The 142,731-nt window shown below is 48.4% G+C and overlaps 2 protein-coding genes across 8 annotated transcripts; one reads left to right on the top strand and one right to left on the bottom strand.

The window, feature by feature from the left end:
• Positions 1 to 42,983: 42,983 nt before the first annotated feature.
• On the bottom strand, positions 42,984 to 52,941 carry LOC134512577 (uncharacterized). 6 transcript variants are annotated; one of them, XR_010070163.1, is made up of 3 exons: positions 52,285 to 52,941; positions 44,198 to 52,058; positions 42,984 to 43,246 (listed from the first exon to the last, which is right to left on the bottom strand). XR_010070163.1 is itself a non-coding variant. In XM_063328028.1 (2 exons), exons 1-2 carry the CDS (start codon positions 52,939 to 52,941, stop codon positions 51,717 to 51,719), a joined length of 999 nt encoding a protein of 332 aa, XP_063184098.1. In that variant the 3' UTR covers positions 42,984 to 51,716. The 6 variants fall into 6 exon arrangements, 1 of the variants encoding a protein (XP_063184098.1); XR_010070166.1 differs by having other exon boundaries at positions 42,984 to 43,243; XR_010070167.1 differs by having other exon boundaries at positions 46,075 to 52,058.
• On the top strand, positions 52,801 to 128,117 carry SYNDIG1 (synapse differentiation inducing 1). 2 transcript variants are annotated; one of them, XM_063328030.1, is made up of 4 exons: positions 52,801 to 52,967; positions 66,661 to 67,226; positions 79,695 to 79,832; positions 127,015 to 128,117. In XM_063328030.1, the coding sequence occupies exons 2-4, from the start codon at positions 66,747 to 66,749 to the stop codon at positions 127,171 to 127,173; spliced, it is 777 nt and encodes a 258-aa protein (XP_063184100.1). In that variant the 5' UTR covers positions 52,801 to 52,967; positions 66,661 to 66,746; the 3' UTR covers positions 127,174 to 128,117. The 2 variants fall into 2 exon arrangements, with proteins under 2 accessions (XP_063184100.1, XP_063184099.1); XM_063328029.1 differs by having other exon boundaries at positions 52,803 to 52,967; positions 66,657 to 67,226.
• Positions 128,118 to 142,731: the final 14,614 nt, after the last annotated feature.

Raw genomic sequence — 142,731 nt, 5'->3', positions numbered from 1 at the left:
GGTGAACTGGGGGAGTACTCAGCAAATCGAGCCTCAGTTTCCCTCTTCTTGAAGAGTTTCAAGCCTCGTCGGAGGCGCAATGGAAAGCGAAGTCGCTTCTGTCCTTTGTGTCAGCAATTTACAGTGCCTGAGCAAAGATGCAGAGAAGCTTGTCTATCTAGGAAAGCTGAAGTGCTGTGACAACAACTTACACTAATCAGGTTCTCTCACACAATTTTGAACATGCACTCCGGGTAGATTATTCCAGCTTCCCTTACTTAGCAGCAATGACTAATGCGAGGTTTAGGTGATCTTTAAAACAAGGCGTTGGTATTGCTGTCCGTGGCACTGAAACCACGGAGATTGATCGCAGATGCAGCAAGCGGCGTTGACAGATGAATGTTCCAAGTGTAAACATTTGGAAAGTCAATAAAGGTAATAAATCTGTGCAGTGTATGGGAAAAAAATAGCTGAATAAAGGCTTTTGGGGGTGTTTGGCCTGGACACTGCGGAGCCCTGACAGTTCTGGAAACAGCTATCATTATTATACATTGCGTTTGATTGCTTTATTTCATCACACAGACCTGTAAGCAAAGCATGATGTGCTGCAGTGTGCACCTAACTAGGAGATGGGAAGAACGTGAGGGGTTTTTTTTGTTCTTCTGCTGCTTGGTTTATCTTGGAGAGACTGCAAGATTTTTGAAATGCGGTATTAGATGTCCGAGTCGTATTTTCAGAACTGATCTATGAACAAACTTGCAAAGGTTTTGTAAATGCCTTTAGGCATTTGGGATGCCCCGAAGGACCAGATGTAGCAATTGGTATCTAATCTATGGCTGCCTTTTGGATATCCCAAGCAGCTTTCCTGCATCTTACAGCGTTCTCAGTCATCCAAAAATCAGGTGTCTAGAACCTTAGCTCATTACCTAAAAGAGGGGTTTGGCCAATCAGACTCTTTGGACCTGGTGGTAAAGTTGCTCTGCAAACCAGGATTTCTACACGAAATGCAGAGAATTCAAAAACGTGTATTTACAGCGCCAGGCCCTTGTGCCCTTTCTCAGGCGCGGAAGTGCTCAGCTTCACAAATGTTCCCAACAGAGTCAAGGAAAGGGAAGTGATGTTGCACTTGGTAGCAGACTCCACCCCAGAATTTTAATAACATTTATTCTTGTGGGGCATGTCAGAAATTATAGGCTCCAATCTGGTGCTCCTGAAGTCACTGGAGCGAGGGCAATTAGCACTAAACGGTCTCTGCGCAGTACCTCACGAGTCCAACATCATATTATTGAACTCTTCTTTGCCTCAGGATTTAGAGAGACTGCCTTACCGTGACGGGTGATACAGCCCCTCAGTGAGATACGAAAATCTTCAAAGACAAATGACAACAAAAGGTATAGAATTATCCTATCTTTTTAGCTACTTCTTCTGGTTTTTATTTTGCGTCTCCCTGTTCCTCCCTTGCCCCCTCCTCCGTGCGAAGTGCATTAGTTTCCATAGAAACGAGATGCGCAGGATGGGTTCCTCCGTATCCATATCCTCGAGTGGGATTCAGCCAGCAGAAGATATTCCCTTCTTAGACATATTGTTGTAAAAAAAAACACCAAAAAAAAAAACACCCCAAAAAACAAAAACAAGACACACCTTCAAAATCAATGGGTTTCACCCGAGGAAAATATAAGCAAGCTGCCACCCTGTTCATGGAACAGTTTGTGTTTTCTACCACAGCCCAAGAGGTGCTTACTCGTTCTTGTAAAACGGGATGGTGTGGGTACACAGGTTTACTAACCTACACCCGTCCATCCCAGGGAACAGAACGGTGTGAAACAGCCGCCCTCGCCCCGCTCTGGGGCTGAACACAGGCAGAGACACAGCCCGGAGCCAGCTGGGACAACTCGCCCCGGCAGGGGGTGGGATGCTGCGAAAACCCAGCAGAGCTTGGGATGAGAGAGTCCCGTTTCCCCAGAAATCCATGCAGGGACTCGTCTGGTGCTGCAGTGCTTGCAGGATCTCACCTCCCATCTCTTCCTACGGCTCTTAACCAACACGTTTATAGGTAGTTTGAGGCAATGCATCAATTTTTATTCAGTTGCGATAAGTGCGTTTGAGCAGGCATCTTAACCAAGAAACAAACCCGTAATGTTTTAAGTCTTTGTGGAACAACTTAAAAAAAATAATTTAATAATAGGATCTTTTTCATATACGGATGACCCTTGCCAAGAAACAAACTTTACATTTAAAGTCCACGCGTCCAAAGAACTGAGGCCAGTAGCTACGCTCCCAAATTCTTTCCTGCCTCTTTTCAAAGCCAACAAGGACCATACAGTTATTTTAAAAGCAGTCTCGATCCGGTTCAATTAATTCTGCTGTTTTATGATGAAGGGTATTCTAAATAACTCACACTTCCATTTCTCCCACCTCCTTTTCCATTTTCTTAGATAATTACCTTTTAAAATCATCAGCTAATTGCGGTGCACTGTGACATTAACCCCTGCAGACTTGAAGGCACCAGTTCACACATTGCAATACCTACAAAGCACAAAGGATTGCACTAAACAAAATTAATCATGTCATTCTGCTAGTTATAGCCCATTTCAGCTCCAGCTTTCTGAGCAATGTCAAGAATACTTACAGGGGTTAGATTCTTCACCAGTTATCAGTTATTATGATTTTCATATTTTTTGCTTGGTGCAGAAGTAAGCCTGGTCTCTTAACAGAAGATTTACATGCGTGATAAATGGAAAGGGGAGGAAAAAACCAATTAATTCTGATTTGTGACTATACCTGGAGGTCGTGAGCTTGCCAAAAGCCACCTAATAGCATAGTGAAAAAATAACCAAGTCTTGAGTTGCAGTCTCTCCAGAGTCCTGACCCCGCCTTTTGATTTTATTTTCTGAAATCCAATATATCCATTCCCAATTGACAGTCATCCTCTTGGGGAATGACCCTGTTACTTCAGGGAAGCCCCAGACATAAGAAAATCTAGGAGTCAGCCAAATTATACACTGGGACTTGATGCTTTCTTTACCAAAGGAAGAACGGCGCTCTCAGAGAGCTGCGTTTCCCGCTCTCCCTCCACTGGTACCTCCAGCTGCCTCCAGCTACCTCCAGGTTTCTGCATGGGGACCGTCCCCGACCTAATAAAGTAATCCAGCTATCAAAATCTCATGACATACTGAAGCGGTTCTGTGACCATCTTCAGCCATGGCTCCATGATGGCAGCAGCTCCCTCTCCTCTAAGAGCAGGAACCTCAACCGTTGCTATCGGTGTTACTCGGAACCCAGGCATGGCTGCCTCTCAGCAGTTTTTCTCCGTTTTCCCCCGGTGCTGTGTGTAGATGCAGACTACGGCTTCTTTCTTAGACCATCCGCTATTTGGAGACCTTAATTTTGTAGGCCACCTGTGTTTATAAACTGCAGGTAATTTCTGTTCCTCTGTACGTGAGGGTTGTAACATTCAGATGCCTGGGTAGACTGCTGCCCGTTTAGCTGAAGAACAGCTGCAGATGAGAGAGCTGTTCTGCATTTCCATCGTCTCTGGGCCTTGCCGTGTGCCTGCCAGGCCACCTCCTTCTTTGTCTGGTGAACGGTTCGTCATGGCTCCAAGGCGTGCGGGTCACCCCTCCTGCTCACAGATCACCCTCCCGCCCGCCGGTTTAGCCCGTGACCCTTCAGCCCTTGTGCCTTGCTTTCCACAACGGTTTCACTTGTAAAGTTTTTATCTCTCTTGAATATCCACTCTAATTTCAAACGTAATCTGCTGCAAATTTGCCAGGACAGCTCATCCCCTTATAACATAATGATCTGGTAAAGCTGTGATGGGCATATTTATCCAGAAGGAGCATCTGATTCCCAGGGAAGTTAATGAGCACTTCCACTTTTGCCACAGCAGCATAATGAAAAGTACACATCCCACTGTTAAATGAACTGAGGTATCGCTATCCTGATAAGTGAATGCTACAGTGGCGTTCAGCTCTCCTCTGTAATATCACAGCTAATGACCCAGTTCTTTATGTGGCTGGATTGATATGGGAACGTTCAAGACATCACCATTTTTATTTACTTGAAACTGGACTTAATGCCAAGGGATTTGCATTCCGGCGGCAGCTTCAAGATCAAGCACATCTTTTATTTCCTATAACCGCTCCTGTTGGATAGTGAATACCGTGATTAAAGACCATGACTACCTTGTTCCAGTGCTTTATGAAGGTCTTAAGCTTTTACTTTACTGAGAAAACCGTATGCCAAGTTTCTTTTTCCAACTAAGTTACCTACTCCCATTTCCCATTCAAACGACAAAAAACAGCTCAGCGTTTGCAGAGCTCCCGGCTTGGCCTTTGCTTTCTCCATCCTGGGTGGACTTCTCTTCTGCGATATTCCTTGCGCGCCGTCACCAGCAGTGCTGCTCTTCGCACTCACATCTGAGACCGTATTCACAAATGCCACCAGCACCAGATCTCACGCACAATTTACGCCCTGTTCTCCGTGGTTGCCGCATTCGCGGTGCCTCGTATCATTATCGCTGCTCTTGACGCCTGTGCGGTCAGTGCTTTTAACACAGCGAGTCGTGATTTTGCACCTCTAATTGAATCCGCGCTGGTTTGCCCTTAGTTCCCACGTCATCTCCTTCAATGGTTTTCCTTTAAGGATGATCTTTGCTTTGCGAGGAAAGTCCAGCATCATTCTGGCCTCTGTTCCGTGTTCATTTTATTTCCCAAGCAAGTGGTTCCTCCCCATACAGAGATTGTTTCTCTGCCTCATCAATAACAGATTTTAATTTCTTTTCTTTTAAATAGCAAAACCAGGTTATATTGTGGGCAGATTCAGCTTCTTTTGAAGCAAATACGACTTTCGGGCCCAAATCAAGAATTTGTGCTCTTCTGGAGAACGGATGCCAGCGTTTGGCTGTGCGTCTAGTGAAACAAAGGCCTTAAGATGTATCTCGGCGTCAACAAATTCATATCAGTTTTCCCTTTTTAAGTGATGCCCAAGGTTCAGTTGGATTACTGTTTGGATTACAGCTTGTGGAAAGCCTGCCTTTGGTTTGAACCAAGCTGTCAAACCTGCTCGGCTGGCAGGGTCTCCCTGCCCTGTCGGTTCTAAAGCGCTATCAAACCCCTTCTGCTTCCCAAGCTAGCACAACAGCTTGTTCACAGCACTTTGGTTTTTAATTTCAATCAAGATTCCTTGGAACTAATTAAAGCAAATGTAATCATCTGTGCTGCTCTTTGGATTGTCACTACCGATAGTTTATTCTCTGCTGGCGAGCAATGAAATATAGCCTGAACTTCTAAATTCAGCAGTCTAGGCAATCCCCATTCTTATCTATTTACTCTGTGCAATTAATACCATTTCTTGTAATTTGATTAAAGCACGGGAGGTTTCTGGGCAGGCTTTTTTTCTGTTATGATGGTATTAAAATTTGTCCCAGAAGGACAGCGTCAGAAAGGTACTTTCTTATAGTGTTTTTTTGTTGTTGTTGGTTTTTGTTTTTTGTTTTGTTTTGTTTTTTTTTTTTTTTTTAAATCCTTTATCTTTAATCTGCTATAAAACTTCTTCCAACTCCAGGTGAAAGTTCTTAACTCTCTACCAGCAATGCTGCTTGCGCACAATTAAATCTTCCTTAGCTAATATACTTCAGGGCTTTTAGAGGTTAGATATAAAAAGATCTTCTGTCATTCTCTTCTAAAGTGATTGCATTTCCTCTCTCAGATAACAGAGAATTTGCTTTTTTTTACAAAATCCCTACTTGCTGTCATTACTTTCTGGCAGCATTCCTGGAACAGTCAGCTGTAGTGTCTACAGTCAGTTAATTTCTTGGATAGGTTAGATCACAGCAGTTCAGTCCCCTCTCCCACTAGTCTAACTATTGCATTCCCAGTACCTTTTGCTGTTAAATTTTCGGTATGGCCTAACAGCCACAAAAGGCTTGTCTGAGGCCAGTGTTGGCATGTCTTCCAGGAACCATACATTTTACTGCGCGCTTTTCCCATCTCCTGGCAGGCGAGCCCTATATCAGTAGACAACACCCAAAGATTTTCTTCCATTGTATTCCAAACTGTTACAGTGTTATGGAGGCTCCACCTCAGGCTCCCTTAAAATGGGCTTATATATGCTTTCTGCATATTTACTTGCCCTGAAAGGGTTTCTCTTCCATCCACTTGCTTAGTCTCCCCTTGAAATCATGCAAGAATGCGGCTTTTGCAACATCCTGCAGCTCCAGCTTTACCAACCACGCGCGTATTGGATGAGGCTCACGTCTTGCCAACTTTTGAATCCGACTCCTTTTAGCTTCATTTCCGATTTGAAAATTAAGGTAAAATCAGGCAATCCCTACTCACACTTTCATGGCCTGCCAGGCGTCTGCCACTCTCTGCTCCCATCCCCATGACATTTCTTCCAGCCTGAAAAATCCTACGTTACCTACTGATAACGAATGCAAATATTGTCGTGAGGAAGGCTCCGCACTGGCTGAAGAGGTCTGATATTGAGGTGACGCTGTTGAGGTACAAGCTGGAGTGGGCTGTCTCCCCCTGCCAGGGAGCCTGAGGCCGAGTGGAAGGTGGCTGTGGATGAAATCTTTTCTATCCCATCTGTCTTTCCCTCTTTTATTGTTTGTCTTTGGCCAAATGCTTTTTTTCCCCTATTCTTTTCAGTTTCACTTTTGAGATTTGAGTTATTCTGCAAAGAACTTTATACCCAACGTACAAAGCTCCAGGACCTCCAGGACCTCCGTTGTCCCCAACTCTGTAACTCTCACCCTTTGCATCCTTTGGGAGAATAAATCTCAGAGAAATCTTCACACACTCTCAAATACTTTAAGCGGCCATGGAGTGTGCATAGCCGAATCTGGAAAGCGCAGCGGGTAGATTATGCGAATTTCAAAGCAATGCAGCTTTGTTATCAATCTTCTTTCAAGAACTGACAGGGCAGTTCAACTTTCTTAAACCAGAAATAAACTTCCATCCTTCTGTGGCTGAAGAGGTAAGCCTGAAAACAGGATTTCTGAAGGCTCAAATCCTACACGACAAGAAGACAGGCTCCACAGGTTGTCTATGAAAAACAAACAAAAACACTCCCCCCGCAACTAGTCAGTTTTAGGCCAATTCTACAAGTTTGTACAAGCTTGGGATGTGATATATGACTTTGAAGTGTCTGGGAATATTTTAAGAGGTGTCTGTACCCAGCCCTATGCAGGATAATCTGGAGGATGTAAGCAACAAAGGGGGTGTCATGTCCAGCAGATCCCTCTGGTTCTACAGAAGGACGAAGGGTCAGACCGAGATTGGGTACTTGAGTGACCACAGGAAGGTGGAGTCCCAGACTGAAGGGCAGAAGAAGTCTTCTGATCAGTCCACACCCATGAGCAGCAGTTCACACAACTGGGTCTTTTCTGAGGATCTATCAGGCAGAAGGGTATCACGAAACACCTTGGAAAACTTTGCTCAGCTGTCAGTTCTCCGGTGGGGTGCTCTCACCTGGAAATAAACGGTGGTAAATGTGTACCTGAACCAAGGTGGAGAATGGGGCTTAGACCTTCTGGGACCCGCAACAAGATTTAGGGCAGAGCTCACATAGCAGTTCAAGAAGGAAAAGGCTGGGGATCAGAGCTTCTGGCTTCTCATCTGGAGTCCATGAGAGAAGGCACGTGTTTTAAGATCGTCAATTACACCACAACTACTTAGAAGGCATGTGGTGTAAATGGTGAACCCTGTTCCACAGGGTGGTAAAAGAAGAAAACAGGAATTCTGATGGTCATCAGGACAGGCCCTGTTCTCTCACTCCGTAATTCTGGGTTGAACTCCTCAAGGGGGATACTGTCAGGAAAGAAATCTGCCCAGGGTCTCATAAACAGCCGTAAACACACAGAATAATTTGGGTTAGAAGGGTCCTCTGGAGGTCTCTAGCCCATCCACAGCTCAAAGTAGGGCCAGTTTAGAGCAGACTGTTCTGAGCCTTGGTCAGATAAGTTTTGAACATGTACAAGGATGAGGATCCTACTCATCCCTTTACTCCCCTGCCCTACCATTGACTACCATTGCGGTGAAACCTTTTTTCCCTCATATCTATCAGGATTTTCCCATGTTCCAGCTTGCGTCTGTGCATCACCAAGAAGAATCTGGCTCCATCCTCCCCGTTACCTCCCATTAGACAATGGTAGACAGCAACAAAGTTCCCCACTTTGCCCCTTCTTCTCCAGGCTGAACAAGCCCACCTCCCTCAGCCTTTCTGCTCCAGCCCCTGACCAGCCAGGCGCCTCCGACCCACTCACTCCAGTGTGTCCATGACTGTCATGTACTGGGGAGCCCAAACGGGACACAGCATCCAGATGTGATCTCACCAGTGCCAAGTTGAGGGGAGGAATCCCTTCCCTCACCTGCTGGCTGTGCCCACGATCATGCAGCCCAGGATGCGGCTGGCTTGCACTGCTGCCAGGGTATAGAGCTCTCACAGGTTCATCACGTCATCCACCAGGATCTCCAGGGATTTTTCTGCAAAGCTGCTTTCTGACCAGTCAGCCCCTGCCTGTCCTGTTGCCTGCGATTATTCTACCATGAGTGCGGGACTTTGCATTTGCCTCTGCTAAACTCCTGACGGGAGCAGAGTCTCCTGTCAGGCCACCTCTCCGTCCTGTCGAGCTCCCCGTAAGACAGTATTTATGGCAGGTTTGAGCTATAAGTCACAGCTTTGTTTCCTCTGTGAAAAACAGAATAGCAGAAAGAGAGCGCTGAGGTCCTAACTCCTTGTCACTTCTTCTTAAACCACCATATCTCACACTCTGCTCCAACAATAAAGAAAAAAAATGCTCCAGAATCTGTAGTTTTAGTCCTATTTCAGGAGAAAAAAAGCGGAGTACCAAGTCCCCGATGTACAGAGGTACAGCCCTAGGTTCCCTTTTATGGATGAGAATGAGGAAAATCAGTGGTGTAAGCCTTGCAGCATGCAGACTGTCCAAGTGCTGTGGACAGTCCCAAAAGTGAGGACAGTTGTGAACTGTAGTGGGTATGCTCACTTTTGTGGGGAAGGGATTGTGTCTTGGGGCCGGGGACAAAGATAAGGGATCGCTGCTCAGCAGAGAAAGGTCGGTGATGTGTGGCATAGAGAAAGAGAAGGAAGGCCAGATGAAATAGCAAATGTGATGGAAAGCTAGGGCACTGGAGGAAATTCCTGGGCCAGTACCTGTGAGAGGAGAAGAGGAGGGCAGGGGGACAATGGGAACAGCCTGATCCACAGGGACAAGTGACCTGAAATCTCAGAGGAGGTGATTGTAAGATACTGAAGTGGCTACCAGCTTGGACTAAAAAATACTGTTTGAGAAGCTTGTGATAAATCACCTGGCTCTTCTGTGTTAACAGTGCTGCAAAGCATCCCCTTCCCTGGCTTGCTTCTGAAAAGATTGTCGTACAGATCAAAACGTGGTCCTCTCACCTTCCTTAGCTAATACACCCACGCATCCTACTGCTGCCCCTGAATGGGGTAACACATTTCTTCATTCCTTCCAAAAACCTCTCTCTGTACGTCCCCTAGGATGAGAGAGCTCTGCATGTAGAGCTCGGGATTTAGAGAGGAGGAGTAAGGTGGACTCCCCTGCACAGAGCACCTTGGCGAGAGCCCGGCTCCTCACACGGAGCTTACGTTATGGAAATTCTGTGTAAGCCTCTGTGATTTTTCACCCCGCAAATGAAGATAAAGCAACAGCCGTCCCTGCTGCCTGGATTCCCACAGCACATCTGCTTTTCAGTGGACTGCCTTGTTCTCTCTACCAGCCCCGATATCCAGGAATGAGACAGAAGAGTGAGGACGGTGTTGACCTCTCCAGGTCCAGCTGTTGGCGAGGCTGAGCATCTCCTGCCAGCATGTACACGCACGCACATGTGTACGGCACACCTATATGTGCATACGTGGCTGACCACGCAGACAGATTCTCAGCGCCCATGCAAGCACAAACAGCACCAATGCCCTGGAATCATCCCTCTCCAGCTCATCAGGATGAAGGTCTGTTAGCAGGAAACTATATATATATATATATTTACAGATAGAGACAGACAGGTACATGAGATGTGGAGCTCCTCACAGATGGGCTTAGACTCACAGTCCCTCCAGTAGCCAGTACTGGATCCTCACTCTGCCCTCTTGCCTCACACGTATGTACACACAAGCAGGTCTCCTAATCAACCCTGGGCCCCACAGTCTCTCCAGCAGTTGGCCAAGACCCTCTGGTCCCCCCGTGGCCAGCTTCTCCTACGGTCAGTGACATAGACCCACACTGGGCTCCCAGGCCACCTCACCTACTCACTGGCTGGTCTGGCTTGAACTTCGCTAGGGATCACTCACTTGCACACCCACAGTTGATCGGGTTGCTGCACCATGGACACACAGATCATCCCATCCACGGTCTGACTGCAGTTGCTGCACTCAGATTCCTGTGCACTCCTCCTCGCCGAAAGTAACTATGAATGGAGTTGAATGCCCATAATGTGTCTCGTAACCCTGCTCAGTCCAAAGGGTGCTCTGGAGAGATGCTGCCATGGACTCCCCAGGATGGACATCACCCCTGGGCCACAGGGCTGAGGGTCTGCCAGGACAACCCTGGGAGGAGCCTTCTCCGAGTCTGTAATTTGGATTTCCCCCTACCTTTGGGACTCTGTGCTTTGCCGGGCTTGTGCAAATGGGGCTTTGACAGACTGATGGCTCCTGGGAAGGGACTGTGAGGAGCTGGGACAGGTTATACTTGGGCTCCCACTCCTGCCGTTGCTCCCTTGTGCTCCCTTCTGGGTGTGAAGACACAAAGCTCTTTATCACATAACCTAACAGCATCCACACAGGGACAAAGGTTTAGCCAACTACCCCTTGTTGCTTTTTTAACAAGAAGTACCTCTGGTTCCTAGGTCATATATCCACAGGTGAATCAAATGTGTTGGTTTTTCTTTCTTTTCTCTGTGTTGGTCTTTCGCTTCAGGATGAATCTCGGTGGTACCCGCAAAGGTGTCAGGCTCAGTGGATGCCTTTTCTGGGTTGTGTCTGGAGCAGCACTGCTGCTCAGCACTGTGCTCAGGACTGGAATAACTGTGCTGAAGTCCCTGCATGGATTTGACCAGCCTTGAGATGTTCTGAGGCCTGACCTGCGATGAAGGGAATGCCTGCTAAAGCCCCCTCACTCCTGTCATTTTGTCCTTCAACTTCTTGGTCTACCTCTCTCCTACTTTCTCTCCTGTAGCTGAGCCTCTTTCTCTCTTGTCAAAAAGACTTGAACAAAAGGGAAAGAGATGATTTGCCTTGGACTGACCTCCGGCTTATGTGGCGCTTCATGGACTGCCGATGGACTTGCTTCAATTTTACCAGAGACCTTCAAGTCATGACCCGCCAATTCTCAGAGCTATTAAGGATATTTCTGTCGTCCCCTTCAGGATGAATATAAGGACAGAGTTTTCCACTCCTCTGGGAAAAAGCTATTAGATATTTTTTCCTGAGGACAATTTGGCAGAGGGAGTATAACTATTTCAGCGCCCACCTGATTCCTCCTTGGAATTTTCCTTTTGAGTTTCCCAGCTCTCTGCCTTCTCGCATCAGTAACACGCCAGTCCCATATTACCAGATGGGGCCTGATCCTGCTGAGACCAACAAAATCCTCAAATAAGGACATGGCAATTGCCTGAGTTTCCAGTCTCTGCTCCCTTACTTGTTCCTGCAGTTTGTCTGGCAACACGGATTGGGATCATCTCTTCATACAAGCAGTGCAGACCCAAAGCCTGATGCCAAGGCCAGGGGACAAAGCTCTTGAGGAGCCATAGGTGTACTGATTCATGCCATGGGTCCTGACAAACTGCATTAGAGGAGAAGGAGAGGGAGTCATTCAGGCTGAGTGCTTCCCCAAGCTTAGTGCTTTGAAGTAATTCTTCAGAACATTTTTGCATGGAGAAGTTTCTCTGACTCCTAGCAGATGTCCCGTTTGGATCCTGTGTCCATAGAAGTGCAGCAATTGGGAAGGCCAGCCAAGGACTTCTTCCCCAGGTAGGGCCTCCTACCCCATGGTTCCCAGCAGGGTCATAGGTGGTCGCTATGTTAAAGCAGGTGTCTCTAACACTGTGCCAGGGCGAGAGTGTTCGTGTAGTGTCCTCCCATCTTCCCTGGAGCCTCAGGGGACCCAGGGGTGTGCGAGGAAGGATGACGAGACTCCAAAACATCATCAGATTACATTAGTTTACTGACACAGAACCAGAGTGATGGCATCGTTCACAATTATGGCATGCCTATTTCTCATTCTGGGAAGCACAGCAAACAAATTAATTGAATTTCCCTGCATCACTGGCATGTAATAAACTCATCTGACTGTTAGACTCTCTCGTAAGGACCCAGTCCCTAGAGTCAAGATATGACAGACCTAATTCAACTTTTGTTAACCAAATAATGTGTTTCCAGCCTTTGGCTAGGCAATCAGGCATGAAAAGGAGGTTCCTTGGATGCCACAAATCCAGAAGATGCATAGAAGACCTCACCTTTTCTGTATATTTAGTTTGTAGTTCATAACCGGTTAAGTTAATCTCACTAGTTAGGACGCTGACTTATTATTAATGGGATTATGAGTACTTAGGGAAGTTCAGGAGAGCTCTGTGCTTATTTGGAGGGACCCATAAACAAACTGAAGCCATAGACAGTATATGCTGACACTAAAACCTGTCCGAATCTCTGAAATAACCCGAAGGATCTGGCCAAAACCAGAAGCTGCAACGGCTCTTGAATCCAGACCCTCTGAGTCAGGATCTCAGGAAATATCCCGGAAAACAGTGTGTAGTTCAGCTCCCTGTTGCTTATTATTCTCCTTCCCAAAGGAGCTGCTGTTATATGTGTGTAGATTTGTAATATAGCAGTGAATTCCCCAGGAGGAAAAAAAGAAAGGGCATTAGGACAAATTACAGTTTCCATCAGTCGCAGTCCCACAGTCCTAGGCCAAAATAATGTGGATTTTTTTTTCAGCAAAAGTTTTTCATTACGTTTATTTTAAAAGGGATCAGATGCTCTTTATGAAAACATAAAAGAGAGAAGAATGGGACAGTAGAAGCAAATCACAGCTCCTGGGAGGCATTGCATTTGTCATTGGTCTTAGCCAAAAATGTCATGCAGATTTATCCCCTTAGAAAAGAAGTACATGTGCTATCTCAATAAAACATTTTAAACAGAAATTGTGCAACCAGCCTTAGAGGAATGAAAAAAAAACCACCCTAGCCTTTTGAGATTTCTGTGTCTGACAGAGAGCAGTAGCATTAAACTCCGCTCCCTCCATCCCTCAATCCTCTCTCTACCACTAAACATTTCTCCAGCTAAGCAGCAATCCAAAAGTAACAGAGCTCACCATGGGCAGCATGAGCTGGGAGCCAGGGTACAAGGATTTATCTCCTGTCTCATGGACAAGCTGGCTTGTGAAGACTGTGAGACCTCGGTTCCCTGTACTGATGCATAATAGCGAAAGAGGGGAAGGACCGGGGTTCAGGACACCTCGGTGCTCTGCCAGGTCCTGGCAAAGAAGCAGTGTGAAATGAGCAGGAAATATGTCTGTGCTTGCAAATCGCTTGCACCAGATGCTAAAATCACTGTGAAAGAAATATACTTTGAGCACTGGAGCCTGCTCCCCACAGTGCCAGCAGCCCAGACTGAGGAGACGGAGAGGGCTGAGGGAGATGCTGATCACGCAAGATGACCGCAAGGGTCTAGGATGGCTCCGACTTTGAGTCACCGATCCTCAGCACAGGATGGCCATTGTGGTACCCGAAAGCCATGAGTCTGCTGGGACGCATCAGTCCCAAACTGTAGCTGCGCTGCTGTCCTGCAGGCTCTGCTCCAAACCAGAGTAACAAAGTCCCTGGAGAAGTGGGTGTACCACACGCCCTACCAGGAGTCTGGGGGGCAAAGAGGTAGATTCAGGTGAGCTGGGACTGTGGAGGCAGGCTGGGGCAGGAGGGAGGGCCAGGGAGTCTCTCCACTGCACTGAAGCAAAGGAAGGGGGTGAAGGGCAGGATCTGCTCACATCCAGGCCATTAATTCACCTTTTCTGGTCCTCATCACAAACGCAGCACTGTCTTCTAACTGCCCCTGTGGAAGAAGAATTGTTTCCAAGGATCTTCATCCCTATTATCCAGAATTGTTTCCAAGGATCTTCATCCCTATTATCCAGACCTCCATCACCTCCTACTCCTCTACTGCCCCATGTTTGACCTTGGTGACGGCAACAAAGGGCAAGTACTGCTGTCCCAGCAGCATCAGTATGGATGTGGCCTTCAGCACCTTTGCAGGGGTGGCCGTAGTAAGCAAGAGAAGGGCAAAGCTGTAAGCCTCACCCCTGGGGTATCCAAGATGGGGAGGAGGGGCAGCTTAAAAAGGCAACTGTCTTGGTCGGTTGAACAGAGCTTAACAGTGGACCTAGACAAATGGAGACCATGCCAACCACAGCTGAGTGTCAGCTGGTATCTGCACCTTCCTGTCCAGTTGCTTGCTCCAGCAGAGATGAGTATCCCGTGGCTTGGGGAGCTCAGTAGTGGGGTTTGTAAACCACGTGCTGGCATCTGTGTCTAGTTGCCACGCTCATAGTCCCTCTTCTGATTCATTCCAAGTGTTTGTGGCACCGAGTCGCAGCCGGGTAGCACAGAGAACGTACCTCCGTCCAGCCCTGAGGTTTCACTGCTGGTTTCGGCTGCAGTGCAGCCTTTCTGAGGCTGCGTGGCAAACCAGAAGCCAGGCAAGAGGCAGGCAGGAGGGGTGAAAATGGGAAACAAGAAACCTGTTGTTAATCCAAACTTGGAAGGACATGAGAGTTCAAAGCAGGACCTGAATTGTCCCTCTGTTTGCTTATCTACTGGCCTGCTAGAGGGACTGGGCCAGAATCTGAAAATATCTGTTTACCCAGAGGGATCAGCAGAGAAATTGGAATTATTTGTCTAGCTGGATAGGTGACGAGGGTCTGCAGAGATCAGTACTGAACGTGAAATTGACTGTCAGCCCATCTGTGCATCACCAGGACAAGAGCCCGGAGGGATCAGCACAGAATTCAAAATTACGTGTCTATTCACACTTCAGCCTATTTACTTTCCTGGACCTGAGAGGTGAAGCAGGCCAGCAGAAACATGAAGTACATCTCTCAGACGGGGGTCAGCCTGCTCTTGAGCGGTACAAAACGCTACAAACTGTCAGAGCGTCACTGCAGCTGTTGAAGACTTCATGGTTTACAAGGGAATTGCTAAAACATACTGTTTCAACAATGTCCACGACCACAATGTATTAAAAAAAAGGTACTGCATGGGCCCATTCCCTCAACTGTCTAAAGTGTTTGTCCATTCATACCCAGCCGCTCCCTCCATCTGATCCTGCCGTTATTTCCTCACGTGTCTCCCTGTCTGGATTGCACAGAGGGAACGGGGAGGAAGGGGGATTGGGTCTAGTGGTGAGCTTTTTAGCGTAAATGTGAGATCCTCTTTTTCCCACGGGAATCCCCAGAGCCCTGTTTCCTGGTGTCCTCGACTACGAACACAGCACCTCCCTTCCTCGCTGGAAGAGAGGACAGGAATCCGGGACCACAGCCCTGCGAGGGATGCAATGCGCCACAGCGAGCCTGTGGCTTTCTTGGTGCCTCTTTGTGAGACAAGGGTTTGAAGGTGCTCAGCGTCACAAAATGTCTTATCGGCCAGGTGCCTTTCAACAGAAATTTGGCTGGCAGGGGAACAGGATGGACCAGGAGGATGTGCGAGTTGCTCACACGGGGTGTGCCGACGGCCACCTCCAGCATTTTGTTGTCGTAGTTCCACCGCGTTGCCAAAGCGGCGGCACATCTCTCTTCGAGGAGAGCTAAGCCTTCTTGCACTCGCGCTCTATCAATCATGTCCAGAAAATAAAGCTGTATTTTCTTTACAAAGTACTTATCGATATGTATTTTCAACAATCTTAAGGAAAACTATGCATTCCTGCTCCTGTATGCGTTTAAGCAGCAGCTTGCTTGACAGTAAGCAGGGAATTTTCTCTCCCGACAAGGTCCCAGGGGCACTGACATGTGTAAGGAGCTGGCGATGCTCTTTCATCCCAGCCAAAAACATTTTGTCTAGTCAGTGCCGAAAACAAAAGCCACGACAATGTGTTGCTCTCCATGACAACTCTCTGCTCTCTCTCGGCTACCCGTGACAACGGGCTGCTCTTCTGGAGCCAGTCCCTAAAAATGTGGAATTCCGCACACACAGGGACATCACTGAGATCAGGGCCTTGAAGACATTTTTCTTTCTTATGGGAGAAAACTCTGATTGTGAGAAATGGTCGAGCCCTGGGCAGCATAAAGCAGCTGTTTCAAGGCAAATTCAAATGCAATTTAAGGAGAATAGAAGTGACTTCGGAACGGTTCAGCTTTTGTAAGATTCACAGTGAATCACATCTTCGACAGCAGACAGCTGCAACATCTATTGATCAATGCTTTGAGCGAAAAAAATAGAAAGTCGCGGCTGTATCGATTGGCCATTTATCATATGGAATGCGTTTTAAAGAACGCAGAGGAGACAAGCGTAGCCTTAGCGCTCGCGTGGGGGAAATGGACGCCTGTTTCTCTGATGAACTCCAGTAGCTGCAGGCAGAACTGCTGGCAGCACGGCCAGCTGTGCCAACAGCTGGGCAGAGCCCTCCCACCCACATTGACGGAGTTCACCATTTTTATTCTTCTCCCCCCACCCCTGCTCACTTTCGGCAGCAGTTGCTGGTTTTCCCCCATGCCGGTTGCATTGCGTTCGTGCTTCCAAAGTGTCGTAGTTTGGTTTCCTCACGGGCTCCCCCTGGTCCAGCCTCCCCAGCCCCTGTGGGCTCTCCTCCTCCGAGAAATTCCCCGCTCCCCTTTTGCAGAGGGGAAAAGAAGGTGTAGGACCTGCAACCATGGCAGAGGGAACAGAAGCAGGGGAGCACGTTTCCAAGCAGGAACACAGAAGTTATTAACCAAAACATTGCAATTTTCAGCTGCAATGTTATCAGCATGCAAATTTGCACCCTTCTTTTATTCCCCCCATCCCTTCTTCCAGACCTCATGATCGTACGTCACCAGTAAAACATTTGGGAATGAGAGTAAGAAGCACGGAAAACAAGGTGGGGAATATGGAAAAGCAACACTGCTATTTTTTGTTTAATATTAATATGCCACTGAGACCTGGAAACAAATTACTTCAGCCCCTGCCACGGCAGGCACGGTGCAGACAAAAAGTAAACCACTCTTATGTCATGAAGCTGCTCCTAGCAGCGTGCAGAAGCCCTGCCCTAGTGGAAGGAAATACATGCATATTCAAAGCCATTTACCAAAATAATGAAGAAAAGAGAAGCAATACTTTCCTTTGACTTGGAATTCCCACTTCTGCTCAGCTGGGAATAGAGGCATAATTAATCAAAGTGCTTAAATAAGTTTCTCTTTGCCTTAATCAGAGCTGTGCAAATAAATCATTTTTCAGTTCAGTAGCTGAACCAAAATAATAATAATTGTAGAAATGTTTTTTAGGTTGTCTGGAATGAAACTTCAGGCTTCCTCAAATATTTTCAGTGAGCAGAAATATTTGATTTAACTGAAATGAGATGGTGACTCTTCACTTTAATTGCTCTTTATTTATTTTAAACACACAGAGCCAAATTTGTCCTTAAAAGGTTGTTTTGAAGGGAAAAATCAAAACAGATCTCTTAAAAGAAGTGTTTAAATTAACAGTTCTGGCTGTCCTATTTCTTTCCCCATTTTCTGGCTTAATCTTTCCACCAAATTCACGCTTACTGTCGCCACCCCTGGCTGGCATCCCCTGGCAGCCAGATGAACTTGTCCAAAACCGGCTGCGGCTGACATCTCCCTGAAACGCTTTTGCAGGGGTATTCCAGAACTGGACACAAACCGGACACAACTGAACCCAAAGCTGCGCAGAGCCAGGGGTAAGAGAGATAAGAAGAGGAATGGAGGGACTGCTTGGTCCTCCAGAGGTCTTTCCTTACAGAGCACTCAGCTCCGCTGTTTTAACGAGATGGAGAAATCGTGTCACGAAAAGGCTTTCTCAAACTTGCCCCGTTTGTCCTCAGCTCGCATTCACCACGTTTGGCAAAACAGGTATTACCAGGGCCAAGAAAAACTCAGAGGCCAGCCCCTCGTTTGGCTGAAGCCAGCTCATGGCTATAGCCCTCGTGGAAAGGACAGCCGTGGGTGTACCGGGAGATGTGCTGGGTGCTGCCCGTGGGCTCGTATCAGTATCGTGGGATGCAGCAACGGTTGTGTGGCTGCCCAGCCCCTCTTGGTCCCCAAAATGAACAGGCTGCCCAGGGAGGTTGTGGAGTCCCCTTCTCTGGAGATTTTCAAGACCCGCCTGGATGCAGCCCTGAGGGATGTGCTTTAGGCAATCCTGCTCTAGCAGGGGAGTTGGACTAGATGATCTCTAGAGGTCCCTTCCAACTCTGAAGATTCCGTGATTCCATGATTCCGTGATTCATCGTTTAACAATGATTCATTTCTATCTGCTCTTCTCACCCATCCCCTCGCGCCCCCGAGGGAGCCCATGGAGTCAAAGGCTGAGGGGCTCAGAGGTCTGGCAGGGTCCTCACCTCGGCCAGCCTCGGCACTAACTCTGACAGAGCCACCCAGGGAGCCAGGCACCCACCGCAGCGGCTGATCAGCACCCACAGCCCGTTAGGCTTCTGCCAAAGCCGCAGAGGTGTGTCGTATCTGAGGTATTTGATCAAATTTGCGGATGCTGGATCACATTTCGCTGCCATGTCTTGTGAAATCTGTATTTTCACAAGGAGCAGGAGGCAGCCTGGGATGCTTGGCTGGGCTGGGGAGCTACTGTCTGGGAAAGATCACTGTTGCTGTTGCTCTGATGGAAAAGGCTCTAACAACCCCCCGGCATTCTCTTGCCTATGTGGCCAGCCCTATTTTTAGTAATCGTGAGGCCCAGATTCACAGTATTTAAATGCTAGATGCCTAACGAAGAGAGAGAGAGATGCTTCCAGAGAGGCTGGGGGCTGGCCCAGACCTAAGTCTCCCTCTGCCATTCCCAGGCTCATCAGTGGGAAGAGCCAAGGGATGCTCCATGTTTCGTTTGCCTGTGCCCGGTGACTAAGGCCCTGAAGTGAGAATGGGGTGGATCCAGCGGCGGGTGTTAAATTTTGTGGTTCCAAGTGCCCAACTTTGGAAACGAGCCCCCGTGCACGTGCTGTTGGCAATGCAGGACTAACCCACAGCCACTCGGGGGTTAGAGAAACCGCCCTTACCAAAACTCCGCAGCCCAAACACCACGCAGCAGCTCTGTGTGCCAGAAAAGCTCCCAGTACAACAACTGCCAATTCACCATGCCTGCAGGAATCGACCCGCTTTATTTGGCGGCACCACGTCAATTTATTTAAGCAGAGTGCCTTTTATTAAAGCAACCGATGTATTCAGTGTGAAACAAGATGCTTTTCAGGCACACACACCTGCCTTCGGGTCTGGGATAGACGTGCGAGCTGCAGCCCTAAATACAAGCTGAGAACAACGGCTCAGGGTTTAATTTGATTAATTAACGTGGTGACACCTTGGGTGAGAAAAGGTAGTTGGTACCCAGTAAGTCAGGGAGGGAGGTTTTTAGCATGAGGAGAGGTAAAAAAGTCATTCAGTCTCCTGGGAAAGAGAGAGGGAGCGAGAAAAGGAGAGCGGCAGGTAATTTATTGCTGGTGGAGCAAGAAGCTGTTAGCTGAGAGGAGGGGATAAGAATTATAAAGTGCCATAAACCCAATATCTCTATAGAGCCCGTGATGTTTAGTGTCCAGAGTTATGAATTTCAGTTCCCCGGCTTGTCTCTCGCTGCTCCTATTTCAGACACGGAGAAGGACGTGGGAGCTCTAAAGCTTGCCCCTTTTATCCACCTCTGTGAATTGCTCCCATAAAAAATATTACCTCTCCTGACAAATCCTGCCTCCGGCACCTCCTCGCAGCCCGGCTGCTCCCAGCGAGCTGAGGGCTCCATCCTGCCCTGCCTCACGCGGGGACCCAGGGCACCGCGAGCGTAAAATGCCACCAGCGCAGAAGGAGACGGGGTGCCCTGCCTCGTCCCTCCCCGGGCCCTGCCGCAGATGGCTGGCCGTAAAGCAGGGCTGCGGAGACGCACAGCCTGCCGCCGCCTCCCTGCAGGACTAAATCCAGTCTCTCCTGCAAAACGCAGCAGCTCTCTTTTTTCTCCGGAGTTCAGGGAGTTTATATCTGCTGGCCTACCGTCACGTTAAAAGGACTGTAGTTTCGGTATTTGTCTGTCAGAGTCCCAGGACTTTCACTGATTTACTACCAGAGTCCCAGCAAGGGACTTTTCACTCTATCAGATTCACAATTAATCCAAATCGGTTGTTTTATTGAGAGCGACGGACGCAGATCCGAGATGGCCATTGATAAATTCACTAACTACAACAGCGCTAATTAATTAAGGTTAATATTGCTAGCAAAAATAAGGATAGCACAACAACACGGGGTGACATTCCCCAGAGGGTGAAAGGCGCAGCGCTTACCCAGAGAGGTGTCCCTGCCCGGGGGGGAGGAAGAGAACGCAGCCCATCGACTGGTCCGTCAGGTATCAAGTTTCTCCTCTCCCAGTCTAGCAGTCATTTTCTCCATCCTTTTATCCCCCAAAATTACAAGGTTTCCCTCCCCTAGGTGACGTGTAGTATGATTTGGGTGGAGAGACGAGTGCTATAGTCATTTGTGTTTTAGCGTGATCTCTAAAATCTTCATTAGCATATACAGGGGTGTCAACTTCAATATGCATTTCACAGGTGATGAGGCAAAGGTCCATCACCGGGCATGGTAGCCTCTCGAGGAAACAAAGAACTACACAAAGTCTCTGTTATCTTGATTTTACTGTCCCTGCTGACAAAAAGCAGGGCTGTCCTGTCTCCCCAAGACTACCCCGTTATTTATACATCCTGTGATAGCCAGACAAGCGTTCACCCCCCCTGGGTTGCACAAGAGATAGCAAAGCCAGTCTTAATTGCTCTTTGAGCACAGAGGCTTCACCTCGTTATCCAAAATTCCACATCTACAAGATGGATGCGGTAAAACCAGCAGAAACTGGTGGCCGTATAAGCCCAAGCCTTCAGGCATCCACCTGCCCCCTTTTGCCCCAGGGACTTCTCAAACAGAACTTCTAAGGGGAGAACTGTTTTTCTCCCACCTCGAGCATCCCTGCAGCCAAGCCCTGGCGCTCTGGCTCGCCTTGGAGGAGCGGAGAGCTGCAACGCGCACGGGAACCACCCCCTGAGCGCGCACAACAGAAGAGGACTTCTCTTTGGATGGGGAAGGCTTTTCCCACCTACTTCCCACCATATGGCCTCGCGCGAGAGCCAAGAGCAGCGCTTACCCGCCGGCGGCACAGCCGGAGGGATCTGCCGCACAGCAGGGAAAACAGCATTCGCATCCCCTTCCCCGGCCTGCCCTTGGCCTGTCTCCAGCTTGCTCGGAGTGACTCACTTTCTGCGAGTTACCGGCAAAAAATGGTACAAAGTCAAAGCAGAAAATATCCTATACGAAGCAATTACAACAGAGGCAGGGAGGTGTGGGTTGTTTTTGTTGTTTTTTTTTTTTTATTATTATTTTATTTTCCAGAGAGAAAGGCTACAAGTAAAAAAAAGTCTGATGATAATGGCAGGTAAAACCATCAGCCCATCAGCCCTTATTAAACTGCTGACGAGTACAGAGGTCGGCCGCCTTCTGTAGGTCTGCAACTTAGCACCAAGCCCATGCTGACCTTGCAGTGCCTTTTCTGGGTATCTCTGTCTCACTGCGTGCAATCCCTTTCTCCCAAGACCTTTCCTCAACAAGAAAGGTGCCTTCCAGGATGCTCTGGGGCTCAGAGTCAGGTTGTCCCTTGGCATTGCCTTTCATTGCTCTACGGTGGAGGGAGCTCCACTGAAGGACATCGGCTGACAAACAAGCCACAGAGACTTTCACAAAGTTACTACCCTCAGGAGCTGAAAACCCAGAAGCCAGCTCTCCAAAATTCAATTAGCTGAAAGACAGGAGTTTGAAAGACAGAACAAATGTTGGTACCTCCTCGTTTTCCTTAGGGCTTTTGTGTCAAACCGTTGCCTGCAGCCATGTAATGCCGAAAAGAAATAAAAACCATGGCTCTCACTCAACTATATGAATCCTTGAGCTCAGACTAACAAGTACGGATATCGCTGTGGTCACTGGAGCCTGCCACAGGTAGGATCAGGGAGGTAAAAAAGCACAAGCTGGTTTTTCACCAGTGGGGCAGGGGGGGTTCCCCAAGTCAGCGGTGACACACAAGGACAGGTGCAGAGCTTTTGTAGCACTTGGCCGTCTAGCTGAGGGGCTTGTTGCAAACAGCAGCAACTACCAGTTGTGAGCAAGTCTCCACTCCTGCCTAAATGTGGCCTGGAGGTCAACATGCGTTATATTGCTCCTACCTAGGAGGCAGGAGGTGCTTATGGCCGGTTTGACAGGCTGCAAAGACCGATCTCAGGTGGTGTCCTGGTGCATGCTGTTGTCAGCCCATAAATGTGGCCTAGGTTTTCTGTGCTGCTTTTGGTCACAACTGTGTTTTCAAGCTGCTGTCCTGTGGGGTTTTCCACATATTTAGAAAGAAGCCGGCACATCGGAATAGGTTGCCCAGGGAGGTGGTGGAGTCACCACCCTTGAATGTGTTTATGACTCGTTTAGATGTGGTGTTAAGGGATATGGTGTAAGGAAGAACTTTGTAGAGTGGAGTTGATGGTTGGACTCGATGATCCCAAGGGACTTTTCCAACCTAAATGATTCTATGATTCTATGATCACATGGCGATGTCACTGTACCTTTCGAAAAGGTTCATTTTCTCCTGGAAGCTGCAATTTCCCCACAGGCCTTGCCTCAGGGATCCACTAAAGGCAGGTGGGGTGTGGGGCAGGGATCCTGATTGAAGGTAAGGTCTGTGCAGTGCATTTGGAGCACCTCCAGATTAGGTTTTTGGGACTGGGAACAAAATTTTGTGTTCTTAAGATATTTGAGGTCTCATCATTAAATATCATCTCAGAATCCCACTCTTACATAGCAAAACTGTCACACAGGACATCTTTATGGGACTGGATGTTCTTGCCTGTTTGCTAAGCTGAGATACACTGAGTCCCAGCCTACGGCAAGACTACCTCTAGTTCAAGCATCTTCATCAGGCAGTCCTGGGCCTGTCCCCTGAGCAATGGTCCCTGTTCTCTGGAGGTGAGAGGCTTTCTCGTATGATGGAGAAGAGAGAGGAGAACAGATCCATGGCAACAGGAGCGAAGGTCTCAAAGTTCCTGCAAGATGGGTGGGGGGACAGAAGCCCAGACTGGAGACCTGGAGACCACTGGGACCTGCAGAGGGTGAAGGACGCCAGATCAGATTTGGGTGAAGGAAGGTTTGTTGAGGATAAGGAAGGATGCTACAGCAGTTACCTAAGAAACACAATCTCAGAAAAAGGGAAATGTCAGGCTCCAGAAGACTGCAAGAAATGATCTACTCCTTCCCTCCGCTCTGAGGGAGAATCCAATCTATCTGGACCATCCCATGAGAACTTTCTCCTGCCAGCTCCACTGAAGTTCCCTGAGACCTCCTCTTTTGATGAATTCTCATGCCCCCATATGCTCTATGTCTGGTTTAAATACCCCCTGACACAACAGAACCACTTTCTTCCTGTTTACCCTCAGTAGACACGGTGAAAAGTCACTGCCTCCTACACCCTGAAAGAGTCTTAGGACTCTAGAAACCTCGACTCCCCTTCTCAGTCACTCATTTGGGGACGAAGTGTTTTGGGGGTCTTCCTTCCAACTTTGGATGTGACAAGAACACCGCCACACACCCTTTAGAAAATGAAGATGTTATTGAATTAAATTCTTAGTTCTCGCAAGTGTCCTCTGATATCCATGGGGACACACTGGGCCTGATTCTTGTTCACATGGGGAGCTGTTTATGCTGCTGCAGTGAAATAATTGCTATCTAGGCTTTGTTGTAAATCCAAATTAGGCTCCTAATGTTGCTGCTGGGGAGAGGATTAAATTTATCACAAGCAGTAGGTACATAATATTTTCTATTCCCCAAGCAAATCCTTCCACAGCAGAATGAAAGTGCCTGTGATCCAAATGGAAGGACTTTTTTTCTTCATGTTAGGAAAACAAGCAAAATAAAAAATTTGGACCCCTTTCCAACTTTCCTGTGTTGACAGATGATTTACAATTTATTTTCCTGGGGAAAAGATGCCAAAACAAAACAAACAAAAACTAGTGAAAATAATTACCGAGGCACTTCCCATGAGTCCAGAGTCTTACTTATTCATTACACTGACAAACAATAATGCTGCAGGAAGTCTACACGGAATAAGAAGTTAGTAAAATGTCCAACAGATCTTAGTCTGGTGTTCCGGCAGGGAGGAGACATGCCAAAGGTGCCCGCGCTAGCGGAATGGAAGAAGGTAAGGGTAAAGATTTTCAGCTTTCTTTCTGAGGCCAAAGCTCAGTGGGAAGTTCATCACTGATATGATGACGGACTCTCCAGGTGCTAACTCACCAAGGCCTGACCAGTGGGCAAGCTAGTGCACTTTTCTGCTTAGCAGGGTTGGTGACCACCAAGAAGCACTGGAAAGACTGCTGTGGACGTTTGCAAAAGGGGCCACCAGCAAGACATGGCGATGACATGTAGGATATCATCAGGTCTGAGGGGTGCTTTGGGCACCGAACACCTGCCTTTGGACTCCACTGAAACCATGACTGCAGACTCACTGTCTACCAAGGAGGCAAACACTGTCTTGAGGATGGCTCCAGGAGCACCCTCAGTAAAAACATGGACAAATATATTTACAAGGAAATGGTGAACTCGGGAGACCTAAGATGGGATGGCCTAGGTAATTTCTAAAAAGCAAGGGTCTCCCTTCCCCTTTTTTGCCCTCTTACTTTGATGCACAACTTGTATCGATCAAGGATAACTGGGCGTGGTGTGAGGCCGCCATGGTTGGACATGCTCGCGGGCCACTCAGCTCCAGATCCCCACCAGGCCAACCCTCTGCGTATATCAGTGCCCCCTGAAGGTCTGAGACTATATGCATGACTTGCAAGGACATCTATTCGGACAGCTGCTCGGTGACCTGCTAACAGGTCTGGTGACAAGGTCCAGTGTGCTCTTCACCGAGTCCTCAGCCTCTCTGTTCGAGTGCAGAGCTCACAGTCCAGCTTGGCTCCCTCCCTCTCTCCCTCTCTCGCATCTAAGCAAGTCAAAATAACTTGTTAGCAGTCCAATTGCATTCCACTGCTTATCATTTATTCATTCTGATTTCTGAACCAGACATAACAAATACACCCACCATTAGCTCCGAATACCCTCTCCCAGGATGTAGCGCGCACTGTAATCAATAAATATGCAGAGCCTGTTGCTTCCACTGCTAGACGCTGGTAAAACCCACGTTCGCTTCCCTTCAATTGACTCAGTTCTACTTCAGTTCACCCCTCTCAAAACACCCAGGCTATTGGGAGGGGGGTGAGCTGGAAAGCTCTACTCTGCCAAAGATGGGCTAAACATTATTTTCTTTCCATTTTTTTTTTTTCTTCATCTTGTTGTGGGGTTTGATCCTGCACAAATCAAAGTCAAAGGAAACATCGCCACAGGGGTTACGACCAGCTCTGAGGGGTAAAGGGTGAAAACCACGGTCCGGAAACCAGCCCATGCTCCAGTTTTGGAAAGCCAGGCTCTATTTTGAGGGCGGTGGCTCAAAGGCCGTCTGGCTGTCACTCTGAGAAACCACCTGTAGTGCAAATAACGAGAGTGAAAGCAATGTGCTCTTCAGGACACGGGGCTATTGCTGTCATACAAAGAGACAACATGCTTAATGCGCCTATCTACCCGCTAACTCAGACAGCTCACAGGCTTTGCAGCAGGACCACCCCTACCACTCCTCTGTCAAACCCGGGAAACAGCAGCTCTACGTGAAATAACGCAAACCAACAACCCCAGAAACCCAGCTGCCAGCGTTTATAACATACAGAGCGATCATCGGCTGCAACATGCTACCCGATGGAAATCCCCAGCTACGCTAATAGAAAGCAATTAGAAAACTAATGCAAAACCCAGATGAACAACAAATAAAACGCACAAGCAGAAAAAGGAAAAGCCAACAGAATAATTGCTGCTTTTCCAAACAGACACCGCAATTGCAGAGCTGTTCTCCACTCCCGTTGCTGGATTTATGCTCTGGAAGAGCTGAGCGGTTTAGCTGGTTTCAGCCCTGAGCTGAGGAAAAATCGGAATCAAGCCAAATTCTGAGAGGCGGGAGGACTGACCTGGGCTGGAAAAACCATTCTCCTGCTCAATTTGTTTAACGTGGTACCGGGTGTTACACAGCTGAAGGCACCGAGCAAAGCACTGTTGTTTGCCGTTGCAGAGTTAGGGGCTGAGAAATACGCCGTCTGATTCATGTAGACTGCGCTCAGCTTCAGTTTGAGCTTCAGTGGTTATTAGAGTCAGATGAGTGCTAGAAACTAATTTATATCATCACTATAAGACGCACCTGGGCTTGGACAACCACTTCATCTTCTGCTGTTCTTGCAGAAGTCAATTTTGGGATAAGGCAAAAGCATTTGTATCCAATCCAAAGGGCTTTTAGGCTTAAAGCTCAGGTCACTGGAGACATCTATAGATCTGTGGGGTTTTGTTGACTTGTACCATAGTTGTGGTTGCCTGTAGCAGCCGGGAAACAGAACGAGCTGGGAAAGAGGGAGCTTTCAGAAACGTCAAAGCAGGTTTCCTTTTCAGAAAGAATTCAGTATCTTTACAAATGTCTCGCAGAGAACAAAGCGAGAAAAATGAGAACCCTCCTTCAAATCATGAGCAAACATGTGAATTACAGATTCCCTGATCGTTTTCTTCTAGCCGTTCCTCTGCCCGCTCCCCGAGGAGCTCTGTACTGCGGTACGAGCCCTCAGATGTGTCAGGAATACCAGGTGACAGCTGAGCGCCGCATTAATATTCTCCCCTATCGCCAAGCAAGTTGCAGGAGTTTGGAGGGGCGGGAGCAAAGTTTTTAGCCTTTCAATATGCAGCTGGTGTGCGCTACCGCGTGCAGAACAAAGCTCAGCCGCGGAGATTCACACCATGATTAATTCATATGCAGACGATCCTGCTTCGCACAGCTCCTTCGGCAGAGAGCATGCGAGGTGGGAGGCTCCCGTATCAGTCAGCCCACGTATAATTATTAATGGCATTGTTAAAACTTTTGTGTTGTTGTCTGTCTGATGAAGACAGTCAGGTCACTCATGCAAGTGCTAACAGCTTTCATTACCGACACTGTCATTTTGCAGCGTTGAGAAGAAAATGAAGAGAAGGAACCTCACGCCCCCGAACCTCCTTTATATCGGGTCTTACCCAAAGCTCCGTTTGGCACTTCGAAGTCAGGAGGCACTTGCTGTCATAAATATGGGATAGGATGTCTCAAATGCCGCAGTAAAGATTGCCTTCCGAGTCTTACCATCTTGGTGCTCCCGGGAGCCCCTCGAGCTACACCTGCACAGTCCATGAGCAGCGCCATGCCCAAAGGGCAAGTGGCACCGCGCAGTCCCTGTCCGTACTGCTAAATTCTCTTTCCCTCTCTCATCCTGCCGCTTGGGAATACGTCAGAGCCCCGACAGGGGAAGTGCTAGTGCTGATGACTACTGCACAGTGCTTCAGCCTCTGCTCTAGCCTTATTCATTTAGACTTAACTGACATCTCTGCCCCGTCATGCTGGACTTGCCTAGAGGAGGGGAGCCAAGCCGCGTGTTCAGCCTCCTAAATTTCAAGCCCGTTACTTTAAGTTTGAGCCTGTTAGTGGCACAGGCAGTGTTAGCAAGGTGCTAGGCATGCCCCATACCTGCAGTGCAGGGACAAGGGACATGGAAATCAAGCTGGAAGGAGGAGGAGGTGTTTCTCCTGCTCTTCCTGTTTCCGTTCCTTCTCTTCCTCGTGTTCCTTATTTTCCTGTTCCCCCTCCATCACCTCCTCTAGCCCTGTTTCCCAAATACCTCCTCTCCCACTGCAGCCTTTTATACACAGACCTTCAGAAATGTTTTATATAAAATTAATGCATTGGGCAAGTGCAGCTCTGTATTTGCCCCGTCTATACCCTCTCATGAACACCAAATGTCAGCACTGTCAGAGGCAGGGTGCAGAGCTTGATGTTTTGTATTGACCCTCTACAGCTGGTGGTTTTTGTGTTTCACGGAGGAGCACCTGGATGTCGAATTTCCTCGGTCCGCTCCTTCCCTGCCTCCATAGATCCCCTGCATTAGCCGCACCAATACGGGAGCCGCTGGAGGTAGGCATCCAGAGGTTTTGGGCACAAGAGCTCAATGCACTTTTTCAACCTCAGGATTGCTTCCATAGAAAGCCAAAACAGTTCAAGACCAGGAAAACTGTCTCAGAAAGCTTGTGCCTTTCTTTACGGTGGGGATCCTAGAGCTCTGCCTTACCACAGTCAGGAAAAGTTTGTTTCCCACACAGCCCTTGTTCTAATTATAGTACAGATAGCTTTCGGCTGGGATCTTTTAGCTGTTTCCATGGCAGGTCCCAAGTGAGATTGGGTCTGCATCTATATTTGTGTCTTTTCTCCACCAGTCAGGCATATGCCTTGTGACAGGGGACACCAAACTGGACTCCCCTTGGCTCGTGTTCGGTCTGACTATAGGCAGGTCTGCTCCTCTCTGCTGCCTCCACCCAGAGCACTGAGGGCAGGGTTTGTTCCCCCTGTACCTGTAGTGCTCCTCGCACCAAGAAGCCTTCATCTCATTTGGGGACTGAGCGATTAGTGGCTGCCTACAGAGCACCAAAACCTGGACCCGGTAATGAAATGGAAATGAAAATGTTAATTAGGATTTCCCAACAAGGAAAAAGACAGACTCAAAGGAACTGAACATAAAAAGAAAATAACAAAAGCTCTGTCAAAATGTACTGCACTATTTTTAGCCTTTCTTTATTTTCCAGGGGTGATAACATTGCATTAATATAGCGACTTCTACATATTAATCAATTAATCCTTCCACTACCAGCCGTGAGTATTATCGCTATTCTACAGATGTGAAAAGTGGTGTCTTGGCCAGAGAATACCTCCCCAGCCAGGGACAGAGCCCAGGTTTTGGAAACTCCACGTCCTAAGGTTTCCCCACCCTGATGTCCTTCTCTTTCTTTCACCCTCATTCGAAGAAATATTATAATGGAAGACAATAAGCCCAAACAGTATTACTGCAGTAACCTCCCAGAAGAGTTGCCAGGGGGCAGAACAGGCTGTGGACCTTCCTGAATGGACACTATCATAGAACCATTTAGGTTGGAAAAGACCCCCTTAAGATCACCAAGTCCAACCATAAACCTAACACTGCCAAGTCCACCACTAAACCATGTCCCTAAGCTCCATCTCTCCACGTCTTTTAAACACCTCCAAGGATGGCGACTCAATCGCTTCCTTGGGCAGCCTGTTCCAATGCTTGACAACCCTTTTGGTGAAGAAATTTTCCTAATATCCAATCTAAACTCACCAGTCTCACAAGCGTGCCTTGTTGTGTGCTGTCCATGCAGCTCTCCAGCCCCCCTGTTAGGATGGGACGGTGTCCTGCCTCCCTCCTGGGCTGCCTGTGGTGCAGTGCCTCTTCTCCTCCTGCTCCTACAGTGGAAAGACTTCCTTGGCTTGCTCTGTAGGTGGCTTGATGTATTGCAGAGGGAGGGTGAGGCCAGGATGTGAAGAGGCACGGAGCTACCAAACTCATGCTGACAGAAGGACCAGGACATCATGGTCCAGTGCCTGTTTCTCTGAGAGCCAGACACCTCTCACTGCACTTCTGCCCTCTGATCCCCAAGCTTAGAAATCATGCTCCACCCATACGTCATGGTTTATTGCTTACGCTATAGGCCTGTTGATGCTGCTTTCACATCTGCCCTGGGTGCCAGCCCAACGTTATATTACCACCGAAGGCTCAAAAGCGTGCTCCTCTATGCCACAGTGGCCCATCCACGTTTCTATAGGGTGGCTCCATATAGACAGCCTCCCGAACGAATTAAGCAGAAAGAAAACAATGTAATCAATCCGTATTAATGGGCACAGCCTGATTGTTTGCAAGCTGTTTCTGTGTTTCAGCCACTGCCTTTGATCTCCTATGCAGATGAGCGCTGGCACCACGACAAAAGGCAAACTCTATCCTGCTCGCTGGGGCTCAGTGCTGTGTCCCTCCGCTGACAGCGGATCGAGCAAAACCAGTGCGCGGCTTCAACTTGCTGATTTACCGCGCAGCACCGGCCAGTGGTGGCTGGCTGGGAGTAAACGCGTTTCCAAGGCGAAGGTACGATCTCAAGAGCAAAATGTTGATAAAACAAAAGCCAACGCAGCAGGGCTAATTTTTTTTTTTTTTTTTTTTTTTTTTTTGCGCAGGGAGTGGGGCAGGGCTAATTTTTTTTTTTTTTTTTTTTTTTTGCGCAGGGAGTGGGCAAGGGGGACAGATGACTGGACAACTATGAAATGAAGGCTGGGTTTCTCAAAAAGCTGGGAACCTGTGGGTCGTTGTCGCCGTACTTATTGTATGGCTGGATTCCCCAAACCACGGAGAAAACCTCTGGCAAGTGAAGCCTTGTGGGGATTTACCTGCTGTAGCTGCAACGTGGTTACTAAAACGAGCAGGAAAGCGAGGCGGTGAAGAACAGCTAATGCAAAATAGCCAACTCTGTAAAAAAAACGGAGGGATGAACACATCGCATTTGGTAGTAGCTTTCCAATAGGAAAAATTGAATATTTTAAAGGGAGAGCAGGGTACTCACAGGGACGATTTCAGAATTATTTTGAACAACGCTAGAGCTTTTTCTTTGTGTCAGGGATTGTCTGTGTTTGTACAGCGCCTAAAGCTGCTTCTCTCTTCTGGACCCAGCCATTATGGTAATAACGAGAATAACAACAGCAGCCGCCGTGCTGTGTATGCTAATGACCGTGTACTCAAGCGAGAGCAGGTTACATATTGCTGGGGAAAGATGAAGAGAAAAAAACAGCAAGGTTCAGATATGACAGGAACATTTAATGATAACTATATAAACAGCAGAGGACAGAACTTTGGTGAAGCAGCGTAATCCTGCTGGAGGGATGCATCAGAAAGACAAGTAAGGTACACAGTGAAGAACCGTTGGCAAAAGAGAATGTCATAAGGAAAATCTGTTGTTTCTTCTCTTTGCTTTTCTTTTTTTCTTTCATTCTTAAGAAGAAGGTGGAAAACCACAAATAACTTCTCAAAGGAAGGATGGAGGTTTTTCTTTTTCTATTGATACCACAAGAAACAGTCTGTGGACATGAGATTCTTTAGGGCAAAGATGATTGGCAGAGCGTGAGCTACGTGAGCAGGCCCTGCTGACAAAACCAATGTACTCAGGATGCTCTGCAAGGATTAAGGACCCAAAATGAAAGAGAAGCTGTAGGATCACAAGTAAATTAAATGAAAATAAAAGCCAAACGGTAAGATGGGATGCTTCATTTGTCACTGTCCATGAGGTGTATGTGAGGCTCTCACATAAAGGAAAGGTTTTGATAACAGGCAGGATGCTGCCTGATCCTGGGCTTTTCCGTGCCTTTTGAAGAACCTGCTCCATGGGGCACATGGGTTTGTAAGAAACGATGGGCAAATCTGAACCATTTTAGCAGGTGCAAAAATGTCCATTAAGGCAAGACTGCAGTGTCCTGGGATTTTTAGCTCCTGCGGAGTTAAAACATTGTGTAAATTGGAATTTGGCTTTATTGTAAGACGACAGGCCTTTCAAAATACAAGACTAAGGGACAGGGGGGACATCTGATGTTGAGGAAGGTACTAGCACTTTCAGCTCATTGTTGTCTTGGTGTAAGTTAGCTGTGTCTTAGCCATTGTGTTTCCTCTGAGGCTCTGGATGCTGACGAGAAGGGAGTTAGAAGTCAGCAGAAGACATTAGAACAGCAGGAGGAAGCAAAGCAATTTCTTCGTTAATTTTTGGTCCTTCTTTCTAATGCTCAAATTTTATCTCCTTCTTGGCTCAACTTCTCGAAACCAAGTGCCATTCAGTGTGCAGTCTTACGGACGAAATGTGTTTCTCAGGCTGGGTACCTCCCTTTTTGGAAAGGCTTCCCTTCATAAGTCGCGGTTTAACCCCAGCTGGCAACTAGGGCTGCACTCGCTCACCCGCCTTGGGCGGGAAGAAGAGTGAGAAAAGGAGGGAAAAGAGAAAAGGAAAACAACTTGTGGGTTGAAATAAAGACAGTTTAATAGAACAATAACAGAAAATGAAAATAAAAATAATAATGACAACAGTAATAATAATGACACAAGTCACTCTCACCACCTGGTGAACTGGCACCGTCCAGAGCAGTGATCATGGACTCCCCCTGAAGTCAGTCCCCATTTACATACTGAGCATGATGACTATGGTACAGAATATACCATTGGCCGTTCCCTTGTTCTGTTCTGTCTATATTCTTTCTCAGCTTCTGTGGGAAGCTGAAAAGAATCCTTGAAAAGCATAAACATCTCCTAGCAACAACTAAAACAGTACGCGTGGTTGGCATTCCTTTCACAGCAATCACTAGAAAGAAAGTGGACTCTTTCCCGGCTGAAACCAGGACAATAACATATCAAAGATCAAGACAAGAACTTGTAGAACTAAAACATATGGGGTGACAGCGCAGGCTGAAGAGACCAAGACTCAGCAGTGCAAGGATGAGACAGCTTATATTCTCCGCACATTGGTGCAGAAGACGGGTGTAGGGGACCTTCACCAGTGAAGAGCACAGGAACGGGACAGCTGATAAAATCCCTACTGAAAGTGGAGAGGCACAGAGAAGCAAGGCAGCAAAGCAGAGATGTGCAGTCTGATCCGCTGCTCTCAATATCTTCTCCCACAATAGACTGGGTTGGTTCTTCATCTTGGGTGGAAAAAAAAAAAAGCCAAACACCTGAGCAATAACTTGTACACCTCTCTCCCCAGCTGGAGCAGAGTGTGCAAGTTTAACTCACCACCCTGCTCCCAGACCCTGGTACAGAGCCCACCACCCACACTTGGGGCTGAAGCAGATTGAAGTACACTAATCCAGGTCATGGAGAAAGCAATGCACGTATCCATGTCTCTCTCCTGTATTTTCGATAACCGTACTATTCAGAGTAACTCCAAAACTGCATTGTGAGTGCTAATAGCCAGTGCAACATTAGTGCCAGTAAGCATATATTATGATTACCTTCCCATGTTATGATTTCTTTCCAGTTGACATCGAGTTTCCTTTGCCATTTTGCAAACCACTCACTCGAGAAACCCCCCTGCCGCTCTTCACTTAATGGCAATCGCCATCCTAGGTAATTCCGTATCATCTGCAGTCTTGGCAATTCCCCTACTCATGTTCTTCCTCACTTCCCTTGTGGATATGGCAGGTAGCACAGGGCAATGAGAAGAAGGGGAGACATCTTCAGTAATCTCCTTGTGCTGTGAAAACAGACCCTTACTCCCTGCCTTGAGCTGGTTGTGAGTCTGTAGCATGCTTGACCCAGTTTTTCCTTGACAGGTTTTATGAGGGATCTTTGTAGAGGGACCTTGCCTAATATATTTTTAAAGAAACATAGACTGGGTAAGACTCCCTGCTATCCAGAGTCCTCCCAAGAACATTAATAAATCTGAGAACACGATGTTGTGTCGACTTTCCTCTGACATATCCCACTTGTTCCTGTGTTTACTACTTCCACTCTGCACTATAGGAAACATATTTTGACCCTTCCATTCCTCTGGGATGAGGCTGGTTCTTGCATTCACAGTACCCTAGAGCGTTCAGCACTTCTGGTACTTTTAGAACTTTTGGGTGGATTCCAAGTGGTTCTGGTGATATCATAAATAAATAATAAAAATAGAGTAATAAAATTATGTTTTCAATGCATTCAGAAATACCCTACACTGGCCTTTGATTTTGGCCGGGTTCTTTCTTTGGATATGAAAAATGGCTCTGGGTTTTCTTATTGTCTCTCAGGTGATGTCAGTGACCAGCTCAGCAGGGCTGATAGGGTTGGTTTATTCATGCAAGCAGCCTCTCAGCCAGGTCACCCCAGTCGCATCCCTCCAGGGTGGGCCACGTCGCTCAGCCAGGAAAACCCTTGGTTGTCTCCCCGTGACTCAGGGCAGGCAGGGGAATCAATCAGATGCCGCAGCCACCGCATGAGTGAGTTGCCTCCATCAGGGACCTCAGGGTTTTGTTCCAGTTGGGCACACGTGTTTTCTCCTTCCATTAGTCATGTCGAGCACTCAGCCCAGTCACTCGTGTGCGCCGGTGGCCGGCTGATGTACAGGGTGGACTGGGTGTGTACCAGGAGCGTTGCCCACAGGCTACTTTTCCTTGCAGGTCTTTTGTCTAAAATACGAAAAAGAAAAAAAAAAAGGTAAATGACCTCTTTATACTCAATGAACATAATTAATCTATAAAAATGCGCAGGGACTATTTCAGAGGACACTGCTTACCCCAGGGCACTGGCTCGCTTCAGTCACCAGCTTTGTTCTCATGGGCTCCCTGCTCGGCCAAAGCCTTCAGTGGGCATCTGGTCAAACACTCATGTCAACCTCACCTACCACCTCCGTGTCTCACTAGCCACCATGCCGGTGGCCTGCTGCCACCTCGGCCAGTGGCTTGGCTCAGCTTGGTGTGCCGGGCAGGTGCCGTGGCAAGCCAGCACCGGCGGTCGCAGCACCCTCTCCAGCTCTCCTGGTGCCTCCTGTCAGTCAGGTAGCTCTTGCTCCAGGCGTCTACCTGGGGCGGTTGCTGCTGCAGCCCATGGCCAGCCAGGTCCTACGGCTAAGTACAAACTCCACTGCCTTTATGGAACGCGTGCGAAAGACATCCTTTGCAGATGTTTTTTGTCCCAGATGCTTTCTTTTGTCTGAAAATACTGTTAATCCTTAATACTAAAATAACTGATAGTCAATCTAAAAAAGGTGAATGTGAAGGGAACAGTTCTAAGGTGTAAGCTAATGGTTTTCCTTCCTCCTCCTCCAAGTCTCTCCAAAGGCTAGAAGGACCAGGAGTCAGAGGACAGCTGGAAGAGCCTTCCTGGGCTGGTCCTGAGGGGAGCCAAGCCAAACCTACCTTGGTGCCTGCAGGATAATCCACAGCAGGTTTTGGGCTGCACAGAAGTTGCTGACCCCATGCCTGCAGGGCCTGAAGAGACATCCTGGTTTCTCCTCAGTGGACTACGACACAGAGACGGACATGGCTCAGCCGGATCTCTAACATAGTCCCTGGGGAGCAGCAGACATCACCAGATCTTCCTGTCAGTACAACCCAGTTGTTTTAAATATTAACTCTTTTTATGCTGGGGTCCCTATTGCTTCTAAGCAACATTTTTTTGCACAGGGGCGGTCACCTCCTGAAGAAGTGCTGAAGGCTCTGCTGTCCCTTGACCCTCAGCCACAAGCTGGGGACCAAGAGAGCTGAAAGAATGAAGGCCACAAAAAGCAGATGTTACAAGGAACTGATTTGGAAAGAACTTCACTGAAAGTATGGATTGCTGAATATAGCATATGATGGGGAAAAAAAAAGTAACGCAAATATGGGGAGGGGGGGAGTTTTCATCTTGTCAAAAAATGACTTTTCTGCCTTGTAAAAAGTTTCAACAGATACATTTTGCCCAGCCCTGCTTCCCATACTGAGACAACTCAGAAAATACTGCCTGACATGGGTAAGACTCCCTCCCAGTTCTCCTTATTCGGGGTGTTGCTTCTTCATCAGATTTATAACTGCAGTCCCATGAAGCTAACCTTTAATCTAATGGTGCACTGGAGAAAGAAACCCTTCATTGCTTAAAGAACACAGAGTGGGGATGAAAGAAAGAAGAAATAAAAGTTCCAACCTTGATCTCGCTCCCTTTTAGACCCTGAAGGGACCCACGTGGGCAGGTGGAGGCAGGCAGGAGGGAGTTTCCCTTGCTCTCCTGGAGACAGTAAGGCAGAAGAGACTCATCATCTGCCTCAAATCCTAATAGACCAAGGCTGAAAGAGGACCCAGAAGCACTCTTTGGCTAGCTGCACTATTCATGAGAGGGTTGGGGCGTTCACGTCAACATACCTAGGTCACATCTAGTCATCAAGTCTTCCCATCGCACCCACAAGCCACGTCTCAGTATATGCAAGAAGCAGAAGCTCCCATTTTTGTTTCTAGGCAGATTCACTATTCCAACTTAGCCCATCTTCTCCCCTTTTGTAAGAGGTTTGATGGCATGCAGAGCTGAGATTGATCATCTGCTTAAGCATGCAGCCAGCACCAGTCTCAATTACTGAAATGAGCTAATGAGAAAAGTTTAAGAAGCCTCCTTATGCTCCACAGCACCTCCCAAACAGCCAAACGTCTCTCACCAAGAGAAAATGAGTTGGCCCTTCCTCTTCTCCCTGTGGATAGCGTCATCAGACTGCAACTTCCCGGTTAAGCTCCCCTTAGAGATAACAGCCAGTTACAAACGGAAAGTATGCCAGGGAACTTCAAACTCCAGCCCTGATACGTGACACAAATGAAAGGCAATCTCACGTCACCACCAGGAAACTTTTGTTGTTTGAATTGGCCCTCAGCATACGGGCAGACTAATAATGGCAAAAGGTAGACGGGCAGGTCAGCACCAAAACTTCCTCTGCCTTCAGTAGCTCCAGGTTTCTACCTACCACAAACGGGACTTCCCGGAGACAGAAACCTGAAAGAATCGCTCAGACAGTGCTGTAGGCTGCAGGGGCTGGGGAAGCGGCGGGTGTTTCCTCCTTGCGGCTGTGCAAAGGGCTGGAGCCTGCCAACACCTCTGTCTGGCCAGGACCCTTCTCCTGGCAGGATGCTGAGAAGAGCAAACGTCTGTTCCCCGAGGCCTGACTGGTGGACTCCGCCATCCGTCAGAGCTGAGAGGCTGGCACACGCTGTTGGGGTGTAATGGTTGGTTGGTCTTTCACATTTCGAATGGACTGTAAAGAAGTACCCTAGAAAACACATTATTTTCTAGAAGTGAGCTCTTCCCATCTCACGCAACACAGCTGCTGTTTGCAACTCAGTCACGGCTGGATGGGGCTCGGAGCAACCTGGTTTAGTGGGAGGTGTCCCTGCCCATGGCAGGGGGGTTGGAACTAGATGATCTTTAAGGTCCCTTCCAACACTAACAATTCTATGATTCTATGATTCTGTGTTTGCTATGCCATCCTTTCTCCTTTCTGAGCCTCCTTGGAAGTTGCTCCTGAAAATCTGGCAAGGCAACCACCAATCTCATCATGGTTACATAGTTTTATTTCTCTCCATCCCTGTTTAATTAAAAAAAAAGATGTGTAACCATTGTAGATAACTAAGCAAAATTTACTGCCAGTTGTGCGGTATTGACAAGGGATGTTTGTTTTTAGTTCTCCATGGGGACTTTTTTCCACAGGTTTTAAATACTCCTTAGATTTTGGAGACTCCTGCAACAGTGGGTCTCTTCCATCCCTAGAGGAGTCCTGCAATGCTTTTTCCCACCCAATAATGGACCTGGCGGACTAGAGCAAGTGAGCACCAGCTCCCTGAGGTGGGGAAACACCTGAGAAGACGTTAAGAGGCCACTAACAAAACCACACATAACGTGGATGTCCCTTCCCCGTGCTTGGACCCAGCCTTGGAGGGGAAGGATGTCAGCCGAACAGTTGAGACGTGGCCACAGCACAGGGCGGTGATTTATTGCCGCGGACGGTGCGTGCCACACCGCCGTCCCGCCACGGGCCGTGGGGGCGGAGAGGCAGAGCTGGCAGCACGTGGGGCAAGCGCTGCCGCAGCTCCGGTTTTAAATACAGGCTCTTACGCTGCTCCCGGCAGGCAGCGGGTTCACAAAGCCATGGTGCCGCCTTAGGAAAAAAAAAATAAATCTCTAATCTTACGTAACACGTCCCGGGAGGCGTGTTGCCAAGTAAGCACGGTTTAAAATCTATCAGGCAATAGCATAAAACATTTAGCACTTGGCTGCACGTTTCCGCTTGCCCCTGCTCGGCAGACCTCCCGGGATAGACACGGGATCTGTGGGAAGGGCGAGGGAGAGGGAGCCGCCACTTTGACGCAGCCTCACATCCTCAAGACGGGATTGTCCTGACTCCAGGGACCAATTGGACTCTCAGCCTCGGGATTCAGCTTGACTTCATTCAGCAGTGAGGACAAGTCCGTATCCACACTGAATTGCTATGGCTGCGGTTACAAGGCTGTAACCGCTGCTCCTCTGTGTCCCTGTGCGCTTGCCGGGCCCGAATATAGGGTCCCCTGGGAGCTACAGCTCTCAGTGTCTGAGTGGAAACCACCTCTCAGCCTGGAGCAGACTGGTGTCGGCATCCTACGGTCTTCCCAGGGGCCAGATTAACTCCTGCTGTCCGTTGTCAGGATGCAGCAGCATCCATCTCAGCTGGACCTGGGTCTCCTGCAAAGCCCACCTGCACACGTCAGGTCTGTGTTAGCGCTGAGGTGGGTTTTACACTTCCTTACTGAGGAAATATAACGCTCTGAAGAAATCTACCTTAAAAGAGGGTAGATTCAGACTAGATATAAGGAAGAAATTTTTTACGATCAGCGTGGTGAGACACTGGAACAGGTTGCCCAGAGAGGTGGTAGATGCCTCATCCCTGGAAACATTCAAGGTCAGGTTGGACGGGGCTCTGAACAACCTGATCTAGTTGAAGATGTCCCTGCTAATTGCAGGGGGGTTGGACTAGATGACCTTTAAAGGTCCCTTCCAACCTAAACTATGCTATGATTCTTGGAAATTCTGACTTCAGCCAAGACCTGGAAAGATCGAAATATACAGTTGTAAATTATCTTACCTCCCTTGGTGAAGGTTGCATTAACTTTTGCCCTTTAACCGGTGTGATTCACATTTACCTCCCGCACAGAGGTCCCATTATTGCAAATTCCACTAACACCTGTGGCAAGCTGCAGGCCAAGGAGGCGGCTCAGGTTTGCCATTGACTCCTGTTGGCTCCACGACTGAGGTATGGGGGGGGAATCAGAGGGGTCATGGAAAAGGCAAAGCGCCTGGCAAACAGGCAGGGTCGGTGGGATCAGATATTGCCTCTTACTTACACACTTATTCACTGTTGCACTCGGTGCCTAATGCACGTTCTCCTCACAGAACCAGTGGAAGCAAGTACGGCTTTTATAACCTCACAGAGGCCATGGCTCACCCCGGACACCCCTGCTCTGAGCTGCTTCCCAGGAGGTGGAATTTCTGGTCCATGTTTGCCCCGCTGTAAAAGCATTGGGCAAGAGCTTGAAGAAAGAGCATCAATTGCACAGAGCATCTGCTCTCCTTCTGCCTTTCCTCCACAGGTTTCTTACCACGTGTTCCTGCCTCAGAAAGGTAGAGTTGCCCTGGTGAAGACAGCTGCTGAATTACAGCCCAATGGAGAAGGATCATGTGGGACAGTGATCACCAGTGGGACATCAACAAAACTTGTATCTTTCAAGGTCCTGAAAGATAGACGGATCTTTTTGAAGCAAACATTGATATAAATTCCTGGTCACGTTGAGGGCTCAGAAGGTGTAAGACCTATCTCATTCAGGTTCCCTTGTACTTCGTGCTGTGACATCCAAGAATGCAATGCTGTGTCCTAATGTTAACTTCTGCAGAGGAACTCATGAGGCTCCAAAACCCGATGAAATAGCTACGGTTGACCAATGCGTTAGAAGAAAAACCCACAGTGACAAATGACGAACTCAAGTTTCCACAAAGGCAAAAGCTAAGTGAAGCACAGAAGTTTTCTTCAAAAGGCTGCTTGATAGCATTCATGTTCATCATGCCTTTCAGCTGACTTGTAGACAATAGCTACCTCTGTCATTTGTTGGCAGTGGCTCCATATTAGTCCACAGGCCAGACGGTTATCTCCACTCTCATGTTGAAGTGGCACCTGCAGATGGGCTGGGTACATCTTGCACAGAACAGATCTCCTTCACTGCAGAAGTGACGGAGATGTATCCACTGGTGGGAAAGGTTATCTTACAGAAACTTCAGTTCTGTTGAACAACGGAGTGCGACTCTGTTTCAGCAGAGCCACAAGCCTACGCTGTTGAATCAGCCACAGTCACACAAGGCATCTGCATCTGGCAAGACCCCAGCGGAGTGGAAGGGGGGTGCTGTGAGATCACTGCCAAAGGCAAAGGTCTGCTCTCCGACTGCAGCAGCTGTCCTCCAATTGCAGCCATGTCTGCTCCCAGGAAAGCAATGCCCAGTTTCTCCTGGCCAAAATTCAGCTGCTGCTGACTCGTAAACCACCCAGAACAATCCAGTTTCACTGCCGGTTGACCAGCGATGGGTGCTGTGTGTCCTACAGCTATTGGCAGTGAGACACCAGCGACTCAGCTGCCCTTTACATGCTGCCTTCACAGATAGGAAACTTGCTTTTGATTCCACAGACACAGAGGCAGTGAACGAGGCAGCAGCAGCTTCAATAACCTGCTGCGTGTGATGTATGACCTTCACATGGATACAACAGCAAGATGGGAAGATTTCCCTCTGGGTTCATCATCACAGGAACACAAGCAGGGTGCGTCCTTGACTTGGGGACACTCTTTATGGCTGTGGCCTGGGTTTTAGGACAGGTATCAAGTAGCCCAAGAACATCAGTGTCAGTATGATCTCATAAAAGATGCAAATGATGTAGATTTCTCTGGCAAGTTGGCACAGCATTCTGGAATCCACACACAAATGCTTTGTGACCACAGCTGTGTCTCGTTTGGTCTTTTTCTTGAATTCAGACCAAGGTTCAAAAGTTGGCGTACAAGAAAAATTAACGCGGAACTTGCTGAGGTTCCCTTTGGGAAAATGCTTATATTAGCCTCAAGCAATGTTTCCTGGGCAAATGTCTGCCAGGCAGGCCCTGAACAATTGCTACGGCCACACTCCCAGTGGCAGCTATATAGAGCATACATTGCGGCTGAGCATCACACATGAAGATCTATCAGACGTTATCCTCCCAGTGTGATCATGTGGATCCAAGACATTAAAATGCCAGAGGAGAAACTGGATTAGGCTGGAGACACACCACGGAAGTTACTAATAACATTTGCCAGTTATAAAGCAGCGCGACTGTACTTAAACCAGCTTGCAAACCAGACAGCGCGACTTGAGGAGTTTGAAGTGTTGATCAGAGAGCAGCTCACGTTTCCGGATGACGCACACTGAGGTGCATCCAGCCCTGCTTTCAAATCTCTGAAGCTCACCCACAGCACCAGCCCAAAGAGATGTTCTATCCTGTGGCAGAGGCCTTGTGGTTACCTTTCTCTACCTTGGTTATATCAAGCAGCCAACAATTCGTCTCGCCCGATGATTCATTTGGAACCAAACTATACTCAAGGGTCTTTGCGGAGCAATCTGCAGACCCCCCAGGTCCACGGGAATTAAAGAAATTAATGATCCTGCTCTGCCACTGCCCTCAATGGGAGAAGGACAGTGGCCTTACCAGCATGGAGTGCTAGCGAGTGATTTTTGGAGAATACTCCAGCTGGTACTTGAGACACTTGGAAAATCTGTGCTTGAAGAAGCCAAGGCGTGACGTTCTTTAGCAGCAAAGGAGCAGAGGGAGGAGAAAGGCCCTCTCTCACACACCGAAGGCACACACTCCATCAAAGTGTGAACACCTCAGCACTTTTTAAATTTGCCTTTTTAGTGAACATCTTCCTTGAAGCTTCAGATGTTCACAGAGATGAAAAATAAGGATTTCCTCAGGATTTTTGCATGCCACCTTTTTAACCAGGCCTAAACCCGAGCCATTTTGATTTTCAGTGCGTCCCAGAAAATTATGCCACTGAAATTCCGCAGGTGCCTCCAAAAAGACATAAAGTCATGATAATGACGGGAGAAGACGTGATCAGACAGAGAAGAAAGACAGACAAAAGATAAACCCCTACTGAACTCACCCGAAATCACAATCCCTGCAGTCTACATCCAAGTCTTTTGGCATATGGAACAAGGAGAATATAGTCATATACCTGATTTCTGTGTAAATATAAAGACAATTTTTCTTATGTTTTACGCTTTTCAGAAAGTAATGTTAGGTTTGGGTCATGGGCCATAGGGTATTGCATGATGAAAATCCGCCTAATCTCGTCAGCCATGCCAGCTCACCCCAGCTGAAGCTGTTTTGCATGAAGCACAAATGTCTTCTTCCTTGACTTACCTGTAGGTGTGTTGTAGCTGGGAATTACAATAGCGTGCAGTGATAGCACTAGCACACCCCAGGAAGCTTCGACTGACCGGCTCTGAGATCAGCGCTGCGGTTGTAAGTACCAATTCCCTGACTCCGCTTCGTCAACCGTCTCCAGCAGACTGTGCTGATTTCTGCATTTTGTGCGCTCAGCGTAGTCAGCTGTAAGTTTTCCTCTTGCTGATCAGTAGAAGGTTTCCCTGTGGGACCCTGCTCTGCATTTCCCCAGAGCAAAGGAGATTTTTGGACTAAAAAACCATAAAAATCCGTGTTTGTGTATTATTATGATTCATTATTTATGAAGCAATGACTGCTGTAAATCCCCAAACTCTTTCTGCCTCCCTTCTGTTAAGTGTTAGACAGAAATGTAAGAAAGAGGAGTGCTACTGTCACAGTGATTCCCGTAATTAATAGAACAGGTAGATTACAAGAGGTGGATAAAGCTGGCAGATTGACTGCTTGCAGGCAAGAGGCATTTAATGGAGTTAAGTTATTTTGTAAGGAAGAATCTGCACTAATCAAGCAAAGAAAAATTTACAAAACATCCATACAAACTGGTGTAATGTATTGGTATTTTGTCAGCAGAAGCAGCAGCGATATATAAGCAGTATACTAAGAAGCGATAAGGTTAAGAGACTTCTGGTGTTTTATTTAGGCCAAAATGCCCGGGGATGAATTTCAAAGCCGTCTATCAGATTTGGGCACCAGTGCCACTCAGATCAACAGGAAGCCTTGTGTAAACATCCAAGGCGGCTTCTTTTTTTCTTCTTCTTTTTTTTTTTTTTTTTTATTAAGAAAAAACCCTACCTGGAACGCATCTTTAAATTGAATAAAGTCTTTTTCATTTGCATCAATATCTCGTTGTACACAATATTCAGAACAGAAGAGCCCTGAAATATGGAAGGGTTCTTCATCAGAAGTTGTGATATTTCTTCTAAAAATATGCCCCGAACCTTGAACACTGCAGTTTTCCATTAATGAAGAAGTGAAAAGTTGAAACAGCTAAACATTGTGGAGAAGGGTTCGATCTTCCTTTTAAAAGCAGAAGTTCTCAAGGAAAACCAACACCTGCTGAAAAGAAAAAACCAAAACAAATCAAACACAGAACCACAAAAAAACCCCAAACTCTCAAACAATTTCTGCTGAAAAGCCATTTTAATGGAAAATTTTACCATTTTTAATTAAGGGCCAGATGGTGCCTGTAAAACTCAGCCTCGACTAAAGATGGGTATATAGCCCTCAGAAAATCCTACCTTACAAATGCAAAAAAGCTAAAAAAAGTCATCTGGAAGAGGTGGCCGTTGAACATGCACACACGTTTTTTTGCACCCATACAGTAAGATGATGCATGCTTAGTACCTCTGACGGTTTGGGATGCCACAGAATCTTAAGAAGAGCCGGCCTGGATTAGACCAAAGTCTGTCTTTCTCCAAACGTGTCCAAAAGCAGATGCTGAGGGAAAGCTACAAGAACATGGCAAACGTGGTGATACTTCTCCTAAACCCTATGCTAGCCCTCAGCCCTTTGCAGCTCCAGGCTTTTCCAAACCAGACGTTATCTATTTAACATCCTTCACTGAACCTCTTCCATAAACCTATCCCATCTCCTCCTGCACCGTATATTCGCAGTGTTTTTCAGCGCGATGCTCCACAGATCTGCAACCTGTTGTACAGAAAACCCCTTCCCTCTGTTCGTTTGGAGACTTGGCGCTTCTTATCTTCCTTTGATGTCAGCTACGGTAGTTAGAAATTAGACTAATTAAATGCCAAAACCCTTCTTCTCCCCCTTGCATTGGGGCTTAATCAGCGTACCCCCACTTTTCTTGCATGTGCCCACATAAAGGCACGTTTTATTCCCTTCATGTACAACACGGGAAGGCATAGTCTGCATACGAGAGACGTGGTCCTTCTCCCAGTAAGCTCCTTCCTTTAGGTTCTGTGTTTTTTTCAAACAGGCCTTAGGTTGCCCAGGTGAGATTTTCCCTTTTCCCAAATCTCTTGTGCTCTGCAAGGTGCCACCCACCGAATTAATGATGTGTCTGGCATCCGGGCAGTCAGAACTCGAAAGGGCCGTGCCATCAGTGCACCCATCCCGCTGACCGCTTCTCCCGTCCACAGGCCAGGCCTGTTATTTGGGGACGCGATGTGAAAGGTGCTGTGGATGCAGGTGGAGTCATCCCGCTGTCACGGAGGTACAAGCACATTGGGAGCCGGGCTGAAAGGTGGGCAAAAGGCAGCTGTGGCTAGAAGCCTTGGAAGGGGAGGACAGGGTGATCAACTCTGCATCAGCTCTTTTCCTGCACACGTAATATAGCATTTCTGTCAAAACACGTCTGTAAGCATTTCTCATGAATTTGGTTATGAAAGGAATATGATATAGCAGCGACTAAGTGCGCCCATTTGGAAGAAATCACTAGCATGTCATTAAATATTTAACCTTCCAAATTTAATTTATTGAATCTACTGGGAGGAGTTTCCAGATTGCTTGCAGTGCGCTTTGGGAGCGGTTCCAGGTCAGCAGGGACTTCAGCCCCACTTACCCTTACTCTGGGGCAGAAGGGACAGCATAGAGTGGTTTTGACTTCGTTTCCAGCTCTTCCTTTTTAGAAACAATGGCTCCGCTCCCCAACTGGTTGTAAATCCAAGTCTCCGCAGTGGAGCTATTCTGATTTACACCAGCTGAAGGCCTGGCCTCTAGCTCAGAAGAAATGGGCTGCCAGTTTAATTACTTCATCCCAGGTATAGCATTAATAATATGGGAATAAATTTGATGCTGCTAAGTAACAGCAATACAGAGGATTTTGTCACATGCATGACAATTAATGTGTGGTGCATGGTATTTCTGCTTCTCCCGAGTTCCTTTTTAAACGATGCTCCTTGTGATTTGAATTTCAAAGAGTACTTCTCCTAGCATTTCTCATTATTGATGGTGACTGTTCGCAGGAACAGCTCAGTGCTGCTTTGTTGGTTCATCACTTTTGATTCCATGCCCAGATGCTAAGGACAGAAGCATGCAATTAATTTGGAAGCACAACCCTTCATTGATTTCAGTTGGGAGATTTTCCTTGAACACCAAAGGCCTGATCTGTCCCTGACTACCTTGAATATTGTCTTTACATGGAAAATGTCTTCCTTTTCCACTATAGATCTTTTGTGAGCAAGGATCTCAAAACTCTGCTTGCCTATAAGAGTATACAAGGAGACCAGCAGAGAACCATAAGCTGTAGGTGATCCCCTCACTGTCGTGGGAAAAAAGACATCTGATTTTGGGGGACAGCGATGAGCAAAGTGAAAAGGACAAGGAGTTTGGGATCCAGACCTCTTCCCATGGACAGGAAGGACAAGAGACAAAAAGTTGCCTTTTTTCAAGATCATGCCTTTTTTCCCTGAAATGATACAGGTCTTTAAGGCTCCAGGCTTCCTGAAGAGCTTCCCTGTCCATGTCCCTACCCACCGCCATGTGCCTTAAGCCTGAAAGCTCTGTCTAGGTTAGGACAAGTGGAGTATGCCCATCTCAGAAGCATCTCCATAGTCAGAGCAGGGTGCCACGTGAGGCTGGCGGTGAGCCACGGCGCTCTGAAAACAGCGTGTGGATGAGTCCCTCCGATGCTTCCTGCATTGCACAGGGCAAGCAGGGATTCACCAGAGCACCTCCAGGGTATTGGTTAAGACATTTCCTTTGTGGAAAACCCGTCCTCTCCCTTTAACAGCTACTCCAGGGGAGAAAAACCCCTCATAATATATAAAAGGTAGGTAAGCACAATGAAATTAATAAGAATGACAAACTTATGCTCCCCTCTGCATTTTAAGGTGGCATCAGTTAATTCAATGAGCATTCCTGGTAACTAGGTATTTATCAGCCAGATGGATTAATTCTCCCCATCTACACTACTTACTAACCATAATGTCCTATCATTTTGGCCTGTCTCCTCAAGTTTGCCCTTCTACAAGTTTTCAAATCAGTGTCTTTCTCCTCCCTGCCTGTGAAACCCGATGGTTTCTCATGGAGTTATCCGTAACTTCCCTCAGCTTCTCACTCCGTTATTTCTCATGTTCAGCATCTTCTCTTGTCTGTGCAGCGGCGTCCCGTCATCCGTCCAGGTCGCCAAACCTGAGGCCAGGTCCTGTCGTCTGCCTGCACGCCTTAACAGGTCTCGTCCTCTGCGAGCTCTTGGCAGACATCCTGAGGAGCGCTGGGGCTGTGTCCTTGCCACGGGAGCTGCAGCAGGAGACTGGGGGTGGGAATCTGAACTTCTCTTTATTTTCATGGCCTGTTAGTGCAGAAAGGAAAAGGCTTTTTCGTTTGTTTCTTGCCAGCTCCAAAGCACTTTCCTAATGTTACAGGACAGGCACTGACTAGTTTAAATCTGCAGGATGATGGAGAATTTGGAAGTCATCCTGTCCTTCATGCACAGCTGCTGTTGAGGCTTCTAAGCTATGAGGATTCACCCACACTCTGTAGGCTGCAGGCAGCAAGAAAAGGGCCTGGCGTTCTCCTAAAATCTCAATTGCCGAGGTGGAAATCAGACCCGCAGGGCTCAGATCAGCTCCCTAACTATTGGGGCATCCTCCTGCCTTCAGCCACTGATCCAGGGAGGTACAGCTCTCCCAGATGTCTCGTGCCGAGTCCATTGACACTGCCTGGATGACACAGGGCTTCTCCACAAGCCTGGGCATCTCTCTTTAAGGGGCTGAACCAACCCAGTGAGTTTAATTTAACTTGCAATCTGCCCAGTTAGGCGTCAACATGCCCATATAAATCAGGGTCCAAGACCTGCAGTGGGATTAGGTGCCTTCCTCCACCCCCAGCTTTTCCTGTCCTGCCCACTTAAAGTATCACATCTTTGGGGAATGGGCTGTTTCCCACCATGTTTATATACATGTCCCTACAAACTTGGAGCCTGAGCAATACCATAAGACAAATAATAGGTCAGTTTTCATGGTACTCTGCTCCAGAGAAGTGCCTGACTTAAACAAAGCAGTTATACTGGAGTTTCACAGTGGATGAAAAGGCATTTAATGTGAGATGCTTAACAACTCAGGAGATCATATCCAGGGGGAACCTTTATCATCTCAGATATCCGTCTGACTCTGTTCATGGTCTGTAGCACCTAAATATTGTCACCAACGACTGGTTCCTTCCCTTATAAAAAATCACCATGTGGCTTTGGCACGTTTCCTGTCTGACAGATGGCCGCATCCCAATTAGCATTAACCTATGCCTTTCCTGGCTACCTCGGCCAGCCGGCAGTGCAAGGCAGCACAGAAAGGATACGGTTCCCTCTCCCTCGGAGCCATCCGTACTGGTCAAGGGGCTGCCTTATGAATAGGGAGGCGTCGGTGCCAGCGCTCGCTGTAAGGCTTCCTGGAAGAATCCCCAAAAGTTCAAACATGAGAACTGCATGCAGTGAGACGAGGCACAGATGGCAAAATAAAAGCAACGCGAATTTTTTTCTGAGCTCCTGAGTCTCTCAGCTCCTGGACATATGAGAAACTGGGCCACTTCAGCTGAATTCATGTAGCTCGTGTAGAGCAAAGGAGATACAGACAACCCCTTCCACAGACTGGGCTGAGGACTTGGGTATGTAAAAAGATGGTCCTTCCAAATTTAGTACCAGATGCAAAGTCCTACACCTGTTTACTTCATCCTCCTAGCAGATGATACCTAGGTTAGGCCAAGAATGGCAGTGGATTGCATTTAGATCCTTCCTCTGTTGCAAGTAAGCGTGCATATCCAGTTTATAAGAGTAAGGAAGAGTTCAAAGCAATGAAACATTTGATTTTGAGCTAAGCTACGTGGTTCCCTCAGCCAAAAAATCATATATTTTACTTTTCCTTTTGCCATAAATACAGAATGAGAAAAAAATGCTCAGCTTGGGTCAACCCAAGCTTTTATTTTTATTCCGGTTTCAGAACTACCAGCAAATAAATCAACACAAACTTCAGCACCCACGCAGATCAACCATCTCAGCTAACCCTTTTTTCTTTCTCAGAAAGTTAAAAGCACTCCTGGTTATGCCTTTGGGGTCTGATCCAATTAAATGGAAAGATTCTTCTTGCCTTTGGCAGGAAGAGATTACAGATTTTGGGCTACTTCCCGGTTGCTCTGTACCATCACTCTGAATTATAATCAAGTGAAATGTGGTTCAGACCACACCAGTACTTATGGTGCCAGGATTTTCGACAGACAGAACCCTTATGTGCTGACCTGCAAGCCAAAAGCCCTGCACACTTTGGAGCCCAGGGTCCCACAGCCCAGTTGTGTCCTCTAAACGATGATCAATTCTTGCAGTCTTGTAGACCTGTTTTGTTGGGTTTTTTTTTTCTGGCTCGTTATCACTGGAAATATCAGCTCTCAGCCCTTCTTTCCCCAAAGCTTCTCCTTTCCATCCTGTCCATCTCCCTCTGCTAGCTCTGCACCACAGCAAGATCACCCCACAACCACACTCCCAAGTTGTTAAGGCTGAGGACATTGACTGGGCTACCTCACTTGAGTCAACAAGCGTTGCCACCTTAACTGGGTCCTGTTCCTGTTGAGCTTGAGGTGACCTTGGGGTAGACTGCCATCTACCACCCAGCTGTTGCTTTAGAGGCATTAAGTGACGTTTTATTTCCCCTGCAGTGAAGGACGCTAGCTCATAGGCAAATAAGGAACCATCCACAGAGCCAGCAGGAGCCTTTAGCAGAAAGTTTGCTGGGAAAGATTTAAACCAGGTTCTTCCGCTGGAAGAACGAAGTTTCTCTTTGGTCATCGAGGAGGTCTGGGCTCCAATCTTGTACTGGCAACACAGAAGGAGCAGCAGTTTGTCTGTCCTCCCTCCTTCTTCCTTCTCTGGTGATAGGTGGTGCTGCTGCTCTTCCTAGATCCCAGAGATGCACTTCTTTGTCTTTACACTTTCCTACTCAGGGTGTCCTGGGCCTGACAGAGCATACACCACACCAGAGACCCTCAGACTTTGTTTGGACAGCTGAGGACCGCAGCCTAACATTTCTTCCACCATGAGCATGTTAGCACATCAACAGATGTCCAGCTAATGATGCTCCCCGAGTCCTTGTGACCACCACAAAGCTCGCCCTCACTTACTGCAGCATTTGGCATGTGGTTTCCGGACAGGGACTCTCTCCTGCTCCCACTCTGTGATGCCTCCCAGGAGGTTTTGGCCAGGAGGCTTTCAGAGCAGCTCTGCCTCCAAGGGCTCTCACAGAGTCACTGCTAATGGTGGTGCAGAGCATCCAGAAGAGCAAAGAGCAGGCAGTCGATCAGGACCGCGTGGCTCTCCAGGCAGGTGCTGTTACTCAGAGGGCTTCCACTCAAGTCAGTGGTCAAATGCTTGGCCAGTATAAGTCCTTGTAACAGCCCTGATTAAAGCAACAAGTGGTGAAATGGTTTCCCTGAAGCTATAATGATATATACCTGTGAAGTCTCATCCCTCCTCACCTTCTGCAAAACCCCACGTTGTAGGAAAAGCTGTCTGTACATCTCTGGTAATTTCTGCTTCCAGGTGGCCTTTCCTCTTTACTTCCTGCCTTGATGGCTCCCAAATCCCTAGCTCCTCACAGACAGCAGGAGACCACAGGACCCACGGAGGCTCTCAGGCCACCCTGGGCTGCCCTGCATCCCTCCCATCTCTCCCTCTGCTCTAGGTGGCTTTGCCTTCCACCCTTCCTCTTTGCAAGGATTATTCTTGTTCTTTATTATTCATCAGGTCTTTGAATGGTAGCTTCTCAGGAGTTCAGGCCACAGCTGAGTCCCGCTCAGAGGCCCTGGGGAGCAATTACTCAGATCCCTGTTCTCAAAGCAAGACGGGGTCCCTGGCTGCTGCGTGGTTTGTCCTAGCAGGTTGCTGGCGTAAACTCTGAACAGCAAGCCGCTGCAGTAAGCCTCCAACAGTCATCAGACCCAAGGGAGGTGGACTTGCCCTTCCTCCCCTGCCTTGCCCCTTTCAAACATCTCTCCATGCTGCTCTCTGTCACCACAGAGCTTTGCGCTTCTGTCTACGCGCAAGCTTTCCTACTGAGGTGCATCTGCATCAGCCCCGGAGGGACGAAAAGTGCCTTTAGAAGCGGAAAGAAAAGGTTCTTTACCGTTGCTAGACACATAGCATGAATCTCCCCAATTTCTTCCCACCCCCAGCTCTTACCAAGAAGCTGTGAGATGTGTTGGCACCATGCATTAAGGATGTATTGGGCATGTTTACCCGGTGTTGAAGGGGTCTCTCAGTGATGCCGCTATACCTGAAGAGGAACCCCCCAAATCACAAACTAGTCTGCTGCAATTCACCTCGCAAAAAAAAACAAGCAACCTTTCTATTGGTTTTTGAAAAACCTTCTCCAAAGGTGGCAAGGGCAATGCAAGACTCATTGGCAGCCTGCAGGGTACCGGCTGCACAGTGAGAGCTGCAAATACCGAAATCAGATCAGCCATTCGCTTCTCAGCATAAAGGATAGGCCAATTTATGGCAAGCTTCATGCAAATAGGGAAGTGGCATGATTAACGCTACTTAGAGCACTGGTAAACTCCTTCCTGGGTGTTTTTTGGCAAGAGAAGAGACAACAGAGGGCGAGTATGTCCTGGTCTGTAGCAAAATTACAACCAGTGGGGTTGTTGGATTGTGATTGCTCCGCTACTTAGATTTTCTTGGTTCTACTGCAAAACTCAAGTAAACCAAATTAGGCCTGACTTCCTGATGGACACAAAGGCCCATGGGCTTCCCCGACTGAATGAAGAATGTGCTTAATTTGGTGCTGGGAGAGTGGGAAAAGTGGAGGAACAGTGTTAGAGAAAATGATTACTTCCCTGATGTCACTGAACCTCACCTTGATAACAGCGTGGAAAACGCTTCATTTCGGAAGTGTCAGAAAGAAGCAAATAGGATCACAGAATGTGGCTGCCTGCAAGCCAGAAAATTTGACTTGATGACCCAGAAATCCCTTCCTCGCTCCATTCTGTATAAATGCCATTTCTTTCTTCCAAGAAAAAATGCAACAAATCCTTTTGGAAATCTTGCCCCATTTCATCCTGTTTCACAAATACTTGTGGTCACTAAGAAACTGTATTTTGCCAGGAATTCACCAGCCATCCAAGCCAGCTGATATCTCCCCTCAGTAGCAGCAATGCCTGAAGATAAGAATTTGCGCTGTAGCAGCTAGAAGGCATTTGGTTGCAAGCCAGCCTCCCTACAGTTCCGTTCCTGTACAAGAAGAACAGAAAGAGAGTCTTTTTCCTAAAAGTCTTTACTCCGTAAAGGCATAATGAATGTGTTTTACGGGCTTCCATTCCCAAAAAAGGAAAGGTGAAAAGCACTTTGGAGAATCAGGGTGATCATAATTTTGGGGCTATTTTTTTCTGTTGACTACGTATTTACTCTCTCCCAGTGCCTATTACATTAAGGAAGAGATTGTTTTCTGTAAGACACAAAACCTCCCTGAAGTCTGAAGCAAGTCAGGAATGAACAACGGAACAGATATTTAGACGGAGAGAAAAATCTTCTGTGAGTATCGCTAAGATATACTGAAAAAAAAAGTTAGAGTTTGAAAGAGAACTAAAATGTTGTGAAAGATGGGGAAAAATGGGGCTGGAGGGATTTTCTGCTGAAAATCCCCCAGACGGGCTCAAGTTGGTTAATGTGTGTTTTAAATCTTGAACATTCTCCTTCAGCAAAGGCCTGGCATGGGTTATTTTGGGAGTATGAATAACAACAAGCAGGAAGCAAGCAGGGAGAGAACATAGCCTGGACCCAAGTAGAGAGGTGGAGGCAACGAAAACGCGCTGGGGCTATGAGGCCTCGTGCCTCCCTCCCTCCCTGCAGTGGCGAAGGAAAACAGTGATCTAAACCGGGCGTGCGATCTTCCAACGGCATCTTGAGCCATCGATGTTGAAGCATCTAGAAAGAAGCGGTGACAGAGAAGCTTTTAGGCAAATGACTTGGCTAGCAGGCCTGCTGGGGGTGGGAAGAGGGATGAATGAACCCTGCTTACCCGTATTGTGCACAGTTATTAGGAAAGCAAGGAACACCCCCTCAACGCCGCAGCATGCAGCCCGGCGTGCCCGTTCACTACGCTAAAAAAATAAAGCACATACATACATAAATAAAATAAAGTTCTTCAGACCTGCTGGAGCTTCCCCATCGCCTCGGGGAGCTGGTGCATCAGGCTCCGTGCTGGCAGGTGCCGGTGTGGCCGGGGGAGCGGTACCGGGTGCCTCTGCGGCAGGGCACGGTGGGGGGGGGCAGCCGGGGAGCCGGGGTTGGCGGGGGGAGAGGGGAGTCGGTGCCCCGGGGAGGGGCGCTGAGCTCCGGTGTGTGGGGAGCAGCGGAGAGACCCTGTCTGGGAGGAAGGCCCAGGGAGGAGGAGGAGGAGGAGGAGGAGGAGATGGGGGGCAGAGAGGGGAGGGTTTTGCCGTGTCCCCCCCCGCGGGGAGAGGGGGTACACGCCGGGGGATGTGAGGCTGCTCCTGCTGCAGGAGGAAAGTTGGCCGCGCCGCCACGCAGGGCTGGTTCTCCTGCCTCCCTCCGCCTGCCTCCCTCCCTCTCTCCCTCCTCCTCTTCCTCCTCCTCCTCCTCCTCCTCCTCCTCCTCCCCGCGAGTTGAGCGCACAGTGCAGCCGGGCGGTGCAGAAGGCGCAGCCCCGCCGGCCCCTCGCCCTCCCCGGCCCCTCGCCCTCCCCGGTCCCCCGCCGCCGGGATGCTGCCGTGCGCCGCGGCCGGGCGCTGAGCCGCCGCCGGCCCGGGAGCCGCGCCGCCCCCCCTGCAGCCCCCGGCGGGAGCATCGCGCTGCGGGTCACCTTGCAAGGAGGTGAGTGACCCCCCCCCTCCCTCCCCCCTATCCCATCCCATCCCACCCCATCCCCTCATGGAGCGATGCACCAAATTCCCCCCGCAGCCTCCGGAGCGGGGCCGCCGGGCACGGAGCGGAACGGGGCGGGGGGGGGGGGGGGGGGCGGTACCGCGGCTCCCGCAGCCGCCGCGGCAAGAGGGTCTCCGGAGGGAGCCCGGGGAGCGCAGGGACTTGGGGCCGCCCCCGGGATGCTGCCCGCCCCAGGCAGCCGGGGAGAGGTGGCGGGAGGGGGGGCGTGGGGGACGCCCGCGGTGCTTCCCCGGTGCCCCGCCGAGAGCCGAAATTAGCACCCCCGGTCTTGCACGGCCCGCCTGGCGGGGGTCAGGGGAGGAATCAGGGTTTTCCAGTGCCGTGGCAAGGTTTGGATTGGGAGCGCTGGAAGAGAAACTGGACCGCGGGGTCCTGCTTTTCCTTTCCCTTCCCCAGGAGAAATCCCCTCCGGCTCACTGTGGCCGAGCATCTTTCCCTCCCCGCACCCTGCCGTCCCGCCGGGATGGGGGGGAGCGGGGCTGTGCGGGGCTCCACGGCCACGGGCCGGCTCCGGGGCAGAGCCCGAGCCGGGCGAGAGGCGGCAGGGAGCCACAGCCGCCCTCTCTCCTCAGCAGCCTGCTCAAGAGGCGCCGGATTGAATTTCTTTTCCTTCCCATCCTTTAGTTTGTGGGCAGCGACAGCCAAGTTGGAGAGAGGGATGGTTAAGGCGAGGGGACAGGAGTGATCCCTGCTATTCAGTGGCAGAGAGGGGTGACCTTGGGTAAGCCCCCCATGCGTGCCCCATCCTTCTGGGTCGGGTATCACTAAAGCATCCCGCAAGGCACCAAGGGGGAACCCTTCGGTAGGGAGAGGCTGGGGAATGCAGTGAGACCTTTCTGGAATTGGCACTGCAGGAGTTCTGGAACAGGACTGGCAGCGCTCGCTGGTCCAGAGCACGGCTGCAGAAGGAGAGGTGCAAAGGTCTATGGGGGACTGGCGTCGGTGGTGGTGGTGGTGGGTTTTGTCGCCCCGTAAGAACATGGAGCTACCTAGTGGCAGGAGTTGCTCTGGAGAGCAATCTGTTGAACTGTGTCTTCAAAATAACTGGAGGGGGAGGCTGCAGCCTCGGCGTGTAGTGAGAGAGAAAGAAGCCAAAAAAAGATCTAAACTTTCCAGGGAGATTAAATATTCAAATCACAAATAATTAGACATTAATCCCACATAAACAGGGCATTAACAACAATTAAAAGATGCTTTGATATTCTTAAACCCAAGAAGATGAGTTAACTGGTACTTTCAGGGGGATTATTGTGTATTATAAAACGCAGTCAGAGCAGAGAATGCACTTTTCTACATTCACGTATTTAAATGACTTGCTCTTAATTATAGTTAATGAGCTATCATCTTCAAAGTAGCTGCATTTAGATGCTCTCATATTAGTTTCAAATTACCTCGCTCCAAAGAACAAGCCACTTCTGATTTTACTGGCCAAGGTGACATTTTATTGGCAGTTGGGTAACTACAGGTCGTGCCAGGGTGTACGTAGGATGAATACATTTGTAGGAATTAAATGAAGTTTCCTTTTATTAAGTGGGCAAGCAGACATCTCACACCACTGGTGCCATACGCTCTGGAATAAATCTCACACGCACAGGAAGGCTCTTCGTTATACAAATGCAGATGTAATGCAGTACGGGTGTATACAGGCACCACCACAACACATTTAACTTGATGAACGCTGCTTTCTGGATTTAAAATGCTTTTGCTTCTAAGGATAGTATTAGAGAAAAGGTGTGACATAGCTGGATAAGTTTTTTTGTCTTTCTCTCTACTGTAAATTCATATCTGCAGAAAGCTATAAACGCTTCTGTCCAGGAGAGTTTTTAATACTGCCTATGTGGTCATTAAGATTGCAGATCACATAGTGGGACTTACAAATTTTGTTTTCTTCACTGTGAAGAGTCGACTTTGGACAGGTTATTGTTTGTACAGTGCCGTTGGGAAAAAACGGAATAGAACTGCGGAGATTTAAACAGGAGGAAAATACTCTGCGTGTTCGGGGACTTTGCTCTGACAAATGTGAATGACTAGTGTCTGTGTGTAAGTGTGTGAGTGTGTATCTGCTCATGGCTGAATACACATCCTCTGGCTACCAAAACAAATGTTTCTGAATACTCTTCCTCTAGTAAAAGTTGGGAAACTACTTTGAGCAATGAGATCACAGCAAAACGCTCCTCGGCAGATGTAAATGTCTGTGACCCTGAGGATTCATGTGGAGCTGGTCCAACCTGTGGCACCTAAGAATCAAAAGATTTTGTGCTTTGAATTTGGTGTCATAATATCGGAAGCGTGACAAACTCTGGTTATTTTCATTGCACCGGCAAAAACCGCATTTTAAAATAGTGGTGCAGCACAGGAGAGGTGTGAGTCCATGCATGCCTTTAGCACTCCCAGTTTTATACATGGCATCCCTGTAGGTATGTATCTGTGTGTATGTGACTAAATAAAACCTGAGTGTGTGAAGTTCCCTCATTAATCATCCATTCAAATCCGTGCTTTAAAGTATTTCTCTCCTTAAGCTCTGAAACTTTAGTTCACTGAGGCACGAGAAGAATGAACTGGCTGTTCACATCCAGTTGGCATAATTTGAGCAGAGTTTTAATGGGGTTTATGTGCTTTGATTGAGCGTTCAGACCCCTTAAAAATCCCCAGGGAGAAGGAAGATCTCTGAAATGGTGCTTGCAACTGGGTGATTTGCTCGGAAGACAATCACGGCATAATCAAAGAATTCAGCTCCTTGAGGGGGGACCTGCCCATCCTAGGTCCCATGAGACGTCCTGCCCGGTGCCAGGTCCTGCAGGACAGCTGTGCTCAGCTTGCTTCTTCAGGACGTCTCCCGCGGCAGCTGCCCTCTGCGTGCAATGGCTGACCCAGTCTTCTCCCAGCGTCCCCACGCCGCCCGCCCGCCTTCCAGCTCCTGTTCTTGTGCTCTCTGCAACAAAATCCTCTCCCTTCTCCCCACTGCATGTGGCGTGCAAGGTCACAGAGGCAATGCTGAGCTGCTGTGCTGCCAGCCAAATGCCCGTGCCTCCCCTGTAGAAACTTCTTAGCTTCTACATCCCTTCTCCTCCCAGAAGGAAGAGGATATAGGATTTTTCTTCTGGCTCTGGCAATGCTCTGAGTCTAATGGGCCCCATTATTCATTTCAACTCTGATTTCTACAGGGAGGGATGAACATCGGGTTAAGAAAGGTCTGTAAAGGTCAATCTACACCCACTGATGCTACTTTTCAGTGTTTCCCTGCCCACCCTATCTGCGTCCAGCTACCAGTCTCGCTACGTCGAAATCACTTATTCTGTGAAGCTTTTGTCCCACAGCGTATTCCTGGCTCTGCAATTCTTCTAGGGGCTGATGGAGCAAGGCTGATTTTATTGCCCCAGCAGTGGCTGCTTAATCTAATCATCCTCGCCCTGATGAACTGGCACTAGAAATTTTACAGTAGCACAGAAGCATTTTTCTAGCAAAGTGACTTACGACCCTGGGGTGCTTTGCTTGGGGCAGGAGATAGGGAAACCTTCATTTTGCACCAGGTCTGCACCACTAGGCTGTTTTCCTGTTCTGTCCTGTCTTTATTTATCATTCCTGCCCTCAGGAATATCTCAAATCCCAGCCTAGAGCTTAGCGTTGGTGTATGACATGCAGAACAAGTGTGAGACGGGTGTCTTGTCCTGCCTTGCTTCCTGCATACAAGGTGGAAACACGAGTGGAGCCAGATGAGCGGGGTGTACGCAAGGACCAGGCTCTATGGAGGCTTGGCTGCCCATCGGGAATGAGACTTGAGGGAGTTAGTAGGACCAGTCCTGGAGCCACATCTGGGTGTTTCTGTCTCTTGGCCAGACTGGTTAGAAACACAGTTAACTGGGGATTTTAGGTCAAAGGGAAGCACTGGAGTCAGCCTGCAAGCAGACCAAGAGGACCAGGTGACGCTGTGATGTTGATATTCCAGGGTGAGCCTCCTGGGGTTCATTTAGATGCTCTGCTGTGCGCAGCAGGGACTTCGCTTTGCTGCAGGTTTCTACAGGGCAAAGCATCAGGTGGCTTCTTCTAGGCTGGAGAATTTTAATTCTGTTACAACATCAGGCATCACTAAAATTAGGGAGAGGTTTTTTCTGGTTGTAACACAGTCTTTTCCAGACCTTTAAATCTTAGATCGACTCTCCAGAACTATCCCGACTCTGTGGCGTAGGGACCAAGAGAACTGAGGCATCGCATCTTGTCACCTGAGGATGCAGCTAGTCTATCAAGTAAACAGACAAGCAGTTCAGCTGTGTGTAAGTTTTCACTCTGAAAAGCATGGGTCGTGGTTAAACCCACAAAAGCAACAGTTCTGGCCCCAAACCTGGCAATGATGAGTGTGGGGCTGAGTCAAGTTTTCCCCAGAAGCTGGAGCAGTGCTCGGGCAGAGGCTAGCAGTGCTCTTCGCTCCATGCAGGAGCGTCGTGGGACTCACTTTGGATGAAGTTTTTTCTCAGTGAGGGCACTCAGAACAATTAAGGATGCAATTATACACCCCAGAGAACAGCTGTATTCGCTTCCTTCGAAGGTGAACGGCAGCACAATTTTCTGCTCTTCGAGTTGGCAAACAGATCCTTCAGCCTGACCACGCTGCTGAAGGTAGTGACCTGAGCTATTTCATTATGTGTCTCTCTATTTATTATGTCATGAGGGTTAGTCTTATTGCACTGGACATAATCAGAGTTTTACAGAACAGCTTTTTGGGATGGATGGAGGGAGAAGAAATGTCAGCTTGGCCTTCTCTTGGGAGAGACACGTCTTTTAAAGCAAGAATCACTCCTCATAGAATCATAGAGTTGGAAGGGACCTTGAAGATCATGTAGTTGCAACCCCCCTGCCCTGGGCAGGGACACCTCCCACTAGACCAGGCTGCTCAAAGCCCCATCCAGCCTGGCCTTGAACACCTCTAGGGATGGGGCTGCCACAGCTTCCCTGGGCAACATGTTCCAGCGTCTCACCACCCTCACAGTAAAGAATTTCGTCCTAATATCTAATCTAGATCTCCCTTCCTCCAGTTTAAAACCGCTACCCCTCATCATATCACTACACTCCCTTACAAAGAGTCCCTCCCCATCCTTCCTGTAGGCCCCCTTCAGGTACTGGAAGGCCGCTGTAAGGTCTCCCCGGAGCCTTCTTTTCTCCAGGCTGAACAACCCCAACTCTCTCAGCCTGTCCTCATAGCAGAGGTGCTCCAGCTCTCACATCATCTTCGTGGCCCTCCTCTGGACCCACTGCAACAGGTCCATGTCCTTCTTACGCTGGGGGCTCCAGAGCTGACTCAATCTCCCCAGTTTGAAATGGGGGCGGGGGGCTCAGAGGGCTGTGAAAAGGCTGGATACACTTGGGGTTGGACAATGGTCCTGTTCTGAGGTATTGAGGACCCTCTGAACAGCAGTGCTGCAAAGAACCCGGTGATACCAGCTGGTGCGAAGGCATCCTTTGCTGCACGTGCTGCTGGATAGCCAGGCTCAGCATGGAGGGTACGCATTTGCAGCCAGGAGAGGAGGAGAAGGCATGAGAGAAGCGTGTGTCGGGCACGTGCACCAAAGGCTTTGATCATGTGGAGATGCAGAGTTAGGACAGGATCCAGCTGTTTCATGGGTTGGCACTGAGCTCGTCAGCCACTTGGTCAAGGCTGATTCATAGCACTCATGCGTCCAGATGCAGTTAGGTAGCTGATAACAGCTTTCCAACACTGAGCTTTCCCCGGTTGCGTTGGTGAAATGAATTTCTCGCTTAAAAAGGCACGGAGCCTTATTTTTGACTGCTTTCACTTTGCAAAATAATTGCCGTAAGTTGTGCAAGGTGTTTTTATAGTGGCGCCTTCCACAACAGCCAGGGTTATTTACATTACAGCCAGGCGCTGTTATTCAGGTCAGATATTCAGTAGATGGAAAGTGAAATTTTGTTGTCAAATGAAAAAAAGTTGTGAACTCAACAAAAAGTCGAGGCTGCCAAAATTAGTCGGGAAGGAGGGTTGCTAGAAAAGCCTGAATGTGTCATTTTTTTTTTATTGGAGGCAACTTGAGGCAAACTTAAAGCCAGTTCTTTCAATTAAAAATGAATAAACGAAACATTACTTTTCATTTTGGCTCAGGCAAGATGCTTCCATCTGCTCAAAAGCAAATATTTTGTTGCAGGGATAACGTTTTATGTTTTAGGTCAACACAAGGTAATTCCTCCTTTCTCCCCCCACCCAGTTCTTGGTTCAGCTACTGAATCAAGCAATCAATTATTCAGGCAGATCTAATATGCATATGGTAATTGTTTCCACATTTAAATATACCTCTGGACAGGCAATCAAGAGACCTGGATTTTATTTCCAGCTCTGCTACTGTGTCTGATGTGACCTTGGGCATTTCACTGTACTCCGAGTCCCTCCTTTTCAAGGCAGGACGGGCCCACGTCTCACGGAGGATTTGCTGCATATTGGTAATACTAAAATAGCATGGAGGTCTTTTTCCTTCCACTGTTAGCAATGAAACATTTAACTATCACTAACGCATGCATTCCTAATTCTCCCAGCATGAGTTCGTTGCATTGCCTTACGAAACTCCCTGTAGTTTACTTAATAGGTCTAAAGGAATTTCAGCTGCTGAAATAGCAACGCTCCCGTAAAACAAAACCTATTTCAATGAGCCCAGCTAAATCAAAGAAGAAAAATACAAGCGGGAAATGTTTTTTCCTTCCTTTCCTTGAATATTTCACTTTTTAATCAGCTCTCCAGATGCGCACATTGCCTGTGCTTTCTCTCAAGCAAAGGGTCCGTATGTGTTGTTGCAATTTCTAGATGTTTGAAATACCTTAAACTATGTCGAAGCCTACCGCATTACGGATTAAAAAGTCCCTCGTACCTGGAAGCTTGCGCCAGGGAAACCTGCAGCCTCCAAACCTCTCACAATGTGGTTGCTGTCAAGCTGCAGCTCTCACCATTTGGCTTGCCTGTTCTTCAAGAAAGCTTTCTCCCCCCTGCTTTCTGTGTGCTGGCAATGGGGGAACCAGAACCAAACCCAGCGACGCTTTGTTGAATCTGGTAGTCATGAGGCTGCTTCAGCTTCTGCTAGTGGAACAACCCTTCAAATTGTGGTTATTGCCCTTTCTTGCGATGCTGGCATTAGGTTTAGGGTCACTGAGGGGTTGGCAGAAGAACGTGGGAGCAGTGGATGTCTTGTTGGGAGAATGGGAGACAGGTGGGAATCTGTTAGGAGCAGAGAGATTTGGATTATAGGGTAACTCAAGTTGAAGGAACCTCAGGAGGTCTCTAGCACAATCCCATGCTCAAAGCAGGGTCAACTATGGGGTCACACCAGGTTGCACACCAGAAGCTCCATCCAGTTGGGTCTTAAAAACCTCACAGGGTGGAGACTGCACAACCTCCCTGGGTGACCTTTTCCAATGATTGACGGTCTTCATGGGGAAAAGATTCCCCCTTATATCCAAGACTCCCATGTAGATGCACATGAGCTCTTTGAGCCCTTTCTCCTGGCTGATCCTCTGCAAGATCTGCAGGGAATGACAATGGGTGCGGCTGTAAGGCTTGACAGCAGATGAGGACTCTGCCTTCAGCCTCCCCATGGCTTGCCTTCATCTCCAAGTTTTCCTGACAACAAACCAGGCCTTTGGGGCCGGGGATGTCTGGTCTGCCTGGATGAACGTCCTTCTGATCTGTTGTGAGGAAAGGGCTGGGGCTTTTCAACTGTAGCCTGGTATTTCAGAGGTAACGGAATTGCTTGTTCACATAGGGCTTTTGGTACCTGTCAAGCGCCTCCAGAAGGCTGAAACACCCTGAGGCTGTGCTAGAGCTGCGCAACGGGGAGAGCCCCATGGAGGGGTTTGCTGGGCCACGGAAGAGCGAAGGAGTTTCGGGGCGGTGGGCAGTAGCAGAGCTGTCTTCTGCTCCTTGTCTGCCAGAGCCCGGGGCACAGCGTTTAGCTCTCCTCTCCTTGCCGTCTCTACGGCTTGCCTATCTCCGTCTCACACCCTTTGCTTAATTAGCTTGTCAGCCACTGTCATCATAGCGGGAGTCTGCAGAACACCAGCAGAGCGTAGCTCTCATTGCAGCTACCGTAGCTGGGCTCTGCTGTAACGCAAGTGATAGCTTAATAAACCACAGCATTGCAGACTAAATATCTTGGCACTGGTTGCAGCTTCTTATTAAAATAAGAAAGAGAGAGAAAAGAAAATTAAAAAAAAAAAAGAAATGCAAGAAATTGGAAAGACTGAAGGTTGTAATAATTAATGGCTTCACTTTTAATACCAGAGACCTGGGTAAAAATGCCTAATCCCCAAGGTAAAAATTAGATTGAAGTTTGATCTACTACTTGTCAATAGCTTGAACTTGTTTTTCCCTTTTAGTTCCAGCCTCAAGTCTGAAAATGCAGAATTATTTCTGGTTAGCCTGAGTACCAGTGAGTGATTTGTGGGGAGAAATTCAAACTGTGCGAAGACAAATGAAACCTGAATCAAAGCAGTTAAATTAACTCTGCGTCTTGGAGCAGACTGAACAGCTCTCTTATTTAAAGGGCTCTGATGAGTTTCATTTTCCTGTCAGCATCATTCTGAAACCTCACTGCGCTCCCCTGTAATGAGAGTGGCTCTTTTTCGCTGTGAGTGTTGGCTCCCTGCAGAGAAGGCATCCTCCAGTTGCCTCAGGTGGTCTATCAGAGGTCATCTGCTCAGTCGTGCTGCCATCCGGGATCCTCTGGGCTGCAGTTTGACCTGGAAACTGGGGCAATCTTCAGTTTAGGACCTGCCCGCGAGTCACAGACACATGAGCCTGGCCCGGGTCAAGTCAGGGAAAGCCCTTAATGAAAAGATGGTGATTGAGTCCACCTCCGAGGAGTCCCTGCAGGCAGGATACAGGCTCTGAGCCACGGCATAAGCACTTGCTGCCTTTTAAGTGCCATAAGCACATCACATCCACAAGTGATGGCCCTAAGCATCACTCCTGGACACCTGACACTGTCCGTTGCTTCTCTGTCTGAACTGGGGGACTTGTTTCACCTGCTTCACTCATCTGTAGGTTAAGCTGAGAGGGTCTCCCCTGTATTTTACAGGTGTATTGTTACTCCAAAGAGAGACTGAGCCCACCAGTCTCGCGCACTTTGCGTAACTGCGATTAATTTCCCCCAAGAAGCATCCTTGGGTGTCTGCAGTAGGTGAAATCAAGTCCAGCCTTTGCCTCTAATTCTCCTACCAACACTGGGGTAGCAGCAGGTTACAAAGGCCTTTGGAAATCTGATTTGACTTCCTTCAGCCGGTGGTTGGGAAGAGAAAAGCCCGGGGGAGGTTCTTTCTTATCCATGAGGATGTGAAATTTCATTTGTGGCTGCCGACACTCTTAATCCTGCCTTTTTATTGATGAAGAATCTCTGGGTACCTCAACTGTTTCTCAGTTTCCCTAGACAGCAATTGACCTTGTTTCAGCTACGCATCAAAATGCACCAGCAATCAAGGTGCTATTGATTTAAACCTAATGGCCAGCCACTCAGGAATTTCACCCGGAAAAGAAAAATCAATGCCACCTTATTATTATTATTATTATAATTATTATTATTGTTTTTCCTGTTAAGATATTATAATGAAAAGGCATAAGAGTCTCACCAGCTCCTTACCACTAAACAATACGCTTGCACGGCCAAGAACATTGGGTCAGGCTCTGGTAAGGCTGCCAGCCAGCTACAGATTGAAATGACGCTAGGGTTAAACAATTTTCCTTGATTGCCTGCTGCCATCCGCGTCTCTCTCTGCTGACCTTCCCCGAGGCGCGCGAGCTGCACTGCTATGTGGGACTCCGGAGAGGATGTCTTGAGCAATGCATTAGCCCTATTGCTGGAGGAGGTCTGTGTGGGAAAGATGCTCCCTCTCTTGTCCTTGCCTCATTTCGGATGTTTTCTTTCCCCCGCCTCCCCCATCCCAAGGGGAAAGTGTCACTCAGAATCTGCAAGATTGGTTTACAAGGCTGGTTTAAATGCATGGCAGGTAAGCACCGGCCAGATAGATGCTGAGATCCACGGTAGGACTGAGCAGCACCACGGGATCCCTCCTATCTAGTAAGTGAGACATGCCAGCATCCATCCTGTCGCGCGTAGGTTGAATGATCCAACATCTACTGTGTCCATGCCACTAAGCTCTCTTACCTGACCAAGTGAGGTGATTTTCCCCTTTGGGCTTTTCAGGAGCATGCATGGCACGCGCTTACTGCAGTGTAGGTGTTGTCTGGGAGAAGGCACAGGCTGAAGCCAGGCTATGGGGTGTGCTAACACTAGGCTAACCCTAAAAACTCAAATTTGGGGGTGATTAGGGAGGATGCTTGAGCCCGTAACGTAGTTGTTCCTTGCGATGATGGTGATATCAGCCATACCATACCCGAGCCATCATGAGCAGTTCCTGTTTAGGTCTTTTGCAGAACCTTACCTGTCGGCACTCCAGAGACTTTGGAACCAAATCACTTTTTCAAATGTTGTTGAGCCTTGGGCTCCCTTTTAATCAGCCTTTTGCAAAAGGGGCTTGTCTCCTGCATCACGTAGGCTGATGAACATTTAGGAGCAAGGGATGTCACTCTTGTCTGGGGCAGTCCTGACTCCTGACAACACCGACTTCCCAGTGACATTCTGAAGTGCTCCTGGGTCTCAGGTCACTTAGGCATACTAAAGCATTTTCCCCTGTGGCCTCTGCTTGCTATTCTTCTCCTGTTCCTGAGGAGCGTGAGAGGAACTGAGGGACAGTTTTCATTTCCTATGATTTTGGAGAGTCCCCATGCACCTCAACTTTAAAGAGATGGGAGTCACCCTTCCTCATAATCCATACCTTTCAAGATGGCCACCTAAAATTGCATGAGGAACATGTAGCGGTCTGCAAACCACCTACGTCTGGTGTCACTATGCCCGTAGAGCCTCATTTGCACCCATTGCAAGCAGATGATAGGCGAGTGCAGAGACAACGTGAAGGGAATCTGACAGCATGGCTCGAAGGCATGAGGTAAAGCTGCCTTAAAATGGCATTTTCCTGAGTGCTGCTCAAGCCAGACAACACCCATTTGTTGGAATGATGTGCCAGCATGGAGGTGGAAGGCCTAACCCAAGCTTTGCTGCAGCCATTGACGCAATGGCCAACTACTGACCTCTTCGTCCATTCTTCTGAGAGGGGATCAGTTTGATTTGCACATCTTCTTCCAATTTCTACTACATCTGTGGCATATTTTTGCTGACCACCTCAGTTTGCTTGGACAAATGGCAGGGCTAAGAATGCTTCTGAGCCAGGTTACAGTTTTGCGTGAAGTCTCTCAGACTTCAGTGGGGTTGATGATTGGTGTCACATGTCAGGGAGCCTTGCACTTTTTTCAAGCCAGCTCAGGGGGAACTGACAACGTGCTCTGTAATTGCTGGGTTTTTCTCAGCTTTTGCCTGCGGTGATGTACTTTCGTTTAGTTTCTTTGGTAGGTGCGGGAGGAAGAGGGGGAAGGCTTGTGGGCAAGCTGGAGACATAGCAGAATAATCTCCTAAACAAGTGGTCCCACCCAACCTGGGTAAAGCACCGGGTGTTCCCCAGCTGAGGTTGTGGCTGAGTCCCACCCAGCCTCTGAAGCTCCTAAACAGCCAAACTGGGACAGTTTAGCAGCTGTCAGGAGGTCCTGCGGGTTGCCAGTGCTCAGTGGGGAGCGGCAGATGGAAGCACTGGTCCTAAGGCAAATGTGCGACACGTTGGCCTCCCCACCCGCTCTCACCTGCTGAAGGTCGCTTGCTTCTCCAAAAGCATCTCCACCTCGCACCAATATGTCTGTGCTGAGACAGGCTGATGTTACCCCACTGGGAGCGGGAAGAGGGCATGGTCCTCTTCACTGAGCACAGGCTTAGCTGCATATGGAAATGAGTTTTCCTTGGAAAGGCAGGGCACCCGCTCTCAGTCTTATCTGCTGCAAAGGGGCTGAGGGCTTTGGGACTAATCCTGGGGTGAAACTGAGTCGGAGCTTCCAAGCTAATCTGCAGATTGGTTTAATTCTGCCGGCACGTTCCCCAGGTTTGGGGCTGAGAGCTGTCTCGTGTAAATTCCACAGGATCCCACGGCGGTGTATTTTGACTTGTGCAGCTTTCCTGACAGTTCACTTAGGACGAGCACTGAATGATTTGGTAACACAATAAACTGGGTTTTCTGCGTGTTAAACCAAGTGCTGTGAATGCAAGCATTGCAGCGTACTTAGTTAAGCTCTCTTGTACGTTAAACAAGATTCTTGCTTCGTTTGTAGCATAAGAACAGACGACCAGCTCTTAGCAATGGTTTAAATGTTTCTTGCCAGCCAAAGGGCAGACCGCAGATGTCTGAGCAGTGGAGTTATTTAGAGGAAATAAAATCAGGCTTTTGCTAGCCATCACTGCGTTAAGATGATCTCTGATATGAAAGGGAAATAGAAAGCATCAAGTAAAAACAACGCGTGTGTGTGTTTGTGTGGGTAATTCTTGTTTTCCTCCAGACCGCGCAGTGGGGACAGGTAATCTTACCTTCCGAATTTGGCCATAGAGGATCTACAGTGAAGCTGTTTGAAGCCAGGAGCATGTCTGTGGTTTCTATGGTCGGGCCCAGAAACAAACCCCTGAGCTCACTGTTGCTGAGGCGGATACACCGGTATTTCAAAAGGCATTTTCCTTTGTCTGCACCTGAGCAAAACTGGTGTCCTGGTGAGAACGTGTTTGGGCCGGAAAAAAAGTACTTTGAGCCTGCTGAACTGTCTCTTTGCTTCCCCACCCCGTAGTGCAGCCCACACAAAAGAGAACCAGGCTGGTGGGCTGGTGAGACAGGGGGCGGCTGTTGTTCCTCTGCAAAAGGAGACAACCGGCTCCTGGTCCTCAAGCGACTGTGCCTCCATGTCTTCCAGGTGAATCTGCATGGGGATGGTCACGCTGACAAGCCCCATCGCAGCCCTTCAATCTGTCGCCCCGGGGCAGCCTCGGAGGCATTGGGAGAGGTAGAGCACCCAGAGCAACGGAGGGGATTTGAGGCCCCGTCTAGACGAGTTATAATTCCTCTGGGTCAGATCTGATCTCGCCTTCAGGTGGTGGTTTTTCAGTCGATTTGAAGGGCGCTGCCTGCTTCTTTTCCTTCAGCTGGGTTTTCAAAGGGTAGTAAGGCACTCGCCAAGGTGAAGGGTGGCTGCAGAGACTGACAGCTGAATGTCCCAGCTGCCTGCCCTTCGCAATTGCAGGTTTCTGAGAACTGAAAATGGTACTTTTATCTTTTATCCTTGTTTTCCCCCCCCATCTCTCTTACCAGAGCATTTAGAGGAAAGGCACATTGTCCTCAGGATGACAGTGGCGTACCTGTGGGAGGATGGAGAAGGCATCACAGCCCTTCTTTGACAGGGCCCACCATTACCAAGACATCTCAGGAAGTCCTCTGTTCATCTGCTCCTGTTCAACCCATGGATTTGGGGTGGGGTTTTTTGCCTCTCCAAGTGGCTATGCATTTGGAGAGCTAAGGCAGGGTGTGTGCCTATGTAGGGCTGGATTTCGTCATGAGGTGATACCGAAGACAAGCGGATTTGTGTGCCCTGATATGTTATTCATTGCCTTTGTCCTCACCTTGGTATCTGTTTCCTTTCCTTATCAGGAAGATGGGAGCCACTGCCCCGGTGTGACCAGTCTCTAAGGTACAACAAAATAAAGACCGCTCGTCCCACTCCCTCAGACACCTCCCAGTATGGATGGCTTGGTTGAGCAGAACAGCGTGCTAATGCACAACAAGATCGCTGAAGCTGGGAAAAGGAATGGTTTAATTAATACAAGGAACTTAGTGGCAGAGAGCCGAGATGGTCTGGTCTCTGTGTACCCGACCCCCCAGTACCAGAGCCACCGAGCAGGCAGCCTTTCCTCTCCCAGCTGCCTGGAGAAGGGCAGGAACGACCCCGTGCAGCAGCTCCTGGACCCCAACATGCTGCAGCAGACGGTGGAGTCTCACTACCGGCCCAACATCATCCTCTACTCGGAGAACGTGCTGCGCTCGTGGGGTGAGAGCATCGGCTCGGAATGCTGTGAAACCACCTTCATCGAGGACCGTTCTCCCACCAAAGACAGCCTGGAGTACCCGGACAGCAAGTTCATCGATCTCTCAGCAGATGACATCAAGATTCACACCCTCTCCTATGATGTGGAGGAAGAGGAGGATTTCCAGGAGCTAGAGGTCAGATGTCATTTGGGATATGTGGGGAAGGCTGGGAGGAGGAGGGCATATTTGGGGTTAAGTGTACAGCCTCCAAGAGCTGGCCTGCAGGGGATCAGCTGCGTGGGAGGCTGGTCTGCGTGGGATCAGCTGTATCGCTTTCTTCTCCATCCGGGACAGTGAGCGATCGCTCATCTTTATTTGTTGGTCAAAGTCCCAACTCTGTGGATACTAATGGCAAAATTCCCACTGGCCCTAATGGAGACCAGCATTTCCCTCCTGCCTCTGAACGGGCTGGTCAGAAACCGAAGACCCATGTGCTTAAATGCTCTGTGAGGTCGGGGCCAGGACCATCTGCCCATGAACATGGAGCTTGTCTTACTCAGCAGGCCAACATCATCTCTTACTTCCTCCCGACTTGCACTGGGCATAAAGCACATTGTTTTGCATACTGGCTTAAACACAAAACATTTCTGTCTCCAAATGAACATAAAATCAGAAGTCTTTGGGTTTCAAGCTGCAATGAATCCCATGTCTCTGAAATAAAAGATTTTTTTTTTTTCCTCATGGAGCGAAACACTTCATTAGATCCCAAATGCAATGTTTTCTTTTAGATTCCCGTGCTTCATTGATTGCTCACAGTAAAGTAAGATACATTTTGTTCTCCAAATCGGGAAGACTATGGAAAGCAACCTCATTCTTTCTCAAATAATGCATTTTTTACTTTCAAAAATCTTTTTGGTTTTGGCTGAAACCAGCCGCCCAAATGCCGCACAGTTTGCCAGTGCGTGTGGAAATGGAGGGGGTGCGTAATGCTGCTGATCCCAAAACTGTCTCCAGTGTCGGACGCAGACTCCTAACCTGGCAAAGACCGTGTGGCTATCCGGAGCAAAGGCATAGCTTCAACTCCGATCTCCAAAATGAGATCAAGAGACTATTTTCTTTTGTTTCTCTGTTGCAGGAGTTTTCTCCACTGAGACCTAACAAGTCCTTAAACTTCTATTTTCGCTTCCTCTAATACCCGTGTCTCACCCTGTGATCAGCACAGGGGCAGCCCAACTTCTCTTTTCTTCTCTTTTCTCTCTGTATTGATAAGGCAGGGAGAGAGAGGTGTTTTTCCCAGTGTGTGCCAGTAATGCTGTATCGAATGCCTCTGCAGGGAGACAAAAAGTTTCTCTCCGAGGCATGTGAGTGTGTTAGCTCAAATCACACCCTTCTACAGCATTTCAAAATTGGCCGTGGGAAGGTCTCGTTTTCTTAATCAAAACAAAATCCCCGGTTGCCGCCTTTTTGCCCTAGTTTCTCTCATGCAGTAGCGACGCAAGTGACTGCAGCAGGCACGCAATTGCCTAACGGCGTTATTGACACATCTGCCCTCACATTTAGGCAGCACAAAAAAAAAAAAAAAGTCTCCCTCTTGTCAATCCAAATCCAGCAAGACCTTCTTTAGCCAACAGTTGGAGGATAGATTTAAAAAGGCCAAGAAATTATGCAGGACAAGGGAAAATGTTTTATACCAAAAACATTTTCCCTTTCCTTGGTGGGCTTTTTAAGGTGGCTTTGCAATATTGGGCCCTGGATCAGGATGTCTCTTCAAAGTGGTAGCACAGGAGCTTGATCAATTTTTCATAGGGAACCTGTGTTTCTAGAAAACCACCTGTAAAACTGAAGGTCTGGAACAATGGCTTCATCCTTCCCCTTCCCAGACCTCAAGGGGAGAAAAGAGAGAGTCTTCGCAACTTTTGGTACCATGGTGTGACAGTGCTGTGCATCGTTTTCCGTGGCTCCTCCTTCTTTCTCTCCTGTTTCTCTGGACTGTAGCCTCCTAAGGTCATACGTGTCCTTTTTTAAATGGGTGTACCGCGTCTGGCGCCACGGATTCCCAGCCTCGCCTCGACCCGCCGGGTGCTGCTGCGCCAATAAACAGAGAGGTGTATGGAGAAAGGGAGGAGACCATGAGGCAAGGTCTGGGGAAGGGCCGGCCTGCCTGGAAACACATGCATTGCCAGAATTGCTAGGAGCCTCTGCTTCTAGCCCAGTATCAGCCTCCATCGTTGCGCTACTTGGCCAGCCCTTTGCAGCGCTGTGATTTTCACGCTCCTCCACGAACCAGACCCAAAGAACCAACCCGCTGAGCAACTGCAGTTAGCACAAGGAATGTCAGCATAGGGAGTAACTGGCAGCATCCCAGAAGGTCCAGACTCTGTGGGTGCATCCGGTAGCGCGCAGAAAAACAGGGAGGAGAGGAGGGGAGAGATGCGTTTGACGGCACAAGACCAGCAAAAAAAGGTGACTGCTGCCTTGTGCTCTTCTGGTTCCCATCTGAACAGATGCTGTATCTATGTGGCCAGACGCATGAGGGCCTCCTGGGCTTGGCTAGTACAGTTCACTGGAGACATAGCTTCACGTGTTGAGACTCTGGGAATGGAAGAAAAGTAGTTGAGGACAGCAGGCACTGAGTAGGGGAATGAACCATGCCAGATTATTAACTACACAAAAACCTGCCTATCTGTCCAAATGAGAACAACAGCACCTGAATCACACAGCACGAGTCTGGCCCGCTGGAAAGCTTTTTTTTTCCCCCCCACTGGTTACTGACAAGAAGCAAATGCTTTTTTTAAATTACTAATAGACCCGAAGTGGGGTGGAAAGGGAGCAGAAGTTAAAAGGAGAACAGTGAGAGAGGATGACGCAGCAGAGGTGCAAGGTTTCGCTTCCCCACTGTGAGAACCGTGAAGGATTTGCTTCTGCCATCGAGGGTGCACGGCACGTTGCCGAGTACGTTGCCACATTGACTGTCATGCCACAGCTCATCAAGGGATGGGAGCTGCATAGTATGAGAGCAGATCAGGGCTCAGTTCTTGTAAGGGGTTTTTGTCGGAACGTTATCTGCTTTGGCACTTCTTTCTGGGAGAAAAACTCTAAAAATAGCCCCTTTTTGCAAACATCAGCAAAGAGGGGAGCTCTGCGCAGAAGAGCTGTTGTCTCTTGAAAACTGGGGGCTACCGCCTGTTCTCCACAGGGCAAAGCAAGAGGATTCCCAACTGGGGCATCTCTGTAAAATGCCCTCTGGGAGACAGAACAACCTCGGGGTTGTGAGTTGTTTCCTTTCTGGCCTCTCCCACATCGCCCTGGTACTGCCTGTGTCATTGCAAAGCACCTGCCTGGGGGGGTTTCATGACTGGATATTTAGTTTCTTAGAAATGCAGAAAAATCTAACGCACCCCTTTGTAGCAGTCCTCTCCATGCAGTCCTTGCGGAAGTCCAGGGACACACTCAGAGAGAAGCAGCTTTTATGGACCCTGCTGGTCAGTGTGTTTCTGCCAGGGTTTCGTTTTTGAAGAGAATTTGGCTCTTGACAGCCAGAAAGGTGGTTGTTTTCCTGCAGAAAACTTTGCCGTGGATAGAGTTTCTGAAGAACACCATCTATTTTGACTGACAGCAATTTGGGTTTGGTTTGAAGAGCTGACCCAGCCAAGCTGTAGGGGCTGCTGCTCTCCTCCCCTTCAGGATGGCTCTATCCAACTCACCAATGTCTGGAAGGAGGCACCTTCTTCCCTCCCCAAGCCCAGGGACTCTGAAGAACCTGGAAGATCTAGCAGAGGAGCAGGAGACATCCTAAGCGAGGGTCCCGCACATCGCTGTAACTACGTGGCCATGTTTAACTTCTTTATTTTTTATTTTTTACTAGTGGTTTGTTTTTTTTTCAGGTCCTGATGCAATGTTATTCAGACTGCCTATGAAAATCATAATTGTCTGGAGGCGAAAACATTTCCGAAACAGCTCTCATTAGCATATACAGCCCCACTTTGCTCCAGCAATTACCAGGCACGAAAGCAGAAGGCTGTACGTTCTGTCAAATCTTTAAACTTCTCATTTCGGTGCCCATCCCTGAAATGAAATGATTCCCTATTTAGGTATCTCTGGAATGCTTATAAATATCATATGAGTTCTTTACGCCAGAACTAATGGACAGACGACTTGTCAAATGCGGCGGCAGTGAAATATTACATGAGGCGCTAGCTGCAACACCCTCCTGTTAGAGTTCATGTGTAAATGCAGTGCCATCTTTTATCCAGAAACATCATTTGTCATATTACACTCCTGCTAGTTTTCCTCCTAACCCCTAGATAGATGGCTTATTTACAGAAACGCAAGCTATTGATGGCAGCAAATTAAATTATTCATATGTGTCGCATAAAAGAATACATCTGAGCTCTCTCTTAAACCCCTTTTTCTCTTTCCCAGCCATGTCTGAAACAGTCTCTGAAAATGAAATAAACAGAATGTTCTGGGGAGTGAAAGAAAAAAGGAAATGTAGTGCTTTCAAGCTAAACCTTCCTTCTTTTTTTTTTCCCTACCAATTGCTGGATGCTGCTGTGAAAGTCATCCCTTTGACGCGAGCATAAAAGTGTGGAGACAGAAGGTGGATCCTAAGCCATGTCCTGTTCCACCTAATTCCTCTTCTCAACATTCCCAAGCACCTCCAGGCCATGTCTTTTCTGCAATGTAAAGAGAAGTCTCTGGAGGGGGTTTGTGCACGTCGAGCCCCACAACATGCGTGCTTTTTCTCCATGTGCCCAGCTTGCACAGGCTCGGACTGTCCTGCCTTGTGCTGAGAATCACAGGATGGGTAAAATTGGAAGAGACCTTAAAGATCCTCTAGTTCCAACCCCCCTGCCATGGGCAGGGACACCTCCCACTAGACCAGGCTGCTCAAAGCCCCATCCAGCCTGGCCTTGAACACTTCTAGGGATGGGGCATCCACAGCTTCCCTGGGCAACCTGTTCCAGTGCCTCACCACCCTCACAGTAAAGAATTTCTTCCTGATATCTAATCTAAATCTCCTCTCTTTCAGTTTAAAACTCATCCTATCACCGCATGCCCTTGCAAACAGCCCCTCCCCATCTCTCCTGTAGCCCCCTTTTAGGTAGCGGAAGGCCACTATAAAGTCTCCCCGGAGTCTTCTCTTCTCCAGGCTGAACAACCCCAACTCTCTCAGCCTGAAGAGCTGAGCTGCTCTGTCCAGAGCTTCCCCTGGAAGTAGTATCCTGAAAGCATGTCTGGACACCTCCTGAGGAGCTGAACATGGTGGGGTTCCCCTTCCAGAGAGCTCTGTGGCATCAGCAAAGAGGCAGTCTAGCACAGACAGGGGCGGCTGTAGCATGGATGACATCTGAGGCAGGTCTTGCATGGTATTTGCTTTTATGGCCATTTCCCTTCAGGGTCTCACACCTTGTTTTCACTAATGAATTCAATGGTCGTTGCAGTGCTCTTGTGAGATGGGAAAACGGTATTTTCTCCATTCTGCACCTGAGGAACTGAAGAAAATGGTGCAATAAATGTCTTGCCCAAGCTCTCCTGGGGATGTGTTGTGGATCTGGGAATGCCATTTTGGTTTCTTGTGTCCTGTGGCACATGCTCAGAAGAATACAGGGACACGGGATAAGGTCACAGGGAGAGATGGAGGCATTTGGGCACCTGTGTCTGGAAACTTAGACTCGTCCAAATTTGTGTATTGTTAATTTCTCTTGGGTACTCAGATGGCATGCCAGTGGAAAACAACTCTGGAAAGACTGCACAAAACTGACTGGCAGAATGGTGTCAGATGCGTTTCGATGTAAATAAATGGAAACTAGTACATTTATGGAAAAATAATCTAATCCACGTAAACTCAATGCTGAGCTTGTAACTGAGCTACAACTCAGGAAGGAGACTGCAGAGAAATCATTGTCAGTGCTGTGAAGTCCCACAGACCAGCGTGCAGGGCAAGCCAATCAGTCACAAAAATGTTGTGTATCTTGAAGAACAGTTTTGAGAACAAGACAGAGCACCGGCAGCATTTTGCCGCTGTATTGAAGCTCAGTGCAACCCACTTTCTCAAACAGGTTGGACGATTGTGGTCCCCACTTCTTGAGGACCTAGTGGAGATAGAAAAGGGCAAAGAAAATGATCAAGAGGAAGTAGCAGCCTCCTTACGAGGAACGGTGAAGAAGGTTGTGACTCTCTGTTTTGTAGAGAAGGTGGCCAAGGGGTGGTGTACGAGCCAGTTGCACAAGACTGTGAAGGTAAAGGGCGAGCTGAATGCAGACCTGCTGTTTGCCAAACCTGAAATGTTAGAAGCAAGGGACACTTGAGGGAGCTAGCAAGAGATTGGCTTGACACAGATAACAGAAAATCGTTCTTCACACACGGAGTGGTGAACGCTTGGTGACTTGCTGCCACAAGAGGTTGTGGTGGATCAGCAAGCTCGAAAGGGATTAGGCAGATTCATGGATGAGGAATCTGTAAGCAGACATTAAAAGGAACTGGCAAAGCTTTTCTTTCTAATATGTCTTACAAAACCGTTGTGGGTGCTGGGGGAGCACAGGGGGTGGGCTGCAAAGCATCCAGGTTTATGTCATGTCCTGCTGCTGCTGTCAAAGGCAGAGCACAGAGCTCAATGGACTACTGGACCTATGGACCCCAGAGGACACGCTTTATGTCCCTGGATTCCTTCACAGGCACATTATTAACAGGTTTAAAGAGCGATTACACTTCATTTGCATTTGATTTATTTCCCCCCCTTAAAGGAGAAGCCACTGGAGTCTGGAGACACCGAGCCCTGCCAAGGGATATTAACCTTTATTAGCCAGCCCTAGGTGAAGGGCGCATGGCTGGGAAATCACCTTCAGCAGCCTCCAAGCGTCCTTCTATGAATCTTGTTAATAGCAGCCAGGGCCCAGAGCGATTCCCTTTCTCATCATCACCTCCCTGGGTTGTCAGACTGACACTACGCAGGGAGGTCCCGGGGCTCCAGCCCGTCAGCGGCGTGAGCTCCGGACGAGCTCCATGCTGTCGTTTGCGGAAGGTGGGGATGGGGCACACTTTGAGGACTGGACCACAAAGGAAGCTGTGTCGGCTCTAATGGCAAAAGAGGACAATCATGAAGGGTCACCCCCCCCCTAGTTCTGGCTGTGTACTGCTACTCTTCCTGCTGAAGTGACTCATTGAAGAGGGGCCTCTCCCTAGTCTTCCTCAACAGGCAGTGCTGAGACCATCTGCTCTGCAGGGACCACCTGCTCTCCTCCTGGCAGGCACCTGTGTCTGCAGACTGTGGAGATCTTCCTCTACCTGAGTGGAGGCCCTAAAGTGGTGCCCCCGTGCCACGAAGAATAACATGGATGAAGTGCACTGCATTCACCGCAGCATCGCCCATCTCACCAGCTGACAGCGTAAGCTGCCGCGAGCCGCTTCTCTGTGGTGGCCGCTGGCCCACCTGCAAAGGCACGAGCGTGCCGCGACCCACATGTGCCTTCCCCATGACTGCCCAGGGTTGTTGGGAGCCCCTGTCGCTCACACAGAGATTAGGGATATTTACTTTATGGCTGTGATTACTGCTCTCCCAGAGAAAGAGCGTGATTTAGGAGACTGTGGCAGCTGGCCCGTTTTACTATGGATGTGTTAATTGCTGTCTGCAGTAATCCCCTTCCAGTGACAAGGTGTTGAATGCGAGTTACTGATGAGTAACTGGGGCTGAAAACGTCACAAGGGAGGTGATCAAAATTCAGGGGGACAGGGGGGAAGAACGGGCTTGGACAGCTGCATCCAGGGTTTTTTTCCCCTGGTACGTTTTGATTTTGCAAGGTTATATATGAAAAGCTTCCCAAGCAAGGAGAGACCTCTGTGAGCCCATTCTAGAAGGCTGGCTGCTCGACTGACAAGGCAATTTAGCCTGGGAGTTGGGGAAACAAGAGGAGCTTGGTCCAGGTCAGGGTTAGTGGATTATAGATCATTTAAATACCTTTAAAACTGAAGGGGAGCGATTGCAAAACTCAAAATGGTAAAAAGAAATGAATAGGCAAAAAAAAAAAAAAGAATAAATAATAACGTCGCCAGGGCAAAGAATCCATGGCAGCAACAGGTTTTAGAGACATCACCTCTTAAGTAAGCATCAGCCAGATGCGGCGCAGTGAGGAGTAAGTGTGTCGAGGCAGAGCGGTGATGAACTACAGCCCTTGGCGGGAGAGCGACCATCCGGCGCGCTGCCCTCGCCATCTGCTGCGTTTTGGGGGAACTCAGGCTGCTGGCAGAAGAGGAAAGGGCTGCAGAGTGCTCGGTCAGAATAGGGCATCGTGTTTAACTGCATTACTGAAACAGGCACTGTGTGGAGGGAAGCAGAGCACGTATTATCTGACAGCTGCACCATGCGTCCGTCTTTGTCAAAAACAGACCACTGGAGCATCTGGATTTGAAGCAGGTCCCACAGGGCCACACCAGAAATTAGGTTCGTGTGCAGCGCCTGCGTGTTGCTGGATTGGTTGCTTTGAAGGAAAAAAAAAAAGGAGTAATGCCAAAAGGGCTGTTTCCTGAATATCCATCAGAGGTTGCTGGCAGCTGTGGTTCACGGCAGACGTTGTCTGACTTCTCCAGTGTGCCTACCGTTTTGATACTGGAAGGGACGATGTGACCATCAAGTCCAGCCTCCGGTATGTCACAGGCAGCCCGCGGCAGGCTGTCTGCAGAGCCTCTGTTCACTCATAATGCGGTACAGCACATAGCTTTTAGGGATAGCAAGCCTCAATTTAAGAAAGGGCTTTGTGCAATAGAAAATCCATTACAACTGCAGAAAAGTGTCATCACCATCGCTGTTAAAAATCTGCACCTTGTGTCTGCTCTTCATCTGTTCTGCTTTCAGTTGCTGGGGTCTCTTCTGCTTTTCTGCCAAATGAAAGAGCCTGTCTCTGATCGGAAATTATCTACTCATGCAGGCACTTACGGACTGTGATGAAATTGCATCTTAAATTTATCTTACAAGTGAAGTTGGATTCTCTGCTTTCTTCCCGTGTAGCTGATTTTTTGTGGCGCGACGTATGTACCTGCCTTTTGATTCCTGATTTCACCACCATACTCGGGACGTAGCAGTACCAGAACTGGACCCAGTACGTACGTGTCTGTAGTACCGTACCCTTCCTTCCCTCTCTGTGGATCGTGTTCTCTCCTCCTGTGGTCCATCACGGAAGAGGTTTATTTTCAGCTTGCTCTCGACTGGACACTCTGGCCCGGTGGTTTTCTCAGGGTCGCTGCCTCGTGAAACACCGTCCAGGGCACGCACCCTGCACGCAGCTCTGTCTACAGCCAGCCTTGCTCTGTGCCAGGTGATTCCTTCTCCCAAGCCATGGTCCTTTCAGGAATGAGGTGTCTAAGTGATGCAGTATCCCTTCTTAAATATCCTCTTGTCTCTCCCCTCCCCTCTGCACCCATTTGCTGAGGAAGCATTACTATTGACTGAAGCAGCTAGTTGAATTTCACGGACTGAAATTCATCGACGTTTCAGCTTCACCCTGTCTGTCTCCAGGGTGGCCACGTTTGTGGTTACAATCAAGGCTGACTGCTTGTGGAGGTCATTTGGTTAGTGTCAGAAGCAGCCCCCTTGAACACCGAGGTCAAGGTTTCCTGTTCAATTGTCCAGCACTCAAATTCCAGCTGCTGCGAAATCCCACGCGCTCTGTGTCTGGGAAGTAGACACCTCCTTTCTCCCAACAAGGTTAATTTCTCCTCTTCATCCCTTGTCACGTCCACAGTTTCTGCAGAAATCCAGTTTATGTCCTGCCCACATCGCTTGTGCCTAATGCATTTTAGGGCTGCGGAGACGTGCGCCGTTGAAAAAACACGCGTAAATAAGACAAAGAGGTTGTGGGGGGGTGTCCCAGATGGTTCACCCAGTGAAAGCCTTCCCTCTGATGGTGTCACCTAGTCCTCTGGGGAAACAGGCCATTGTCTTCATGTCATTTTCCCATATTAACTGGGGGGAAGGGAAGGGAAGGGAAGGGAAGGGAAGGGAAGGGAAGGGAAGGGAAGGGAAGGGGGAAGGGAAGGGAAGGGAAGGGAAGGGAAGGGAAGGGAAGGGAAGGGAAGGGAAGGGAAGGGAAGGGAAGGGAAGGGAAGGGAAGGGAAGGGAAGGGAAGGGAAGGGAAGGGGAAGGGAAGGGAAGGGAAGGGAAGGGAAGGGAAGGGAAGGGAAGGGAAGGGAAGGGAAGGGAAGGGAAGGGAAGGGAAGGGAAGGGAAGGGAAGGGAAGGGAAGGGAAGGGAAGGGAAGGGAAGGGAAGGGAAGGGAAGGGAAGGGAAGGGAAGGGAAGGGAAGGGAAGGGAAGGGAAGGGAAGGGAAGGGAAGGGAAGGGAAGGGAAGGGAAGGGAAGGGAAGGGAAGGGAAGGGAAGGGAAGGGAAGGGAAGGGAAGGGAAGGGAAGGGAAGGGAAGGGAAGGGAAGGGAAGGGAAGGGAAGGGAAGGGCTGCTTGCTCTCTTTGTCATTCACTGTAATCAACATTCATCTGGGCAGGGCACTGTGCTTTCTGTAGGAATTCACGCTCTGGTGAGATGTCCTCTGGGGCCTGATCTCCTGGTAACTCCAGTCTTGCCTGTGCTCCTGAGGTCACCTCTTCCTCATAAAAGGTTGCGGATGAACTGAGACTGAGATTGCTTTATCCTGCGCTGCCTTCTCAGCCGACCTCCAAGTGTGTCGGCAAGGGGCACACAGCAGTAGTCAGTGAGGATGTGGAGGGTTGTTGCCATTGTAATAACCACTTTTGCGACAAAGGACCCATTCGAGGCAGGAAATCCCCACTGTGTGCCCAACAGTTTCAGAGATGTGTCAGTTCTGCTGCAGGGCCATTCGCACAGGTATCTGTTCTCGCAGCAGCACCTCGCACGGGCTGCAGAGAGCGCAGCTCACTCGGCAAGGGGAAGGACTGTGGAGCTTGCTGAGATTCCATCTTTCACGTTAAAGCTCAGAGATGCGTCTCCAAGACAGAGCCTGACTTGCAGTGGAAAGGCGCTGCCTTCTGTAAATATTGGCTGTGCATTGTGGTTAGGAGTGGCTGTGCAATTGCAGTGGAAACCTCTGGAACCAGATGCCATGTCTGACGAGGAGTGAATCCCCCAGCGTCCTGAAGAGACTGTCAGCTGCTGCTGTTCCTTGGGAACCCGTGATCCTCCTGTCTCTTGTCACTTAGGTGGTTGCAGCTGCATCAGGATGTATTTTGCCTTATTTCATCCTAAGATTTTTCTAGCATCATGAAGACAGTGATGTTGTCTGACTGGCAGAAGAGCTGTTTTCAAAGAGGGTAACTCAATTGTGTCTTTACCAACTCAACAAAAAGCCTGGAGTAACTGGATTCGGGATCTTTGCTCTGCTGATGAACAGAGTATCATAGAATCATAGAATCATAGAATGGCTTGGGGTGAATGGTTTTGGTCTGGCCTTGGACACTTTGAGGGATGGGGCACCCACAACTTCCCTGGGCAACTTGTTCCAGTGTCTCACCACCCTCACAGTAAAGAATTTCTTCCTAATATCTGACCTAAATCTACCTTCTTTCAGTTTCAGGTGCTTCTGCCTACACACTATAAATCTGGCAGCATCCCATTGCTGCTGGAGCAACTCATACTTTTTTTCTCTCTCAGCTTTTGCTGCCTTAGTTCCTTGGTTTGCACATTTGTCACCTTATCCCCATTGGGTAGTGTCTGGCTGACATTCTCCTGGCCACCTGAGCAGTGACCTTCCAGAAGACTGGCATTTGAGTTGGGAGATGCAGAGCACCTAATGTTTACAGGTCCTTCTGCATAGATGTGTGACATTACGTTTCCAAGTGCCAGCTCACTCAGGTTGACCCTGGTTCATCTGGCTGGAGAGTCACTTTCTTTCATTCATGAAAGATGAACGTGTAAAATGGGCCCTTTGCAGCTCCCTGCAGTGATTTCCAAAATCTCTTGTCATTTCTCATTTCTCACTTTCAAGTTCCCGCAAAAGTGATGGAGTCTGTGACATAGTCAGTGGATGGAGATTCTCCTGGTGTTTGTATGGAGGACACCTGATAGCCAGAGCTGAGCATGCAGTAGGAGAGAAAGAGTGCTGAGTTTGTGACATTGGCTGGGGTGGCTTCCCCAGGCGTTGGTTGCAGTCCCAACCTGCGACTTGCAGAGATAACCCTGCCTCTGAGCTGTGCTCCCACTGCTCTCCTGTTTGATTTCGGTGCAGACATAAGGTCTCAGCCTCCCCTCGGGGTGCTGCTAAAACAGGGGGTTAGTGCCCTGGTGAGCCTTTCAGCGGGGCAGAGATGGAGATGTGCCATGGCCACAGTCCCAATCCTGAAGTCCTCCTGGAGGACACCTCTGGCTGGTGTGGACGCTGCAGGAGGGCAGGCTAACTCCTGTGTTCCCGTCGCTGTGGGGCCACATCATATCAGAACGGGTGCACAGGTCCTGATGAATAGGGTACAAGTGCCCTCAGAGCTAGTCCCAAATAGAGACCTCTGCATGGTAGAGACCCCAGGGTGGGTCACCAGAAGCCTTCTACCATGAGTGCTGGAGTATTGATGTTGAGGGATTGCCCTGGCATGACTGGGTGGAGTTTTATGGGTGGACGATCACCACCTTGGCCCATGGCAGAGGAGAAAGAGTGATATCATTAACCAGCACCTCTACATTTCTCTCTCTCCCTTGCTATTCCAGAGCGATTACTCAAGTGACACCGAAAGTGAAGACAATTTCCTGATGATGCCACCAAGAGATCATCTCGGCCTCACTGTGTTCTCCATGCTCTGTTGCTTCTGGCCTTTGGGAATTGCTGCCTTTTACCTGTCTCATGAGGTAATGTTAAAACATCTCCTGCTAATTCAGAGCTTTGCATCCACGGACCAGCCATCACCCCACACTGGCAAGGAAAGTTCACCAAGACCCAAATGTGTGCAAGATGCTCTCCAGGGTAGTGGGAGGTGGTTAAACAGGGTAGTGTGTTGCCCACTTTGATATGTCTCTGTGATAGTGGTGGTTGTCTTGTGAGACACTTTGCTGAGGGAGGAGTCTTACAAACTCTTTTAGGTTTTAGTTGACACTGGTCAGGTTCCATACCAGTTTACGGAATGTCCAGCTAGGGGTTTTCAGTGGACATGACTTTTGAGTGGAAAACACCCCTGCTATCTCAAACATTTGGATTTCCCACTGGGAAAAACTGATCTATTGGTTCCTAAGCTGATCATCCATAAAAGCAGACCAATAACCTTCCAGAAGCAGAAAAATCATTTCTGTTCTGCAGAAGCAACTCTGCTTTCCAGGAACCATTTCCTTTCCCCCTGAAAAATTGCTTAGTCTGTTCTTCCTGTCCAATTTCAATATGGAAATATTTCTTACCAGAAAAGTGGCAGTGCTTTGGTTTGTTTCCTTCATGAGACGGGTTTTCTGGTTTCCAGCCTGTGCCTAACAATTACCTCGTGCCCTATCATTTGTTTCGACAAGTATGCCTTCGTAAGTGCCTGCAGAGTAATTATTGAGTTTCCCAGCATGACAGATAGAGTAACGTGACAGAAAAGGAGTCACACTGGAAGTCTCATCAGCGACTGCAAGGAAAAGTTCACTTATATTTCTATATACTGGTAGTAGCAATCCCTATTGCAAACTACAGTCTGTATTCCACAGCACCAGAATCATTCACCCTCTCGCCTGTCTTTCTAATCTGCCTGCTCTGAACACCTGCCAGCGCTGGCTATTTGTCAAGCCAGAGCAGGCACTTCGGATCTGAAGAATCCTAGTCTTCAATATGAAAGAAAGAGGTACAGCACTACTATTTTTTGCCTTAAACGAAGTGTCTGTCATTGAACTCGGAAGCCTCTGAGACAATTAAAGTCCGTCCAGTGGCAAATCACAGGTTTCCTTGTTAGAGTGCTGTTGATTTCTCAAGTTTGGGTCAAGGGATTTGCCTGATGATGATGATGACAGCAAAAAGTAAAGCACTGGGTGGGAGCTGCGTGCGCTTTAGTATCCTGCCGTTGGGTCCTTCCGGCAGAGCTATTCGTCAGCAGGTTCAATGGCCACGTGTCTTCCTACACACGGACCAGGCAGGACTTTTCACCAGTGCTGCAGCCAAGGAGGGGTTGAAGTTTGTCACCATTAGCAGCGTGTTTCCTCTGTGCTGGGGAAAACAGTGCGTTCATTAATTTCCCGTGGGGTAGCGTTCCTTCAGGAGGCCTGGGGTTTGCTGGCCGGTTTTATCTACGCAATGAAAGCACAGCACAGTCCAATAAAGGCAAAACAAACAACATAATTAAGTAGTAAAAAGCAGTACGGCTGAGAAGCTAAGTGTGCTGGGAGCCAGCGTAGGAAGGACAGGGCATCCACAGTAGCTGCGAACTGATCCGAGGGACCGGCATGAATCCGTAAGACCCTACTGCCTTGACAGGAGCCTAAGGAAGGTGGAAAAGGTGACACAAAGGCAGCAAAAGATGATGATATTTTGCTGAAGGCTTTAGGCCCTGGAAAATGGAAACTCAGGTGTTGGTTTGGTTTAGCATAACGATGGGGAACTGCTGAACGTGCTGCCTAAAAGTGGGAGCTGCCAGCAAGGAAGGTCAGGCAGGTGCTTCGCTTTTATTAGGTTGAGAGGCAGTAAATTAATCTTCGTTAATTGACCTCTTGGGTTCACCAAGGCAAGCTGTGGCTAAATCCAGCTGGAGGAAGGACTGCGTTTCTGAGGAATTTTGAATTCTGCTTTTCTTTTTTGCATTGGAAGCAGAATTTTTTTCTCCCCCCCCCCCCCCTAAAAAATGGTACTAATAACGCCACCCCTGCACGCTCCTTTCCTCCCGTCTCTCCTCTTAACTCTCTCCAGCAGCTGACTCAGCTGAGAACTCCTTTCCCAAGTCTCTTACAGAAAGATGTTCAAGTCCCTGCTCATCCCAGTCCAGCACAGGCGCGTCAGTCGGTCCGCTCCCCGACTTCCCGGGCAGGTACCTTCGCCGCCCGCCTTCCCCTCCAGCAGGTCCACCACTGCCCCAAGAAACCACCAGCCTTCACTGAAACTGGCACTTCTACGAAACTCCACGTCCAACAAATTGGCATTTTCCAGTGGAGAAATTAAGCTCAAATTGAGGCCAAAACCTTCTCTGGCTGGGAACTGGCTAAAATAACTGATATGAACCACCGAAATCCGCGCCTAGCTAATACCGACAGTGGTGTCGACTCATACTTTGGAGCATAAACCATTTAGAATTACGTTTTATATGTGAGGTAGTAAAACATTGCGTCCTATTAGCATGTGATTTCTATTTATATAGGTTTTCTATCTTAAACTCCTGATTAAAACTTGAGATATGTTAATACAAAAAGGTACTCTAACATTCTCACCTTCCCCGTTCCCCCTTCCCTAACAGTCTAACATTCCCCATCCTTCATCAAAAGTCAGAACTCCAACTAAATATCAAAACTCGGCACTTGGTATTCAAAACTTTTTTTGCCGTTAGTTGAGCTCTTGAAAATGTCACGTTTCCAAAAGTCTCCTGTGTAGTTCTACTAAAAAGGCCCAGTCTGGGAAAAAATTGTACCACGTAGGAACTTCAAAGGTGGTGGAGTGCTTCTTTGTGCCATAATTTAGCACTGGTGGTGAACTTTTAAAAAAAAAAAACCCAACTGGTCTCCTTTATGTGTGCAATGCATTTACAGAGGAAGGCCAGATTTGCAGGAGATATATTTTCAGTGCAGCTCGGCGCGAAGGGACAGGCGCCCTCAGTTTATTCCTGCAGCACCTGGCAGCGCGTTTGCGCTGCGTATGTCTATGTCATGGTGCAAAAAGAATTATACAAGGATCAAGGTTGTAAGGTTTCAGAGATGCTCTTTACAAATAGAAAGATTATTTTTTTCCGTAAAAGCAGCATGCTTCCTTGCAGGGGCCGCTTCTGCTCTGTGTGGGACTTGGTTTTTCCACCAAAGCTCTTGCCAATGTGCTGCTGACTTAGGGCTTCTTGGAGGCCATCTGTATCGAACGATGCAGCTGTGCAGGGTCCGCCGGCGTGGTGGAAACGAAGATGTGCATCAGGTTCAGCTGAGCCAGCAGGGAGGGGCAGTGGATTCAGAAATTCACTCCGTGAGAGCAGAAGCAGCTCCTTTCCATTGAGATACCCGATTTTCACGAGCAAGGCATCGCCCGGTGATCTTCCCATCCTGCCAGGGACGGGGCCGTGTTCTCCCGCCACGTATACCCCATCTCCCACCGCGCCTGCTTCTTCGCACCGCGAGATCGGGATGCGACTCCCGTTTGCCTCACAGGTACAAAGCGTCCTCCTGGTCACGCTGGCGTCACTCCAAGTCGTGTCCAGGTCCCCGTCTCACCTGAGGCGTCACAGATGAGCTGCGGGGGGCTTTGCGGACATGAGCCATTCAGGTGACCTGTCCGGAGGCCACTGCTTTAGGGTAACTTCTCAGGAGGGGTAACGTCTCTGAGTACGCCGATTTTTTAACAGCAGACAGTGTTCGTTGGCTAATTTTGCACTTTTCTACACACGGGGCAAGTTTTTACGCTGGCAATTTTGGGGATTAATTGCTTTCGTAACAGCTTATAGCCGAGTCGGAAGGGCTCAGTCAGAGGGGGTTTTCTACAGTTTGCAGGGAAGCCTTTGCAGAGGAAAATGTAAATGTTGTATGCCTTTCACCATAAAACTCTCCTCCACAAACGGGGTCTGATCAAAAAAAAACCTCATTGTGTTTATTTACTTGTAAATCTCCACCCTCTGGAGTTGTGCAGGTACTTCAGTTTACATTTTTACAGAAGCTTTTAGCTTTGCAGGTTGCAGGCAAGTCCGAAGCTTCCTAAGTCAGAGAAATAAGTTAAAAAAAATAATCTCTTTGTCTTGTCAAAACTGTTAAACCTATCAGACAATTTATCAGGGCCTGTCAGGATTTCTGCTTGGTGGGGGTTGATTATCCTGCAAGGTCTTTTTGTCTGAATCCTCTTTTTCTCCCTGCATTTATTTTTAGGAAGGAGAGCAATACCGCGGCACACATTTCTTTCCCTCACGTAAAAAGAAATTAATTTTCAGACACCTAAGTCTGTGCTGGTGTGAAGGAGCTTCACTTTGTACCCGCTCTCCCGTGGGACGCGGGTGGTCTTGTGGAGCCCTTCACCCCCGGGTAAGTCCCCACCAAAGCGTCCGAGAGACGCGAGCTGGGTCGGACAGAAACAGGAGTATTTACAGCACCTTTATCCATCTTCTGTGCAACCTCCACGGACCTGTGTCAGGCTGGCATAGACGTGCACCTGAAAAATCCCACTGGACACTTCTCGGCATGCTTAGGTGCTTAAAAAAGCCTCCGAACCCGCTTTCCTCCCCGCCAGGAGCAATCGCATCCCGTCCACTGCGCTCGCTCCGCGCCCTAATTACCTCTCACGGCGATCGAGGCACGGGCACCTCTGTCATTATTTCCCCGGCCCGTGGATTGCCTGAGTGGGCGCAGCTCCAAATACCATCGCTCGGATTATCTTTGAAGAAAAGTAGGGACTGCGCGCCAGGTAGAAGGATTTTCTCCAGTTTTTCATACAGACGCCAGGTATACGCGGCCAGGCGAAGGGGTAGCTTGTCCTTCCTCGTGATAACTTCCCAACCGTTTGGTTGCTTTCTATCCAGGTTTCAGAGGTAGGGGCTTTGAAAAAGAAGTGTATTTTGGCACATTTCAGTGGTCGCTGGGTTGAAGAGAGAGATAAAGTTTGTGTCCCCGCTGGGAGGGAGGGAGAAGACAGCATGAACTTAACCTTTATCAGAGACCAGAGATCAGGTGCTCAGCACACGCGAACGTATTTCACTTTCTTTGTTCACTTTCCGCGCCAGATTTTGACATCTAGACGCTGCTGAAAAGGACAGGGAAATAAGAGCCAGGTGTTATCTGTTGTTTATTCCTTAGAAATGTGGCTCATAGTCCCCACGTCAACTGGGAAAACCGTGAGACGGGACAGCGGCGTGACGTGCCACACTCCGCCAAACTGGCTGGTGGGGCTGGTAAGATCTTTCCCCGCTCTACCAGCCCACCCTGGTTTTTTCCTCCCTGCCCCACATTTCTCCATCAGAAAACAGAATATGATAGGCTATAAAAGAGTTGACACCCACAGCCATGAGCGCAGGTTTGCACGGGTGATGCTGCAATCCTTTGTGTTTGAGATGAAAAGGCACAAGCGAAAACAAAAACCTGGACTATCTTTTTGTACTTGTTATATGTGCAGTAACAGGCCAAGCTGTATGCTTGCAGGATGTGCTGGTCAGCCTTGCTAAAGCAATGCCACCAGAGCAGACAGGGGGCTTTTGCATTTTCAAGAGAGGTTTTTGATTTTTCAGCATTGCATCGTTTCTTGGACTAAGTAGCACTTGGACAGAAGGCTTGACTGTCAAAAGAAGATAAGCTTTAACCTCCTTAAATATAATATGAATAAGTCCTTTTTTTTTTTTTTTTTTGGTATCTGGGACCCGGATACCAAATCACACAATCCCTGAGTTGAAGCTGGGCTGGTGCTTCGGGTCACGCAGCTGGGCTGCAGGGTACCGGCTGTGTCCTGGGGCTACGCAAAGCCTTGAGCGGTCTGGGCTGATCACTTAAAAAGCAAACCTCTGCGGTCTTGGTCTGGCTCTGTGAGAGCAGGCACATACAGGCACCCTTCTGATGATGTTTCGTAGGCTCTGAGCTGTAAAAGGTTATGGACAAAACCTCCAGACAATTAAACTCCCTGGTGTCAGGAATTAGTCGAGATAAGTCAAAATTGGTTCCTCCTCACGTGGAGCTGCTAAGGAACTTTTATGGCAGAACTCATCCCAGCAGAGCTCTGCGCCAATGTCTTGCTGAGGTGGCCAAGGGCTGACGGTATGGCCGCTGTCCTTGCGTGAGAACCCCGGCCCTGGGAGGTCCGTCGCTCACCAGCCTGTGTCCCGGTTGCAAGGTAGATGGCGGACACCATGACTTCTGGGTTCCTCTGAGTCTGTTTCAGTCTTAATAGCTGATGAATATAGATTCTGTTTAGTTAATATATACTATTTCTTGGCATGCCAGCTCTTCAGATGGTGGGAATTGTTCCCCCTTTACTCACTTCTGTGTGGAAGATCTGGTTAGCCAACTCTGTCTTACCAAGGAGAGGACCAAGCCAGGGACTCACACAGAGGGACAGGTCCTCTGACCGATGCTGTGGCAGTCCATGACTTCACCCCTACGTGCCTATGGCTCTCAGACCCTTGTGTCACAGGACTTAACTTCTCGCCGGGATGAGCTGTACGCTCTGGGACTTTCCCTCAGGGATCACCTTAAGAAAGAGCTGAGTTCTTCCAGCCACATTCATAACACAAGAATAGCTGTGGAGGACTGGCTTGTTAGATTTCAGGCCTGAAATTTGGCAAGAGGTTGAAACCACTGAAAACAAGGTTTTGTATGCGGAAACGTGGGGCAAATGTTGCTTGCAAACTGCTCGTACAGCTCTGCTTGCAAACTGTCTCTCTGTATGAGTGCGTATGTGTGCACTCCTGTTAAAACACAGCGCTTGCAAGGATAAGCACTTCAAGATCATCGAATGACACCATAATTTTAGCTACCACAAGACAGCTGTCTTGTACTTGCATATGGCTCTTCAGACGTACATATCTTGTGCTTTGACTTGCATCGGTACTCGAGCCTAGGTCTGAGGAGCATGGCCTGCACTGATTGCTTTTAGCTGGTGGCTTTCACCCCTTTGTCCACGTTGGGGTTAGGGCAGGGGCTGCCTGTGTGTGCCCCTGGCATCCTGCCCTTGGCAGGTCTGTAGACACGGCTGACGCTAACCTGGAGGTGGGTCTGCGCCAGGGCAGGGAGCAGTGCTGGGCACACTGGTCCCCCTGGGCTAAGCAGCATGAGTCGGTCCATCAGCAACAGACACAAGCCCAGTAAACTGCTGACCATGCGCTTTCATTAGACACAGAGGTAGAGTATGTTACAGGAAAATATGTCATGGCAGATCCAGCAGCCCGAGAGGGGCGAAGCTGCTGCCACTCTGTGCCCCCAGGTCCACCCAGCAGCAAGGCTGAAGGTGCCCTCCCAGCAGGCACACACAGACAGAGCACACGCATACACCACGTGTATCACACATTTACGTATATGCATGGCTGGCCACGCAGGTCACAGAAAGAGCACACAACAAATGTAGACATCACCAGCAGCCTCCTCCTCCTCCTCTCTCTCTCTCTGGGCAGGATGGAGGTCCCCTTGAATACCTGTCCGTCCGTCCATCCATCCATCCATCCATCCATCCATCCATCCACCTATCTACCTACCTACCTCCCTCCCTACCTGTCTATGCACACATAAGCACATATATAGACATCTGTGCAACGTCGATCCCTCCAATACCTGGGCTCAGGCACCCAGTCTGCCCAGTAGCGAGACTGAGGATCCCTCAGCCTTTATGAGGAGGAATAAAGTGCATCGAGGATGGGGAAACTGAGACCGGGAGAGAGGCTGTGATGACCAGAGCTAATTTGGGAGGGCAGCGTGGCATGCAATTGCTTGGGTAGGGCCAGCTGACTCCTCCTCCAGGCAGGTCTTGCTTGAAGAAAGGCGTGTTAGAGATTTCCCCTGTTAAGAAGGATTAAATGTAAGATTGCATGAATACCGCAAGGGACTTCCTCTGCCACTGTGGCTCACGTGAACGTGTCCATGAGGCAGGTGGTTCCAGCTATGGGCACCGAATAGGTTGGTATGATAACCTCTGTCCTAACTCGGGCAGCTTTGTGTGGGGCTGGAGCTCTCCCTTGTCAGCGAGTGTCTCTGTGTGGGCTCAGAGTGAAAGGCAAAAGCCGGGAGGAGAATGCCCCAGGCCAGCTGACCCCATGGGGCGTGCGGAGCACGGGCACGGCCAGGGCACGGCCAGGGCTGCACTCACGAGGGCTGGTCTGCGGAAGGTGGCTGCTGGCTGCCTGTCCACGCTCCTCCCCTTGCTCCCGTCAGGCAGATGGCAGATTTGCCGGGCAGAGGATGGAGGCAAATGCTGAACAGCACAGCCTGTGCCGGCATAAAATAACATGGCTGCTGTTCTCAACGTGGTACAGAGAGAAGCTACCTGCTGAGATAGCCAGGAACACACGTCGCTGTGTGAGAGCGCTGGGTCTCTTGTTCTTGGAAGAGCATCTCCGAAATGGATGTCCCTGGCGCCCGGTTAGGGACATTTGGGTGATATCCCTTGACTTTGCAATAAGCTTGTCACGTGGTTTGGTGTATTTAGGGTCTGCAACTTCTGCTGCTTTCAGAGGAGAGGGAAAGCCCAGTCCCGGAGGAGTGGCAGAGGATGTCTCGTGGCCCTTTGATTCCTCGGGGTCTGCCTCAGGCCATGAGAGCCGCTCTGAAGGGGGGGTTCATTACCTACCAGCACCTCTAATTCTCTGCTTCCCAGGCGGGAGCTGGCTCCCAGCCGGCGGTTGGAGCGCCTGTAGGCTTTCCTCCTGCCGACTTTTCCCTTCAGGGTAGACACCTCCTGAGAACAGAGGTGTTTGTGCATGCAAGAAAACGGACATTTAGAGTACGTTGTGTGTCAGCAGCTGCTGAGTTCATGGGTGAGGTCTTGGGCCAGGGGACTTTATAAGTGTCTTGTATAATTTCCTCTTCATTCCTCTTTGTCTTTTTGATCTTGTGGTCGCATTTCCAATTCACGAACTACAGCTACAGAAAGGGATTAGATTAATGAATGGCCTGATTGCTTTAGTCCTTAAGCTAATTTTAAATAATTGGAAAGGTAGCTCACAAATAACATTCCCTGGAGAGTTTAATACATTATGCAGGTGTTTCATTACAAGGAAGTTTTGGGACGGAAGAGAGACCAATTCAAAATGTTTGAGGAGGTGAGGGGTCTCTTTTATTAGCAAGAACATCCTGAACAATGGCAAACTTTGTACATGAATCGTTCTGTGCCAGACATTTATGCCTTGCGCATCATGCTGAGCCAGCCAGAGCCCAGGGACGTATCGATGCTGCCATGCTCCAAGGGTATAAAACGTTATTCCTTCCTGGCCTCCTCTTTTCATCCTGCTGTTACTTTTTGTTGCTCATCTATTGGCTCATTATTTCACAGGTTTACGAGACAGCGAGGATTGTTTCAGCGCAGAATGATGGGCCTTCAACAGGTTATTTGCGCGGCTGCCACTAAGCTTGGCGTGTCTGCAGTAGTCACAAAATCACCCGGAGGCCAGTCTGGTGTGGGCATCTGAAGGGCAGGATATCTTCCACATCAATTGATCAGGGGGCTCGGGCCCCCTGACATTTTGGCAGTTCTCACTAAGTTTAAACAATTTTTTAGTCTTAGGCAGTGGTTTTTTTGGTGTTTTTTAGCTTAGACGGCAAGGATGCACGGAGTTAGAATTGTTAGCAGGCATATGGAGGGGCTTTTGTCAGAAATCCTCACGTGCCCCAGCTAAGTACTTGATTTTTCAGATCTGCAAAGGTGGAATGTCCAGGAGGTATTATATTCCAGGAGAGGACGCAGAAGGAGCATGCTCCCAGTCCAAGGGCAAAACCAGGGCACATGATTTTGCACCTCCCTAGCAGGTCGCCTTGCTGAGAGAGGCATGAAAAAAGAAGAGTCCCATTGCAGATCTGGGAATGGCACGTGGTGCCCCCGACCTGGCCATCCCGGTGTCTGCTGCAGTTGTCAGAAAAGCCGAAAAGCTTTGGATGCTGCCTCAGTGTCTGATTCAAAAGCCTGGCTCCTCACATCCAAGGTGGTAAATGACCTCCCTTGAATTCCCCTGTGGCAAGGAGAACAGCGTGTGTCTCTAGAGTAGTTCTTTGGGTGCTGTTTATGTACCAGACCTTTCTTTCATCTCACGCTGCGACAGCAACCGAAACAAAAACAAATGAGAGGCGGCACACACATCTGAAGTTTAATGTATGCAGCAGCAAATGAATGGATGTTTTCAACAGCAGAGACTTAAGGTTAACCTTTTATCGGCCTGCAGAATACCCAGGTATTTTTTTTTTTCTTCATCTCAGCGATCAATATCATGCACCAGAGACCCAGGGCTATATTCGAATCGTGAATATACGGCGTGCTATCTCTCAGCAGCTGTTCTGGCGAGGGCTACTCAATTACTGCTTTGTTTGGACGCACAACAAAAAGTGAATTGATCACTTCTGATTACAATCTACAGATCTCTTTCAAACGGGCTGCAGAAAAATACTTTGAAGTGAAGGCTTGAGTCTAGTGATCTAGGCACCCAAAGATGCCTGCCAAACGATTGCAACTCCTCATTGAATTGTCTGACTTCCCAGCAGCAGAAAAGAAATGAAGTTTTTACGTATTTGGGATGAACGACAAGAACCAGCTGAAAAGGAAGGGACTGGGACCTACCTGCAGCTGTGCAGCTTGCGCCTAGAACGGGGCACTGCATTTTCTCCAGCAATGATGATACCCTTCAGCCTAAAATAAATACCGGATTACCCGCTGTATCAAAACAGATGCGTCTCAGGACCCACTGCAAGGCAGAACCTGGGAAAGGAACGCAGCTGTAGTGTAAACGGGTGCGATATCTGAGATCGGAAGGGAGAAGGCTCTCTGTTTTCCGCCGTTGTGCCTGAGCAGCGTGCACCCCTCCCCGGGCGGTTACGTGCTGAGCTTTTCCTCCGGAGCAAACGGCTGCTAGGGCTGTCCCGGCAGTGAGCTGACAGACTTCCCCACTGAGCGCAAGGGTCTCGTGGAGCGAAAACTAAAACATATAAAGAAGGCATACCGTGGGACCCCTGGAAGGCAGCGTGGTAAAAGATAGGTTTTCTGTTGGTAGTGGCAGCGCCCAGGGGGACCTCTGTAAAGCTAAGCTCTGTGCCGGCCAAAAAGCTTGAGAGGCGGCAAGACCGACAAGAAACAAGCCTGTCCCATTAAAGCAGATGGAGAGATTGCACTTTGTTCCCATGACTCGGGACAAAATATTGAGCCCAGCAGGAACAGTCTCCCTGAGGCAGCCACTAGAAATTGGGGCTGCCGAGGGCACACAGACGTACAGGTACTCTCCTCCTCCAATAGCTCTGGCCTCCATCTGTAGCAGTCTCAACCCTACCTCTTACCAGTGGCACACTGTTTGCAGCCCTTGTTTCACTTATGCCTGAAATGGTTGAAATCTTTCTCTAAGAAGTGAAAGATTGGTTAATTATCTAATATTATTGCATTGTTCCCAAACGCTGTTTCCTAATCTGAACAACAGCGTTTGCTGGATGCTTTGCCTCCAGCTGTATCCACAGAGGTAGGCAGGGCATTAAAATGTACCTATCAAGACACATAATCTTAATGTACTGTTGGTAATAAAACTAATGCAGTATTTTATGTGCTTGGGGGGAAAAAACCCACTCACTTTTTCATATAGTGAAAATCTTTCTTCTCCCTTCCCCCTTGCCAGTTTAGTATTAAAATACACTCATTATGGGGCACGATGAGCAATGAATTATGAATGACATTTCTTGTATTATTTCCAAGAAGCGTGAAAGAGTCAGGGTTGCTTGGGTGAATCCAAGTCCATGCATGTTCACAGAGGGACTCGACTTCCTCCAAGAGGATGGGCAAGGCCAGAGATGAAAGAAGAGGGGTTACAGCACCAGAAAGCAGAGATGGATTTGGCAATCCCTGCTCAACCCCGTTCTTCATCCTGCCTTCCTTGGAGTGAGTACTTTGCCATCAAGTCCAGCAGAAAGGATGCAATTCAAACCAGCTCTTGCCCAGAATCTTCAGGCCCCACAGCCGAAGACGGCCAGTGGATGTTAGTGTCCACCCCAGCATCGTGAGGTCTGTCACCATGAGGGACCTCTCCTTACAGCTACTCTCTCTTGCAAGAGGCGTAGAAATGTGATGGTGGGAGCAGGAAAGACCAAATCTTTTCTTCCCAGGTCTGTTCAGGGTGCCACCTTTCACTGGGATTTGGACTTTTTGTTGCTCAGTCATCTGATGGGGGATCTCTGGAAGGAATCATGTCCTCTCTTCGCAATGGGGACCAAAAGTTGGTGGAGAATTCCCTGTCCACAGTTCAGAGCCTGGTAGCTGCCCCCAGCGCTTCGCTATGGCGAGGACGTGCTACAAAAGCTGAAGGTGCTCCTTGGCCTGATAATGGCAGACAGAGTAACTTCCAAATCCTCCCAGGTGTGATACCCCAGGAAATGGGATTTGATGTCCAGAGACATGTGGGCCTTTGAACTAATTTAAATAGTAATTGTCCCAGCCTGGGATTTCTGGATTCCATTCAAGACACCACACTCAGTAATTGTGTCAAATGTGTCCTCATTCCTTGACCTTGTCGCACAGATGGCATTGTTCTAAGCAGGTTTCTACAGACTACAACTAATTAAGCAATTAATTAGGAGCTTGCACTTACACAGAAGCTATTGTAAAGCAATAACTTCAGTGACCTTATGGGACCTTGCCACAGCATTGGTCCAAAGACTGTCCAAATTTTATTTGCTAAAGTTGTAGTGCATCCACCCGGTCTCAGTTTGAACCACAGCTGCAACAGGCTCGTGCAGCTTGAGCTGGACTCACCCTGAGCATCATCTGGGTCTTTCCTAATGTGTCTTCCAGATGCCTCACTTCTATTTGAAAGCTTTCCTTCCTTCCAGGTGAAGATCGCCTTGTTCTGCGACAGTCAGTGGATATTCCTAAATTGTGGTGAAAGCAAATTTCTTCGTTTCCCAGGGCTTTCAGTATTCCCATAATGAAAACGAATATTTAAATCACATGGCCATTGGCTCCTATTCCGTATCTCACTCTCTTCTGTGATGCTAAAACGCTAAAGCACTTTAGCATTTTTTCCCCCTTTCAACCTTGTTTCAAGACTTCAGATATTCTGATTCTAATTGTGTCACAGAAGTGATGCCTTATGACTCCCTCCCCCATTTCTAATAACTTCTGTGTTGTGTAATAACAACAAAACCATAATACACACTTTATATATCTGCTGATTGGAAAACAGATCATTATAGAGGTTTCCAGCGCCATGTAAGCACTCTGGAAAAGGAATGAGCAACATTAGTTCCCCTTCATTTCTTTATTAACAGCAAGGAATCTCAAAGTATTTCAGGGTGTTGGATTCAGCCTGGGGAGCTGGTAACATTGTTTGCCTGGTTTTTCATCATGAACTGCCATGTTCTCTGTACATTTCTTCAAGTTGCTTAGCAGAAATGTTGAAAACAGAGAAGAACAAAGTGGCATTTAAGCAAAATCCAAGGTAAACTCAAGGAGTAACTTTGCGTTGTGGCATGGGATGAGTGTCTCAGTTCGGGGTTCCTGTACTCCTGTGTGAACACACGACCCAACTCAGCCCTTGCTCCATCCACACCATGTTTAACCGGGGCTTTACAGAAGCTCCCCTTCATTGAGGTGACTGGGGTCTCAGGAGCAGAAAGGCCTTCGTTTTGGAAAGGTTATAAGAGCATTCCTGCACTTCCTGATGATGCAGGTCTCTGCGGATGATGCCTTTCTCTAGCGTCGCTTGACTCCATAACCACTGAGTACCCAGGACTCCTCATGCTTGGTCAGATGACCACTTCCAGCCTTCAAGAAAAGGGATCTGAGTAAAATTTCTCCAATGTTCATTACTGCTGTAGGTTCCTTACCTCATCAAGCAGTTGTGCCAACAGGCTGAGAGGGAACATCGGTCTTTCTGGTAGCGGGAACAAGCTGTGGTAGGAATACCACAACAACAGCACCTGCTCACTCTTGGAAGTACCTGTACTCTCCTGAAATTTGTATGGTGATCCGACCTCTAATGCATTTAATAATGGCACAGGTTTCAGTTGTGTTTCTTTATGTGTCAGTACGTAAAGCAGCAGTAAGTACCTTTGAAGGCTGCCTGTGCCTCTGCTAGATTTGGCAATGGAGGCGGCTTGTGGTACAGCTTTGCCTCAAAAAGGGTCGAGCCTCCATCTTGCTTCCTCTTCATTTGCAGAAGAAAAAAGGAGGGGCATCTACAGGACGGCTTTGGAAGTGGACCGTGCCTAAAACACTCTGGCCATGCTATGGTTGGTCTCTCTGCTGCTATCCTTGCCAGCAGGCTCTGCACACTTTGGTGTTGCCCTCTCTGCCCCTTGGGTCCGGCGCTCCTTGAATTGGAAATTTCCCATTTATTGTGGCCCGGGATAAATGAACGATCCAATCTCCAAAACCCATTAGGGATTAATTACAAGCAGAAGTTATACTGTTTTCATTAAAGCAGCACACTTCAGGCAGCCCTATCCCTGGAATGCAGGCTTAGTATCAATGTCCTTTGTACCAGGAAAGATCTTCCCAGATATAACAGAATGCGTAGAAGGGAGTAATCTGTCCTGCAGGAAGCACAAATATATTGGCACGCTCTGCTACAATTAGCTTGAAAGAGAAAACTGTGTCCTGCTGGGCGTAGTTATCCCCCTGCCAATCTGTAGCTTGAACTTAACTTTCCTCCTGTGCCATCCCGAATGCCGCTGGGGTTGGTGGGTGAGAACTGTATAAATGACAGCGCTGGAAGAGCTGGAAGGGGAACACCAGAGTGTGGCTGTGTCAGAGGGGAAATAAATCCGCCTTTCGCCATGTACTGCACACAGGAAGGCAAATGAGCAGACCAAGCCGGTGGAGCTGAGGAGCCCTCTGAGGAGTAGGCATGGCAGGGCACATCGATGGCAGCGTGCCGCTTTGCGGTGCTGAGACCAGCACGTGTCCTTTGGTGCCAGGGACCTCCCTGCTTATCTTTAAACCCCACAGAAACACGGCAACACAGATCCCATTGAAAGCCAGTGGGATTCAAGCTGCCGAGTTACTCATCAGCGTTGAAAAAGCAACCTTGTATTCATTAGCCGCTTCGCGGGCAAAAAGCGGCGAAAGCAAACCCACTGAAGATGAAAATTTTTGTTGTCTCTGGTGACCTGGCACATCAGAGAGGGCCCTCTAGAAAAGAGGGAGGAAAGAGTCAGTCTGGTGTTCGGCAGGGATTCAGGAAGGTTCCTGCGCAGCAAAGGCAATGAAGGCATTCGAACGGGTCTTTCGTGGGAGTGCAACAACCACAAGTCCAAGCCAGTTCTTAAAAAAGCCAAGAGGGTGAACAGTGGGAAGGAAGAGAAACGTCCGTCTCCTCTGTAGAGGCCAGGCTTGCTGATGCAGCCACCAGAGTCATATCTGAGGTTTCTGGCTTTAGATGTTAAAAGTTTGGCATCAAGCCTATAAATTCAGGATGCCTTTAGGAGAAAAAGGGTCAAGCGGTGGGAATCTGAACTTCTCTCAATGTCGCAGATCAGACGTGCATCCCCAGTTGGAGCTGGGGAGGCTCTGTTTTGGTTTTGAAATAGGATATGTGTGAAGATTATGTTGACTTACTGTTTGCCATAATGTGATTTGCGGGAAATAGCTGATTCCACTCATTTTGGGAAGTCAGCCAGATCTAGACCATCTCCCAGTGAGCAACGTCACAGTGAAACCTGGAGCAGCAGAGGTTCCTCTTGCCCTGCATTCACTCTTTTGTTACAGAGCCCTGCTATTATCACAAAAACTTTCCCCCCTCTCTGTAACAGCTCCCTTGCGGATTTGAGGCTGTAATATTTTTGTGACCACAAAGGAAACAGCATGTTGGAAATGATTTGATAAGGCCAAAATAATTTACCTCCTACCAAGTGTGACATATTTTGGCAATTGCTAATTAAGCTGAGAGATTGCTGTCATAGCTGTGTGCAAAGGAAAACCACAACCTCTGTGAAATCTCTTTGGCAGAATGCGCATCATCTGCCATCTCCAGTAGGAGCACAGGGTGGTGACAGTATTGTCGGCATTAAATCACCCTTCCAGTATGTTCAGCTTCTCTTTTAATCTACCAGCCCGTACCTCACCAACCTGGAATCTTCACCGTATGTGCTCGCAGCTGTTAGCAAAGCAAGTAAGATTATTCTTCCTACCAATTGCCATGTTGAGGGTCAGGGGTAAAATGTAGAAATGCCACCATGCGTAAACCCTGGCAAATACGCGAGCTGCTTGTCCTATTAGGTGTCTGGTCTGGGGACGTTTGTTGTAACGGTCAGGAGGACGCGTGGTTTCCCCGCTCCCGCAGGGGACGTGGCTCTGTACCGCTGCGTGGGTTGCTGGGGACAACCGCTTTTGCACTGGGTGACTGTGTGATTACTCAGGAGAGAACCGGGAGATGGAAGGCAGTGGTGCTACTACAAGCGGTGACGACTAGATACCCTGCCGGGTATTTATTTTGCAGAACAGAGACGGAAATGTTGTCTGGTTCGTATCTTTCCCAGGTATCCAAGTTAGGGATCCCAGAGCTTCCATTTTAGGGTGAGCAGATGGAGCAGGGAATTATACTAGGCTCGGTACAGAGAATAACCTCAAACTGACACCGTAGGCGTAAATGAATGTCAGGATAAAACTTCAGTAGTCTATATAACACCCTTTTTTCCACACAAATTTCCATTCATCCCATGAAAATAGTTTCTCAGTGCCTGCCTTGCTCAGAGGCATCAGGGAGCAGCAAGATCAGGGCCACTCCACAAGGGAAGGGGTAGAGGGAGCCAGGGGTGACAAATAAGGCAGGGCAACGTCCTTGTCATCACAGGGACCGGTCCCACAGCACCCGATTGCAGAGCCCGTTGCTGCACTCAAAGCCCCGACGACAGGTACTCACACTTCCACATTTGCAGAGACTGAAGAAATTATATATGGAGCTTGAGGTCTCCTGGAGACATGGACCACTGATTTGGGAAGGCATTCCTGTGTGTAGAGGGTACAGGTAAGGTGAGTTGTAATGTCTGGGCTTGTACAAGATGATACACATCATAAGACCTGAAACCTGCTTGGCCATGAATAGTTCGGAAGAGTTATTCAGCAACAGGAGCAAATGGCCATCACTCCTTGTAGGCAAGAGATCTGCTTGCTCTATTGCCATTTTGGCATATCCTCATACTTGATCTCGGTCACAGAGGTAGATTAACATGATGCCTTGCAGAGTTTGGTGTCTCGGTGTCTGCTTTTTTACCTTTAGCGTGAGCTTGTGAACACCCGAGAACAAACTGCCCTTTTAGCTTGAGTGGGAGAGTTTGTGGTAGGAAACCTGGAGGAGATGGGGCCAGGCTGTGCAACAACTAATGGACAAGGGGCAGCGCTGGAAGGGAGTGAATGGCGTTGGTGTGAGTGCTGCAAAGCAGCAAGGACAAAGGGAGACTTCTCTTAAGGAGAAAAAGGGAAATCTGGCCATGTGTGGGGAAAGGATTTCTGTCCAATTTGATGAGGAAGCTCTGACAACGTAAGGTAGACAAGAAGTCTAGGCAAGAGGTAATGCTTAGGTATGACATCTCTGGGGTTGGTTTATCAGCCCTGCAGCTACAGAAGCAAATATTGTGTTTATATATAGTAACTATTTACATTTATTCTCTGCACCACGTGTGTAGCAGAACCACGGAGCCTGTTTTGGGAGACAAGCAGAGAGGAAAAATCAAAGCAGCAACCTTGACACGATCTGCAAAGCTCTTTCCTCATTGCCAGCATTTTAATCACTGCAAAAGGGGCAAATCAACTAACGCAACCTGTGCTTATGGTGGAAGGCTCCATCGCCCCTCTCCTCATGTAAAGTTTCAAGGGTCACTGAGCTGTCAGGAGTGAAGGGGTAGGCTTTCAAGAGGAGGTGAATTGTTCTCCAGTATCCCTGTAGTGTCACAGCAAGCATTTCCAGGTGAAACCGCAGGTCACAGCTGGTTGCCATCGCCTGCTGCTGTGTCTTTGTCTCAAAGCCCTTCTTGTAACCCAGGCAGTGCTCCAACCAGCGTCAGAGCGTGGGAGAAGCAGAAGATGGTCAACGCTCCTCCTTCCACCACTCTTGGCAGGTTGTGATCCTCCCTTTCTGCAGCGAAGACCTGGAGCAGGGCTGAGGTTTGGAGGTGTCTGGAGGGGGCAGGCTGTGCTGGGAGGAAGGGCTGCTGTGCTCCAAGGAGGTGGAGAAAGGAGAGGCACGTGCTGGGAGCGGGGTGAGCCCCTGTCCCTGAAAGGCTCCTGAATGATGTGAATTCATTGAACCAGCTCAGGCCCCTTTGCGGGTGAATACCACTTCATGTGAAATTATGTTTCACTGTGCCATAAAGTCCGCTGAGGAAAATCCTGACTTCTCACCTTAAAATGAAATAAGGTAGCGAGAGCAGCACTCTGAAAGGCATAAATAGCCATGCCAAGCGGATCTCACCGGGGCATTTTCGCCAGCCCAGCAGGACAGGATGTTCAACTAAGCAGCCAGAACAGAAAGTGCTGCTAAAGGCCGCAGTTAAATATTTCAGTTGCTGTTTGGGTGTACATATGGCTGAGACATTGCTGATTCGTTTGTGATGCCTGAAATCCTATTACTTGCTCAAAGACCAAATTGTTCTGCTTTGCGTATACAAGAGCAAGCCTCTTGCTTTTCTCCGGTGAATTGATTTAGGAGAGAGGGGAAACATATTTTGGAGAAAGCAAGTTAAAGATTTTTTGTTAATGATAAGTGGCTGAGCATAATTCAGTTTATTACTAATTCCAAAGGAAGGAAACAGAACCATGATGTCATGTCTTTTCAGCTCCATTCAAACATTTCATCTCCTCTTTTTCTGACTGAAATGACTCATAAAATCATAGACATTAGGCATGGCAAAGACCTTTAAGTTCATCTTGCCCATCTGTCTGCCACCACCGGGTTGTTATTTAGAATGGTAAATAAGAAAACCACGTTAGGGACAGACACAATGTTCCCTTAAAGAATGGGGAGTATGAAGATATTCTTTAGTCAGTTGTGTGTATCACCCTGGGTCTGAGACCACAGACCGTGATGTCAATGCGAATAAAGTCAATGCCATGTGGCGTCAAACGGGGCCGAAACTGGTTTCACCTTTCCGGGGTGGAAGACCCTTTCCACAGGGAAAGAGCTTGTTTCCACCCCTACCCATTCCCCCTCCGTGTCTTCTTGTTTACATCGCTTCCCACAAATGTTTTGTCATGTGTCGCTTTTGGTGACTTCCTTTTAGATTTAGTGGTTTAATTTTCGGAGCTACTGGTTTTCATGAGCTACCGGTTCGACTCACCGGGAACAAGAAAGCTCCAGAGCATCCCGGAACAGGGGGAATCTGTGACTGGAAAGGCCTCAGGTTGAAGAGTCAAAAATACAGCTGCTAGAAAGAAAGGCGATCTGCTGGAAATCCAGCGTGCGAGAGGCAGGCCTTGAAACTACAGCTGGTGGAGGAGAAAGGGTCTGTTATCACACCTTTGTACAGAACCTGGCATACCTGGACCCTGATGCCCCAGAGACAAGGCTGAGGGGCGCACGTCAAATCACTGCCTTCCTGTGGGGCAGGGACCATCCTTCAGGGCTACGGGGTTGTGGCATACCGGTTCACGTCTGGGCCTCCTAAGTGTGGTACGGGCCAGGGGTGTATTTATTCAGCAGATGCATCGCACCAGTGCCTCGGGGGTAGGAGCTGAAATCACACACAAGCCAGCCGCACTCCCTGCCTCTCCTCCTCACGCACTCATTACGGCTGTCCTGACATCTCTGCTGTCCCTACTGACTGCAAGCCTAGGTCTTCTGGCCCCGAGAGCATTTTTGCAGAAGCTGTCAATACAGCATCTGTACATCAGAATACACCAGCAACTGCCAGTGCGTCCATTTGGGCGGTTGCCTTTTCAACTCCCTTGTTGTCGGGCCACGCGTGTCCTCTAACGTCATGAGAACCCACTGGAAACCATTATCCACAGGACAGCACGCGAAAGCCTAATGCATCTCGGAAGAGCTGCATCTATTCTGCTCTCGGGACGCTTGACGAGTTCATCCCCCCAGCTCCCAGGATCACTTCTGCTGTGGCCCCAGCAGCAGGTGGGCATGGGCTAAGCCTTCCCTCTGTAACACGAGTGGTGGGGACAGCCACCCTGCCGCTGCGCCTGCCCCACAGGGACGCCCTGGCTTCTCCCGTTAGCTCTCCGTGGCAGGGATCTCTGTGAGAGCTGGCTGCCTCTGAGCCCCTGCGGGGGAGGATCATTAGCATGCAGCCTGCCTGCCGGTGGAAAATGATCTCTGTATACCTAGCCGCGAAGGATAACCAAATCAACACCCAGTCGGACTCCATTAACACGGTCCCCAGGAGGCAAATGCCTCTTAACGTGAAATTATGTGCCACTGATCATTTCGGCAGCCAGGGCTGCCGATGGGTTCACAAGCCGGTTTTCCTCTAGTGAAACACATTCAAACAGCATCCTTCGCAGTAAGTGAATCCTCTTCCTCAGAGGCGAGCGTGAAACGGAAGCTTGTCTGCGGGCAGCTTCCCTGCAGGCGCTGCAAGAGGCACAAACACCCCTAACATTGGAAAAATGCCACCTGTGTCCTGGATTGCAAGCATTCCCATGCAATGGTTACGTGTACCGCTGTTTTGCTTCCTTCATACCTTCTTTCAAGCCCCAGGTGGGAAAGTGGGCAAGAAATGGGCTGAAGGTCAGCTTAGGGTCCCCCTCCCTCAAACTCAAGATTAGGTTATGATGATCTACCACCTCAGAGGGAAAGCCAGTGGCGCAGTGAAAAACTCCACCGTCTGCTGCTCCATGGTGGTGTTGACATAGGAGCGCTGGTCAGTTTGTGCACAGGTTAGGAGCAGGGAACTCATTTCTGGTGCAAAACTCCAGGTAGGAGGAAAGGCATGTCCTCTGGGGTCGTTAAACCCATTTCGCCATGATTCTCCCTCAAGTCAAGGGTAACACTTGGCTTGGCGCTTCCTTTGTTCGCCATGTAAAATTTCTTGAGTAGGTCTCCTTTGATTGGGAATGGCTGTGCCCAGAGGTATCCCTGGTCCCTTCCACTGGCTATGTCCCATCCCATCCCATCCCAGAAAATCCCTTTCACTGAATACCTTCCATTTTCTCCTGACCACGTGGAAATTTCCAAGCAGTAGCCACTGACCAGCTGTTATGCAAGCATTTGGGGTCCCCACTCTGCAGGGCTCAGCTCAGCTCGGCCTCCAGCTCCCAGGTACCGCCAGCGGGAGACAACAGAGGAACTTCTCGGGATGACTTTGCAGGGATTTGTTTGCACAGCCCCTGTGGGTTAGCTGTGGCTTTCATGCCAGCATCTCTGTGACAAAATGAGCTGCTGGTCCCTTAGCCAACAGTGGCTGTCTGGGCCACTTGGGTTGCGGCGTGCAACCACAGCAAGGGAGAAGTCCTTTCTGTTATCTCTGCTAGCAAAGACATGCCAGTAGAGGCAATAATGGGTCCCCTTTGGCCTCGACAGTGCTGATGATGCTGATGTTGGATCACCGTGAGGGAACATTACATGGCTTTATATTTGTGATTTACATAGATTGCATTGTAGAGGTTTACAGTCTAATATACGCATTTGCTGCTCTGTTGGGAGCTGTAAAGAAGAAAATCATGTAATAAAGAGCCTTCTGGTCCTGACATAAAATTCAGCCTAGTACATATTATTATCTCTGCCTCTGCCAGCCCTTCCTTCTTGCTGTTGCCGACGTTTTCAGTGTGTGGCAGTATTACCAGCTCCTGAATGCCAGCTAAGACTCCTTGCTGCTGTAGATCAGAGCGGAGAAAAAGTCTGGAGAAGGAGTGAACAGGGAGAAATGCAGGAACGCTCTCCAAGTGTGTGAAAGGCAGGTGCAAACAAGGAGGAAACAAACTCTTCTCCACATCCAGTCCAGGATGGCTAAAAACCCTCAGTCCTAGGTTGCAGCCAGGTGGGTCTGGGTTCAGCTTCAGGAAAAGCTTTCTAGAGGTAAAGAGGGGGAACTGCAGTATCACTTTTCCTGGGCAGAGGATGGAGAAGAGTTTAGACGAACAGTCAAGAAGGCAGAGCTTAAGATTTCTACAAGCTTATCAGTGGTTTTGCTAAAATCCTCTCCGATGCTGGTTTGCTGTACAGTGGAACTGATTTATTAACACGCCTCTGCTCTGTGCTCTGTAACTAATTTCAGAAAAAAGAAAAAAAAAAGCGTAATAATGTTTAATTTCACACAGCAGCAATCTCTCTCAGTCTTGAATTAGTTTACTGGCTACTTGATAACTGGTGCACTTGCAGCCTTTTCCAAACTGGCCTATTTACAAATCCTGGGGCGGGCTGCTACTCCTGTCAAGATTGGCACGCAGCTTTGTTAGCAAGCATAATGCCAGCACTCTTTCAAGCCACAGAGGCAGGGGGGTGGGACTGAAAAGCAGCCCGTTTCTTCGAGGACCAGGGGAGAGTTTGCAGTAAAGACCTGGTGCCCGCCTCCTCCCACCAGTAGTGGGAGGAGTTTCTCCATCAACTGGAGCAAAATAGTAATTTTCCATCCTGACAGGTATTCCCGGACTTCAAAAGTGTTCCTTAGGACGAAATTCCAGTTCTGAACTTCTGACGCTTTCCATGAAGAGACGGAAAAGAGGTGGGTCTGATTATTAAAAATCAGCTTGCAGTTCTGGAGACCCTGCCTTGCCGGGTGACAGTTCTCCATCTGCCATAAAAAAAAGTGCATTTAAAGACTACAGGGTTTAGTTTTCAACTTAAGGCGTACACTCTGTTTCTGATCAGGACTCCGGGCTGGTTCCCCCTGAATTATTCTTGTTATCTGTGAGCTGCTCTTTGTGCCATCTACACAGTCAGACTTTCTTTGATTCCCTTGCTTTCGAGTACAGTGTTCATCTTCGCCTGGGACTCTGTGTCTCGCTTCTTCCTGCAGGTTTTGTGTCCCTTGATTGGTGAAGGTAATCTCACCAAATTGGCCAGAGAGCTCTGTCGCATTTCTAACTTGCTCGTGTTCGCTTGGTCTGATGTCATATGGAAACTGTACATAATGTACTATTTTGGTGACTTTCCTAGAGGGTGAGCTAACCGCTTTTGTAGGATTGCTGAGTTCAAGACTGTGTATTTTTGGAGCCGCGTTTACTCATTTGGTGCTTTATTATATTAGCCCCCTACACTCTGAAAATAAAAAGTAGTTTCCTCCAGCAGGAGGAAAACTGTTTGTTGTGTGGGTTTCTTAATATTCAGTAAACCCATGCTGAATGACTAAGAATAGTTATCAATTCATACCAGCAGGCTGTGTTGATATATTTACGGCCATCAAAAAGGGTTGGACAGCTCGTCCAAAAGCAGAGATTTTTTTTCTTTTTTTTCTTTTTTTTTTTTTTTTTTGTTTCTTCTAGCTCCCTGCAAAAAAAGAGTTCAACAACAAGAAAAATCGCTTCGGTGAGAATGCACGAGGCAAAAGCAAAACAAAAGAAAACCCACGTTTGCAGCTAAACAGCTACATGTCTCCATACGGAATTACTCTCCTGCCTTATATTCATGTTCTCGAGTGTTGACAGGATTCCCTGCGGGAGCATCCCGGGGCTTCCTGGCCATGGTGCATCATGGTGGAGAGGCAGACCCAGTGGGGACGCTGGTCCTCAGATGAGAGGGAGACATTCGGCAGGCAAACTGCAGCTGTCTTGGAGCAGCACTGCAGCAGAGTATTGGAACTGAAGCATTTTCCTTTTTCTCGGCACTTTTTTACACGTCCTCAGGAAAATCTTCACAGACAGCAGTCGTGCTCTGTCAAATTCCATATACAGGCAAACAAACATAAAACACGTTGAGGGAAAATTCCCAGCCGGGCCCTGCTGTTTGCTTCTGTAAATCTAAGCTTCTGCCTTGCAAGTTTACTGGTGAAGAAAGGGCTATGACGAATTCCCCCTCAGGGCTCTGTATTCCTGGGCTGTTGGGGCTATAGATCTATGCCAGCTGACAGCTATTTCCTCCATTGCAACTTATCCACTTACAACAGGAGCACTTTTAGCGCGAGCTCCGCTAGCAGCCGCAGCTATTTTCATCCTCCTCTTTTGCAAATCCTGCATTCTGCACGACCCCCTTTTGACATGCGCGTCCTCTTCAAGCAGATCATGCAAGCGAACAGCTGCTGGTGCAGCACCCCTATCTGGAACGCTGCTTCAAATTACAGAAGGCAGATATGTTTATTAATATTTAAGATCCGTCAGTGACTATATTGGCCAGGCTGGTGGTTCTGTTGAGATCTTCCCTGCAGAAAGAAATGAACAAAGGAACAAAATGAACGAAGGGATCTGAGATCTCTAAATCACTCCTGTTCCATGGCAACCTCCCTTGAAGGCTAGAGGACTGTTTAAGGGAAATAGCGCGATGTCTTTGCCCTGCCCTTTTACACTTCCCAGGGGGCATCAGTTGTTTCCCACTGCTGGAGACCAGGTATCGGGGAGCCTTGCCTCACTTGTTGTCTCTGTTCTTTCATGTTATGCAGGCTCTTAGTTTTTCCTGGTTCAGACCGGCTGAGGGACAGCAGTACTGCTGATGGAGAAAGCAGTGGTCTCCAGCTTCTTTGTATCTCAAAGAGTGGTCTCTCCTCCAAGCCTGGCAGCGTTAGAGATGGGATTTCCAAGGGTTCAGATCAACACGTATGAAATGAGAGCACTACATTCCTCACTCAGGTTCTTGGGTACCGAAAAAGCAGCCTGAAGACCATTTGGGCTTTGTTTCATAAGATGGAACCACAGAATCAAACTTGCCTGGAGGTGTCTTGTCCTTGGGACGCTTCAGGTCTCTGTTTGTAGCAGTGGGGAAGCTAGGGGAGCACCAGCAGAGGTCATGGGGAGCTGCAGCTTGGAAGAGGCAGGCACTCACCCCGCCAGCTGTACAGACTGGGGGAGGGGATGCCAGAGGAGAGCCTGGGGAAAGTGCGAGGTTTGTCATGGTTGGTGCACCGGCAAAGTCTGCCTGCCTGTTCTGCCTCTCTCGTCCCTAAACCTCTCGTAGCTTTTCTGCTATCCCACAAGGACTTACCTATTGCTTTCCCTTAGCAGGAACCATGATAGGGACCTCTCACATATGTGGCTGCCAATGTTGCTTAAGCTCACAGGGGACCCTTGGCTTTTTGAGTCACATTTTGCCAAACCTCTTGAAAGACTGGAGGCACACTGGCCCTCCATCTCCCTTCACCTCCTGCAGAAGCATCTCCTAATCTCTGTGTGTATGAAAGGAGCTCAAGAAACCTGCCACCATCCCCTGCAGCAAGCAGAGGTAGCATTGCGCACCAAAGACACGGACAAACTCCAGTGCAGTTTGGGCTGGTCCTTTACCACATTTGTATCCTCTCCCAGCTGTAGCTGTGCCTTGTCACCAAGTACCCTGGCTCTGAGGAGCTGCCGTTTCCACCCATTTGTGTCCAAACACCAACCAGAGCAAGAGCAGGCCACCCATCTCAAGGCTGGGACCCAAGGTTCTACTGTGCAACCTGAGATTTTGCTCCCTCTGTGCGCTGCGTACAGGATAGGTCCTGGGTTTTGAGGCAAGACCCCTGACAAGGCGCGTTATCGTCCTTGCAGTTGTCTCGGGGAAGTTTGCGGGAAGAGCTGGTGCAGGCATCAAGAGGTGTCCCCCATCAGGCTACTGCCGCCTGTGTGGCTTCCCAGCAGAAGTGTGTTGCTAAGTTCCCCAAACAGCCCTGGGAGTGTGTCATTCTCTGTGTGGGTGGGTGTAAAAAAACTGTTTCAGAAAGTTTCAAAGGCAACTTAACAGCAGTGAGAAGAGCTGCAGCTCCATGCAAATAGCCCAGGCCCGTTTGCGAAACACGAATGCCACCCCCACGCTCAGCACAGAGATCAGCTGACAATGGCAGGAAAACTGTAATTTCTTCCCTAAAAACAAGAGTGATCCTCACTCAAAACTTGGTTCAAAGGGTTTTGAACTCTTTCCAGTCCTGACGTCTGATTTACAGTGATTTTATTTACGTCAGATATTTTACATATATACATATGTGCGTGTGTCCAAGTGCACGTAGGTTTGCATGCACCCAAGGTGTCCCCTAGCAGTCAATTCAAGCAAGGGTTGGACGTGTCCCTTGGCACAGCCTCAAGAGTCAAGTGCAGGAAGAGCTGAAGGGAGTTAGGCTTAAAACTGTGAAGTGGTTGCTGAAGCTGGAGTGCAAACCGCGTCCTGGGTCTCCCAGGTCACTCTGCCCACAAGGCCAAACTGATGACCAAACTGTTGAGTCTGGCGTGACGTTTTCTCAGAAACTCTGGCCCATGATCCAGTGAAGTGGGAAGCAGTGGATTAGACCGCACTGACTACATCCTTGCTAATAGATTGGATGTGCCCAGGGCTGTTCTCTGGCGCTGAAGTCTGTGGGCAGGAATTGTCTATGCCCGTTCTGCTCTCTTACCTGCCGTCAAGGTCAGTGTGTCAAAGATGAACATTGTGAGGGGTCTCGTTCTGCTCTAACTCCTTCACCATGCAGAGGCGTCATCTGGGACAATGATATCTGGCACAACCAAAACCACACCAAGGACTTTTCTATCTTCAACTGTGAGCAGCCAAGTTGCACTGCCAGAGTATTAACAAGGACTTTCTAATACTATTACAGGTGCAGACCATTGGGGTTCTGGCCCCTGTTGCCCTTATTTGATGGTGCCTGAGTCTCTTGCCGGTCAGTGGAAGGTTCTTAGAGCAGTTTGTCATCACCGCATTTTCCCTCTTCTTGCCTGTGTGCTCTTACCCACCTCCACACGTGACTCTGCTTTTCTGTCCTCTGTCTTCAGATGCCTTCGAGGCAAGGGGAGAATGACACCCCCTGCCATGGGGGCTGGTGAGACAGACTCAGTGGTAGCACTCCCATGGGTTTGAGAAGGTTGCTGTAGGGCAGGGTAGAAGTCAGAGTTGACCAAATGCTCAGTGCTTTTCTGGATCAAAGCACCCTTGCTAGTCCACTGCGTGATGTGAAGACCTTCCCATACTGTTGAATTGGCCGGTAGGAGATTTTTGGATAAGACATACAAATGACAATACATTTCAAATTCCAGAGAAGTTAAGGGGCGCCAAAGAGAGCTGCTTGTGTTCTCCTGCTATTTATTCTGGGCCCTTAATTGCAGCAGGGCTTTTTTATTTTTTTCAGTCTCTTGCAATTACAGAGTACTTCCCCAATGCTACGGTTTGTAAACTGATTTGTTTCTCCCTCTCTCTCACCCCGCTTCTCTTTCACTTTCTCTCTCCTTTGCTAAAATATTGACTGGCATAAGCAATTAGCACCTCTGTCCTCTCTGCATTTGACACTGTTCAACTCCCAGATAAGCAGCTACGTGTAAAATGAAAATATCAATGCTATCCTAACCATCTGCGTGTGAAGGGGAAGTGTCACCGACCTCCTGAATGATTGCTATAAATGCATGCTCCGTCTTCAGGGAACATCCTTGACTTCTCCTTCTTGGTGGCTCTTCTCCTCCCGGAGGCTCCGCTTCAGTCCCTGTTTGTCCCAGAAGAGCGGAGTCAACAGCACGAGACAACTAACAAGTTAGCGGGATGTCTGTCGGCAAGATTCCCAATCTCTCCTTTCCACTCTTTACTTGCAGGGAGTGATATCCAGGTTTGGCGTATGGTGACAGATAAACCCGGGTCTGCTCAGGGAAGAGATCTCAGTCTAACAGATTTTCCACACTGACGTGAATAGGCTGCTCTTCAGTCACCCACCTTTCTACTATTGCTAGACAGGTATCCCGGTGCGGCAGAAAAAACATCTTTGGGTTCAAGCCCATTATCCAACACAATAACTGCCAGCCATCCACCATATTGACTCGTCCATCCGATTTCAGAAGCAGAACCGCTGGTAACAGAAAAAGACTCTGCTTCTCACATCAGCATATCAGCCTTGATTTCTAGCCTATGCATCCCTGAATTTCCTTGGAGGGCCTTCACGTGATTTTGGTTTGCAGGCATATGTCCCGGCTGCTCAGGCTGGCTCCCCTTGGGTAGGCTGTGCTGCCGACGCACGACTTCGTAGCCGTCATGCGGCCCCACGCTCAGAAGCTGATGAAAAGCCGACTCGGTGAGAGAGGAGGAGGGTGTGCATCTTCCCAAAATGCCACTTCCTTTATATTCCTCAGCAATCTTGCAGCACCCGGCATGCAAAAAATACGTTATTACTGTGGTTATTTAGCATTATTTTTAATGGCAGGAACATTGAAAGCTGGCAGATTATGTATGCTTCGACCCTGGGGAACCCTTCCAAGAGCTTTCTTGCTTCTTGCACCTGTGCTCCTATAGCACGTAAAGAAAAGTACATGTTGTGCTCTGGCCCTTCATAAGCTAGAAAAGAACTTGCCCAGAATTAATAAGCCAATTAGAATAATGAAAAATTTTAGCAGCGGTTGCAACTTGAATAACTATATCCTTTTCAAGAAGGAAACCAATACGCATTATTAAGCAGCCGTATTACTAAAGCTATTGCCCAGTATTTACGGTGACACTGTTTTATGCTGCTGATACATCTGTCACGCATCCACTCACTTCAAGACACTTCGAGGGATCTACACTGTTCTTTCTTTCCATAGATACATTATTCATTTCAGTGTGGTGCCAGTAAATATAAAAACTGAGACCCTTAATTAAGACACAGACCCTGGGAATATTCCTAGCATTACTCTGGTGTGTAGCTGGCCTGAATTCAGTACTCTATGAGACACAGTTATTCTGCCGCTGGAAGCTCAGCGCTGGTTAAAAATGCCTTCTACCCTTGAAAGCCACAACTATACAAATGCACATATTTTGTAAAAACTGGGGGGAAAGAAAAGATAAAATAAATTATTGACATTCCATCCACTCGCCATAATTTGAATCGTGAGCTCTCTTCTCTTCTTAAAAAATTGCTGCTTTTAAAACGGGTGTTTCTACGCGGTGGTCAGTCTATACGTCCAAGCTGCAGAAACGGTCCTCACTTTCAGCCAGCCACAGAATGGTGGTAACAGTCAGTTAATAAAACATATGAACAAGTCCTGATTTTGCGAATATTCGGCGTAGCTGCTGGCTGGGGTTAAACCACAACATATATGTAAATATTGGCAGGTATTAGTGGCCATACTTTGGCTGTTCAGTAGGTTTCAATAAACAGTCCATCCCCATCCTCCAACGCGTGGCAAATGATGTTTTTCCATTCAGCTTTAGGATGGCAGCCCTGAGAGAATAGCTTCTTTTCTTATACAACAAGTTTCCCTGTTTGACTTAAATCTCGTTATAAGCTCACAGACTTGCATCGGTGCAGAATGTGACTACGGATGTTTTATCCAACGTCAAGAGTGGCACATTTCAGTGCACATTGTTTGAAAATTAGCTTCTCTAATTATCTTACTAAACCTGGGTCACCTTTCATCTGCCATCAGGCCACGTTGGGTGCGCTGGCATCCCAAAGAAAAAAGGGTTTGCAACAGATCTGGATAACCCCAGAGCCTTCTTCCAAATGTGAATGGCTCCTGCCCTCGGAAGTTCAGGCATGAGCTCCCTCCGGGCTTTACTGCAGCAAAATTAAACTGATGGCTGTTGATAGGGAGGGCTCCAAGGAAGGAGAATCTCTCTGCTCTGCGGAGTACCTAGTGCAAGAGGGACAGGGATGCCAGTGGGGGGGACCCTGGGCCATAAATGTCACTACTGTCACCTACCTCTTTTGGGTTTACACACATCTTCATACCCTTGTTTGCTTGGATTTCAATCATTTCAGCAGTGCCCATGTCCAATTTTCTATAGCTATTACATTCCCTTTTAAATATATATTTGTTTTCTAAGTGCTAACAGGACCTTGTGGCACATAGTCCATGATGCATGTGGACTATGCATTTCAGCTTTTGTGCTGCATTGCTGCAGGCATCGCTCCGCCTTGCTTCCTATCCGTGGCAATACCACGTGCATGTCCTACCTCGTATGCCCATACGCTACAGAAAAAAGAGCTCTCTGGGGCTCAGTAAGAGATTTCCTTGTGAATGAACCCTTCCAGCCCGGTAGAGGTGTTCATGTGATGAATGTGTCAGGTGTTCTCCCTAGCCCCCCCCAGCCGTGTTCTCCCAGACATCTCTGTTCTTTCGGCAAGGCATTTGAAAACTTCAGAATTTTTATTGGAAATTGGAAACACAACAATAAATCACAGTATAACATCAATGGAAGTAAAGAAAGAAGTTGGGCATGAGAAATGCTACCCCTAGGTGAATATCCTTGTGACATGAAGTGGTATATCCTGTTGGAATAATCAGCAAGGCTCAATCATGGATAAGCTTCACACTGCTCTTGCTACCTTGAAAGGAAAGCGCTTCTTTTGCAGAAAGGGGAATATTGAGCAATACTCTTGTCTGCAATGGACTTAGTCAGTCTGCCTTTGCAGTTGCTGAAGTAGGAAATCCAGTGACAGAAAGGACCAGCTGAACTGAAGATGGAAGAAATTGCCATTAGAGCTGAAGACCAAAGGCATTCTCATCAACATATAATCCCAGGCTGTAAGAAGTCACACGTGGACAGATTCAAGAGGATTATCATTTGTATGATATGAGCACACATGGCTGAGCTATGTATGCTCAGCCAGCTCCTTTCTGCCACCCCAGCCAGATTAAACAGTGATTTTCCAGACCAAAGCTGGGAGATATCAAAAGAGCTGGCCCCCAAACGGGCACAAACCTACAAAGGAATTCAGATCTAAAGGGTTTCTCTAAGGATTCAGATTTGAAGAGCTTCTCCAAGGATCCTGTTCCAAGTTTCTCAATCTACTGGGAAGCGTCCCATCCATTTCACCTAGCTTCATATCAGACCCCAGGAAAGCCAGAACTGAACAGGACTTCTTGGCGAAAGGGCCTGAGCTCAGGACCCCGCTTGGAGACACTCGGTAGACCTCACAAGCCCTGTTGCTGGCAAGTATCAAAAAGCAACCACCCCTCCAAGGCTGTGAGACTGGTGATGTAAATTCACCCCTCCATCCGACTTGTGTGCAGGGCCACGATGCCATAGGGCTGCCAGTTGCTGCTGCATGAAAAGCAGGGAGGCAACGCAATGGTGGATGTAAATCAGCTCTGTTCCACTCAAATAAGCACAGCTCCCTTGCTTTACCCTCCCAATGGCATTTCTGCAAAATCGAAACCTTTCGGGACCAAAGAGAGAGGGAGAAACAAAGCAAAGAACTGTCTGAGAAGATATGCCCTTGCACTAGCACTCCAGTGTTTCAGAAAGACAGTGTTTTACTCTGGAAATAATTTAAGGCTCTCCAAAAGCACTGGGAATCTGAAAGCAGAGAGTAAGGTAGGCTCAAATTGCTGTAGATATCCCTTTCATTACTTTCCTCACTGTGGGCAAGGGCCAGAACCTTAGATCTCCCTCACATGAAGTTAAAGAGAAAGCAAGACGATTTTTAAAGAGCACTGAAGTGACTCAGCCTAATTGCTCCAACAGCAGTGATGGCAACTGAAACACACCGGAGATTGCTGTCGTGACCTGGTGCTTTACTTCAAGCCATAAGCTTGCAAATAATAAACCCACTCTTTCTCCCTAGCGAAGGGCTCATTTGAAAGGGGACTCATTCCAGCCTGGTGATATAGCTTCTCCTATTTTCAATACTGATGTTTTTCTTTCTGTGGAGCGATGTAACTGCCTGTGTCTCAGCTGGTTCACAGTTCACACGCTGTCCAGCCCAAAAGTGGTGATGGCCAGGGAAGTGCCCACCTCCATGTGCCAGAAAACAGCTCCGCTGCTTTGGTACATATGTGGGGTTAAAAGTGCCCTGGTCATCACTCATCACTCAGCGAACACCTCAGCAATGTACCTGTGCTGCCTGCCTGATCCACAAACCCATGCGTGTGTTCTCTCATTCCCTGTGAAGGTCCTGCACGCCCCATATCTCCTCCAGTTTTTCATCCACCAGAACACATTATTGTACGAACCTTGATCGCTACATCCCTGGCCTTGTCTGGGGCCGAGTCTCCTATCCAGGAGCCTGAAGAGCACTTCCTCCAGTCCTTTGTGCTCCACTTAGGTGAACTTCCAGGTGTGTCTTTCCCACCCGGGGAACATATTGTCCCCCCCGGGCCTTCTCAGGAGAAGAAACAATAGCAATGTTGTTAGCAGCCTCCCATGGATAGTTCGGCAGCTCCAGCAGCCAGCCTGAGTTAAAAGCACCAAAGAACTTGAGCGAGGGATTTTGGTGGCTCTGACTGAGGACACAGCGCTGGGAGACAGACCAAATTTCCTTCCTTGCAAAGATGTGCCCCGAAGCACAATGCTGTGCTCCATTATCCAGTTCTTCCTGCACTGTGCAGGGAAGCCACATTCGCAGACACGTGTCTCCCTCCTCGGGAGCGAGCAGGGCAGCCCCTGCTTGACTGTGAGTGTTCATTTCCCGTCAAATCAGCTGGTGGCCCCTCATCATCCTTGTGTACCTGGGCCAAGGACGGGCACATGAAAGTCATCTGCTGGCAGTGAGGACCTGACCTCACTGATATCTCGCCACTGGGCTTAGGACCCCTTTGTGTTAGGCACTGAAGAGACAGCTCTGCAGAATATTTTTTTCTGGAGGTTGCTGTCACCGGTCTCCTTTCCTGGAGAAGAGAAGGCTCCGGGGAGACCTTATAGTGGCCTTCCAGTACATAAAGGGGGTCTACAGGAAGGATGGGGAGGGACTCTTTATCAAGGAGTGTAATGATAGGACACGGGGTAACGGTTTCAAGCTGAAAGAGGGTCAATTTAGATTGGATATCAGGAAGAAGTTCTTTCCTGTGAGGGTGGTGAGGCACTGGAACAGGTTGCCTAGGGAAGTTGTGGATGCCCCATCCCTGGAAGTGTTCAAGGCCAGGCTGGATGGGGCTTTGAGCAGCCTGGTCTAGTGGGAGGTGTCCCTACCCGTGGCAGGGGGGTTGGAACTAGATGATCTTTAACCTTCCAACCCAACCATTCTATGATTCCCCTGCCCAGGGCTCTTTGCCAGGTTACCTAACACTGAACTGCAGAAGGGAAATTTTAATCTGCCATCCTGCCCAAGAGGGGAAGCAGCACAGTGGAGAGGTAGGAGTCACGTCCAGCCCACTCCGGAGTCCAACACAGACCAAGGCATCTCTAGTGGTGTGCACACCACTAGCAATCTGTCCTGCTGCCAAAATTGCAAACAGTCATGGCTGTTCCACAACCACTTCCAGAGATGTTAGGAGGCCTTATGGCTTCAAAATCTCCCGTTTCCTGGTACTCCAGTCCTTCCTCATCACCGCAGATGTCTCTGGACACTTAAGTCCCTCGTTTTACCCAGTACCAGCCTGTGGGACATATTTGCCCACATCCCCTGAAAGGGTTCCTTCAAGTGGAAACTTCTCTCAACTGCTGTTCACCCTCCAGCATGCAGACACCACAGAGCACGTCTTAAATCTGTCTCAGCTGGAGTTTTGAAATGTCACAGAGACATTTGCTGAGGGAGGCAGGGACGAAGCGATGCAGCACCCACTCCCATCAGGAGCGGTGGAGCTGCGCCCTGTGAGAGTGATTTCCCATCTCTGGAAGTTTTGCATATGGTGCTGCTGTTTGCACCAGGAACCACAAGGTAACTCCACTGAGCAGGACTAGCTCTACCTGCAATTACACTAGAAAGAAATATTTCCTCCATCTGCAGGCAGCTTTTCTGTACCGGGAGAGCGAAATGTAAGCAAAAACGCAATGTATCTTACCTCATACTCAGAGCGTTTTTGCGGTTAGCATCCTTGCTACTGTGAGAGCCCCGTCTCTGAACTGAAAGGGAACAAAGGCTTGGAGAGCACCCTGTAATAACATTTGTATCCTGCTCCAAAAAGGGTTGGAGCTTGGCCTTGTCCTGTTTTCTAGTGGAGGAGAAAAGTGTGGGCAACTAACTTAGCGTGGCCAGGATGCTCTTGATAACATCAGTATCTTTTTTACTGCCACCAGCACTTGTCCAGGACAAGGATCCCTATTGTGCTAGGTGCTCTACAAATCAAAGCTAACACCTTGGAAATTATAAGAAAAATGCATGAGCCCGTTCCCAAGGGTTTACAGCTTAGAAAAAGCGAGACAGACACAGAGAGGGAGCAAAAGGAGACAGTGGGGGAGCACCGGTCACCTTGGTAGACAGTTGCTTTAGACCTCTGACTGCACAGCTATCATGAAGTCATTTAGCACTGAGCAAATAACGGTTGTTCATGAATATTTTATTGGAATGTTTTCGAAAAGGATGTACTTCCATCAAGAAGCATGTATTAGCCCAGCGGGGCAGAGAGATGAAAGAGAGAGAGAAGAGAGAAGGAGAGGGAGGAGAGGAGAGCGAGCAAGCTCTGAAATAATTAATTACCAAACCCCTTCCCCGTGTGAATGACTTCCTGCTGAAATCTTCTGAGATTGAGATTCTTCTGAGATTCAGATTCTGAATCAGATTCTTCTGAGATTCTTCAGATTCTTCTGAGATTCTTCTCTGGCAACAGAGATACCGGCCCAGGATAGCGCAGCCCTCCTTTTGCAGCTCCGCTGTTGCAGTGTGGAAGATGTTTAACCATCCACCCGGTCTGTATCTGCATCCAGACTTGCTCGCTTGCTCCCACCTCTGGAGCTGGCCCATCCTCTCCCGTATCCTTTCGGGTAAAACTGCTGCTGCGTGAACGAGACGGGTCTGTTGCTCCTCACCTCCCCTCACCAGATGGGTGATATTGCTCTGAGCGAGTTCTGAAGACTTGGTCCCCGGGGGCAGATGACGTCTTTTTCACTCTTCCTTGGGGACCCACCTAGGAGGCAGGTTTTAACGACAGCCTGGCTTTGCCCGCACTGTCCCTCTGTCCCCGGCTGGCTGAGCTCTTGGGAAAACCCTGGTGCGAGTCAATTCGAGCCATGTGGCTGTCAGATGCCGAGGCCCACTGGTCCCTAGCCCACCCCAGGCCCAGGCAGAGCCCATCGGCTCACTGCTGTCCCTCGGCATTCCCTACTGCAAGCTGGGACAGGCAAAGGGCACCAGCTCGTGTGCCATCAGCAGCTCAGCTGGCAGATGGCATCTCACGCTGCAGTAGTGTGGCACCCTCATCCCTCCCACGAAAAGTGGCGCATTTAACAGGCGCGATGGGTTTTCAACTGGGTTTTGCAGGAAAAGCAAAGGCAGGCTTACAACATTCCCCTGCCCACCTGTCTGGCGTGGAGTAGTCCTGGACACGAGATGGCCAAACTAAAAGGACTTACATGTGAAAGGGGTTTTCTCCATCGTGGCTGTCATCCTGACAGATGCCCAGAGTGGCACACTCTGCTCCCAGCACCTTCAAGGGAAGGGACTGGAGAGCAAGAAGAAAAAAATCCTTTCCAATCAAAGGGAGCCCGCCCTGACTCCCGAGGTTTGCATTTCACAGAACGACTCCTCTGTTCAACCAGGGCGTCCTGCTGAGGCTTTTAACCCTCTTCACAGAAAGCGCGTGGCGTACGGGTCACGTCCTCCCGCGGCGAATGTGCTTGTGCACTCCCTGCCCCTCCGCAGCGGTCCCGCTGGGCGCAGGAGGGGCGGACGGGGACAGGCACACGCATACACCCCCCTCCCGCTGACGGGGACCTGCCCTCTGCAGCAGCCGCTGGTCGAGCTCGACCCGCCTGCTGCTGGCCAAGCCAACTGGCTTTTGGTTTTCGTTTTTCATTACTTTTGGCAGACACAGCAACGCCAATTAAATCGCGCGGAGCGGAGGTATTCGTTGTAGGTAGGCAACAGAATGGAGGAGAAGGAAAGAGAAAAGAAGCAGACTTCGCGTTCTTGTTTGTACACTCTGGAATAATTTGATATTAGAAAACTTGGCCAGGTTGTTGATGACCCCTTAGAGCCGCTAAGAAGTATCCTTATTAGCAATCTGTGCTCTCCCTGTTGGACAATCAGGACTTATGTTTGTATGCTTACGGGTTTCCACTGAGGAAGAACCCTACCCCCGTGGAGCAGTTTGTTAAAGGGAGAAGAGACCTTTGAGATGGCCTCTTCCTTCCACCCGTTATCATCAAAGCAGCACGTATTCTGACTGGGGGCCCAATGAATCAAAAATAAAATGGTCCCAGCACGCCAATGTAAGAATTGCTGCAGCACTCCTCCAGCCTGCTCCTTTCTCTTGATATGGCACTAGGAGATTCAGGGAGCAAGCCTGCAGCGAGAAAACAATATTATGGGGTGGTTATTGCAGGCATTAGTAAGATGCTGGAAGAATGGAGAGTACCAAAGCTAGAGAATCCTTGGGGATACGCATCTCAAGGCTCTTTGCTTTCTTCCTGAGGGCAGGAACAAGAGCTGACTCAGGCACGATGAAGGCACATTAGCAGGATGTTCTTGCCATCACAGAGGTGAAACCAGCAGCTCTGTGCTTCAAGACCTGCAGGGCTTCTTTACTTACTCTTCTGCTTAAGACACCGCAGGTCTGGGGTCTCGCTGGTCTTTTTGTGTCGCCAGCAGACCAGTTGGGTTGGGAGAGGCTGCTGTCAGTGCTCAGGCAGGTGAGTCACTCCTCAGCAGCAGCTCTTCTGGAAAGCTCCCCTGATCTCTCACCAATGTTCTGCCCTGCTCACCGTGCAGCAGAAGGATGAGCAAAGCCTTTCCAGCTCACTCTGGCTGCTGCTGGGCTCCTTCCAGCTGTCCGCCCCTGGGAAGGTAGTGCTGCTGCCTGGATGTCTTCTCTACACCCACGCCCCAGCTCTTGCAGAGAGCTCTTTTCCTGCTGAAACACTGAGCATAAGAGTGCAACAAACCGCACCTTCCACCCTTCAGACAGCTTGCGCACATTTTAAAGGGTGGAGATAATGTCCACAAAATGCAAAAGCAGGGTGGCTGTTTGGGTAGAAGAAAGAGACAGTGAACCAGGAGCAGAGGAGCAACAAGAGAAGCAGAACTGAGTTACAGGAGATCAAAGGGGAAGAAGTCTACAGGGGAAGAGCAAGGACTGAGATAAAGCCCTTTGATAGACTCCCCACACATGCAAGCCATTGCACAATTGAAACAGAGGACCGTGTGCCTGGGAGTACTGTAGTTGCAGGAGAGAGGACTTCTATACACAAGAAATTAGGGACTGGTATCTGCTGGCATGGCAACACCGCGATGTGTTATTGCTGGAGAACATGGAGTTCTTGTCTTGCAGACGCTGAGTCATAGGAAAGACAGAATAGTCATTTCAGGGTGTTGACAGCTTAATACAAGGTTAGACCTTCCATTTCCATGCCAACAGAAATGGTGACAAATACAAATGAATTGTTTCAGATCAGGCGATGAACTTGCCCTGTAGTAAAAAATGAGATCTTGTTGAGTGCTCCTCTGCTGGGTATGGAGTTGAGTCAAGAGATGGGCATGCCCTACAGTTTCTTTGCCCTGTGCAGAGGTGTTGCTGGCATTAGTAGATGCTGGTGGGTGTCTGGGTAGGATGTCTGTCTTACAGCACATTTTTTTCTCCTTATTCATTCTTTCCCCATCCAAGGACGGTTTTGGGGGCCAGGCATGAGGGATGGAGAATATCATCTCTATCCAATAGAAGATGGAACATCTTCTACCCTTTCCCCTGCTGTGTGACTCATGTTGGAGGGAAGAGAGACCAGGGCCACTACAGTGAATGTAAAGTACTTACCAACGTGGCCTTCTTCCCGCCGCAAATGAGGAACAGGACCAGAGGTAGACAGAAGCAACCAAAGCAAAAAAAAGACAGGTCACCACAAATGTCACAGAGGTGGTGCATCACAATGTCCCTCTCGATTAGTACTATGGACATTCTGAATTGGAAAGATACTGGATAATGGCCTGTTCATACCTCCCAAGGCATAGAAAATTGAGCCAAAATGATGAGCCCCCAGTTTGGAGCTGGGGATTGATGCCACTGCTCCACATGAGACACATACCCACATGGCTTGGTGTGGAGTCATGTGGCCATCCTCATGGACGGAAAAGGTCCCAAAGGTAATGTCTGAGATCCACTACTACCCAGGTTGGGACCACTCACTGCACCTTGGTACAAATGGAGCTGGAGGGTCAAGGAGCAGTGGGGTTGAAAGTGGACAGAGGGAATCCACTCCGTACACCAACCTTATATAACAAGACAGAGGTAGAAAGGCGTGAATGCAGCTTTTTCCAAATTCAGGAACCTATCTCCAGCAGGTCCTTCAGCGGAGCCCTAACGAAGTCATCACAGGGCTTTAAAAGCCCTGCTTTTGCCTGTGAAACAGAGAGGAACTTCTCCAGGCGTATTTGTGTATAAGGAAATTGACAGCTGAATAACACATCGCACAACTTTGTACAACTGTGAAGTCTTCACAAAATCATAGCATCACAGAATGGTTGAGGTTGGAAGTGACCTCTGGAGATCATTTAGACCATCCTCCCTGCTCAAACGGTGTCAGGTAGAGCAGGTTGCTCAGGACCATGTCCAGTGGGGTTTTGAATACGTCCAAGAACTGAGACTCTACAGCCTCTTGGTGACCTCTGTTGCTGACCACGCACCAGATGCCATATCAGGAGACTCTGACACTCTCGAAATACAAACTCATCTGTGGCACTGTCCAGTCAGTCCCAATCCAGATCTTGCAACAGGGGTAGGGGCACTACGGGCAAAAAGTACCTTGTGATGTCCCCTGAGCTGAGGGCAACTGCTCGCCGCTCACAAAATGGAACCTGAAAACTAGGAATCACTTCCAGATTTCCCTTCCTGAGTAATGCTCACATTTTAAACTCTGTGTCTTCAAACAAAGAATAAACAAACAGCCATCTAAACAGGAAAAATAAAGGAAGGACTGAATTGGTCACTAAAAATTGGTTGATGAACTTGAGCAGTATGTAGATAGCTGCATCCAGCCTCTACGCAGATCATGTATATGTCTATGTGTGTGGACACAAAAACACGTTGGCTGTGTATAAGTCTGTGTGGGCTCATGTCCGTGTGTGTGTAAACAAGGCTTCACCGCATGTCACCTTTCCCAAATTTTCTTCCCTTTCATCACAAAATGGCAACATCTGCTTCAGGGCTAGAAGCAAAGCAGAAGGGGGGGAAATCATCTTCTTTACCATAAACATCCAAATTCCTGTATATGCCAGGAAAACAGAATTGCCCTCGTATCACAGGCTGAGGTCTCATTCTCTCAAGCGCAATCGAATGAACTGCTGTTGCTGTGGAGCTTGTCTAAAAACATCTCTCTGCATTCTGCTCATTCAGGCCTTTTACGCCTGCTGTTCTCATTATTATGCTCTTGTTTTTCCAAGTGCCGAAATCTCACACGGACATTTATAGTTTTATCTGCACTTGAATACACAATCAAACGCCACAGGCAGCACCAGCCAGGGGCTGCATCATGTCCTCGCCTACATCATATTTTCAAATTCCAGCAGAAAACATTGATACCAAAATGATCCGATGGCTCAAACCCAGTTGTTATGAAAATCAATGGCGCAGAAGAGGCAGACTCGTGCTGGTCTCCATTTACACCCTCTTCTCCCCATTCACATTCTCTTCTCCTGAGCCTTTCATGGGTTCCCAGGAACAAATATTGTTCCCAGTATATCTCCGTCCATGAACACAGCATCATTTAATTTGGTGGCAGTAGAAATCCCTTTACTCGGGCCACTTGTTTTCATCTGACACATCCCCATTCAGGAGTTTGGTGGGATTTTGGACAGGCTGGAAGCTCCTATACTGTGGCAGAGCGAAGAAGGTGATGCTCTCAAAGAAGGAAACGCCACTTGAAGGGCTTGCTGGAGGAACGTTTGGTTAAACTACGCTTGTCCTTGAAGTGCGATGCAAGATACTACTTCAGACACAGGATGGTCAGCAGGCTGTCCTTGTCACCGCCCGCATGCAGGTGGCCGTTCTTGTCTCCATTGCAACGAGCCTGTTGTTTGTTCCATTGCCTTGCTGAGCAGTCATGGCAAAGGAGGGGGTGAGGCAGGTCAGGGGGGCTGCTAACGGGAAGCAGCAAGTGTCCGCTGTCATGCACTCACATTGCACGGTGTTGTGCTCTGGCCGCTGAGGGCAACAGCCTAGTTACTAGAATGAGGATTCATTCTTGAGGGAAATCCTTCAGGGGCAAGTTTTCACCCCGGATTTTGTTTTGTCACTCTGAGGCACAGCACAGCACTTAGGACATCTGGCAAAGCCTGGAGAAAAGCTGCAGCAGCAGCTGCGTATGTCAGTTTATCCCCTTCCCGTGTGCTAATGAAACTCTGGTGACATCCCTGGATCATCCTTTTGTCACTGCTACCCAAGTACTCAGAGTATCTCAGCATTGCCACAGGCAAAGTTCCATGTGAGCCAGGCGTTTGCTGTTTCGAGGTCCTTCTCAGCCATCCCAACTGGATCTCAGTGCTACCAGACAGTGAGAGAGCAGGATATGGTCAAGATCTTACACATTTTATCTTCTAAATGCTCAGGGTGGGGTTGACGGTGTTGATCCCTCACTGAAGGAAAGACACCAATCCCAAGCAAGTTATCTAGTCTCTAGCTATCAACGCTGGACTGTGGACGGGAATTTCCTGAAGATGATCCAGCAATTGGTTTTGGACACTGCAGTCAGAAGGCTAGTTTAGACTAGGTTGGATGCCTGCCTTTGAAGAGGAAAAGAAACTTCAGCATCAGCAGAGATTAAGTGCAGCACTGAGCGCCGGAGATTTGTGTATCTGTTTAGGAGTGCCTGCCTTTCAGGTGATGCCTGCTCCCCACTGCTTCCACAGCAAGTTCCAAACAGGGAATGGTTGGTTGAGCTTCGTGTCCATTTCCTGGGCCAAAATGATGGAAACCTCCAGAGGAGCTCTTCAGTATCTGAAAGGCAAGTTGCCACAGGCTGAAGTTTTTATTACAGTATGGGCACAATGGAATTTGCAAATGCTGACAGAGAAAAACACAATTTGTCACTTATTTAGATCACCATTTCTGCCTGTGGAGCTGTTTGATGGGACTCCATAGTCCCTTTGATGCTCTCCTCAGGACTGAAAAATCTCCTCCCACATCCCAGCCCCTGCGCTGGATGTCTACCAGCCCCATGCTTTCCCCTGCCAACTGGCACCTCCCTGCTGTCATTCATGGTTCAGAGACAAATCCTGACTTCACTCTTTTCCTATCTTTATCTTTAGCAAAGACTTTGGAGTCTTTTTCTCACCATCAGTGAAAATAAGTGGTGTAAGCCTGAAGGTGGAAGATATTGCCCAGAAATTTGAGATCACCAGAAGTGCAACTTGGGCAAGTTAAAAAGAGTAGCCAGAGCCTTTGACTAGAAGAAATATAGGAGAAGATATGGGAGCAAAAGCATTTTCTTTATGAGTTGCTCCTCATTCTGTAGCGTTTTTTTGCATGGCACTAGAAGAAGTAAGACTCAGGGTCTGGCCAGTGGCTGCATGGAGCCTGTGCATCCCTGTTCCCTGCTGGCCATTTCTTCCCATGAAGTGAAAAGAAATCCTCCCATCACCCGACCAAAGGGGTCAGGACACCCTCTTCTCCGCCTACGTGGAGCCGTTCCTGCTCTCCAGCCTCAGAGAGATGAGACAGGATTAATAATTGTGATCAATGTGTTTCCTGTTTCCAGCTACAGCGTACCAGAAAGTATTTTGTCCATATGATATATGAGTCACTATGGGATGTAGCAGAATTCTTTGGCCTTGCAGCTGTGGAGGTACAGTATTCATCTTCTCTCAGCCTATAAAACATGCAGCCCAGAGACATGATGAATATGTTTTGCAGAAGCTCAAATGGAAACTCCAGGGAAGTTCCTCGAAAATGTTTCTAAACAACAGGACATTCATTTTGTTAGTTAAACAAAGTAAGATAAACCTTCCAGATCTCCTTACCCCTTCTTGCCCTGACCCTCCCCACTCCCCTGGCTTACTTCCAAAGCCTCTACAGAGAGGATTGGTGGGGGCTGGTATTAGCTCGAGCCCCTGTTTTCATTTTGGAGTACCCAGCCTTCGTCACAACCTGCGCCAGTGGCTGGCAAGTTGATAGTCATACCTGGGCATCCAGAAGACACAGACCAAGGGGGAAACAAGAGGCAGGGGCAGTCCAGGGATACAAACCCTTTGCAACAAAAGTCTCTCATCTGGCTGTGCAGTGAGGGAACTTGCCTGGTGCTGTGTGATGAATTATCCCCCACTCATCATTCATCCCATGTCTTGCACTTGTCCCCCGCTCTGTTTATCGGACCTGTTGGTCCCGCTGCTGCCCAAAGACTGCATTAAATTGGTTCATCAATCATCTGGCTGCCAGTCACAGTCTTGCCAGGGAAGGGAAGAAGCGAATGGATAGAGGTACCGTAAAACTCCACGGATATAATATAATTTTGATTAGGGAGAGTGCTTACTACCGCAGCCACTTTTAAGCCCGTTAGAATAGCTGTTTGTATTACTTACTACTTAAGTTAAGGCACTTAGCTTGAAGAGGCTGTAGTGAATTAAGCCCTTTGTTAGTAGGGCCTTTGGATCTTCATTCTTGCCCCAGTCCTGGCTGCATTACCCTCCAGAGTCAAGCACGACGGGCTAGTCAATACCAGCTAAGTATTTAGCCCAGTGACATTCATAGCTGGGGCTTTGCTTTTCAGGGCAAAGAAGTAACACAAGCAAATATCGCTTCAGTGAGTCCAGAGCCGAGTCTGCGAAGAGGAGCTCACCAAAATCCGTTTCCAGGCTGGGTATGAACGGCTGGACAAGCGGTGTCTTTGCACCATTTGTCACATCAGCCCCAGGGGCTTGGCCGGGGCCCTGGTGGCGCACGTTACCCCATCCCCACCTCTGACTGAGCAGAAACAACCTGGATGGATGCAGAGGTTTGTCGTCGCAGGCGAGGCTTCTGCGTAGATTGGGGCGCCTGTGGCACCCAGGGCTGCACAGAGCACGTCCACCACAGGCACTGTGGCCACCCAGGATGGGGCTGTTTAGGGAAAGTGGAGACAGCACCAGCCTTGCACTAGTGTGCAGACCAGCACAGCATAAATCTGACCTCATTTTTAGCCAAAATTCGATGGGGTGTTTTCCTTACTCAATATTTTTACCTGAAATACATTATTAAAAAAAAAATAGCTAAAATGGATTTTTTTTTTTTCTTTTTTCTGAGGAACAGGTTGCCCAGGGAAGTTGTGGATGCCCCATCCCTGGAGGTGTTCAAGGCCAGGCTGGATGGGGCTTTGGGCAGCCTGGTCTGGTGGGAGGTGTCCCTGCCCATGGCAGGGGGGTTGGAACTAGATGATCTTTAAGGTGCTTTCCAACCCGAACCATTCTGCGATTCTATGATTAATTTTAACCACAGTGGAATTGTGAAAGCATTTATCATTTGACCCAAAAACATGTATCGAAAAGGAAGACTCAGTTTGTTTCGATGCCTGAGGTGCCAGTGTTGTGGCTGGCAGCAATTCCCAAGAGGGGTCCACAACAGATATCGTTCTCTGTACTTGCACCGATTTGGGCTCCGGAAACTTGAATCGCTGCATCTGCTTGTCCGTCTGCAGTGTTCGATTGTATGCTTAGGTGGCCAGTCCTTCTAAGTAGACAAGTTTTGTCGTTCAGCTAACAGTACATGAGGTACAGACGCTGTGAAGGCAAGTGAACAGCCTGACCACTGTCTGCATTTAGATGTCTTGGTTTCTTTTTAGGTTTAAGGACCGTTATTTTCACCTTTTCTACAACATCAAGGAAAAGCTGGTGAGACTGGGTCCGACTGGGCTCTCTGAACTACACAAGACATTTCTTGTCCTCATTTCCCACATGGAGTTTGCTAGAACACAGGCGTCCCTAGCATGGAAGCCCCCAAACAGGTTGTGACTTCTCCGTGGTCAGGTGTCAAGTGGGCTGGGTCATAAGCTGTTGGATGGGTACCAAAACCAAGGGACTCCCTCAAACTTCACAGAGATACCAAAGATCTGCTCCCCGTTTTAAAAAAAAAATAAATTAAAGGAAAACTGCTTGTTAGTTGCCAGATGCTAACCTTTTAAAATTGGCCTCAACTGCATTTTGTGCAGTAACAATTTTCGAGATCTGTTTAGCTTAAACCTGCAGAAATGCTGTAATTTGCATACAGTGACATTGGGGAGTAATGGGATGGTTTTGCTAATTGGGGAAGGGCAACAAAGAATTTTCCTAGTGATAAGCAAATCCTTTCAGACTAGTCTTACACTGATGGAGGATGGTTCCTGTGTTGATGATTTCTCCGTCCCAATGGAAACCTTTCTGAATGGAATAAAGGAGGAATATAGGATTGTCCTTCCTATGTGCTCTTACCAATGCATTCTACATTCAGAATTTGATAGAGGAGGGATTTGATTTTGCCAGATCACAAAATATGCATTAGGCTAAAAAAAAAAAAAAAGCAAACCACACTCAGGTTAGGTAATTTGTTGGAAACTAGAACTTCTGTGACAGCGGAGGCCTGTTCCCCAAGCAAAATCAAGCTATATCATATCATATATCATAATACTGCAAAATTCAGCAACTCTATGTCAGAACGTGACTAATACAAGACACCTGGTTTGGGCTGGGCTGAACATTTTAGTGAGAAGCTGGATTTTCACCATAGGTTCCAATCCCTTCACAAAGATCAGGGCTGTCGTCGAAGAGCTCATCAAGAAAAAAAGCTGGTCTTTGTGAGCACATTTTTCACTAGGTTGAAGATCCTATCAGAAAAAAGCCTATTAGTGCTTGACAGATCAGCCTTCTGAATCCCTTTGGGTCACTCAACACATCATTTTGGGTAGATCCGACTTCTTTTATTGAATCCAATCAAGACATGCTGTCAAGTTTTCAGATCATTTGACATTTTGGTTAATGGTTTCTTTTCCCTTTGAGTTTCCATCTATTTTTCAGTGAAAAAAAACCTGGTTTGAAGCTGTGCAAAGTTTCACTTAAAAGAGGTCAACCCAGAATGTTGCAGGATTTTCCATAACATAACACGACATTTCAGAAATGTCAAATTGAAATGCTCCAGCATTTTCAAACTTTCCCTCCATTTTGGGGTTGAAACTGTTTACCTCAGTTTATCCAAAAGCTCAGATAGCTTCAGTGCTGTGCATTTACCTTTGCTTGCCAAGTCCGACTTAACTTCGGTGAACAGGAGCCTCTCAGCTCAAGCCTTTTATTAACGCTGTGATGGGTAGCAGATGCTTAAAGAAAATCTTCGAAGAGCGCTGAACGACCAACTCTTTCTAAAGCTTTCTCCGCTTTCCATGCCAAGACTTTCAAGCGCCCCCAACAAATATGTCCACGATGCACAAAGCCCCTGGCATTTTTCTGGAAAGGGCTTTTCTTTTGAGTGTTTGGAGGTCCCAGACAAGAAGCTCATTAAATCCCTGGTCACTCTGGTGAGAGGTCTGGCTGAACATCCTTTGCAACGTGAGTCGGATGCCTTCCCCCTCTAAACTAAAGGGCATGACAGTAGATGTAAACCTGGGAGTTGTTTATATATTGCTGCTTTGAAATGATCATTTTCCTCCTGCCTGCAGCCTAGTCTCTCTCTCTTCTAATATGTATTGTTTGACATTGTTTCTGCCTGAAACATTTAGAAGGCATTATGCTTAAAAAATTAGGTTGATGAATGAGAAGAGACGGTTCTCCTAATAAAGTCATTGACAGAAAGGCCAGAAGCCTTTTTTTCAGCATGGAAGCTTGTCATTTGGCTTCTGTAAATTGCTCTGAGTAGCAAGACAGTAAAAAAAAAAAAAAAAAGACAAAAATAGAGCAATAGATGACACTGAAGCAAAAGTGTCCCAGCAAATTGAGCATTTGTGGAGAAATACAATTAAAGCATTACGAATTCGTCGCTCGCAACGAGGGAACAAAGGCTGTCTCAGAACTTATGGAGCTCATATGCCTCTACGAGAAGCATATACCTTTCTTGTAGGTGACAGATCTGTTACTGGCTGCCAGGTGACCCTGCTGATATCACACCACGGTCTATAACAATGATGTCCTCCTTTCATCACACTGCAAGACTGAGATCCACTGTAATGGCATTGAGTGGTCTTGTCAATGGGGACATCAGTCCTGTCCAATTTTAGCTTTCCTTGGCCTGTTTTGAGCAGGCATTTTGTTTTGTCTTGCCTCCTGGGAGCAAAGGTGCCTGGAAGGTGTGTTAGAAGAACTGATATTTGAATACTTCTCAAACTCCAGGTGCAGCTTTCTGCAGCGGCCATCCTGCTGATGCCAGTGTGACTGTGGGATCATCACAGGAGACAATCCCCACTCAGCGGTGAATCTGCTTTCTGTGTTCATCATTGACAGCTGTACTAACAAGCTGTAACTTCAGGAGGTTCATTGTGCTCAAGCCTAAATGCCTTGTATATAACGTTGGGAACTCCAGGTGATCATGTTGAATTCAAGGCACCTGCTTGGGTACTCAAAACTATGTAGAAGAAGTGATACAATTACCAGAGCTTTGGATTAGTCTTTTGAGCTACTAAGAACCATAGCAAGAGACACAAAAGCCATTGTTAACACCATCAAAATGGAAGCTCCTCCTCCAGCTGACACATCCATCTGAATGCACCACCCCGCAAGAGAGAAGACCATGGGTCCAACACCAGGGGCCTCACTAAGCATGTGGGTCACCCCTCTGATAATCAAGGGAACTGCCCTACTCGTATGCATAAGTGTTCATCTGAATCAAGGCTGAGAGAGTCTCTACTAGCTCTGGTTTCCTAGGTGTTTGTCCTGCACTAAAGCTTGGGCCTGAGGTGGATGCAAGGTAACTGGTGGTGTCTGGCCTCTCTGAGGTGGTGAACCTGGACCAGTCATTCCACCTAGCTAGTATGCTCAAAAGGACCGCAATGGAAGGGAAAATTCAGCGTCTCTTGTCCTTGTCCAGGTAAGAGCAGATCGAACATTTCACCTGACTTGGAAGAACATTTTTGTGCAAGTGGGACATTTAAAGGGCTTTTCCCTTGTTACCTTTCCCAGCCAGGTTGGAATCCAGCCACCTCACAGAAGCGGGGCTGTAGCTGTGTCTGGAGGGGGCACTGCAGACCCTTGTCTCGCAGCCCATCTGTCCGCCTTCTCAGGGGAGGCTGAGCCATCTCAGAAGTCATCACGATGCATAGCATTAAATCCTAGGATATGTATAGGCTTAAAGGCACTTAAAAGTACCACTTGACATACCGCTGGTTTCATCTTCATCCTAATTGTGCAAATAACCTCATTCAACTAAAAAATTATCTGATTTCCAATTTACTGTCATATCCCAGGATCATGTTTCAGCCAAGAAATGAGCATCACATCTTCATTTCCAGGTGAAACAAATAAACATGTTGTGTTGTTGTTATTGTTGTGTATCTTGCAGACAAACAAAGCAGTAGCCAAGGGGGACTTCCACCATGCAAGCTCCAGCTCCCGGCGAGCACTCTTCCTGGCTGTCCTGTCCATCACAATCGGAACTGGCATCTACGTTGGGGTGGCTGTGGCTCTCATTGCCTATCTGTCCAAAAACAATCACTTATGAGCCTCAGGAAAGGGGGAGAACCAGCCACCCGGCGCCTGCACTGCAGAACTCCCCAGCAGATCAGACTGCATGATTTTCCAAAAAGATCAAGAGACAAACAAACACCTTCTGGGGGCAGGTACAGGATAAGACGGGCTTGTGCATTATCGTAGGGTGGGAAGCTGGCTGGGGTGGGGATAGTTCCATCGTTTGTGATGCACAAGTCTTGCTTCTCTTCACGAACCCCCGTACAAGAAAGAAAGAAGGAGAGAAAGAGTGAGAGAGAGAAAGAAAAAGGAAAGTGAGAGAGAGAGAAAAAAAACAAAACCAAAACCAGAAGGAAGGCAGCTGGGGGAGGTGTGGAGAGGGGTGTTTTGCCTTTGCCTTCTTTGCAATACGGTGTTTACAAGGAGCTGGCAAACTGAGCTGTTCTCTTAATACTTTCTTGGTCACCTGAATTTTTCAGCCAGCATGAGCTTGTGCTTAGTTTGCTCGTTAAGCACGGCACTGAGATCTGGGAAAGCACGGACAGTGGCTGGTTCTCTGAAAGAGCAATATAACAACAGGAGGAAGAATATGTTTTCTTTTTTTCGAATGCAGGACTCATTTGCCTGAGAGTGAAACAGAGACCTCAGCGCAGAATGGTATTGCCTACTCTTCTTGTGTGGGCAGGTTTCCATGGAAGGAGAAAAGGAAATAAAAAATATTTTTTCTTTCCTATCCTTGTTTTTGGATTAAGATGTGACCCACAGGCCCACCCAGTGCAGAACAGCTGAGGTTACTGCATGACTTGGCTCCGCAGACTGAGTGTGAGGTCGAAGTAGCATGGGATCCGCTGTAAAAAGAATTCCTCCATCCAGTCACATCGTGACAATGGCACATTCCTGTGGCGTTTTGCTCATCGGCGTTGCTCCGCCTTACCGTGGAGACCCGCGTAGCAGTCAATGCAAGAAACCTGGGGGGGGGGGGGAAAAAAACCGCAAACTGAAATACTAATCAATTTTAAATTAAAAATCGTGGGAAAGCATGGGAATTAACCAGGGGAAGGAATGCTTCATACATTTCTGAGGTACTGCTCATACACGGAGCAGTGAAGGAGACCACTCGGATTACAAGCTCACAGCTCATCCGTGGAGCAGGGACACAGCATAGCCATGGAGAGACAAGCGTGTCCCTCGATGAGCAGTGCAATGGTACGTTGTAAGGGAACGGAGCATTGTCCTTACTTCGCTGACTGAAACGATACACTTATTTCCTTCTTTACTCCTTCCCCACCGTCACCCTTTCATTTTTTTTGCCTTACAGATGTACCATTTCATCCCACCAAGGGTGTATCAGCATAGATATATATGTATCTACATATATATACACAGAGAGAGAGAGAAACTGATCAAAACAATAAGCATTTTATTATTCACCACCTGGTGTTTTACAAACACAATTTCTTTAGCCACGAATGTCATCAAAGACCTTTTTTTCCAACTCTGTATTGTGTGTCAGCTTTGCTCTGGGACATTTTTTTTTTCTTCTGTTTTGGGGTTGGCATTATTTTGGTTTTAACTTGCTTTTTTTTTTTATTTTGGCGGGGGTGAGGCGGGGAGGAGGACAAACACATCCAAAACTATTTTTCTGCTAGTTATATGGTTTATTAAAACACGTGGTATACAGCTGCTGATGCTCCGTGTGACACTTTCTTTGGACAGATGTGAAGCGTTAGACTGAGGGAAAATTGCCCCAGGACCCTGAGTTCAGCTGCCTGGAGAAGGACCCACATGGACCATCCCATACTGTAGCTGGACCCCAAAACCTGTTGCAGTCACTGACAATTTTTTTTTTTTTGCATTGATTTGTTGGGCTTCAAAGCAAGCCTAGAGACCCGCAACCCATAGTCATCTTCATCAGTTCTCAGCCACCGCTAAAGCTGAGGGCCCAGTAAATACAGGTCTTTGGCCAGGTTACCCTGTTAAGGTAAAGTCGACTCTGTAGTTCTTCCCCTTCAACTTTTTTCCTAGCAGCTGCTATGGAGGCCCCTTCCCTTTGAAGCAAGGCAGCAGTGAGTGGGCAAGTTAGAGTCCCCACTCTGTATTTGCCCCAGTGGGCAGTATCTGGATTTGGGCAGGTGAGGGACAAGGGCACAATTTGCTGCCTCCTTATTCTTCCAGGAGGATGCACAGGGTTTCCAGCTACGGTGCTTACAGCGGGCTCTCCAAAGCAGTGCGTCATGTCTTTATAAACCAACCTGGGATGCGTGTTGCAGTTCTTGCCTCGCTTCCCCCTGGAAATCAGGTGGCTGTGTCCACTTTCGTTCATGTTTGTCCCAGTTCAAACTATTCTTCCCTTTCAGGAAGAACAGGAAGTTTCTTTCTTGGCTGTTTTTAAGGGTGAAGTGTTGCTAGACTTGGATGACAACAATGTCGTGTACGCTAAGCCTGGACTAATGTCAAACACATACCTCAGTCCAGTGCTTATTTTGCCTCAGTTCACAACGTAGTAACACCTTGTCTCAGAGAAAACCTTGCCTGAGGCTAGGAAAGCCCGTACCTAAGGCTAGGAAAGCCCCAAGCAAAGACAAGAAGTGGAAACACTGATTATTCGTTTAACTTAAATTAAGATATTTCCATCTGGGCCTTTCCCCATTTGTATTTATTCTAAAATAAGCACAAAGACTGGGGGTGAAAGGAGGTGCAGCAGCATGGGACACATTGCCCTCAGCTGCACTCCCAGCAGCACCGCCGTGGCTGTCTCATCTGAGGTGCCACAAAGGAGCCCTTCAGGGTCCTGAGAGCTTCAGGAGAGCTGGCTGGTCCTCTGCGTTCACATGCGGGTATCTCCCTCTGCCTCATGCTCCTCAGCAGCCAGGCCAAGGTCTCCCACTGTTAGGGGGCAGAGACGTAGCCCTTCCACATGGTGACTCCTGTGCTAGTCAGGTGGCTCGGCGATATCCATAGCTGGAGGTCCTTGGGAGCTAGGTGTCAACGGGATGGATCAACTCGCAGCAAAGGCCCCATGCTTTGCCAGCAGGGCTTGTGTCACTCAGCCCATGGGTGACATCCAGACTGGGAAAAACGCGCTCCTGTTATCCATCGCCACCTCGGGAGTCTTTAGGGGCCAAGACCCCAAAGCTGAGCACCACACGTGAACAATCCATTTGCTAAATAACGCAGATTTAAGTGTGTTTGGGTGAGTTTCATCACAAGAAAGGAGAATGATGGTTGGGATTCAAGTTAGCACTCCGAGGACACCACCACCCTACCCCTGTGTGAAGGCCCTCGCAGCACGCGAGATGTGCAGCGAGCACACCCACTCACTTTTGCAACACTCAGGTGCTCAGTGAGCTCAAATCTGGGCAAGGTAAGACATTCCACTTAGGACCTGGCTTTCACCACGGGCTCTTGTGCTTTGTCGCTGGCACACAGATCAACCCAAAGAATCACGCAGTCAAGGAAGCGGGCTGCCATGCATAACGTGCTCTTCCCTTACGTCAGCATGATTTGCGGGTAATTAGCACTCTCTCTTAAAGCCTGAGCTTTGGTATTGAATAATAAACTCAGATTTTTCATTTAAAAAAAAAAAAAAAAAAAACCCTAATATTTCCCAGCCCCGCTCTGAATTTAACCTGCAGTTCAAAAAGTTAGAAAGCAAATACAGAGACTAAGGTCCTTATACATGCCCAACAATAATAATAATGTCATTTTAAAACCAATCTTGTGGTTCAGGGGTCTGCCTTATGATTTTTGATGATGGCTCTGCAGGCTGAATATTGACCTGAGAGGTAAAAGCCATCTCTGGAGCTAGAAGAAACTTTCCCAGATGGGCAGCCTTAAAAATGCCACGGAGGCTGTTGCACCTACACTTAAAAATAGCATCCCAAACTGGGGAATGGAGGCTTGCATGTCTCCAGGGACCCCCAAGGGACAGTAAACAGGAGCAGCGCTGTGGGAAACACCTGCCTAGCAAGAGCACCTCTGAGAGCATCACCTGGCGGAAAATTGAGGATGTACCTCTGTGCTACGCACGCTGGAGCAACCCACCACGCGACATGGGGCTGGCACTTGGCGTGGCAGGACAGGGGGGTGAGCAGGGGACCTAAAGGGGGCTTGCGTCCTGGGCAGGTAGGCCTGGGCCTCACTGCAGCCCAAAGTGGGGATAAAGTTCCCGTTGATAGCTTTCATGCCTTAGTATGTGTCCAGTTTGCTGAATATCTGCCACATGGGTATTTACCCAGCACTGTGGGTCAGCCAGGAGCTGGACAAGGACCTGCCTCTTCCATCACTCTTAAGTGATGTTGGCATGGCCCGCTGCAGCATCTCTGGCAGCATAACAGCTATAATCCTCTAAAGAAAAGTCTATGTCATGAAGACTACTAGAAAGCGCCACCAACACCAGTGCTAGAGTCTGAGCTTCTGCTGAGCAAGGACCTCTGAAGCCAGATGAGATGGGTTTGCTCCTCAATGTCAGGAAGGTTCTGATGAAGGAAGGAGAAATTTGAAGGAAATGCTGCAGAGGTAGCATTTGACTCAGAGTTTGGGGTTGCCACATGCTGTGACGTGCCTGAAGCAGAGGAACTGCCTCTGAGCAGGGGCAGCTAGTGGAAGAGCAAGAAGAACCATGTGAGAAGGACCACATGGGCTGCGCTGGTGCTGTCTAAAGGCTTGCAGGAGGATGCATTTGCCTCGAAGGATTCCCCTCCTGCAGGAGTATCTTCTTCTGCTCAGTCTATAGCGCACATGAGGAGCTGATACAGCAGCTGATACAGCATTGGAACACCTCTCTTATGAAGAAAGGCTGAGGGATTTGAGTCTCTTTAGTCTGGAAAAAAAATGGCTGAGGGGGGATCTTATCAACACTTATAAATACTTAAAGGATGGGTGTCAGGAGGATGGGGCCAGGCTCTTTTCAGTGGTGCCCAGTGACAGGACAAGAGGTAACAGGTATAAACTTGAGCATAGGAAGTTCCACCTAAACATGAGGAGGAACTTCTTTCCTTTGTGGGTGGCAGAGCCCTGGCACAGGCTGCCCAGAGAGGTGGTGGAGTCTTCGTCTCTGGAGACATTCAAAACCCACGCGGACGCATTCCTGTGCCACCTGCTCTGGGTGACCCTGCTCTGGCAGGGGGTTGGACTAGATGATCTCCAGAGGTCCCTTCCAACCCTACCATTCTGTGATTTCATCTGCTGCCTTTCTAAATATTGGCTTTCAAAACACTGTCCATGTCACCTCAACGCACCAGACTAAGGAGGCGGCTATAAACTACCAACCCTCTGAGACACTGAAGCAGCCTGTTGCAGAGGCATATTTTAGTATCTATCTTTGCTTTACCCGCGCACCTGAAACAAACTTTCTTGTAGGTCTGTGGTGTGTCCTGGGCCAGCAGCCTCAGGCCAGCACACCAGTGGGCCCGTCCTGGAAGAGAGGGGCTTGACCCTCACAGAGATGGAGAAGCAGAGTGGATAACTGGGGGGACCTTGCAAAGATGTATGGTTTCATCAAGAAATCAGTGCACATTCACACACACACAAGGAACATCAGACACTTTCAGGTTTGCATGTGTACACGGCGTCTCTGAAGACAGAGAGGCTCACCCCGATTTTGGGTGTGCTATATACCTCACCACCTGCAGTGATACTCCTGGAAGATGCCAGCTACAGAATAAATTTTTCTACTGCATACCAATACCTCTTTCTGCATCAACTTGAGAGATGTGTAAAGTCCTGCCATCCTGATGGGCCCAGCTAGGAAGCTGAGAGAAAAGTTGTTTGAGCTTTTATAAGGTACCTGACAGCAAGAGCAAAAGCAAGAACCAAAGGTAAAAGTGATGCCTTGGGCTGCCTATGACCTTGTTTGATGTTGATGAAAACTTTAGGCTGGCAAAGTCAGGACTCAGCTTTTCAAGCACATATGGGGGGGGGCATTTCTAGCCTTTTTCAGCAGCAGAAGGAAGGAGAAGTGTAAAAATTATAATCACAAGTCCCTGTTGCTTAAGCTGGAAACACAGCTCTGATACTGGGTGGCCACATGAGATTCGTGTCCTTTTATACACAGAGAACAGCCTGTGTGACCCACACGGCAACTGAAACCACACCACCAGCGTTTGCTTCCTGAGGACCAGCTCCAAACCGCTACAGGCCACGGGCTGGCAAGCGCTCCACTGGTTCCAGATGTATCAAGAGATAAGCTGTCCTGTTATCTTTCCATATATATGCTCTGTGTCAGAGCAGGTCCCACCTGTCCTCCCCCAGCCAGAATAAATCTGGCATGAACTTCCTATTGTGGGCTCAGGCAAATTTGGCAGAAAGACCAGGGTACGCATCTGCCTTTCCCAGATGACGTTGGTATTTCTGAGTGACGCCACAGTATCCAAACCTGTATGAGCTATCACAGTCAGATAGAGGAATATCTTAATAAATTGCTATACCATTTACTCCTGCTGTTTAGAGCCATACCATTCCAGACTGGCTATGAAGTGCTGTCAGCAATTGTTGAACTAAGCAAGCACTCTGCAGATGATAATTATTCATTGTTGGCTGCCTGTTGCTGATGGTTATTCTCTGTTTGTAACCCCCCTCCTTCGGGAAAGGAAGGGTTGTGTGACCAGGGAGGAGACAGGGATCTTAGGTCTGCTGTGAACGATGAATTGGGAGAAGTCAGGAGGAAGTACTGACAGGTGAAGATAGACCCTTGAAAGCTTACTTATGTATAGAGAGACACCAAGAAAATTACTCTGGGTGCTTTCATTTTTCAATGCAGCTTTTTGAAACTGAGTTAAAGTACCTGTCATTCAGTTCAGCTTGAACTTGCCCCTTAAACTTACCTGTTACGCAGAAGCCATTGCTCCTTTTATGCTCTCTCCAGGCTTAAAGGCAAGTTTATTTTTAATAAACATCACTTTTGGGGTAGCAGAGGACTCTGCCCTCCTGTATTTAGATGCAGGGAGATCCTGTTCAGTTTACAAAAGGCCTCTGCCATCCCAGAGAGAAATGAGAGAAGCCAGTCTCCCAAAGACTACAGTTGCCGCATTGCTTCCCTCCCTTTCTGAGGTGAAACCTTCATCCCCTATTGGCTCAACCAGGAGGTGTCAAAGAAGTGGCACTGATATCTTTACCAGATGACAAGCTGTAGCGATAGCTGAGATTTACTACAAGGAAAAATATCAAGCTGTAAAGTCCAGGGTCAGAAGGCTCCAACTTAATCATATAACGTAGGATGTCATTGTGGATTAACCTCAAAAGATGCATGGTGAGCGCTGGAGACTCACGGAGAGGGAAGAAAAAACCCCTCTTTGTGAAAGTCTCAGAGCTCAAGGGAACACAGAGACTCTCAGCAAATATGTGCTGGGTCAGAGACTAATTACACATTACATCTGCCATCTGACGGGATTTCATAACCCCCTGCTACCTCCATTGATTCTCGATGCCTTCAATTTGGGCAACTCCCTGTCCTTGAGCATTTTTTTTATTGCTCTGTCAGTCTGAAATGAATTTCTCCCATCTTCCACGCAACACCCACCATACGGCCAGCTTGCAAGAGCTCCCTGTGGAGGCAAAAAGGGGGCACAGTGAGGCTGCTTGGGAGCATCACTGCACACTAAGGCTGGAACAGACCTGGGGCAGGCACCAGCCTGCCTGCACGCCCACGGCGGTGGCAACCGCCTTCTCTGGGCTGGCTGCCATGCACCCTTCACAGCTTGGGAAATGCCACCTGGTGAGCTGCAAAGGAAATTCACAGGCAGCCAACGACCAGCAGCTCCTCTGTAATCTCCCCTTAATTTCTTCCTGCATCACTGCATGCAACGATGGCTCGCCGGAGGGCGTTTCTAACCTGAGGGAGTTCTTAATTTAGTCAGCATTTTCAACAGAACTTGACAGAGGGTGTGGACATCTTTGATACAATTAAGGGAGTAAGTAAAGGAGCGGTGCAACAGAAGAGATGTCCCCAGTCACTGCCCCCAGAGAAAGGGCGCAAGGAGGGAGCGCACCGTGTATTAGACATCAGAGAACACACACTCAGGCTGCTAAGAACCCGGACCGGTGGTGGAGCCTCTGTCAGACTGCACAACAGGCACATACATCACATAAACCATGCACACAGTCTGCGGGAGAACGGGTTTCAATAGTCTCAGGGTTTGTTACGCTTGCCTGTTATCAACACAAGACCGCAGGGTGAATACTCGCAGAAGGGCTGCGCCTAGGAGAGACCTTGTTATGTGCCTGGTTTCTTCGGAGCAAGATGCCATCCAAGTAGCTAGTCCTGAGCTCAGATGACTTCAAATCCAAGACAAGAAGCAGAGATGGACAACAAGAACAGTGTCGGTTTTCTTGACTAAACCAATCCAGCCCTTTTCAGCATCCTGCACCAACTCTGCTTTCTGTACCGGGCTATCGCAAAGGATGCTCTTTCCTGGCTGCAGGGCTTTGCTCACAGCTGCTGCATTACCAACACGGTGGGGTTCTTCAGGCAGCCTGGTCACCGCAGACCATGGTCCCGCTTCTCTTGTGCGACACAGAACATTGGGTTTTGCTTCAGACTTCATGGGCAGGACGCAGTCTTGCGGACACCAGGATCACAGCTGTGTGAAAGGAATGAAAGCAGGAGCCACCCACCCTGTTGCAGCTCATGGTGATATGGTGAAGACAACAGATGCCTCTTATTTCTTGATGATGAGGCAGCTCTGGTGACCCTGCCGCATGCAATGGTCAGAAGGCAGGTGCTACTCCTTCATGCCATCACATTTCCTCTTTGAACATGTCCAGGTGTACTTACGACAGGCTGCTCTAGGCATTTCAGGGTATAGCTGTCTGTGGAAGGAAGCAGAGAGGTGGTAAAGAGCTCTGGGAGACAGATTTTACGAGGAGGGAGGTAGGAGAGAATCCATAAGTTACCACATCCAATCCACAACAGCACACAACCAGTGCCGTGCACCTGGGAAGGAAGCCACCTTCTCTTGGCCGATAACTCTACGGTGGGCTATTTCGACGTGGTCAAACACACGCCCTACAGCCTTTCCTGACAAGTAACAGACTGTGCTTGTGCAAAGGTAAAGCACCTGAAGTGATGCACCAGGTGGGTCACAGTAGCCTTCCCTTCCCAACACAAGGTCAGGTATTGCATACCTCTCAGAGTCAATTCGTCCTTCCAGAAAACTCAGAGGTGTTCCCCCTTTTTGTCAGACTCATTCCATTTCTTGGTGCAATATATGTACACGTACACGTGCGTACATACACTACATGTTCATACATACATATACATACATATATACATGTACACATACACATAGATACCGCACATAAATGTACATGTGAGATACTGAACAGAAAGACACAGAGAAACCAATTGACTTGCTCTCCATCAAGGAGAATGCTGCAGTGGATTTCAACAGGAAAAAAGCCCAACGATACGGATCAATAATCATCTACAAAATGGACAACAGCTCACGAGAGCTGGGCTTTGCTGCTTCCCTGCTACGTGCTTTTGAGTCAGCTGTTGGCTGCTTTTTTTCTCCCTGCCACCTTTGCCCAATGCATCATTTGCTAGCGTTGGGTGGGGGCAAGCTGATGGTCGTGCATGGAAGTGGTACGGACACATCCTTAGCTGCCAAATATTTTGCAGCAGAAAGGACCCAGCTTCTAGGAAGGCAGGTCTTGATCCAGCTTGGCCATGGATTTTCTCTATGTGTTTAGATAAGCCTTAATAGAGTCTGTGCTGCTCTCCAGGGACTGGCAGCTCATACGAGCTGTCTACCAACTGTCTGGAGCCACCCTGTCACCCGAAATCTCTAGGAATAAGAGGTGGTGGTCTGCATATAGGACCATAGAATAAATCAGGTTCCCAGAGACTTCTGAAGGTCTCCACTCCGGCCTCCTCCCCACTGCCCTGTGCTTCAGCCCCTAACCAGCTTGGTGGCCTCCACTGGACTCGCTCCAGTTTGTTCCTCTGTCTCTTCACTGGGGATCCCCAGACTGGGCGGGATCTCGCCAGTCCCAGGTAGAGGCAACTATAATCACTCTAATTGCTCTAATCACTCCCCCCACACTGCTGGCTGCACTCTTTGCTGATACAGCCAGTGGGCCACCTGTGTCGCAGGGGCACCTGCTGACTCCTGGTTAAATATGCACACTTCACAAGACCAGGTCATTATGTCCCAGAGGTGGGACTTCACGTTTGCTTTCACAGACCTTCATGATGTTCCTATCAGTCCATTTCTCCTGCCTGCCCAGTTCTCTTTGAAAGACAACGTTGCCCTCCAGCATACTGCCTGCTCCACCAACCTCTTATCTTCCACAAACCTGCTGCATCGCCCACAGAAATTATGTTTTCCCTGTGCAAATCATAGCAAAAAGAGAAAAAGCATGTGGGCTGGCCACCATTTTTGCAGGCGTTCTTCCAGAGTAAGTCGCAACTCTTCTCTTTGAATTTCCCCAAAGCCGGAGGACAATTTGGGCACCCAGGGTATTGTGATAGACTCACATTTAGAACTGGGGCCACATTTCTTCGTTCTGTCCTAGAACTGGTTTGTCCATTGTATTTTAAGAACACCTACTATAGTCCTGGCATATTCATTATTTTCTACTCATTTGAGACGTACCGAAGAGGCAAGACCGACGACAATAAATAAATGTTCAAATGACACAATATGCAGACTAAGTAATATAGATTTTCTTTCAAAAACAGGTTCATGAAGCAACAGCTTGTATTATTACTAAACTGCTTTGATTCTGAGCAACTAAACAGCCATGGCAGAATAACAGCCTCATCCAGGAAATGTGCCATCTTGGAGACGAGAAAGAACATAGGTACAACGGCTACACGGACATAAAGGAAGGAGCATGTACACAAAAATACTGCAGCACAGTCACCAAGCAACTGGAGCTCAAAGAGGCTCTCTCAGAGGTCTCTAAAGCATGGACAAGGTCACACGGCATGGTGCTCAACTACCTCCTTGGAGCACAATAAGTGTCTTTTGGGGGTGTCCCCAGTTTTGACTAGCAGAGATGGACTAGTCAAACAAGAAAATCTCACATGAGAGGGTAAAATAAAGTGACCTGTAGAAAAATCAGCCCCATTCCCAATGTCTAGGGAGGGCAGGACCTTCCTCTTGGCCTCCATCCAACAGCTTTCTGGGTTGCAGCAAGGTCTATAGCGTCCCTTGGGGTTGGAAGAAAATTCTCCTCATCTCCAACAGTGAAGCTCTGGCTCTGCATGTCACTCCCTCCTTTAGCTGTGTCCTCATTTGGGTTGGCTGCAGATGGCAGGCTGTTCTCCAGCTGTGCAATGCTCTGTTGCTCTCATCAAAGGTGCAAATTCCTTGGTCGCAGTAAAAAGGGCATTTCTCTCCTGCTCCCGAGCCCTTCTGAGGAACAGGGAATATTATCAGGTATGGATGCTAACCTGCCAATCTAGGTGTGATGAGAAGCATCCCAGAGCCAGTGCCCTGTCACCTGGATCACGTGTAGCCAAACCCCATGGCATGTCTCTGGGACCCCACCAGCTCCTGTGTGCCTCACTCCATCCCTTGGGTGACAGATAAAACCCCTTTGTAGATTAGGGACAGGAGAAAAACTTTTATTCCAGTGCTTGGTGGTCCATCCCTGAGGAAAAGACGAGTATGAACCACTGCACCATTCTCTTTCCTCAGGATCTTCTGGCACACGTGGTTAAGGCAAAAGTCTATAGCGTTCCTGTGGGAAGGGTGATTCCAGGAATTTTCTGTCACTACTGTTGATTTCTACTCCTCTATTGAAACACTGGAAAGCCAGAAGGGGTTGACCTGTTGGATTTCAGTCAGAAGGCTGGGAATCCCAAGCCCCGGTTCCCTGTGCCCCTGAGGACTGGTCCCAGGGACTACGGGCTCCAGTAGCCCCAAGAAACTCCCATGAAACTCCCCACACCATACAGGTGCGCAAGGAACAAATATTGTCGGTAGCCAAAGGCAACTCACAAAACTGCGCCATGAAACAAGTAACCCAAAACATCCCGTGAAGGCTGAACACTTGCTTGTTTGCAAGAGGAAAAGAATTTTTAAGATGACATCTAACAGTGGCACTTCCGGAACAGTCGATTAAGTAGAAGAAGCTGCAGAAAAAGGTCATGTCTGAAAGTAATTAGGTGACCTGAGCCTTGAGAACGATGGTTGGCATTGGATCTGGTAGCAGACTGGGGTACCGCAAATCCTTGTTATGCCAACTTCCCTCATCACATCAGAGCTGTGGACACCCTCTCTAACCAAGAAAGGAGACATATGAAAATGCAGGCAGTCCTTGGTTGAGCAAATTGCGACCTGTCCTCCCCTTCCTTTGTTATTTCATGTGATTAATTAATTCATTTGACCACTTCTGGAGCTTTGCCTGTGAACTCTTACCAGGGACTTTCGAGCAGCCAGCGACTTGCTGAATCACCAAATAAAAAAAAGCCCACGCAACCTCCCTTTTCCTGCTGCCCTCCAAAAAAGGGACCTGTTGGCATACTCCTGGCACATAGCAGCAATTAGAGCTGGTCACATTTTCTAATCATTTTATGTTTGCTTAGAACATTTTCCATTAGAAAAATGTCATTTAATCAAAAGGAAAGCTTGGCTGCAGGAAGATGATTGTTTCAAGGACATTTTATAATTAAGAAAATAACAAGCGAAACCCTTTCAGAATGGCAGAATATTTCACACTGACCTTTTTGAGATGTAACACAGACTATTTTATTTTGAAATTATTTGTCTCCAAAACATTTGATACTGATCAGACTGCAGTCCAGCTGGCAAGAGCACATCTTGGATTTTCTTTTAATTAAAACTTTGTTTGACATATCCAAACTGAAAATGTTGAAAATATTTTGTTTATTTTTTTTTTGAGAGAGAGAGAACTGCCAAAATGCAATATTTTGCTCTGTTTCAAGCCAGAAACAGATGTTCAGATTGAAATATTACCTATCACACAGGATGTCCCATTCCTAGATTTTTATATTCCATTGTTCTGCAGAGAAATTCTCCCTGGCCCCTTGAAGAATAGCTGCCCGAAGCCCTCTCCATTGAGTAATCTATCCTTGGAAGCACATATTTCTCTTTTTCTGCAGTGAAGACCATGATCCTGGAGTTGAAGGGTGAGACGGTCTAGTAGACTGATGCACAGATGCCCTCCTGATACAGTCAGGCAGAAAGAGGACAGGTGAAAAATGTTGAACCAACACAGACACGGTTGCGTCAAGAGGCAGCAGAGCGTGTCCCGAGCCACCTATATCAGATCCTGCGTGTGCTGTGTGTCCCTATCAGCAGGGACATGGAGCTGGGTTTCTGTTATGGCTCCTTTTACCCTCCTTGTGCCACCGTGGTGCAGACCACGGGATGGTCTCCTAACACCTTGGATTGTGCATTAAACTGTGGAAGGGAAGCAAAGACAGCACATCTGGCCACGTTACCCAGGCTCAGCCTGCACCTGGTGGAGAGACAGGCAGGGGCTCGGAACGGAAAGAGCGAGCAATGGAGTGAGCTTCTCGGTCCGTGGAAGATGTAAAGGGGAAATCAGGCTACTTCCAACCCAAAACGCATCTTGAGGCAGCATCAGCTGGCCCCATTCAGCAGCAGTGTGAAAGAAGGACTGAGAAGCCTGCCCGTGCCAAGATTTGGCCTCTGTTACCTATGTCTGCAGGAGTATTTGCTTCTGCCTGGGAAAGATGTCCCAGTTGTGTGATAGCAGAACCTCTTTGCGTGCTATCATATACCTCAGACACTTTCCCCTACCCTAAAGACTCCCCAGGTTTGAAGGGGAGGACCTAGCCCTGCCAGCAGGGGCTTGAGCGCCATCTGTATGGGGAAAAGTCTCTAAGCTGAACCCTTTGCTTATGTCCTTCTTCTCATCTGGTCTTCTCATCCCCTGGTCTCCCCTCACAGAAGCTGCTCCCACACAACTGGAGTGAAAACAGAAGCTCAGAGAAACAAAACCTCAGTGCTGGTTGATGGGGCTCGTGATGGACAGAGCCTCATGGCACTGAGGACACGGTGGACCTGCTCCAAGCTGGTGGTCTCAGAACAGGCACCAAGACACACACTCCCTCTGTGCAGCCCACGCTGCCCAAGCCCCTGGCTCCCATTCAGTCCTGACATCAGTCTTCTTTTGAAGGTTAGACACGATGCCCTCAGCTGATCTGGCTCTGCAAGGTCATAGAATCATAGAATGGTTTGGGTTAGAAGGGACCTTAAAGGTCATCTAATTCCAACCCCCCTGCCCTGGGCAGGGACACCTCCCACTAGACCAGGCTGCCCAAAGCCCCATCCAGCCTGGCCTTGAACACTTCCAGGGATGGCGCATCCACAACTTCTCTGGGTCAACAGGCAGAAGCCTTTTTCCTGCCTTTGGGATCTCGCCAGACCCTGAATTCCAAAGACTTGCAACTATATCAGGAACTAGTTCAGCATCCTTAGAGCTGAGATGAAGATCATGCCTGTGTCTCTGGCACCTGTACTGCAGCAGAACATTGAACTCCTGTTGGACTCAATCAGGGAAAGGGATTCCTGACAACTAGCTTCAGCCCGGGAGGGGTAGTCTCTGCTGACTTCTGCATTAGGTAACAGATAGAAACCAGTGCCTCCTGAAGGAAATTCAGAGCAAGAGATTAATGCTCTGAATTACGTGTTGGAGGGCTGTGATTCTCTGCTGGCTAGAGAGGAAGCCTTGGGAGACTTGCCCTAGTGTGCTCAAGTTGGGCTCTGTGCATCTGCAGCACCATCGAGATACTTCCTCTCATTTCCTGTGACCTGTGCTGTAGTCCTTCCCGAGCCCCATGCCCAGGTGTGTTTTCAGACTGTTCTTCCCACCACATATGCCTGGGCCTTCCCATTCCAGCCATTTCTGCAGCTCAAAGTTGCCCCTGCAACACTGCAGTTACCTGGGGACTATTGGGTGCAACTGGTTAGGAACCCATTCCCAAATTCCCGTGCCAAGGTGCCATTGGCATGCGGAGGAAGGCACTGAAGTGCCATCATTGCTTGTCATCGTCAAGGGATTGTCAGCTGGGAGGCAGCTTAGGGAGGTCCCTTTGGGCATAGTAAGAGGCATGAGCATTTGGGAGAGACTCAGGGCAGGGTGTGACAGGTCAGAGTGGAGTATCCTCCAAGAACTGAGCTGCGGAGCTATGACTATCGCTTAGAGGATCTTTTAAAATTGCATTCTTGTTTTCTTTGGCAAGGGAGTTCTCTTGAAAATCAATTTCCTGTTATTTTCACTTCTTCCCTTATCCATCAGCACAAATTAGCTTTTCTTCTTTCTTCCTTGGCTTTCCTCACCACACACACTGTTGGCCAGCTTATTCATCTGGAATCTGCCATTTGCTAACTGATCTGATTAGAGTTAATTACTAATTATTTGTATTACTACAACCCTGATGTTATACGCACCATGGGAATATAATTTAATTACAGCATAATATCAATCAGATGCATAAATTAAAATGTTCACATTTTAATATAAGCCCATTTTCTACTTTCAGCCGTACGAGCTGCCAAGCTTGGAGGAGAAAAAAAGCTGTTGCTCCAGGCTGTTGCGCAGTGAGAGATGGGCAGTTCTCCCAAACCACGTGGAGGAGTGGGGCTCACAGTTC

This window comes from Chroicocephalus ridibundus, chromosome 3 (assembly GCF_963924245.1).
Source record: "Chroicocephalus ridibundus chromosome 3, bChrRid1.1, whole genome shotgun sequence".
Lineage (NCBI taxonomy): Eukaryota > Metazoa > Chordata > Aves > Charadriiformes > Laridae > Chroicocephalus > Chroicocephalus ridibundus.
The sequence above is the reverse complement of the archived record's forward strand: the minus strand, read 5'-3'. Positions and strand labels throughout refer to the sequence as shown.

Excerpts from the sequence above, each read along its gene's own strand:
- LOC134512577 (XM_063328028.1), bottom strand. The coding sequence starts at position 52,941 with ATGCTCCCGCCGGGGGCTGCAGGGGGGGCGGCGCGGCTCCCGGGCCGG. Across the intron at positions 52,059-52,284 it reads CGATGGGGAAGCTCCAGCAG|ATGCTTCAACATCGATGGCT; the intron begins GTCTGAAGAACT and ends GCTTCTTTCTAG.
- SYNDIG1 (XM_063328030.1), top strand. The coding sequence starts at position 66,747 with ATGGATGGCTTGGTTGAGCAGAACAGCGTGCTAATGCACAACAAGATC. Across the intron at positions 67,227-79,694 it reads AGGATTTCCAGGAGCTAGAG|AGCGATTACTCAAGTGACAC; the intron begins GTCAGATGTCAT and ends TTGCTATTCCAG. Across the intron at positions 79,833-127,014 it reads CCTTTTACCTGTCTCATGAG|ACAAACAAAGCAGTAGCCAA; the intron begins GTAATGTTAAAA and ends TGTATCTTGCAG.